General features: G+C 31.8%; 21 protein-coding genes across 29 annotated transcripts; 9 read left to right on the top strand and 12 right to left on the bottom strand.

Moving 5' to 3' along the window:
* The first annotated feature begins 5,732 nt into the window (after nucleotides 1-5,732).
* LOC105781723 (uncharacterized) lies at nucleotides 5,733-6,065 on the top strand. The gene has a single exon (XM_012606234.1). It carries the CDS (start codon nucleotides 5,733-5,735, stop codon nucleotides 6,063-6,065), a length of 333 nt encoding a protein of 110 aa, XP_012461688.1.
* A 1,409-nt stretch (nucleotides 6,066-7,474) lies between these two features.
* Nucleotides 7,475-7,813, bottom strand: LOC105781913 (probable E3 ubiquitin-protein ligase RHA1A). The gene has a single exon (XM_012606436.2). The coding sequence runs from the start codon at nucleotides 7,811-7,813 to the stop codon at nucleotides 7,475-7,477; it is 339 nt and encodes a 112-aa protein (XP_012461890.1).
* Nucleotides 7,814-15,511: 7,698 nt separating this feature from the next.
* Nucleotides 15,512-18,830, top strand: LOC105782329 (2-oxoglutarate-Fe(II) type oxidoreductase hxnY). 3 transcript variants are annotated; one of them, XM_052626737.1, is made up of 11 exons: nucleotides 15,512-15,821; nucleotides 16,044-16,188; nucleotides 16,627-16,728; nucleotides 16,831-16,882; nucleotides 16,992-17,113; nucleotides 17,208-17,308; nucleotides 17,398-17,456; nucleotides 17,541-17,597; nucleotides 17,770-17,815; nucleotides 18,258-18,337; nucleotides 18,556-18,830. In XM_052626737.1, the coding sequence occupies exons 1-11, from the start codon at nucleotides 15,711-15,713 to the stop codon at nucleotides 18,644-18,646; spliced, it is 966 nt and encodes a 321-aa protein (XP_052482697.1). In that variant the 5' UTR covers nucleotides 15,512-15,710; the 3' UTR covers nucleotides 18,647-18,830. The 3 variants fall into 3 exon arrangements, with proteins under 3 accessions (XP_052482697.1, XP_012462462.1, XP_012462461.1); XM_012607008.2 differs by having other exon boundaries at nucleotides 15,514-15,821; nucleotides 15,993-16,188; nucleotides 16,630-16,728; XM_012607007.2 differs by having other exon boundaries at nucleotides 15,514-15,821; nucleotides 15,993-16,188.
* On the bottom strand, nucleotides 18,196-24,973 carry LOC105782328 (cell division cycle protein 27 homolog B). 5 transcript variants are annotated; one of them, XM_052626732.1, is made up of 17 exons: nucleotides 24,810-24,973; nucleotides 24,273-24,345; nucleotides 24,073-24,182; nucleotides 23,920-23,966; nucleotides 23,448-23,545; nucleotides 22,877-23,184; nucleotides 22,538-22,693; nucleotides 21,899-22,109; nucleotides 21,377-21,552; nucleotides 21,224-21,289; nucleotides 20,816-20,935; nucleotides 20,528-20,604; nucleotides 20,169-20,288; nucleotides 19,847-20,066; nucleotides 19,477-19,758; nucleotides 19,189-19,341; nucleotides 18,196-18,583 (listed from the first exon to the last, which is right to left on the bottom strand). In XM_052626732.1, the coding sequence occupies exons 1-16, from the start codon at nucleotides 24,912-24,914 to the stop codon at nucleotides 19,297-19,299; spliced, it is 2,214 nt and encodes a 737-aa protein (XP_052482692.1). In that variant the 5' UTR covers nucleotides 24,915-24,973; the 3' UTR covers nucleotides 18,196-18,583; nucleotides 19,189-19,296. The 5 variants fall into 5 exon arrangements, with proteins under 5 accessions (XP_052482692.1, XP_052482693.1, XP_052482695.1 ...); XM_052626733.1 differs by having other exon boundaries at nucleotides 24,073-24,132; nucleotides 24,810-24,876; XM_052626735.1 differs by lacking the exon at nucleotides 23,448-23,545 and having other exon boundaries at nucleotides 24,073-24,132; nucleotides 24,810-24,876.
* Nucleotides 24,974-27,438: 2,465 nt separating this feature from the next.
* On the top strand, nucleotides 27,439-30,438 carry LOC105782330 (protein phosphatase 1 regulatory inhibitor subunit PPP1R7 homolog). The gene is made up of 7 exons (XM_012607010.2): nucleotides 27,439-27,859; nucleotides 28,407-28,637; nucleotides 28,838-28,984; nucleotides 29,076-29,218; nucleotides 29,290-29,404; nucleotides 29,949-30,068; nucleotides 30,163-30,438. The coding sequence occupies exons 1-6, from the start codon at nucleotides 27,560-27,562 to the stop codon at nucleotides 30,027-30,029; spliced, it is 1,017 nt and encodes a 338-aa protein (XP_012462464.1). The 5' UTR covers nucleotides 27,439-27,559; the 3' UTR covers nucleotides 30,030-30,068; nucleotides 30,163-30,438.
* Nucleotides 30,439-33,422: 2,984 nt separating this feature from the next.
* LOC105782327 (dolichyl-diphosphooligosaccharide--protein glycosyltransferase subunit STT3A) lies at nucleotides 33,423-40,799 on the top strand. The gene is made up of 23 exons (XM_012607002.2): nucleotides 33,423-33,636; nucleotides 33,949-34,011; nucleotides 34,119-34,174; nucleotides 34,289-34,360; nucleotides 34,493-34,598; nucleotides 34,690-34,740; nucleotides 35,004-35,099; nucleotides 35,295-35,354; nucleotides 35,438-35,551; nucleotides 35,961-36,047; nucleotides 36,461-36,564; nucleotides 36,771-36,866; nucleotides 37,263-37,383; nucleotides 37,479-37,559; nucleotides 37,660-37,791; nucleotides 37,888-38,139; nucleotides 38,725-38,868; nucleotides 39,212-39,398; nucleotides 39,475-39,572; nucleotides 39,710-39,789; nucleotides 39,892-39,979; nucleotides 40,248-40,337; nucleotides 40,473-40,799. The coding sequence occupies exons 1-23, from the start codon at nucleotides 33,496-33,498 to the stop codon at nucleotides 40,533-40,535; spliced, it is 2,382 nt and encodes a 793-aa protein (XP_012462456.1). The 5' UTR covers nucleotides 33,423-33,495; the 3' UTR covers nucleotides 40,536-40,799.
* A 1,053-nt stretch (nucleotides 40,800-41,852) lies between these two features.
* LOC105784362 (mitogen-activated protein kinase kinase 6) lies at nucleotides 41,853-45,275 on the bottom strand. Its single transcript, XM_012610217.2, has 8 exons — nucleotides 45,110-45,275; nucleotides 44,810-44,894; nucleotides 44,294-44,428; nucleotides 43,528-43,752; nucleotides 43,239-43,421; nucleotides 42,871-43,094; nucleotides 42,409-42,454; nucleotides 41,853-42,118 (listed from the first exon to the last, which is right to left on the bottom strand). Exons 1-8 carry the CDS (start codon nucleotides 45,181-45,183, stop codon nucleotides 42,026-42,028), a joined length of 1,065 nt encoding a protein of 354 aa, XP_012465671.1. The 5' UTR covers nucleotides 45,184-45,275; the 3' UTR covers nucleotides 41,853-42,025.
* A 1,009-nt stretch (nucleotides 45,276-46,284) lies between these two features.
* LOC105783798 (profilin-1) lies at nucleotides 46,285-47,854 on the bottom strand. The gene is made up of 3 exons (XM_012609447.2): nucleotides 47,606-47,854; nucleotides 47,091-47,228; nucleotides 46,285-46,655 (listed from the first exon to the last, which is right to left on the bottom strand). The coding sequence occupies exons 1-3, from the start codon at nucleotides 47,726-47,728 to the stop codon at nucleotides 46,521-46,523; spliced, it is 396 nt and encodes a 131-aa protein (XP_012464901.1). The 5' UTR covers nucleotides 47,729-47,854; the 3' UTR covers nucleotides 46,285-46,520.
* An 11,207-nt stretch (nucleotides 47,855-59,061) lies between these two features.
* On the top strand, nucleotides 59,062-61,073 carry LOC105782860 (leucine-rich repeat extensin-like protein 4). Its single transcript, XM_012607910.2, has one exon. It carries the CDS (start codon nucleotides 59,475-59,477, stop codon nucleotides 60,732-60,734), a length of 1,260 nt encoding a protein of 419 aa, XP_012463364.1. The 5' UTR covers nucleotides 59,062-59,474; the 3' UTR covers nucleotides 60,735-61,073.
* A 306-nt stretch (nucleotides 61,074-61,379) lies between these two features.
* LOC105782859 (mitochondrial-processing peptidase subunit alpha) lies at nucleotides 61,380-65,736 on the bottom strand. Its single transcript, XM_012607909.2, has 13 exons — nucleotides 65,548-65,736; nucleotides 64,964-65,206; nucleotides 64,549-64,845; nucleotides 64,281-64,448; nucleotides 63,930-64,097; nucleotides 63,766-63,849; nucleotides 63,508-63,574; nucleotides 63,210-63,307; nucleotides 62,620-62,692; nucleotides 62,456-62,526; nucleotides 62,287-62,336; nucleotides 61,918-62,030; nucleotides 61,380-61,817 (listed from the first exon to the last, which is right to left on the bottom strand). The coding sequence occupies exons 1-13, from the start codon at nucleotides 65,584-65,586 to the stop codon at nucleotides 61,771-61,773; spliced, it is 1,518 nt and encodes a 505-aa protein (XP_012463363.1). The 5' UTR covers nucleotides 65,587-65,736; the 3' UTR covers nucleotides 61,380-61,770.
* A 2,444-nt stretch (nucleotides 65,737-68,180) lies between these two features.
* LOC105783109 (ATP-dependent 6-phosphofructokinase 3) lies at nucleotides 68,181-78,212 on the top strand. The gene is made up of 14 exons (XM_012608324.2): nucleotides 68,181-68,323; nucleotides 68,515-68,561; nucleotides 68,657-68,696; nucleotides 68,802-68,864; nucleotides 70,137-70,274; nucleotides 71,011-71,169; nucleotides 71,619-71,672; nucleotides 71,931-71,999; nucleotides 72,533-72,662; nucleotides 73,939-74,198; nucleotides 74,336-74,381; nucleotides 74,776-74,930; nucleotides 75,997-76,143; nucleotides 78,162-78,212. The coding sequence occupies exons 1-14, from the start codon at nucleotides 68,213-68,215 to the stop codon at nucleotides 78,210-78,212; spliced, it is 1,470 nt and encodes a 489-aa protein (XP_012463778.2). The 5' UTR covers nucleotides 68,181-68,212.
* Nucleotides 78,213-78,656: 444 nt separating this feature from the next.
* LOC105783108 (AP-4 complex subunit sigma) lies at nucleotides 78,657-80,407 on the top strand. The gene is made up of 4 exons (XM_012608321.2): nucleotides 78,657-78,898; nucleotides 79,108-79,194; nucleotides 79,864-79,932; nucleotides 80,049-80,407. The coding sequence occupies exons 1-4, from the start codon at nucleotides 78,758-78,760 to the stop codon at nucleotides 80,181-80,183; spliced, it is 432 nt and encodes a 143-aa protein (XP_012463775.1). The 5' UTR covers nucleotides 78,657-78,757; the 3' UTR covers nucleotides 80,184-80,407.
* Nucleotides 80,408-87,461: 7,054 nt separating this feature from the next.
* LOC105783107 (zinc finger CCCH domain-containing protein 20) lies at nucleotides 87,462-88,941 on the top strand. Its single transcript, XM_012608320.2, has one exon. The coding sequence runs from the start codon at nucleotides 87,575-87,577 to the stop codon at nucleotides 88,571-88,573; it is 999 nt and encodes a 332-aa protein (XP_012463774.1). The 5' UTR covers nucleotides 87,462-87,574; the 3' UTR covers nucleotides 88,574-88,941.
* Nucleotides 88,942-101,677: 12,736 nt separating this feature from the next.
* On the bottom strand, nucleotides 101,678-105,047 carry LOC105783918 (vacuolar protein sorting-associated protein 32 homolog 2). Of its 2 annotated transcripts, XM_012609632.2 has the most exons (8): nucleotides 104,882-105,047; nucleotides 104,634-104,738; nucleotides 103,638-103,737; nucleotides 102,911-102,996; nucleotides 102,684-102,775; nucleotides 102,436-102,550; nucleotides 102,115-102,307; nucleotides 101,678-101,943 (listed from the first exon to the last, which is right to left on the bottom strand). In XM_012609632.2, exons 2-7 carry the CDS (start codon nucleotides 104,703-104,705, stop codon nucleotides 102,116-102,118), a joined length of 657 nt encoding a protein of 218 aa, XP_012465086.1. In that variant the 5' UTR covers nucleotides 104,706-104,738; nucleotides 104,882-105,047; the 3' UTR covers nucleotides 101,678-101,943; nucleotide 102,115. The 2 variants fall into 2 exon arrangements, with proteins under 2 accessions (XP_012465086.1, XP_052481872.1); XM_052625912.1 differs by having other exon boundaries at nucleotides 101,678-102,307.
* A 1,618-nt stretch (nucleotides 105,048-106,665) lies between these two features.
* LOC105784168 (40S ribosomal protein S30) lies at nucleotides 106,666-107,872 on the bottom strand. The gene is made up of 3 exons (XM_012609965.2): nucleotides 107,709-107,872; nucleotides 107,459-107,596; nucleotides 106,666-106,902 (listed from the first exon to the last, which is right to left on the bottom strand). Exons 1-3 carry the CDS (start codon nucleotides 107,710-107,712, stop codon nucleotides 106,856-106,858), a joined length of 189 nt encoding a protein of 62 aa, XP_012465419.1. The 5' UTR covers nucleotides 107,713-107,872; the 3' UTR covers nucleotides 106,666-106,855.
* A 1,061-nt stretch (nucleotides 107,873-108,933) lies between these two features.
* Nucleotides 108,934-110,159, bottom strand: LOC105783942 (60S ribosomal protein L31). The gene is made up of 2 exons (XM_012609656.2): nucleotides 109,983-110,159; nucleotides 108,934-109,401 (listed from the first exon to the last, which is right to left on the bottom strand). The coding sequence occupies exons 1-2, from the start codon at nucleotides 110,063-110,065 to the stop codon at nucleotides 109,119-109,121; spliced, it is 366 nt and encodes a 121-aa protein (XP_012465110.1). The 5' UTR covers nucleotides 110,066-110,159; the 3' UTR covers nucleotides 108,934-109,118.
* A 1,681-nt stretch (nucleotides 110,160-111,840) lies between these two features.
* Nucleotides 111,841-112,937, bottom strand: LOC105781935 (probable phospholipase A2 homolog 1). Its single transcript, XM_012606455.2, has 4 exons — nucleotides 112,638-112,937; nucleotides 112,451-112,487; nucleotides 112,242-112,361; nucleotides 111,841-112,153 (listed from the first exon to the last, which is right to left on the bottom strand). Exons 1-4 carry the CDS (start codon nucleotides 112,728-112,730, stop codon nucleotides 111,972-111,974), a joined length of 432 nt encoding a protein of 143 aa, XP_012461909.1. The 5' UTR covers nucleotides 112,731-112,937; the 3' UTR covers nucleotides 111,841-111,971.
* A 1,335-nt stretch (nucleotides 112,938-114,272) lies between these two features.
* On the top strand, nucleotides 114,273-116,816 carry LOC105782235 (mitochondrial carrier protein CoAc2). The gene is made up of 7 exons (XM_012606836.2): nucleotides 114,273-114,827; nucleotides 115,080-115,165; nucleotides 115,249-115,456; nucleotides 115,562-115,688; nucleotides 115,769-115,953; nucleotides 116,043-116,165; nucleotides 116,380-116,816. Exons 1-7 carry the CDS (start codon nucleotides 114,669-114,671, stop codon nucleotides 116,515-116,517), a joined length of 1,026 nt encoding a protein of 341 aa, XP_012462290.1. The 5' UTR covers nucleotides 114,273-114,668; the 3' UTR covers nucleotides 116,518-116,816.
* A 554-nt stretch (nucleotides 116,817-117,370) lies between these two features.
* On the bottom strand, nucleotides 117,371-119,135 carry LOC105782234 (pentatricopeptide repeat-containing protein At2g15690, mitochondrial). Its single transcript, XM_012606835.2, has one exon. The coding sequence runs from the start codon at nucleotides 118,962-118,964 to the stop codon at nucleotides 117,501-117,503; it is 1,464 nt and encodes a 487-aa protein (XP_012462289.1). The 5' UTR covers nucleotides 118,965-119,135; the 3' UTR covers nucleotides 117,371-117,500.
* A 453-nt stretch (nucleotides 119,136-119,588) lies between these two features.
* Nucleotides 119,589-125,895, bottom strand: LOC105782236 (serine acetyltransferase 5). 2 transcript variants are annotated; one of them, XM_052626795.1, is made up of 3 exons: nucleotides 125,383-125,895; nucleotides 124,613-125,085; nucleotides 119,589-119,819 (listed from the first exon to the last, which is right to left on the bottom strand). In XM_052626795.1, the coding sequence occupies exons 1-3, from the start codon at nucleotides 125,785-125,787 to the stop codon at nucleotides 119,759-119,761; spliced, it is 939 nt and encodes a 312-aa protein (XP_052482755.1). In that variant the 5' UTR covers nucleotides 125,788-125,895; the 3' UTR covers nucleotides 119,589-119,758. The 2 variants fall into 2 exon arrangements, with proteins under 2 accessions (XP_052482755.1, XP_012462294.1); XM_012606840.2 differs by lacking the exon at nucleotides 119,589-119,819 and having other exon boundaries at nucleotides 124,376-125,085; nucleotides 125,383-125,894.
* Nucleotides 125,896-129,007: 3,112 nt separating this feature from the next.
* On the bottom strand, nucleotides 129,008-136,547 carry LOC105782233 (K(+) efflux antiporter 4). The gene is made up of 20 exons (XM_012606834.2): nucleotides 136,112-136,547; nucleotides 135,693-135,736; nucleotides 135,164-135,222; nucleotides 134,946-135,024; nucleotides 134,731-134,792; nucleotides 134,559-134,634; nucleotides 134,307-134,381; nucleotides 133,730-133,801; nucleotides 133,568-133,651; nucleotides 132,813-132,881; nucleotides 132,524-132,601; nucleotides 132,333-132,421; nucleotides 132,131-132,227; nucleotides 132,013-132,066; nucleotides 131,735-131,830; nucleotides 130,478-130,666; nucleotides 130,322-130,399; nucleotides 130,107-130,151; nucleotides 129,661-129,750; nucleotides 129,008-129,579 (listed from the first exon to the last, which is right to left on the bottom strand). The coding sequence occupies exons 1-20, from the start codon at nucleotides 136,326-136,328 to the stop codon at nucleotides 129,433-129,435; spliced, it is 1,800 nt and encodes a 599-aa protein (XP_012462288.1). The 5' UTR covers nucleotides 136,329-136,547; the 3' UTR covers nucleotides 129,008-129,432.
* Between the last annotated feature and the right edge of the window lie 2,337 nt (nucleotides 136,548-138,884).

Below are 138,884 nucleotides of genomic sequence, written 5' to 3'. Positions count from 1 at the left end.
ATATTTAAAATTTAGTCCTTACGTTTTTGTTTTTAGAAATTTAACTTTTTACTTTTTAGATTTTAAAATTAAGGTGAGATGGCAAGGATCTCTCCTACCTTATTCAGTGGTTGAGGATTCGATTCCCATCCTGAGTATAGAGCAGCTTTAAAACTCGTGGCCATCATCTACCGCTTAATGGGCCTATAGAATGCGAATGATTAATTACTGGATTCGTTCTAGTAGATATCTTAAGAAACAAAAAAATTATTTTCCTAAATTTAGGTTTATTGCAATGTTTTTTTTTTAGTTACATTATTCCCAAATGAGTATTTTTTTTTATTTCAAAATGTCACGATAGCCAATTTAACAAAAAAAAATAACAGTGCTTGCGATTGGACTTGAATTTTAAAATTGAAAAAAACTAAATTCCTAAAAATAAAATACATGAACCTATTGCATATCTTAATCGTTAAAAGAACAGTGAAATTTGTTGCCACAATTTGGAAGTTGTGAGTTACGTGCTTAATTACTTAATATCTTTGGGTAAAATGATGAAAAATCTCGATTTAACTTTTATATTAAAAGTAATATCATTTTTTTTAACAATTTCATTATAGTTTCTGATCATATCTGCTTTTTTTTTTACACAATGCCTAGAACTATTCATAGTCTCTCCCCAACTCATAAAGAGGAGGATAATGCGCTTCAACGCACTTGAACCCACGTTCTCCTGCATTGACAACGAGGCCTATATCAATCGAGCTAATACTCAATCCACAAAATAATGTCATTAAATCCATTTGACTTTTGGTTTTTTATATAAAACAAATCAAGGCTAATAATAATAAACATAAAATATTATTTTTTTAAATATAAAAATATTCATTCTTTGTCTTTTTGTTTTGTTCGTATTGTATGCTTACGTAGGTTCCGAAGTGTTTGCTTTTTGTTTTTGTTGGTTGGTGATTGGGCAAAATCTTAATTCGATTTGGTTAATGATGAGACCTAATCCCATTTTAATGTTTTGATAATCAAACTATCTTCATTTATTAGTTGTAATACACTTGTTATTAATTTATTAATACCATTTTTATTTTTTTTCCTGAATTTTTTTCACGACAAATAATTAATATTGGGGACAGATAAAATGATTAAAAAATTTATGTTCAAAATCTTAACTGAGATCAAACTCGCATGGTGACTCTTATTTTTAGTCAAAATTTACATATAATTTCGGCCATTTGTGTCGGTGCTGCTGGTCTATGGTAGCTCATCAACTTCTCACCATCACTTTTCGCTTAATTTTTTTCTTTTACTTTCCTTCATCCTTCACCACCATGATCGCTTCTCCTCCGTTGGTCGGCCCCATTTTCCAACACGAGAGGGCCATGGTTGCTAGAACAATAAATTTAGTTTGGGGTTTTATCCCTTGCTGCCACATTTGAGGGAGGATTATTTAAGTTGACGAGGAAACCTGTTTCTCGAATCATTTATGACTGGATTTTTTTAAGTTCAAATCAACTCGTTTTATCCACATATGATCTAGAGAATTTAACATAATACGATGTTTTACAGGCTTTCAGAAAGGAGTAGATTGTCGGTGTTGGATCCAATACACCAATTTATATGATCCTTTCTAATGGTTGAGCACCCAATGATGTGGCTTTGTATCTCTGATGTCCGCATTCTTTTTAGTGTTATTTCCTAAGCTCAGAAGCTTTTATTTGATATGAATCAACTTTTAGTTAAGCGTTTTTTATTATTTTCTTTTGATATTGTGTTTAGACTTTATTTTCAATATAATAAAATCACTTTAAATAGAAAAATTATATTTATTCATACAATAATAGATTCAATTTGCTCTATTTAAAATTACGACATGATTTTTTTCCTCGTTTAGACGTTATTATTTCAATCTTATACTACCTCTTCTTTTCTTCTTTTATTCTTATACTAGTGTTTTTTTTGTAAATGTTCATGTCGGTTTAAGATTTATGTCTGGATTCGTAATTATCCTCTCTCAATAATATTGTCTCTAAAATTGAATAATGTATTTTATTATTGTACCCAATATTATTATACTATTTTTTTATGTTGCATGTCTTGCACGTAATTTTACATGTTTATTTTTTAATTTATTAATTTCATGTAAAGTGCAGAGAGGTAACAAAATATATATTTTCACAATTGAAGTATCAAATAAAAGATTTGATAAAATACAAAACTCAAATATTGCATTATCCCAATGGTTTTTTACCTAAATATTACAAAATAAAAAAAAAACCAAAATATGGTTGATGGAGGGTATGCAAAAGGCGGCACCAAAGGTGCCTTTCTCATAGGCGGCACAGGACTGAAATGTAATGATCTAAAGTTTCAAGGACCTGATATGCAAATGTACCATTTTTAATTTTGAAAGTGAATTGGTGCCGCCTGTGGGTGTGGCGGCATTAAAGTTGAAACGTTACTAATTGTCTTCTCGGCCCTTCTTATTTATTATTTTCTTTTTATTCCCCTTCAACTCACTTTTTTATTTAATAAACAAACTCTCAACCTATTTTTGTTGTTAAATAAGCTCTTAATCTATGATTTTTACTCATAAAAGCCCTTTATTTTATTATTAAAGTAAATATATTTTACCTAAAGTAAAGCTATTTAAAAAGTATAAACTAATTCGCATTTTATGTTTATGTGAATTTGATGAGAATAGTTTATTAAATAAAAAAAACTATGTTTATCAAAGGCTTATAGCTATAATAGTCCCTTAAGAAAAAACCAAAAAAAATTACTAAGCCCCTTGACTTAATTTGAACCCAGTTGAGCCCTAATCATTAACCTGAAAAATTAATTAAGCCCTTATATTAATAATTTTCACATTTCGTTACATTAACCATTAAAATCAATTAACGGACCAATTAGATGACGAAATATGACAGGCTATGATTTAATCTTTCATATCTCCGATAAAAATCATAAAAATATCTATCTATAATATATATAAAAGCAGAGTCTTGAAAAACTTTTGAACTCACAAAAATATCCTTTATTGTTAATTATATTACTAAACTACATTAGAATAATAATTTATTAATATTATTATATAATAATAAAAGTAATATTAATTAAAATAATAATATATTAATGTGAAATTAATTAATTTGGTCATATATTATAAAGGCTCTACTTAAAAAAACATAATATATTATTAATTAATAAAACTATAAATCTATAAAATTATTGAATATAATTGGATGAATTTAAAATAATAAGAATTCAAGTTTTTAATTAAATAAAATATTTTTATATAAATACTCTTTATAAATTTAAAAATAATTATAATTTAATAGAAATTGTGAGAATTATATATTTCAAAATAATTATAATTTACACTGCAATTATTATTAAAAATATTGTGCTAATTTTAAAATAGAATTGTTATTTAAATAGAACTCTAAGCATAAAATATAGGAAAAAGACAAAAAATTGTGATAATTATAATTATAATTTATTCTTATTAGTTAAAAATTTGACGATGCTACTTTTATTAAAGTAAAGTAGAGTTATTACTTAATTAGAATTCTAAGTATCTTAATTATCACTTAACTAAAATTATATTTAATTAAAAAATTAATAGAAATATCAAGCATGCTTTATTGAAAACCAAAAGTAATAATAAAACTGATCACCCATAAATGTAACCCAAATAGAAAAATAAATTATAATTATAAACTATTCTCATCAAATTTAGTAATTTTTTATATAATAAATTATTCTCATCAAATTCACATAAACATAAAATGCAAATTAGTTTATACTTTTTAAATAGCTTTACTTTAGGTAAAATACATTTACTTTAATAATAAAATAAAGGGCTTTTATGAGTAAAAATCATAAATTAAGAGCTTATTTAACTATAAAAATAGGTTGAGGGCTTGTTTATTAAATAAAAAAGTGAGTTGAAGGGGAATAAAAAGAAAATAATAAATAAGGAGGGCTTAGATGACAATTAGCCACGTTCCAACTTTAGTGCCGCCACACCCACAGGCGGCACCAATTCACTTTCAAAATTCAAAATGATACATTTGCATATTAGGTCCTTAAAACTTTATATCATTACATTTTAGCCCTGTGCTGCCTATGGGAAAGGCACCTTTGGTGCCGCCTTTTGCATACCCTCCATTAGCCATCTTTTTTCTTCTTTTTTTTTGTATTATTTTAGTAAATAAAAAAAATTATAATATTTTGGTATTTTTTTATTTTTTATTTTGTAATATTTTGGTAAAAAACCCTTGTCCCAAATACAAATATATTCTGTTTATTATAAAATTCTAATGGGCTGTTTTGAACCCATATCTATGCTAGAAATGTTTAGCCTTGGGCCAAACTTCAATCACCAAAAAAACTCACTTAGGCCACAAAGGCCTAAACCAGATCTCAAACTCTAATATTTTATCTAGGCGTGGCTTATCCTTTAAAATGTTACTGTATATTTCTTGGCCTTCTGCCCATGTGATCACATGCACAAACTTATCATGTGTTAGTCTTCTACACATGTCATGCACAAATTTATCTCGTATAATAATGTTGTTAAAGTAATCGATTGATTTGAAAAAAAAAAATTAAAGTATGGTCCGTTGGACAGTCAAGTCAACGATTTCTAACAATCGAAGGTATTGTTCTTCAGTAAGGATTTTGTCTTTTATATTCTATCGAGAATCAGTGTGCTGTGAGTGATTGCCCGAAGAGCTTCAGTCCACCAACTTGAGGCTTATTGAGGCCTTATAAGCCTCGAGTTGATGATTCAAGGCCCACCTAACTTAGGTAGCTCCATAATTATTCACGTGCCCTACACTGACACCAGAGGCGAAACTAGGGGGAGTTAGTAGGAGCCCCCGGACCCCCTAAAATGGAAAACTTTCCATTTAGGCCCTTTAAAATTTTTAAGATTTTAAATTAGTAAAAGTAAAATTACATTTTGGCCCCCCCTAAAAATATAAAAATTTGATTTAATCCTTTAAAAATTATAAAAATATAAGTTATTAAAATGGTGAAATTATATTTTTGCTATCGTAAAAATTACAATTTAATTTCGACCCCCTAAAAAATTTTCTAGTTTCACCCTTACCTAAAACTTTTATCGAGTATTGTAGGTAACACTAATTGGGATGCTCGTGGCTCCATGAACCAAGCCCCCCGAGCACATGTTTATAGTACGCTAGCTCTCGGCATATCATGGGAAACAAAACCCCGCTTGGGAACAATATATTCAGTTGTTAGGAACTGACCGACTATCTAATGAATGACACTTCGAAGACTTTTCCCAAATGAATCGATCCCTCAACACACACGTAATTTTGTTAAATTAATGTTTTAAATTTTTTATTAAATTCAAATCATTTCACTTAAAATTTTATATTACATAAAAATCATAATAACATAAAAGGTTTATTCTTTAGTTTGCAAATTGGACTAAAAAAAAAAGACTAAACCTAAACATATCCGAACAGAAATATCGTAGAAGTTGACGTTAAAAATATACAAATGAGAAGTCAAAAAGCGTCGAACCATTTACAGATGGTCAAATTTCGCCCACTCAAACGCAACCCTTTTATATATTAACTGCAAACCACACGATGCTTATGCTACAAACCATTTTCTTCATTCCTTTTACTTGTCTTAATATTTATCTCAAAACCAAATCCTCGAACAATAATCTCTGTTCTTTTTTTTTTGTTTGTTTGTTCATTTCCATGGACGGCGGATCAGCAAAGTACAACGTTGTCGTTTCAGGCAATAACGATATTGCTGTTCCTTTCGATCATCAATTCAACCTCGACGACGCTATGACAATGCCGGAAAACCTTCTGTCCAGGCATCAAGCGGTGGTCCGTTTGGTCTCCGATATGCCGGCGGTTAATCATGCGACCGGAAGTTGCTCGATCTGCATGGAGAGTTTGTCGGAATCCGAGGGAGGTGGTTCGAGGCAAGTATCGTGTGGCCATGTCTATCACCATGATTGTATTACCGATTGGCTTTTGAATGGCAATTCTTGCCCCCTTTGCCGTCATGAAATCTCTGGTTAATGATACCGTCATACATTTGAAGCATGTCCACTCAAGATTTTTTTAATTTTTTTATATTTATGTAATTGGTTAAGAGATTAATGCAAAATATATTTTCCGCTTATTCATTTGGTTTAATATAAATTATTGTGGACCAAGGAGGCTATAGATGATCTACATACACCTATTGGGACACCTCCAACATACCATTCAGAGTTACATATCAGAGGAACCCCTCAAGTCAATAGTTGAGAGGTCCTACTTCTTATTCATTATATCAGCCTCTGGGTGAGTTTGGGTGGGCGGTGCGTTTACCTGCGGTTAGTGTAAAAATAGCGGTGGCGGTGAGATTAGATACTGTAACGATACTGTAACGTGAGATAAAAAGTAAACTAAACACACCGCACCGCACCGCACCCAATCACCCATCCAAACCCACCCTCTATTTGTCATATCTTATATACGAGGTGACTGAAATTTTGAAACCACATCAATACCATCCTACCTAAATCTATATTAGCGGTAAAGTCTTGACATGTGACACTTCAAAATTGAGGCTAAGAGAATATAAAGCTCAAGAAAATATATAAGTCTCAACCTCTTAGTCACTTTCGACCTTACTTGGCAACTCTTCATCTTGTAATCTCAACCAAGTAATCTATAAACTATACAAGGACTTACATGAAAAGTTAATTTTTTTTTTTACTAATAAAATGATGGTTAAATTTCAACTATAATTCCTTTATTTTTATATTATATAATAATAGTTAAATTTTAGTTTTGGTCATTATATTACTTACATGATATGCATCTAGGTTAACTTTTATGATAATATAATAATGGTCAATTTTAATTTTGGATCTTATACTATGCTCAAATTTGAGATTTAATCTCCATACTTTAAATTTTGACATAATTTGGCAACTTAACTTTTACAATACCATTAGTTAGTCTAGATATTGTATTATAATTAAAATGTTGATGTGAATTTTAAGAATTGTTAAAGTTATTAAATTTTTTTGTTAAATTTAATTATTTAGATCCATTACAACTTCGCTTTTTATCACATGACTACCAACTAAGTATATATGTTTTTAATTTCAAAATGACACATCAGGTTACCAACGAATTTAATAGGAAAATCTCAACAATATAAACAGAAAAACATGAATTTCTAAATTCGAAAAATAAAATAAAAAACTAAATTATGGGGAAAATACATTCTTCACTTAAAATCACATGGTTTTACATTAAAAACAAAACCTTAGTTAGACCGACATGTTTTATGAGATATGCTATAATTTATATTAAATGGAAACGTACAAGTCTGAACAAGTATTTTGCATTAATCTCAAACAAGTATATATAATTATAATAAAAAATAATAAAAAATCTTGAGCGAACATGCTTCAAACGTATGATGGGTATCATTAGCCGCAGATTTCATGTCGGCAAATTGGGCAAGAATTGCTGTTGCCGTTCAAAAGCCAATCAGTAATACAATCATGGTGATACACATGGCCGCACAACACTCGCCTCGAACCATCTCCCTCGAATTCCGACAAACTCTCCATGCAAATCGAGCAACTTCCGGTCGCTTGTTTAACCGTCGGCATGTCGGAGACCAAACGGACGACCGTTTGATGCCTGGTCAGAAGGTTTTCCGGCATTGTCATAGCGTCGTCGAGGTCGAAATGGTGATCGAAAGGAACAGAAATATCGTTATTACCTGAAACGACAACGTTGCATTTAGCTGATCCGCCGTCCATGGAAATGACAAAAAAAGAAGAAGAAGAAGACAGAGATTACTGTTAGAAGATTGGTTTTAGAGATGAGATTAAGACAAGTAAAGCAATGAAGAAAATGCTTTGGAGTATATATAGGCATTGTGAATTGCAGTTAATGTTATAAGGTTGTGTTTAAGCGGGCGGAATTTGACTCTCTGTAAAAAGGTTCGATATTTTTTGACTCCTTTTTTTTTAATATATTAATTTCAACTTCCACGCGATTTCTGATTACTAAGTTTTTGTACTTTTCCAATTAATTTAAGTTATTTTTGTTTAATGGTGGATAAAAACAACATTCTGTCTTTAATATTTGGGTAAACTGCTAGAATAGTCATTTTTGTCTCTCTCAGGTTACATTTTAGTCATTTCTATTTGAAATATTACGTTTTAGTCACTTACGTAATTAACATGTTGTAACATTTTAGTCACTGAACCGTTAATTTTCGTTAACGGTGTAATAGTAAGCTGATGTGACATTTTCAATCATTATTTCAAACGAAAATTTTAGGTTAAATTATACAATTAGTCTCCATATTTTTTCGTTTTGAGCAAATTTTTTTTTATGTTTTTTAACTTTTTTTCCATTCTCTTTTGTTTATCCTTCTATTTTCCTCTATTCTCCATCTCTTTTAACATAAAAGAAAAAAATTAAATTACCTAAAAAATATACAAAGAGGGATCGTATTTTTAAATTCTCTTCAAATTTTCGATTTTCGACATCAAAACATTAAGTAACCAACTAGGTATCAATTTTGGGTGTTATGAGGGTGTTAATCCTTCCTCATATGTAATCGACTCTCGAACCCATATTCTTGAATTTTGTAGGCTAAAAATTATCGTTTTAGTAAAATCTAATCTTTTATTAAGATGATTAAATTTTGAGATGACCCGATTACACCTAATAAAAAGAATCGGTGGCTATTCCATTTTTATTTTTTTAAATAAAAAGCCGATTTTCAAAAAAGGATTTCGATAAATAACAATACTCATGACAATCGAGTTAAACTTAATTAACAACACAATAATTATTATATTTATGAAAACATTATGTAAGAATTAAAAGTGATTTAGGGTGGGTTTGGATGGGAGGTGCGTTTACCTGCGGTTAGTGTAAAAATAGCAATGAGATTAGATACTGTAGCGATACTGTAGCGTGAGACAAAAAGTAAGCTAAACGCACCGCACCGCACCCAACCGCCCATCCAGACCCAACCTTAACCTAAATTAAAGGAAAGCCGCCAACGCAATAATTAATTATAGTAGAATAGCCAGTCAACGAAACTATAGTCAATGGTCTTCTTTTTTTATTATTATTACGTGGAAATTAGACATTTATGGTTAACACAAGTATTCTCCACCTCCTCCACAAAATAAAATAACGTGGTTGACTGGAATTTGCAATGCGTTTCAGGAGCCGTTGAATTTTGAGTCTTTGGTCAACCATTTGGGAGTTTATCCGAATTCTTGTTGAGCTGAAAAAAGAGGATCCCGAAACGCCGCCGTTTGATTTCTAAAATACCTTTCGATATTTGGTTATTAATAATCAGTTTTATATTCTTATAGGAGGCGTATCTAGTACATTCGCATTGTATTTTTTTATTCCATAATTAGTTTTAAAAATTGAATATTTTATAGGACATTTGTCAACTTTTTAATAGTGGTGGAGCTAAAAAAAAAATTGGGGGAGGGACCGGAATTAAATTGTAAATTTTTATGAATGTAAAAATGTAATTTTACTATTTTAATAGTCTATATTTTTATACTTTTTAAAGAATTAAATCAAATTTTTATTATTTTTTGGGCGATCAAAGTACAATTTGACCATTATTAATTTAAAATTTTATAAATTATAAAGAGCCGAAAAATTTTTCATTTTAAGGGGTCGATCCCCTGCTAGCCCCCCTTAGCTCCGCCATTGCCTCTTAATCATGTTTATGGGATTTAAAAACTTTACTACCGGTATATCAAATAATTCTCATATATATATATTTGAATAATCTCATTATAGATTTTGATCATATCTACTCTCTTTTTTATACGATACCTAAAACTACCCATAACCCTTCCCCTACTAATAAATAGAAAGATAATACGCTTCAACGCATTTGAACCCACGTCCTCCTGCATTTACAACAATACTCATGCCAATCGAGATAAGACACATTCAACCCATTTTATATCATATTTAATGTTTAATATGTGTACTTGAAAAAGTTTAACTGTATTATTAACCTTGTTAATATTTCTAAATGTCAATTTAACAAATTTTAATAGAAAATTAGTAACGAATATAAAGATTGACAGCGTAAGTTAAATCTAATTATATAATAATAGATGAAGGGGAACCTTGAATATCTGTGGACCAGAATAAAAAAATGCGAAAATATTGGAATTTATATAATATAATTTATTAAAATATAAAAAATATAAATGTAATATATTTAAAAATAATAATATTGAAAAATATGTGAATTCCTTTTTGAGCCTACCTGTCCCATCATCTAATTCCATTTAATTGTTTTCATCCATAGTGGTCCCCTTTTTTTTATTGCCAAGTGGAAAAGATTGAAGTTTCCTATCCAAAAGAAAATTCCCACAGCTTAGGGTGGATTTGGATGGGCGATTGGGTGCGGTGCGATGCGATGCGATGCGTTTAACTTACTTTTTGTCTCACGCTACAGTATCTAATCTCACCGCCACCGCTATTTTTACATTAACCGCAGGTAAACGCACCGCCCATCCAAACTCACCCTTAATATTCAAAAGAATCGGTACTATTATGAATGAACTAAGTTATCATTAATCGAAGTTTTAAAATATTTAATCATAATTAATTAAAAGAATAATTAACTGGAATTTCATGTGATGGCACGATGATTAATCTAAGTTCGAATTGCACTAATTATATTTATTGTTCGAGTTTTATCCCGACATTATAATTTTAAAATAAAATAATTGAATCAAATTAATTTTGATTAATTTAAGGGTTTTTGAATTAATGGAAATTTTAAAGTATTTGAGCTAATTCCATTTAATTGTTTTCATCCGTAATGGTCTTTTTTTTTGTTGTTGCCAAGTATATTAGTTGAGTTGACAAGATTGAAGTTCTCAAGTCTTTATTCTAAGGACAAAGTTAATTTTTTAAGGGATCGAAATTAAATTGTAATTTTTACGATAGTAAAAATATAATTTTACTATTTTAATAGCCTATATCTTTATGATTTTTAAATGATTAAATAAAAAAATTATCATTTCAGAAGGCCAAAGTGTAATTTTACCTCCACTAATTTAAAATTTTAAAAAGCCTAATTTTTTGGGACCGGAACCCTTGACAAGCCCTCTAACTACGCCCCTGCTCTATCCAAAAGAAAATTCCCACAGCCTAGATATGAATATTCAAAATAGTCCATTGATGAATTAAGTTATCATTAATCGAATTAAATAAAAAAATAATTAATTGGATTGAATTAATTTAAGCGGTTTTTGAATTAATGGAAATTTCTAAATTTTTTGAGTTGTGAATTTTGTTTTGGGTATATCTTAATTTTTAAATTTCTAAATGTTTTAGCCCACATAACATTATCATATGACATATTACCATTAGATCTGTTCATGAGCCAGGTTGGATCGAAGGCCTATCCGAAAAGTGGGAAGGTTTGGGTAAAAGTATAGGTCTGAAAAATGGGATTGGACAAAAAATAAAGTCCATTTAGAAAACGAGCTAGGCCATAGCTCGGGCCCAGCCTGGCCCGAATATGCAACAACAAAAAAACTGTAATTTTTGTTGTTGCTTTTTACTGTTTTCTTTTGCTATTTTGTTGTTGTTGTTGTTTTTTTCACTATTTTGCTACAATTTCACTATTTTGTTGTTATTGTATAACTCTTGTTTTATTGTTAATTTTGTTACTATTTTAGAAGCATTTGCTTGTTAAGTTGCATCTATCTTAGTGTTATTTAAGTATACATATATATTTTTTAAAAAAGTTATTTTCAAATTGTTGAAAAATATTTATTTTAATGTTTTTAGTATTTTTTATGTATTGCATATTTTTTAAAATTTATATAAAATAATACAAAAAGATTAATACGGGCCGGGCCAAGTCCGAGTTTTAACATTTTTATTTGGGCCGAGCTTAGACAAAATTTTATGCCCATTTTTGGGCCAGGCCCGGGGCTAGCAAACAAGCCTAAAATTTTGTTTGGGCCCGACCTGAACCCAACTCGGCTCATGAGCATCTCTAATTACCATCTGTTTGTTGGGTCTATTTTATTGATATTAAAAACAAAATTACATGCCATATGTATGAAAATCATAAATTTAAAACACAAAAACATTAAATAATGAAATTTATGGTTTGAAACTATATACAATCGATAGAGGTAATAAAGTGTGCATAACAAAATTAAAATGTATAAAATTATGAAATCCCACCATATGCATGTTTTTATCATTTTTTTAAGTGAAAAAACTAAAATACTCTCGAATAATATTACTTATTTTAATTACAAAAACTCATTCATGTAATTTCTTAATCAAATCGACGCTCTGTTGATTAGTGATATCAAATCAATCAGAAAATTAACTATTAGTATGTATACAGTATAATATTTTTAACTTGATTGAACCTCATATGTTGGCCTGATGGCCAATGTGTTCATCGTTTCAAGTGTGGCCTAAGTTAGAGTCGTGTTAATCGCATTGCTGTTAAAACTTTACCTATATCTTGTAATTCATATATTATTAATTTTGATTAACTCAGTTAATTTTTATTAGAATCAAATTACTTAAATTATTATATTATTTATAAAAATATTTTAATAAGTTATAAACTATTAGAAATATTTTATTTTTGGGTAAACTCCAAAAATAGTCACTTTTGTTTACCTCAGATTACATTGTAGTCACTTATGTTTGAAATGTTACATTTTAGTCACTTATGTTATCGTTTTGTTACGAAGCGGTCACACTACCGTTAAAATCCGTTACCTCCCTAACGGAAGTCCTACGTGGCAATCCAAATGGGTTTTAAACGCCAACTTGGATGTCTAGATGTTGGGATGAACATAGGTTTTTAATTAAATAAAATTCAATTTGGACTGTCACGTAAGACATTCAAGTTGACAATTAAAATCCATTTGGACTGTCACGTAGGATTGCCTTTAGGGAAGTAACGGAGCTTAACGATAGAGTGATCACTTCATAACAAAACGAAAACGTAAGTGATTAAAACATAACATTTCAAACATAAGTGAATAAAATATAATTTGAGACAAACAAAAGTGACTATTTTTATAGTTTACCCTTTATTTTTTAAAATAACAAGTTCAATTCAATTTATTTAAGGAAAGAATAATATTTCTTTTTGAGGAAGGAAAGAACTTTAATAAGAATTAAATTAACAAATAATGGGCCATTAAAGATGGAATATCGCTTTTTCTCTCCCTTTTCCATTGAAAGCGGTCCACCGAACAGATAAATTGTCTTTTTCTTTTTTCTTTCTTTTCGGCCACGATGAAGCACAACTTCAGGATGGAATGGTAAAATTGCTGTAAGGTCCTTTAAAAGATTCTAAAATTTTAAATTAATATAATAATAAATTTCATTTTAATCCTCTCATAGTCAATTTTGATTCTAAAAATATTCTGCCTTAGCCTCTGCCTTTTGTTTAAATATTCGTATACTTGAGTTATTGTATACATTAATAAATTATATAATGCGGTTTTATTAAAAATTGTAAAAGGAAATATAAATGTATTATTATTTGTGTATTTTTTATTTTTATTTTTAAATTTACGAGCTATTGATCTGGTTACAGGTTAAAAGGAGACAGAAGTTTTCATTAATTTGGACAGACCTAAATTCATATTTAATAATATTTTTACTTTTAATTTTAAATATTAATATTATTTTAAATAATGAAACTAGAGTTGTTCATGGCCGGACCGGATGCTAACAAAATTTTAGGTCTGATTGCTAGGCCCGGACTTGACTCGGCCCAAACATGAGCCTCAATTTATGTCCAAGTCCGACCCGGATAAAATGTTATAACTCGGGTCCAGTCCGTATTAATTTTATCTTTTATATAAGAAAAATTAAAAATATAACACACCAAATACACTAAAAATATTAAAATAAATGTTTCTCAACAAATTGAAAATAAATTAAAAAAGTCTCTTTATACTTAAATAATGCTAAGATAAGTGCAACTTAACAATCAAATGTTTCTAAAATAGTAGCAAAATTAACAATAAAACAAGTGTTATACAATATCCAAACATTAACAAAAAATAATAGCAACGTAATAATAAAATGGTAGCAAAACAGGTGGAAAAACAGCAGCAAAAAACAACAGAATTTTTTTTATTGAAAATTTAAACCGGGTTAAAAACCTTACTTAAGGCCAAGCCTGTTTTCCAAAACGGGCCTTGGTTTTTTGCTCAAGTCCACTTTTCGGACGGATCTTTAGATCGAACCTAGCCATAAATATATTATTAAATCTGTTTTTACTACTTAAATAAATACATTAATTTTAAATGAATAATAATTAAAAATATTCTTTCAGGTCTAAAATAAGAGTAGAAAAGTACTAATTTAATCACGCAAATAACCAAGCATGCATCTTTTAGCATCTTATAAAAGTTGTTCTTTTTCTTGGGTCAACATAGCATCTTAAAAAGTTAACTGGAAAAGAGAAAACTTTTTAGCTAGCGATCATATATATAAAAGGTTATTATTTTTAAAATCTCTTTTATTTGTATAAAATTTTAATATATTAATAATTTTTATATAAAATTTAAAATATCTATATTTGATCCACATATATTCATTTAGTATTATAATATAATTTAAATACAATTTAAATTATTTATATTTATATAACTTTTAAATATTTACTAAAAGTTGGTTAGAATAATGATTAAAATTCCTCTTTGAATGATACAGTCATTTTCTTCTCTCTCAATATTATAAAGATAGCATGTTGTATTATATACGGGGTGAAATAATAAATTTTATTGGGGTGGAATTAAATTATATATAATTTTAATGTGTTATATTTTTATAATTTTAGATGATTAAATTAAATTGTATTATTTTGAGGGGTCAAAGTACAATTTTATCATTATTAATTTAAAATTTTATAAATTATAAAAGATTTAAATAAAAAATTTTCATTTTAGGAGGGTCGGAGCCCTGCTAGCCCCTCTTAGATCTGCCCTGATTTTATATTTTAATTATTTTTTGACAATTCACATATGTCAATGTAGATGAAAATATTTATGTAACAATTTTATATAAAAAAGTTGATATGAAAACATTCGAGTCTCATAATTTTCTCTTTGTGTATCTATTTTTCTATATCTATCAATTCAAATAGTTCAGAACCGTTTTATAATTTTTTAAAATTAAGGGACCAAAACATAAAATTGTTAAAATTTAGTGACCTCGGATGTATTTTGCACTAATAAGTATAAATAGGTATATAATAACCCATTTATGAATTATAATTTTTATTTATAACTAAAAATAATGAAAAAGAAAAAGAAAAGAAAGGTTCAGCCTTTTTTTTCTCTTCATGTGCAGTAATCATGTTCTATGAGTCTTTTTTTTGTTCCTTTATTTTCGTATTGTGTGTTCGGCATTTTCGGGACCCATATAAACTAAAAAACCTTTTTTTGTTTCGTGTCATGTTGTAGCTGCTGTAGCATTGTCGTGTTAGGGAAACGACACACCCAGAAAATTGTCTTTGGTCTTTCTGGATTCATCCCCTATAAATTAAATTAAATTCTCCTCTCGAATTTAGGAACTTGAGGCCTTTAACAATCGAAACAGCAAATTAAAGCTACGCCAAGCAAAAAATAAAAAGAAAAAGAAAAAAAAATGGAGAATCAGTGCCAGAATGGAACTGAAACTCTTCTCAAAGTGTCAACTCTCAATTGCATCGATCTTTCTAATCCTGATATTCATCAATCTGTCTCTTTACTAAAGCAGGTTTTTGTTTCCCTCTCAATATTTTTTTTCTGTTTTTATTGAATTTTTCATTGGGATTTAATTTTTTTTTTTGGTTATGGTTTTGAAGTTGGTTATATATATATATATATATATATATATATTGAAGATAAACCCAGAATTAATGTGTTGGAAATTTGGTGAATTTTTTAGGCTTGTTTAGATTGTGGGTTTTTTTACTTGATAAACCATGGGATAAGCCAGGAATTCATGGATGAAGTATTTGGTCAAAGCAAGAGCTTTTTTGAATTGCCATTAAATGAGAAAATGAAAGTTTTGAGGAATGAAAAACACAGAGGATACACCCCAGTGCTTGATGAGCTTCTTGACCCTGATAATCAAGTTCATGGTTAGCAATTCTTTCTTCTTACTGATTATATGCTATTTGAGAATCAAGTTGGTTCCTTTCGGAGAAGTTTTTGCGAATCCGTTGTACCCTTCAACGTGTCAATATTGTCCTTAAGTTCAGATGGAGTTTTGTCCCTTTATTCTGTCAAGAACTCGAGCCAGAGGCGGGTTTATAGAGTGAGAGCGCCTAGTTAGATCAGGCTGTACATGATGCACAGCAATCCATTTGCTATTGGTAGGGTTTGAACCCAAGCCTTGAATGGCATCAACGGGAATAAGTACCATCACTTGATCAACTCCGCCTCGCTTTCGACAGAGTCAAGGGACAAAGTTCCCCTTTACAGGACTATTTATATATATATTTGGTTTTCCTTTCATATTGATCATTAATGAAATAGTTCAACTAAAGTATTGAGCTTTTTTTTCGCTTGTGAGGTAGTAGGAGACTACAAAGAGGGGTATTACATAGGTGTGGAAGTACCCGAAGATGATCCTGAAGCGGAGAAGCCGTTTTACGGACCAAATGTTTGGCCTGAAGATGGTAACCATATTGGATTTTTGTTGATTGGTGTGTCTTGCAAGACGTGGTTTAAAGAAAAAATTTTCCTGATATTCTTGGGATATTTTTTTGGTTTTTGATTAGGTCTTTTGCCTGGATGGAGGCAAACTATGGAAAAATTCCATCACCAGGCATTGTAAGTTTATAAGCTAGTATGTTATTTAAGTAGCTATGTGTGATTTCGTGGTAACATGCGAGAAAATAAGCTAATAAGATTTTGTTTTTGTTTATAATGTGTAAACCAGGGAGGTGGCAAAAGCAGTTGCAAGAATCATAGCGCTTGCACTTGGCCTAGAGGTTGATTTTTTTGATAAGCCTGAGATGCTCGGGAAGCCTATTGCCACCTTGCGGTTACTACACTATGGAGGTGGTGGAAAGATCATGGGACTGCTCTTATTTTCATCTTGATGTATTTGCACGGTTGATTTTAACTCATTATATGAATTTCATATGCTTCTCAGGTCAAGTTTCTGATCCATCAAAAGGATTATATGGAGCTGGAGCACATTCTGATTACGGATTGATTACGCTTTTGGCAACAGATGATGTGATGGGTCTGCAAGTATGAACATTTTCCTTAACATGCGATTATATTACCTTTATTCTTCACATTTGACTAGTTAACAAAAAGTTTATTACGGTTTTTGGCAGATATGCAAAGATAAAGATGCAAAACCTCAGATATGGGAGTATGTAGCACCGGTAAAAGGGTTAGTTGCTAATGGCCTGCTGAGATTCAAGCTTTTTGGGTTACTTTGCTGATGACATGCTTAAAACTTTTCTTTTTTTTACAGAGCTTTTATAGTCAATCTTGGGGACATGCTCGAACGGTGGAGCAACTGTATATTCAAGTAAGCCACTTTCTGTGGTAAACTATATTATGATATATGACTCACATTATCGTCATGATAAGTGTAAATCCGTTATCCAAGGCCGCATCTCCATTGATCTAGAGCATATGCTGCTGTATTTTTCTTGGTTTCTTACTTTGTGACTAAATACTTGGTGTTCAAATGTACCCAGGTCCACTTTGCACCGAGTTTTGGGGAATGGTCAGGAGAGATATTCTGTAAGGCTCCTTACCTTCATTAACCCGATTTTTGTCATTCATGTTTTAAGAGCCATTGCTGCCTTTCCATGATTCATTATTGTCATGTCATTATATCAGGTTGCTTCAATATATATTCATCCGATCATAACTGCTATTTACGTATCAAGTCTGACTTTTGCGCTTGTTATATATCTATTTTTGATGTACTTATTTGTATTCAATCTGATGCTTTTCGATCTGATGTATGTCTTATATCGCTAGGTTCTTTATTCTTCTTGAAATACCCACATACGATGTATGTTGTATTAGAACATTGGTGTAGAGTTATAACCTCCAAATTCATATCTTTGTTGAGCACATGTATTTGACACTCGTATCGAAATCCGAGAAACATAGCGTATATCAACAGCATATGACATAACATATAACTATGGTTTATGTCTGTTGTTTCTGATTACAGATTGCATACTTTGTTGAGCCGAGTCATGACTGTCTTGTCGAATGTTTACCCACTTGCAAGTCCGAAAACAATCCTCCCAAGTAAGTGTTATTGTCAAAAGTGTTCTAATTATAGATAATATGGATTGAAGTCCATCTCAAAACTCTTGACTTTTCATTTTTCTTTACGTGCTTTCTTTAAGTACCCTTATCCGATGCCCTGTTCGAGAACAACCCCAGTCAAAGCAACATACCTTTAGATAATCTTGTATGGTCTGAATACCAACTCTAATCGAGCTGCTGCATGTATTCCTAACCAGGTTTCCACCGATCTATTGTGCAACGTACCTGAGCCAACGATACAAGGACACTCATGCTGAGTTAAGCGTATACGAGAAACATCAAACTTGAAGTCCTCCTGGATTATGTCTAGGTATAAGGTTACCTTATAATTTTCGTATCATAGGCTCATTATCAATTTCAAAATCTATTTTACCTAATATCAAACGTTAGAAAAATCTATTTTACTCAAAATGTATATGTATTACAATAACGGGTTATCATTCCTAATAAAAAGTTATTCACAGTTTTTCCATTTTTACTTGTTTTCGCTGCAAGTATCCATATCCGATATCTATATGCAACAAACATTCAAATTCTCAAGTTTAGGAATCAGAACCGGAGCTTGGTGTGGTTAAAATGCTGAATGAATGTACGTGATGAACTAGAATGACAATGGTGTTATGAGCCAACACTGATTTTCATATTGCCTCAAATGTTATGAAACAAATAAAGACTATAAAACAAGTAAAAATTGATGGTTACAAAAGCCCAAGAAAATTACAATTATTGTGGGATACATGTATACTTTCTGTAATTTTGTTAAACTAGTCCTGTTTCAGATTGTGAATCAGACCTAACTGCACAAATAAATGGGCTTTCGAGATTGTTACCGTTTTATTCAAGCACGACCTGAAAGCACAAGCGGGCCACTCTTTCTGGACAAGCATGTTTTTGAGCCCTTCCTCTTTGCTTCTTGAAAACTCAGTTCGATTTACAGGTTAATTTTCTAATTCGTCCGGTACATGTAACTTCTCGATGGCAGCCTGGTTAAAGAAAAAATATTGAAACACATCCTAGGTTTAAAGAGCAAAGGTTCATTTCTTTTTAGGGAGAAGCAATACTGAAAAGAAAGGAAAAACAAGATAAGAATAAAAGAAAGATCAAGTATAAGTAGATACCTTAATCGTAGCAACATCGGTTGCAGATGGCTTTAAATCCAAAGCAATACCGAAATGAAGCATGGCTTTTTCGTGCATGTTTTGTCGCTTATAGATTTTACCCATCAAAGCATATACACTGCTTTCACGAGGGGCATACTCTTTAAGTTCCTGTAGAACTTCAAGAGCTTCATCAAATTTCTCCAGACTCATCAGTATGTTAGCCTTTTGATACATCGGAAGCGGGTTTTTTCTGTCTGAAAAAATCGCGCAGTCCATTATCTTGATGGCATCTTCACTTCTCTGTAGAATGATTGATAGAAAAATTCAAAGAATTCCCAAGACAATACCATTCAAGTCAAGATATAAACAGTATGTAAAGTAGCTTGACCTTTAAGGCATGGAGAGCGGTTCCAAGATAAGACATTATAACAGAAGAACGTGGATTTATGTGGAAAGCAGTTCTAAAGTGATGCTCGGAAAACTCAAACTTCTCTTGGCGAAGAAAGATCATTCCTAGACCATACCAGGCATTGTAATGCCTTGAATCGATCTGAAGGGCATCCTGGTAGCTCTTGGTTCCATTCTCAAAATCCTCTAAAGCAACATACCTGCAGATGAAAATGTTCTGGGGGAACTTTTAATGAACAAATAAAGGATGAAGTGCGAATTAACAAGTTTAAAGTTAAAGGAAATTATCCATGTAAACATACTCATGACCACAAAGGGTGTGGGCATATGCAAATCTTGTATTCAGTTGCACAGATCGTTGGAAATTTTTCAGAGCTGTTTCGTGGTCTTTCTGCAAGCTGTTACAGTTTCCCATGGCACACCTGCAAGTTAATTCGAATATAAAAAACCGAACAAAAATATAGGTGATTATATTAACTCTCAAAGCTGCTCTCTAAACCCTCAAAGCAGCTACTAAACAAGGCAGATGGATAGAAATTAGTCTCAGGAAATAACAGCTTTTAGAAACTTGGGATAGTGAAATTGGTAATATTTACGAATTATTCAAGAAAGAGAATGCTAATGCCATTGCACTACTCAACGAAAAGTTAGATAAATCTACCATGATTGAGGAGCTAAGCGGTCAGTTGATATCAGTTCCCGCGCTAGGTAACTCAACTTCATATCTTCCTTTAAATGCTGCAAGAAGATAAAGACAGCTCTCAACAAAGAAATTTAGCCATAAAATTAGAGGGAAAATCAGTCAAAGTTTGAAAGAGACCACTTCCTATAAGACTTTCGCAAGCAGAAACCAGATAGAGTTCATCCTGATGAGTATAAATTAGTAAAGCAACAACATTTCAAGAAATGTAACATGTTACATAACTTTTCAAGGATCAAGGAAACTCACGTATAGAACAGTGGAGTAAATATCCATTCCTTCTAAACTGTAAGGAGACACTCGAAGGGAAAGACTAAATACCCGATCAGCTTCTAAGTAATCAACCAATTCGAAATGTGCTTTCCCAACCTGCGTCAGAAATTTTTGAAATATACTTCATAGTAACGAATTGTCAAAACATATGTAGGAGACTTGTGAAAACACCCAAGTCCTTCAGTTAACCAACAAAATTAAGTAAAAACTTTACTAAATTAGCCTACAACAAGTCTAAGTGGAAAGCATAAAATACGGAAAGCATGTCTCTCTCTGTGAAAGATTATTTAAAATCACAAGTCAAGACTGATTGATCAACCTGGTATGAGACAATCTAACATCAAGAGAGGAAGAAAACGGAGAATGTTGCACCAGAAGTGTTACCTGGGACAGCACCCAGCTTGTATTATAATGCCTAAGTGGAAGTGTTAGAAAGGTATTCAGTGCATCCTGTAGACCGAAGAATTATCAAAAGCATTGAGCATTGCCCCAGAGATCTGAAATATTACTGTTTCTTCAAGCTAAATGCATAGTTACCTGACACCTATACAGGCAAGAAAGCCTATAGCCTTCCCCAAGGGTTTTTATAAGGCCTAAAACTTCAGAAACGCCGCTGCTAACTTTTGATCTGCTAATAGCAACCCCACCAACTGGAACAGTAGGTCCATCTTGGTCAAGGGATCTAACATCACCAGGAGATGAACTTGAATTTGCTGATGCCAAATTTGCACAAATATCATCAAATATTTCAGCGCTTATCCCTAAACAATATCAGAATCAAAGTTTCTAGGCAGCAGAGCAGGTAAAAAAGGTAGCTAATGGGAAGAGGGATTTGTGTTTCCATTCATCAGAAGAAGAATAGCATTTTGGCTCGGTTCAATCAAATAACTATCACAATTAGGTTCCCAAAATGAACACATGAAAGAAATTAGCTTTCTTTCGTCATGCCCACGAATCATAAATCAACTAACAATCTCAATTTGGAACTTATTAGAGAATTTATAAAAAACTGAAGTAGCAGAATTCAGAGAACTACTGATGAATAAGAAGTTTTATAACCTTCTTCAATATTATCGTTCGCCAAATATTGAGAATTACGAACTGTCACAGTACGAAAAGCGACAGAACTCAACTTAGCTCCAAGGTATTTAGAAGAGCTAGTCCCATTTCCATCTACTCCTGTGGTATTTGCATTTGTGTCGACCCCAGCATCTCCAGCAAGTCTTGTACTTCGACGGGGACCAGATTCGGAGAATAGCCTCCCAGAAATCTAACAAAAAAGGATTAACAAACTACTTCAGTTATAGTACAAGGAAGTTTCATATTGTATAACATGTAAGCACAGGTATAATACCGAAGCACTGATTCCACTAACTGGACATGGACGTGCCAAACTATCAAAGTAATTAAAGATAACTGACACCTGTTCGAATAATTCCATGTATCAAAATTTTACTAAAAATTTATTTCATCCTACCCCAAAAGTTCTATAAAGAAAACCATGTTACACCACCAATGAGCATGATTCTGTTGATTACATAAATGATGGACAACATAGCTATATCCATACATTACTTATTCTTCGGTTTCTGATGGTCAAGAACCATGAAACCAATGGCATGCAAAATAACGGTTTCAACAAAGCTCTAAACGCCAAGAAGGATTAAAAAGAAATACTGCATTTATGAACACTTTTACCTTTCGTAATTTTCCTTCATCAACAAACTTTCTTCGAGGGGCTTGAACAAGAGAGTTCACCACTGACTTTGGAGAACCATCAGCATTAACTGTGTTGAGATTGGAACCATTTGGCTGTGCATTTCTACACAAAGGTGGTGGAACAACTCCTGACAACTACAACATACATAGAAATTCATGTTGGTTGCCCCTAATCAGACCCATACAACCCCACCCCCCAAAAAAAAAAAAAACCTAGCTAAGTAACCTCAAAGCATCTACCCTAAATTAACTAACCAATCAAAACATAGAACTCTACATAAAACATGATTCAGTATTTTGAATTTCACGCCACCTTACCTGTGAAGCCAATGGTGAAGGAGTATTATAAAGTGATATATTTGAAGGACCACCACCATTATGGGGCTGTGAAGCAGATATTGCTGCTCCATGATGATTACTGGGGATGTCTCTAAAGCTATTCACTTGTGTGTTTTTCAGTTGCCTAGGACTGACATCTTCTGAACTAAAGTTCAGGGAAGAAACCAGATTACAACCCTCACTCGCCACATGCAAATTTGGGGAGGCTAACCCAAGATAGAAGTGCTGCTTTTCAATGCAAAGAGCAGCTGCTTCCCCAAAAACCACAGTTGCTTCTTCAGCAGCACCTGATATAATCATATAAATAGATAAGAGAAATACAGGGTGAATATAAGATCAAGCCAATTGATAGCAATTTGCAGAGCCATTTTAGTGACTTATTATTTATAAGTCCAATGGCAATAGCAGACGGAAATTGAACTGAACCTATGACGTATAGCAGTTCAAAGACATTAACTAAAAGATATGTGAGATTGAGGATCTGATCAACCTAGCGTAATAGCATAGCACTAGAAAGAATATAGAATCTTGAGAACAATTTTTGACAGACCTAATATACACAACTCCTCATATGCAGACCAAAGTAAAGGATCTATAGACAAAGCCAGCCTAAAATGATGAATAGCACTTCTCTTTCTATCTGTGTACCTGAAAAAGAGACATTACTCAATTATGAAACGTGAAGATCAAAACTATTTGAAAATTGAAATATAGTCCGACAATCCAAGTGGTTAAACAAAGGAAAAGTCAAAGTATAGAGGATTTAATTCCTTCATTGTAGGGGATCCCATTAAGATTTTCTGCCTCTGTCTAGCCAGTAATGAGACTAAGTAACATTATATAAAAGCAAGAAAGAAGGTGGACTTCAACACAAACAATAACCATCCCCTGCATTTATCAAGCCATCTTTGGAGAATAAGTTTTAGACAATATCAATGCAAATTTCAGAAAACAACAGTACATTGTCTCTCCCTAAATTTCTAAAATATCTCCTAGATTAAGAAGAAATAACTCAGATCAACCTGTAAATAAGGCCAAGAAGATAATGACCAGATGCACCATTTGGAATCTGCAAAAGGAAAAACGAAAAAGAAAATGGACTATCAAGATATTACCATTACAGATCATGTGAAAGTCACAGGCAACTAACTTGTCTAAGAAAACATCATCAATACCTCTCCACCAGGCTCATTACTAGGACATAAAGCCGTTTCAGCTTCATTAAGTAGATCCATCTGAAAGCATGATATCGCAAACAAATAACGGGATTGACTTGTTTGCATTCCTTCATATGAAGAAAAACTTTTTATCACAGGGGCTATGATTTAATATACTAAAACAACTTCAAACAATTAAAACAAGGCAAGACGCATACCCTTTAGAATATAATACGCTGAGTAAGCTTGATTGTTCTGCAAGTAGCTAGCAGCTAACAACTGCAAATTCATCTACATTTAAACCAAAAAATCATATTTCATTTCGCAATTCAAAGTAAAGAACCCACTACAAAATAACAAGAAAATTGAATTTAGAACCTTAATGTTACTAATTTATCAAGTTCCACAACCAAAATCTATATTCTCCGCGAAACTTAAGGAACATTGAACACTAATTGAACAATACGAATTGAAATTTGAAAAATCTAATGCCATGTATTAAACACGAAAAAAAAAAGAATTCCGGGAAAGAAAATTAAGAAACCGATTAATCATTAACAAATGATTGAAGCAATGCCAACAGTGGATCTTGAAAATACAACGAACAGTTGTTCCCCTTTCACTCGTAAACGATTGAAGAATCAAAAGGTTCTTTCTAAAAAGACCAGAAAAGATTTTCATTTTACCAACCGAAAAGAACAAATTTGAAAAAAGAAAAAGTTCAAATTTTTCTTTTTTTGGAATGAGCGAGTTACCTCGGAAGGGAACTCAGCACAAAGACGGTCGCAAAGGAAGATGGCGTTTTTGAACATGAAATGGCGGAGACTGTTTTGAACACAGTCTGTGAGTATAGCTTCCATGGCGCCTTTTCTTTTTTCTTTTTCTTGCTTTCTTTCCTTCTTTCTTATTGGTTCGAAGAAAAGATGAAGTTTTTTCTGGGTTGGTTTTATTTTAGGTTTCAAAATAAGAATGTCACGTGCTTCTACGCTTTCAAATTTTTCAAATTCAGCAATTCGCACGTGACATTGTTTTGGATAAACTACTACTCGAATTTAAATCATTTACTTTTATTTTTAAGAATTTATTTTTTATTTTTTAATTTTTAAAATTCATGTTTAACTGTTAATGTTATTAAAATTATTTGATTAAAAATATATTTCTTACAATATCATTTTTAATTATATTCCGATTAAATGATTATTTTTATTTTAAAATATCATGCTAATCAATTTAGCAACAAAAATATAATAGTATTAACAATTGCAGTTAAATTTTAAATTTTAAAAAATTTGAAAATAAAATAAGAAATAAATTTCAAATCTGTAAAAGTATAGAAACTATGTCACATAATATTTGATGTGTGTCATTTATTGATATTAATAACAAAATAACTTAGTTAATATAGTCTCGATAATTTGAGATGTAATTATAATATGTTCAAATTTGAAGACTAATTTAAAATGAGCGACAAAATTTAGGAATGCTTCGTGCAATTACTTAATATATTTTTATAAATCAATTAGCTCGATTTTAATATACTTTAATAGTAAAATTAAATAAGTAAAGATGAGCCGAGTAAAATTTAATCGATTGAATTCAAATTTGATTAATTGGATTATGAAATTAAATTTATGTTACAATGTATAAGTTAAATTATATTTTACTTCCTAAAATGATAAAATTTTAATTTAATCATTTAAAATTATAAAAGTATAAGCTAATGCAATGATAATAACTATAAGAAAATACATAACTTAATTCCGAGCCCTCAAAATAATTTATGGCTTTGCCCTATTTATTGATGTATGTTAATTTAAGTGATAAAAACTTTGGTGTTACGTAAGTAAAGTTTGGGTTGGGGTTTTGTGTTAAGAGAACTTTGAATTTGTTTAAGAATTTGATTCAGTTTTACTTCATTTTTTATTTTTTAAATAAAATTTAGTTAAAATTCAAATTCACTTTCGAATATAAAAAGCAATATATTTACAATTTTAAATTTATCGTATATTATATTTAAAGTATAAAGATTAATATAATTGTAAATGATATATCTCTAATAATCTAAAATTATAATAAAATAAATACAAAACAACAACAAATCAAATATTGAAATATATCTATCTAGCAACATAAATATATTCAGATGGGGCTAATATATGGTGAAACTTAAGCATAGAATAAACCGAAGAGAATCGATATATAACATTCACGCATGATAAGTCTCGAACATTAAAATAACTCAAGGTATTTGTCAACACCGTAAAGACTTCATTGACGTATCATTTTTTAGAGTTTACAAATACAAATATATATATATATATATATATATATATATATATATATATATATATCAAAGTTACTATAAAATAAAATCAAATATGATAATTGTCTAAGGCGTGGTCTTTTAAACAAGACCAATAAGTTTTATCAACAAAATTTCAACTACCTCCAATATCATTAAATTCATATTAAATTTATATTTTGGTCATTTAACTTTAAAAGTTATAAAATAGTTGTTAAATTATTTGATAGTTTTCATTCAAGTTACTGAAATATTCGAAAGTTTTTATTTAAGTCACTGAGTTGTTAATGTTTTTTTTTTAAGTTAGGCTAGCGAGCTTCAAACGACAATTTGACAATCGGTACGATAGATCGATACTCACTGGTGAGTAAAAAAACATATTTTAGATAGTAAAGATGGTGATCAATGTAAAAAATCAGAGAAAAAAATTGTTCGGATTTTACTTTACTGATTAGTGATATTTAAAATTGTTTTATGAAAAAAATCGAACTATAAAATAGTAGAAGAATAAAAGCTCTAGTTTGGTACAAACAAAAAAGACCATACAACAAATTTTTAAATGAAAACTTTTAAACTTATCAAATTTTTATATAACGGGCTAGGTCCAATTCCAAATTGCTTGCACTTAGAGGCGTCCATGGGCCAGGCCGGGCTGGGCCCAAAAAGATTTCGGCCAGCATCCTAGGCCCGGGCCTAGCCCGACCTGAAATATGGCCCGAAATTTTGTCCAGGCCTGGCCCGGGAAAAATTCCTAAGCCCGAGCCCGGCCCGACCCATTTTTTAATAAACACCAAAATTTATTTTAAAATAAAAAATAAATATTTATTTATTATTCGGGCCGGGTCGGGCCAAAAAAGTTGTACCCGAGGCCCGGCCCGTTTTCTAAAACAGGCCTCATTTTTTGCCCTAACCCATATTTCGGGCCTATATTTTTACCAAAACCCTCCCATATTTTGGACGGGCCTTCGGGTGGGCCGGGCCGCCCGGCCCATGGACACCTCTACTTGCACTTTGCTAACCGCACCGTTTCGACGGGAACAAAATTAATAAACAACGTGTAGCTTCTCTAGCAAAATAGATATTCCCTTTAAAGCCATCAGGGCGGAGTATAAATAACAAAGAACAACAAAACTGCCGCATCGACGGTAGACGGAAGCTACTCCCATCTACGATCACCGCCACCTTCCAAACTCCACCACCAAAATGCAAAATCAAACCGAACCACCGCCGGAAACTAACTCGGACAAAGACGATCAAGCGATTGAGTTTGATTTATCATCCACCACCGCTCTCGATCTCACCAGCTTCCAGCTCCACGATCTCGACTCGGTGGAATTGCCGTCAAGCCTTACCGAGTTGGACCTTACTGCGAATCGCTTGTCGAAATTGGACCCTCGGATTGCGAATCTCATTAACCTCAGAAAGCTCTCTTTTCAGCAGAACCTCATCGACGATGCTGCTATCGAGTCGATCTCTAGCTGGGACTCATTATCTGGTCTTGAGGTAACCCTTTTCATTTCCTTGACGCCGTCAAAGCTTCGGCTTTTTTTGGGTGTATCGCTCCTTTAATTTTTCACTGTTGTCGAAACTTTTTTCTATTTGGGTACAAATTGTTAAGAGATATTAAATTTATGTACTTAGGATCATTGCTTACTAGTCTCTCTAAACTAAATGGAATAAAAGAAGAAGCAGGTATTAAGAATTTTTTGGATAATTGAATATTAGGATTTTTTTTAATTATAAGGTAAACAATTTAATTTTAACGCTTGTACGATGCTAGATTGTTTGGAATATTTTAACTATTTATGTATTCTTTAATCACATATTTGCAATTATTTCTTATTATTTGGTTTAGATTTTTAGCTTTCCTTGAGAAATTAATTAGTACATAAAAGAATGCAACAATTTGCAATCAGTGAGAGTCTTATGATGTTATCAAATTGGTAAAAAAATGTTTTTTTTTTTTCACTTTCTTTCTGTATTATCCATTGTTGATTATTTGTAGAACAATGAAGAAGCTTGGGGTTATCTGTTTGTTTGTTCTGTACAGGAGTTAGTACTCAGGGATAACAAATTGATGAAAGTACCAGATGTCAGCTTATTCAAGAAGCTCTTGGTTTTTGATGTTTCTTTCAACGAAATCACTTCTCTTCATGGAATGTCGAAGGTCTCCAGCACACTGAAGGAACTCTATGTATCCAAAAATGAAGTTACTAAGATGGAGGAGATTGACCACTTGCATGAGTTGCAAATTCTTGAACTTGGTTCGAACAGATTACGGGTTAGTTTATAAACTGCTTGAATAATCTTTATTGCATAAGCAAGTACCAGGTATTCATGGTATGTAATAGTTTGACATAAGTTTTTTGTCATTTACTTTCAGTGTTGAAGTAGTATACACCTTTGATTGAAGTATAAGATCAGTGAGCTGTCTTATTAGTGTTTTCAAGCATGATCTAAGCTGTGAAGTGCTTTCCTTAGGTAATGGAAAATTTGCAAAATTTCACAAAATTAGAAGAGCTGTGGCTGGGAAGGAATCGAATTAAAGCTATAAACCTTTGTGGGCTCAAATACATCAAGAAGATTAGCTTGCAAAGTAATCGTTTAACTTCTATGATAGGATTGGAGGTATTGCACTTTAAAAAATGCCGTTCTAAGAAAATCTTTTATATTCCATGACATTTTGATGATGTTTTACTTTGGATTTTTTGTTTTCAAGGAATGTGTTGCTCTAGAAGAGTTATATTTGAGCCACAATGGCATTTCAAAAATGGAAGGTCTATCAACATTGGTTAACCTCCGAGTATTAGATGTTTCATCAAATAAGCTAACATCAGTAAATGACGTACAAAACTTGACAAGGTATTTAAATTTCCCTTTCTGTCTTTAGGGATATTATCCTATCTTTGGTCGTTGACTAAATTTACCTGCAGGTTGGAGGACTTATGGCTCAATGACAACCAAATAGAATCACTTGAAAGCGTAGCTGAGGCGGTTTCTGGTTCAAGAGAAAAGCTCACCACTGTCTATCTTGAAAACAATCCATGTGTATGTCTGCAGCTCGAGGACTTCAAATCTCTAGAACTTTTGTTTTTCAACTTTTTCTTATTCATTTTTGTGATCCCAAATTCCTTGCTATGGCTAATGAGTAAAGCATCTTTATTTCTCTATCTGGTTCTATGTCATACTTGGACCATAATTCTTTTTTAATCTTGTTTGCTATGGAGTTCCTTTCTTTTGATCACTTTTTCCTGACTTTGTATATGTTATCTTCACTATTATTTTCCTTGAATTAGTATTAGTACTGTATTTTGATTCACACACACACACACTATTTTCTCGCATAAACTAAATTCGTTGTCTACCTTACCAGACTGAGTTCAGTGAAACCTTTTGTCTATATCATCCTTCGCTTGACATATTGCATTTGATTTAGCTATAGCATATTAGTATTTATCTTTTTAATGCCTTTAACTTTTGAAAATTCATGATTAATGCTCCACATTTCCTAATCTCAACTCTGTTAGCTTAATGTTCATTCTTTTCTCTCTTAACCTATCCTTATATGATCAAACTTATCGTTTTGTCGCAGGCAAAATCTCCAAACTACCAAGCTACCCTGAGACAAATTTTCCCCAATATCGAGCAAATTGATTCAAGCATATTTGCCTAGAAGTTTTTACAGTTCTGACTGGAATGTTGTTGCTTAAAGGTCAGTATTTTGCAATCATGTGGGGAATATATTCATGTAAAATATCTACCGTCTTTTATTTGTTGCAGTTTACTGAGTTGCATTTTTGTTACAGGAAAATGGGGTTCCGGAAGCCTGCCCCAAATCTGGAATGGTTATGGAGGGATGTTGATTAAAATGTAATATTAATCATCTTTTGGGCATTCTTTATACCAACTGTTTTTTGTTTTAGATTATATTTCAAGCTATCTATCTTGCGAATAACGATATTAGACTTTCTGGGTTGTCATTCAGTTCCGAAACTCTTGAATGATGCATATATGCTTGAAGCATTATCTTGAGGTACATATTAGCCTCGTATTAGTGAGTATATCATTTTTGTTCTGGTATATATGTGATGGTACGTATGGACATACCATTTTTGGTCTGATATTGGTCATGTTGATACTGATTGTTTCGATATTATAGGTATTATCTTGTATTTTCTATGCCTTGGATCATAGGTTACCTTACCCACCTTTTCAAGCACCAGTAATAGCCTTAAGAAGAGTCGGTTTTTTCACCAATATCTCTATCACTATATCTTGCAACCTTACTCTGCTCTACCGATGACAGCTTCTGTCACCGACCGACCTTCTTTTCCTCCCGAGTTTTGTTGCACTGCAACAGACCCTCATTGTTCTTTGATTTGTTTGGTGTATTTAGCTCAGTCCGATTATATTATAACAGCGGCTGAAGTTGACACAGCCTGAGTTCTCTTAGAGTGAGAGCTCAAACAACTAAAGGCCGCAATTCCGCTCCTTAACCACCACCATCATCATAACCTCTTTCTGCACCTTAACATCTCACGGCCTCCACTTTTCCGTAGCCTTCTTCTCTTCAACATGCAAAGCTTCTATTATTGTCTATCCTTCACCGTCCCCGATGCTGGGGGAAAATGCACTGTTGGCACCAGTCGGTACTCTGGAGGCTGAAACTTTTTGAATCCTCTTAAGCAAAAATCGGTGGAGGCTTTCAAGAGAATCAACAGACGCCTCTCCTATTTCTAATTATACTCTCTTTAGTACCTGAATGGCGGATTAGGGCACTAGGCTTTGGTACTAAGAACAACGAAACTATTATTTTCGTTCTATTTTACAAAAAATATATATATTTACCTTCAATAAGAATAGCCATTTGTCATACTGTCATCCCAATTTTTTTTTTAAGTAAAATGAGATAAAAACAATAGTTGGCGTATTAAAATGGAATAATAAAATGGATAAACTGTTTTTAAGTGCAAAATGAAAAAAACTGTTACAGTTCAATGGCCTATTGAATTCATTGTTTAATATCATTTTTTTGTCCTTTTATATTTTATTTAAAATTTTAAAATTAACATAATGAAATTTAAACTTGAAATAATGTTTAATTATAATATTTTAATTTTATAATTTCAATAGTTTGTTTGTTACATTAATTTAGTATAGATGGAGTGGATTTAGAAATTTAAGAAAGTTAAAATATTCAATCGGTCGCTATTCCTGACTGCCTAGCAGAATGTATGCCATGATATTGGACAACGCCTAAAACCTTTTTGAGAGTCCAAGATTGGGCTACATTGGTCCACCTTTATTACCTAATAATAATAATAATAATAATAATAATAATAATAATAATAATAATAATAATAATAATTTTTGGATAATCAAGTGATAAATAATAGATTCTTACTGTTTAAAGTAAGTTAATGTAAATATTTGTAAAAGTTACTAATAACTACTATCTACATCAAGAGGATTTATTATTAACAGGCTCTACAATAAGATTGTAATTTTCTTTTTCTTTTCCTTTAATCTAGAAGATTTTATCATCAAACCAATTAAAAATAATGAATACCTAATAAATCTATATTTAAGGTAAAACCAATGATATTTGAATTAAACAGTATCAATTGGTTGGAGTGAAAATCAATCGAGTATCGAGTTCAAAAATAGTATTGAATCGTTTAGATTTGGAACTAGTATAAATCGGTGCTTGAACCAGAATTTTTTAATCTTTTATGATTTTTAATTGGACTAATAGAATCAATAAAACTAACAAATCAATGATCGATCAATTCAACCACTCTTACAACCTTAAATAGATATTAACAGTTTAGTCCATTTAAATATTTAATATCAACTAATAAAATATCAACATCCATAATGTAAATTCTCACTCTCAGCTTACGCTTGCATGAGTATTTCTGATAAGATATATTTGAATTCTTTTAAATTTTATTTTTTATTAAATGTAAAAAAAGCGTTGATAAAAATAAATAATTCAGTATCGTACCAATATACATATAGCTTATGTTCAAGTACGAAGGCAAAAAATCTATATTTTGTAAAAAAAGTATGAATTATTTTAACTTCCATTTGATTAGTGTAATGGTAAAGCACATTATATATTTTCTGGGAGACATATGTTCAAACATTGAAGTGAACCATGAATATGAACTATTAAATGATATGAAGAATAAAAAAATAGATAATGTAAAATAGTAAAATTCTAGGGTGATAATTTTTATATATTAAGTGAGTTATCATATATATTTAAAATAATTAAGATATAATATTTTAAATTAATACAGTAATAAAATATATTTTATTATAATATTTAATATAAGTATAACATTAATCAAATTTAAAAATAATCTAAAATACTTTTTAATAGAAATAAAATAATATGTAGTAATAAAAAATTGAAATTAATGGATTCAAATAATGAGATAAGATTTAAGGTTATTTAACAAAATGGAATACAAAGTTTTAAGATCCAATGGAAGAGTTTCATAAACTTTTATATCAATATATTTCGATTAATGTTAAAGAAAATAAACTTATTAAAAATAAAATTTATAATAAACATAATTTAATAAAATAGTATGCAATCTTTCAATCAATTAACCAAAAAAACATTGAATAAATTAAAATAATACAATTGATAATGTATTAAATAATTTTACATCAATAAAAGTATCATGAAAATTTATATATTGAAAATTAAACTATATTTTATTTACTCTATTAAAAAATAAATTAATTTTTATATTATCTTAAATAATAAATTAATTATTTTTATTAAAATTAATCTATTTATATAATTAAAATTGACAGACAAAATAAACAAAAATGTCATATGTTTAGCATCCTTACATATATATATTATAAACCATTTCATACGGTAACCTAGTTACCAAAAATGATTTTACATTCCGCCATCTGGAAATATAAGGTTAATATCGTCATTCTAATACCTCGAATAAACCCAAAAGAAAAGTCATTTCATAGGGTAAGGGTAGTTTCGTAATTCATCATTTCTCTCATTCCCTACTACAAAGTCATACCATCTGCAACGGCCAAACCCACCCCCCTCCCTACACACTCTCTCTGTCCCTTCGCATTGGACTGTTAATTGGCCGTCAATGGCGGCTCCAGAGACCTCAACCGCCGCCGTCCCGACTCTATACACCAATAACACCTTGCGAAATGCTTTCGGCGGTGTTCTCTCTTTCTTCATCCTCCTCCTTATCGGAGTTCTCGCTTTCTCGATCCGTCTTTTCTCTGTAAGATCTTTTATTCCTCGTCCTTTTGTTATTCTTCTGGATCGATCTGTAATATTATTTTCTAGAATTCAATTTTCGCCCCTTTTCCGCGAAGGAATGGTTAAAAACGAAACGAAGTTAAATTGAGCTGAATATTGACTCGCATATTTGAAAATTTTGTCCATTTTCTATTTAATGTTTGTTCAATTTGAATCTTCTTCAATTTGGATGATAAGACAGAGGAATGTGAAGGAAAATTTATCATTTGATTCTATTTATTGCGTATGAGTTGCTTAGTAATTTGGAATTCTTCTGTCCTTTTTACGTTTTCAGGTTATAAAATACGAGAGTGTTATTCATGAGTTCGATCCTTACTTTAATTACAGAGTCACTCAGGTCAGTTGATTCAATTTATTGCTATCTTTAGTCCCTTATGTCATTTTTGTCAAGTTTTGGATCTTAAGTTACTTATCAAGATGATTTGGTTATCTTGTTGGTTTCAGTTTCTTACAAAGAAGGGAATTTATGAATTTTGGAATTGGTTTGACGATCGAACTTGGTAATTGCAAATTAGTAGTTAATTTATGTTGTTTATGGTTTTAGACTTTTAGGTTTTTAATATGTTATTGTTCAGCATTTCTGAACAAGCGTGCTTGTTTTTGGTATAATCAAGGTACCCTCTTGGGCGCGTGATTGGCGGAACTGTTTACCCTGGGTTGACCTTGACAGCTGGCACCATTTGGTGGTATGTTTCCTGAAAGTTAATAGGCGAAAAGAAAAACTATTTCTATTAAATTTTGCTATATAAATATATATTTTTTGTATAAAATTTCCATTTTTTTGCGTTTGACTTGTTTTTCTTTCCTTGTTGCATCAGGTTGTTAAATTCTTTAAATATTCCACTGTCTGTGGAAACTGTTTGTGTTTTTACTGCACCTATATTCTCTGCTTTTGCTTCATGGGCGACATACCTCTTGACTAAGGTCTTTATTATGCCTAAATTTACATGTGTAGTGAATTGTTATATGGTTATTAGCCTTAAATATTTTTGATATTCTATTGCCTTTTCTATAGGAAGTTAAGGGTGCTGGTGCTGGACTGACAGCTGCTGTTCTTTTAGCCATGGTAAATCAAGGAAGAGATATATGTGGCATTATCAGAGTTCATTAATTTATTATAACTATTTAAAACTTCAATTTTGAACAACAGTGGTTGAACATCGTTTCATCCTGCACATTAATGAGTAAATCTTACCATTGCTTTTATTGGTCTGTATCCATGTCTCTGTTGGCAATATTTGGCAATGTCATGTTTCTATGTCAACTTATGGTGTAAATGTGTCTTATGAATGACATCTTATTTCAATTCATTTACGTTCTTCTTTGCAGGTTCCATCATATATCTCCCGGTCTGTTGCTGGTAGCTATGACAATGAAGCTGTAGCAATATTTGCTTTGATCTTCACTTTCTATCTTTATTTAAAGGTTAGACTTTGATTGATGTAAGTTCATTTTATTTATCTATAATTTTGAGTTCTAATGCTTGAGGTATAGTCTGGTTAATTTACTGGTGAATGGTATCTCACCTTTGACAATAATCTGCTATTTATTTTCACTTGAGTTTCCTTCCATTAACTATTTTCAAGTCTGACTATTCTCTTCATTATTGGTTATCCGCAGACCCTAAATACTGGATCCCTGTTTTATGCCACCTTAAATTCACTTGCATACTTTTATATGGTAGGCTTCTTGTGCTAACTTTTATCTGTGTTCTTGTTTTCACTCATTATTTATGTTTCTCAGTTAATTATTTTGTTTTCTAGGTCTGCTCTTGGGGAGGATACACATTCATTATTAACCTCATTCCAATGCATGTGCTTCTATGCATTGTAACTGGTCGTTATTCTTCTCGATTGTACATCGCTTATGCTCCTCTCGTAAGTATCTGAATTACTAAGGAAGCTGGAATACTAGTCAATAGCAACAGGAATAGGCTTTCAGTAAGCCATTGAAAACATTTCTTGTAGGGATCAGGTTGATTGGCTATGGGCTAAAATTATAATATTTCATCAAACTCCTAATGTTTGAAATTATTTATCCATTATATAGATACTTTAACTTGTTAGATGTGCATTTATGTATTACATTTAATTTTAACCCTGAGTTTGTCTTTGTGGATGGAAAACTCATTGTACAAATAAAGGTGTTATAGTCTTCTTTCTCAGTTAATGATGGTGGCATTTTTAAAGAATGTATCTTTTCCCACCCTTGAATAGAGGACAAAAATCTTTATGCAGATCTCTACTTGGACTTGATTTTAAGTCTAATTGTAACTGTTTGCTGCAGGTTGTTTTGGGAACATTGCTAGCGGCTTTGGTGCCAGTAGTGGGGTTTAATGCTGTGATGACATCAGAACATTTTGCATCATTTTTGGTAAGCTTTTTCCTTTATCTTTTCCCTGATTTGTTGGCTGCTTTTGTTATTATCTTGTTTTTCTTGTTGCAATTCATTTGTCTTGCAATCTCAGGTTGCTATAGCCGTGCCGTTTTTAGGTATAGGTAACTATCAAGAGTCAATCATTCTTGCTAGCATTTCATGTTATTAACTGTTCCACTTGAGGAGCTGTTGCTGTATGACCAACTATTTTGTGTAAAATGCGCAATGACATTACGATTCACGGATGTGCTTTTAGGCTCTAGAACAAGAGACAAATAGAAGTGTTCGAAATCTTGTTAGCATAAGCACTATTCCGATTTCCGAAATAACTCACATCCTCATTTTCTATTTCTTGGTTCATGTGATGCTATTCCTTGCTCCTTGCTCTGATTTTGTTTTCCCCTCTGCAGGTTTTCATTATTATCCATGTAGTGGCTTTTGTGTACTATATCAAGGGGATTCTTTCCCCCAAAATGTTTAAAGTTGCTGTGACACTTGTTGTGACTGTTGGCCTGTAAGCTTTCCTTCTCTTCTGTTTCCATAACTTTTTCAGGGAAACATGATTTGATATACCAATGGCATGAGTATTTTGTGATTTAAACTTTCTTATTAATCAGTTCAGCATACAGTGAACAATAAACCATATAACTTGTAGATTTGATTGATAAGCATATGAACAAGATGCAGGATTAATTGACCTTACATGATTTCTGTTCTCAGGGCAGTGTGTTGTGCTGTGATAGCTGTACTTATAGCATTAGTAGCTTCCAGCCCAACAAAGGGATGGAGTGGACGAAGCTTAAGTCTGCTTGACCCGTAAGTACCTAATTCATTTCAGTATATTACATGTGACTGTTTCTGCATGAAACTATAAATGAAGCCAAGTAGAAGGAATTGTGGTCAATGATAGTGCAGTTTTATGCACCTTGCAGCTCAAATTATCTTGACATCTTAGTTTGGCATGGATCTAGTTTTGAGGGGCTTTTTGTGCTGTGCAATTCTTAAAACCTAAGACATAAACGAGGTGCCAGAAAACTATTTGATTGGTTTAGTAATAAGTGTGTTGCCACTTGCCATGCAAACAGTATTTTCTGTTTTTATACCTTGTATGATTTGTTTAGAGTTTTTCTTTTCTTTTTTGGGTACAAGTTTGGAGTTTGTTGAAAGGTTAGCTGTTTAAGTTCTTTCCATTTTCTTAATGCATTTTGACAGAACTTATGCAAGCAAATATATACCAATCATTGCTAGTGTTAGTGAACATCAACCACCTACTTGGCCATCTTATTTCATGGACATTAATGTTTTGGCCTTCTTGGTTCCAGCTGGTATCATTGTAAGTCTCTACCTTTCACAACTATTGTAGCTTTTTGCTTCTAATTTAGAAATTCATCTACTATAACCAATAATTTTTATTTTCCTTGTTGGAAGGCCTGCTTTTTGCCTTTATCGGATGCAAGCTCATTCATTGTCCTCTATATTGCAACCTCTGTGTATTTCTCTGGAGTAATGGTAAGAGGAAAATGGACACAGTCAATTTCATGCCATTACTCTGCTAGCTTTTGTTCCTTTGTTCGAATAATGTAGAACCTCTCGTGATCTAATCATACAGGTCCGCTTAATGCTTGTGCTTGCTCCAGCTGCATGCATCACATCTGGAATTGCCCTTTCCGAAGCTTTTGATGTTTTAACCGGATCAATAAAGTTTCAGCTACCTGGAGTAACAAGCAATGCTGAAGTTGATGTAAGCAGGTTCTATTTATCCATACTAGGTCAACCGTTTGATGAAGTCATTTAGCTACAGGACTAAATATCTTTTCTGCTGCCTCTGATCTTTAAGGCAGGGGAAACTAGTTCTGATACTAGTGAAGCACAGACTGATGAAGTAAAGGCAGAGAAACCTGATGACACATCAAAGAATCGACCCTCAAAGAAAAGCAAGAAGAAGGAAAGGGAGCTTGCGGAAAATCCTCCTGCCAAAGCCACAGCCAAAGCCAAAGCCAAAGCTGAGAAGAAGAGGCTTCTTGCTTTACCTTTGGAGGCATCTGTGATTTCACTTCTCTTACTGGTTGTGCTGGGCGCCTTCTATGTGGTACTCTGATTTGCCCTCTTATATCCTCTAATTGCTTGTGCTTGCCAGTGCTTTTGTTATAGAAGTTTGTGCATCACTAAATAGACTGTTATGGCAATGAGATGATGTTGATCTTAACTGTTGAGTGATAGTTCTGGTTGTAGAGAAGGATTTATTTAGTTAACTTTGGTCTTAAATTCTGTGTGGATATATGTTCCTATGAGCTGGTTGTAGAGCTCATGTTGGAAGGAAGGGATAAGTTTTGCAACTAATAAAAAGACAGTTTCTGCTTTTCGATGATCTCAAAAAGTTTTAAATTCTCTTCCATTCTTTGAGTCCGGATTTAGCAGTGGCATTAATAGGTTGCCAAATGCCAATGAAAGAGTTGTAAGAAATAATAATCTACTAATTGATAAAGCAAAACTGAAAAGTTGCTCTGTTTGAAAGATATAAATATATTATTTATATATCTAAATGGGAATTAAAACTTTGTTATTAATTATTTCTATTTTAGTTTTGCATGAAATTTCCTTACATGTTCATTTCTTGGTCACTTCTTGTTTTTATCGTAAAAAGCCTTACATACTGTTCCACTTTTCTTTGCAGGTTCATTCTGTTTGGGCTGCAGCAGAAGCTTATTCAGCTCCTTCAATAGTTTTAACCACTCGTTCACATGATGGTCTACATGTTTTTGATGATTTTAGAGAGGCTTATGCATGGTTGAGCCATAATACAGATGTCAATGATAAAGTAAGTTCTCCCCATATTAGCTTCTCTGGATTTTGAACATTTTTTTAACCAGTCTGTTGTGCAGGAAGTTTTAGGGTTACATTTTTGTGGAATAAATACTAATTAATCAAAAAATAATATTTCAAGCTGTGTGGTCAATGTTGATATTTTGAGCATGTAATGGGTGGGCTCTGATTCCTCATTGGTGATAATTTTGCCGATTTAGGTGTTTTCCTCTTAAAATTTCTTGGCTGAGCTCGTTTTGCATGTAGCATTGTACTTCACTGTTGAATATAACATATTATAACCTTTTAAGTTGGCAAAAAAGGGTCCAGTTTGACAGTGTAAGTGAATTTCATGGCAGGTTGCATCATGGTGGGACTATGGTTACCAAACCACTGCCATGGCTAATCGCACTGTTATTGTCGACAATAATACCTGGAACAATACTCATATCGCAACTGTCGGTACTGCCATGTCTTCTCCTGAAAGGGCAGCTTGGGAAATTTTCCACTCCTTGGATGTCAAATATGTTCTTGTAGTCTTTGGAGGTATGGTTTCTTTTTTGTTCACATGAAATACAGTGTCTTAATATATTAATTTTCTGACAATTTACTTCCTTGTCAGGTCTCATTGGTTACCCCAGTGATGATATTAATAAGTTCCTGTGGATGGTTCGAATCGGAGGTGGTGTCTTTCCTCATATCAAGGAACCAGATTATCTTGTAAGTTCTCTGTGCTGGCATTGCTTAAAAGATGCACCCTTGTTGAAAGTTAAACAACAAAGAAACTTCTTTTTTTGCGAGAAAAATTCCTACTTAAGCTTCCTTCCTGACTTGGTTATTTTACTTATTGTCTACAGAGAGACGGACAATATCGAATTGACTCCCAGGCCACTCCAACCATGCTAAATTGTCTAATGTATAAACTCTCATATTACAGGTCCGTAGTTGTTAACTTTTGACTTTCGAGTATATATATGTGGTTTTTTATCACTATCGTTATGGCAGCTAAACTTAATCTCTCAATTTACACATTGTACAGGTTTGTTGAAACCGATGGGAAAGCCTACGATAGAGTTAGGCGCACAGAGATCGGAAAGAAATATTTTAAACTCACTCATTTTGAGGAGGTTAGATGATCCTGATTTCTTCCCTTGATTTAAATAACAACTGCAGAACATGAAATATTCCCAATACTATTCTTTTAAAAATAATTTCAACACGATTAATGTGATTTTTCGACCTAAATTGAGCATATTTGTGTTGAATGCATACTATATCCGACACTCACCATGTTCAAATAACATAGCATGATGGATGAGAATGAATAAAATTTCTCTTTTCAAGTATTTTCCCGATAAGATGCCTTTTTTTATTCATCTATTTTGTTGAATTTAGGTATTCACAACGCATCATTGGATGGTTCGGATATATAAATTGAAGCCTCTTAAGAACAGGATTCGGGGAAAGGCAAAAAAATCAAAATCGGTACGTATAATCGACTCAATGATCCTCATACACGAAAACACACACACACACACGCATAGTAGATTCTTTTCTCCTGTGCCGAAAGATCCCATTCGATGTTAACTTATACCTTATTTTTTATATTATGCTTTGCAGAAAACTAGTTCAACAAGCAGTTCTAAAAGAAGTGGAACCAAAAAGAAGAATCCATGGCTGTAGGAAACAGAATATTTATACCAATGGTAAAATATTCTCTGTAACTCGAATACAATCGTTTGTTTGCTGAAAGAGCCTTTTAGGCTTTGCTCGGTAGCGAGAATGAAAGGAGACGGGAAGTTTGTTATTCCAATGATTGTTCTAACTCTTTTTCATCTTTCCTATCGAGCAAACCCGAGATAGAGTTTGATTATGCCGGCAATGTTAGGTGTTTTTCTTTGAGAAATACAATATATAAATCAAAACGATTTTGCAGGTTTCGCTTGATCTTTGTAATCTGTAACGCATCTGGTTTAGGGTTAAAATCGGATTTAGGTCAAGCTCAGATATAATGCGCATATCATATTTATGTGTTAACTCTGGCTTAAAGCAGAGATTTTTAAGGAAAATTATTTCGTGCATTGCAGGTAGCGTTAAAAACTTTGCTTAAAAATTCCATAAGCATAAATGAGATATTACCATGTTTTTTAGAAAATATTTAAAATTTAAAGTAAATCTTGTTTGTGAAGTTAAAAATTTACAGTAGACTTTTTTAATCACTTCTATAAAATGATTTGAAAAAGATGTCATTCTTGAAAAAAATTAATTCCAAAATATGATACAATCGAAATCACATGTAATATTATTATTTAAGTTTTTGGTTGGTACAATATTATTTGGGTCACTAACTCAATTAAGAAGTTATGGAAATGTTCTTTCGTAATTAAAATAAGTAATATTATTATGTGTCTTTAGAGAATATTTAAAAATTAAATTTAATATTGTTTGTGGAATTAAAAGATTCAACTACCATTTACATAATAATAACTTTTTAATCACTTCTATAAAAGGATTGAATCTTTTTTTTTAGATGTCATTCTTAAAAAATCAATTTCAAAATATGATGCAATTGAACCACATAATATTGAATATAATTTGAGTTCATATCATTTGCATTAATAAAATCTTTAATTTAAAATTAAATTAAATTTTTTAATACATTTTAGTTTTATTATGCACATTTTATTACCTTATATTTAATTAAGTTAATATCACAAATTAACTCGACATCGACTTAAAATTAATAACAACAACATGATAAACAATTTAATCTAATCTTTTCATTTATGCTTTGAATTTGTGATTTCCACATATATACCCATGTGATAAAATATCTAATAGTAATTTAAATTGTAACTAGCCTTTGTGCGAAACCTTGATAATATAAGAGCGTAAAATGGTAACTCTATTACATTGACTTTTCATTTTGTTTTAATTATTTGTATCTGATATATTTGGACATATCCATGTATGCTATAATAAAATTCTTAGAATACATGATAAATTGAAGAAAAATTGTTATATTTGTATGGATACATATTTATATCCGACACTCACATTTGAATTCAAGTAACATAACTACTACAAAGTGAGAGTTTAAACAAGATAAAAAGGAAAAAGTAATAGGTGAGAAACAAATTTTACATTCCAAAAGCATATTATAACAAAGCAAATTATCTTGGGTAATTCACAGGAGGTTCCAAGCTACCTACCAAAATCCCAAGGTCTATGTCTTTGTCTTCGAACTTTCTGATGAAAGGGTGACTCTGCATTAACAAAAAAAGTTGTAGCAAATCAAATTTTTGTGTCCCAACTGTGTTTTAGTTATTTTATAATTATATAAGCTTTGACAAATTAATAATGCATTTTTATTTTCGGGATTTGCCATATTCATATCTTGTTTTTAGCTTCTTCTTTTTCGTGTTGTGTAATTAAGTCACAAAAAAAAACTAAAAAATTTGATATAAATACACGAATCTTTCAAAATCTATATAATAAGAGTTACTAATGTATTGAAATTTGAATACACGAATGGGCTTAAGTCTATGAAACTTACCAAGAGGTCCAAAGATGATGCTCTTTCTTTAGGGTTCTTCTTTATGCTAAAAAATGGGAAGGAAACAAGCAAAATTAGAAAATTGATTATATCTATCACAACAAAAGCAAATGGAAAATGGCAATGATAAAAGAGGGAAACCAGTATCTAAATGTATCAAGGAAAAGATTGTAGTATATTACAATATCCACCACTTTTAGACAACATAATATGTCCCTCCGAGGATAAAATATTGGATTCTAGTGATGTTAGTATATTAAAATATTGGATTCAATGAACTTGAACACCAATTCTATTGCTACGTGCATCAAATGTGGATAGCATATTCAAGAGGGCTGCTAGCTTACACTAGAAGCGTGGACTATAGCAAAAGACTTCTGGGAAACAAGCATTTTACAGACCAAGTTTGGCAGATAAGTACATGATATGATAAAAATGCAAACTAAACATGCAAGTGTTTACCAGGCTGATACAAATGAACAGAACTCTGGAGAGAATTGATCTGATGGAGCAGTTGGTGGAGGCTTTTCCACTATTGCCTCCAAAAGCTCATAAAAGCTAGGCCAGCTTTGTTGATCTTCAGATTGCATATATGGGAAACGTCCAATAGCACATTCAAGCACTACCATTCCCAAACTCCAAATATCACTGCTATAGTCATAAGTGCTCCCACTAATCCTCTCCGGCTACAATCATAAACAAGATGGTTGAGATTAAGATTTTACATCAACTCTTAGTGAAAAATAGACACATCGAACACGATAATTACAACCAGCAGAACAAAATGCCATGATGAATGACAATTTCAACAGTGTGGAAGCTCCACATACCGACATGTAGTTGTAAGTCCCAACAAATGTATCTCTCTGGCCCATAGAGCTAGCTAGCATTGCACTGACACCAAAATCAGTGATCTTCACTTCCCCTTTATGGTTTACCAGTAGATTGGATGGTTTTATGTCCCTATGTATTACGTGCCTTTCATGGTGCAAATACACAAGTCCCTGTAGAACCTGAAACATAAAGAGATATGAGTAGAAAGAAGAACTCACTTGTTTAGCTTTTGAAATGACTTTGTTTAGGTCATTCATAAAATTTCAAGTCAAAAAGGAAGAATACCTGCTTACACACAACTGCAAGATATGGTTCAAGAATTGTGTTAACTTGTCTGATCACATCAGCCAGAGATCCACGGTCCATGTATTCTAGCACCAGAGATATGGCCCCATTGTGATAGAAAGAATGGTAGCAAACTACAACATGCGAACATTGTGATGCTTGGTTTATTTTTAGCTCCTGCACAATTTGCTTGCGAATTTCTTCTTGTATGTTCATTTGGATGACCTGCAATTAATAGCCCAAAAGTTTCTCTGAATCAGTTTTTCTTCATTTATAACCACCATGTTCAAATCATTTCAACATTTTTTACTACCACGTTATATTTAAGACAATATTCAAGCAGATATAGCTGCAAAAAAAGAGTGAAGATGTTAGTATTTAGCAAAAAACAGGAAAAAAAAAAGGTGAACCCTGTGCACAAGGATTGTGTGCTGCAGTGCTAGAAATCAAACAATTATGAAGCGGTCGAACCAAATATCATACAAGAAAAGAGAAGCAAAAATATGAAAAGTATTAGCATGCCTTCTTTGGTCACCATCCTCTCACCCCAAATAATCTTAATCCCCAATATTATATTTATCAATAAATTCTCACATCCTACATTAATTCAAAGGAGGAATCCGAGGATAATACTAAGGTAGTAACCTTAACATGTTAATAAGAAATAAAAGTTAAAGGCAAATAAGAAAATAAGCAGAGTCTGTTCATAGCAAGTTCAAAAACTAACAAGTAATTGAACAAGGTTTGACAGTCTTGAACAATTTACCTTCAAGGCAAACAATCTTCCAACCCATTTGTGGCGAACAAGTTGTACTACACCACCACTGCCCTTCCCAATAACTTTGATTGTCTCTAGGTCTTCCAATGAGAATTCAAAATCAAGCTCCTTGGCGTCAGAAGGCTGCTCAAAGTAACCCAAAAATAAAAAGAGAAAAGAATATCTTGAATCCCAAGAAAATTGATACCAAAAAGTAAAAGGATAAAGAACTCTATGGGAACTTGAACAAGCATTGCTGCAGAATAACTAGCTACCCAATGAACTTCACAATAAATTCAACTTAATTCCAATATTTTAGCATCAATATTGTCCTTAATTTTCAAGCGAAACGCAAAAAAAGATGAAATAATAAACTATAGAAATGATAAACAAAGGTGCACTTACTACACAGTACTAATACAATAAACAGGAATCAAATTCCAGTTCTCTATATGGGTATATCAGAAGTGACCTCCAAAACACAAAGTACTTAAAAATCCCCTTAGATTAGTCACAAAAACTTACTCGAGATTCCTTTTCCTCGGAAATAAGACGCAATCCTTTCTGATTTAGAAGCAAATCGCCATCATGAAATGTCCCACTCGCCGTCCTGTAAGACATTACAGTATAAAAAAAAAATTCAATATTCAAAATATTTTCACGGCAGCGAAACAAAAGAAAACGTAACGGAAACCATGAAACTAATCAAGCCATAGACTTCGAATTTCAAGAAGCGATTTCAAGTAAACTAAAAAAGCGAAAGTATTGATCCAAAATCGAAGCCATCAAGAAACATGTTTTAAGAAAAAAGAAAAAGAAACTTACAAGAAAGAAGAGATAGGGGTTTCTTGAGCTGGAACAGCGAGCTTCAGTTGCTTCAATGGCTTCTTGCTCTTCATTTTTTTTTTTTTTTGTGAAAGATTTTTATAACTGTTCCGTTAGGGTTCTTATAGAAAGATAAAAATAAAGTGTTTTTGTTTTTAAAATGTTTATTGAGAAAGTGAAGATGATGGATTCGTTATAAATTCAAACGGGAAAGACCGCGTAAAACTAATTCAACTTGTTTAGGGTAAATAAGTATTTAGTCCTTGTACTTTATCATTTCTATCGAATCAATCCTTAGACAATAAAATTTGAAATTAAAGCTTACATTCCGTCAATATAGTTTAAAAGACATGTTTTTTCCATTCCGATCAGTTTAGCCTTGCTTCAATTAATATTCACTAAAAAGTACTTATTTAAAAAATTAAATTTAATTATTCCCATCGTTAATATTTTACCGCGCTCCACTCTAAAAATTATTATTTTATTTTATTCTTGTATAAATATAATTATTAAAAGCGAAATTATCATTTTATTTTTGTATAAATATAATTATTAAAAGGGTAAGTACATAAAAACACTCAGTATGCTTCCTATTTAAATATTTTAAAAAATTATATTTAAATATTTATTTGCCATTAAAAAATTAAAAATATTATAAAAAAAAACTAACAAAAGCGATCTAAGTGAAGTGGAGATGAATGCATCCATGATAGTGGTAGTGATTTTTAATATTACACCGCCATGATAGAGCGAAACAAGTAGTAGAGAGATCAAGCCAGTTGTAGAACGATGGTGGATTTGACGACATCCGTCACCGCTCCCCTAGATGACCATCCCTATTCCAAATTGAATTTGCATAACGACCTAGACTACATAATCTAGCCATGTCTTGAGCAAGATAATCTAGTTTCTCATGCATCTTCAGCATTCAATAGTTGCTGTATTGCCACCAAAAAGAAGAGAGAAAAAAAAATCAAACTCGACAAAGATCCTAGTAACTCCATTTCTTTACGCAGAAGCTAACTATAATCAATTCCGATTACGCGAACTGAGCGGCAAAGAGGTGTTGACTTTCAAAACCCTAAACATAAAACCACCAAGAACACTTCACTTAACCACCCAAATCAAAGACCAACATAAGTAGAAAAATCCAAAATTGTAAATGTAGGCAAATGTACCTAAACAATCTTCATGATACCATACATCAAACAAAGCACAAATACAAACTAAGAGATCAATAACATCGCCATTACAAACACTGAGCTTTTCGTTGAGTTCCCTATGAGTTTCACACTAGTAACTGGTAATACTATTATTCAACTGCACCCAACCATCAATACGAGAGTTGGTGGATACAAGTTTTGTATAGAAATAGAGAAGAATTGAAACAAATAAGGCCACAACAGCAAGATCAAAAACCCTGATCAATGAGATAATCACCAAGCCTTTCCACAACCATGTTGCATTGGCTGGGAGCCATTGGCTCATCGTAGATTCCGATGAGCAAAGCCATATTGGTCTTTTTAATAGTAATACCTCCAGATCCCTGAAATTAAAATGAAAAAAATAAAGTTCAGAATACAACCATGACACTAAAATTAAATCAATGAGAAAGTGACTGCAAAGTCGTGCGGTAATGGCCTCCTTTCTTTCATCGCGGTGTCTCCGTCCAGAGAAATACACTCCCTACAGATATTGGTGAATGGAGGCAAAAGGTAACAGCTGCATGGAGGGAAGAAAAGGCAAGTGCATACAAAAAGCAACAATAGCAGAGCATCGATGTACAAATTTTGAGTCGTAATAAAACGGATTTGTCTTTATTTTTATTGTATCAAAAGGTTGTATTCGAAATTGCAGTTGGAGCAAAATTCTGGAATGACAAGCCTATTCCCAGTCAAATAATGTAAGAGAATGCATGTGCAGATGAGATTTTTCAGTGTTATAAAACAAATTGAAACTAAGAACGGATGAAGAACATTACCTTTTTCCCTCGAATAACATATCCGGGTTCGCCTTGGATCACCATATATTTTGTGCCACCAAGGTACAATCCAGTTGGAGCAAGTGACCCAGGTTCAGCAAAGTCATTCATGATGGCATTAATCTCTTCTTGTTTGAACTGAAAAATTAACATAAAAACTAGAAGCAATAAGCACAGATTGATTATTCTCATAACATTTATCACCATTGCTAAAAGTAAGGTCATTTGCAGAGATCATTTAGCATCTAAAACTAAGAAAAAATAAACAAACCCCAGAAATCAATACAGATACTCAACCGACATGCAATATGAACTAACAAATCACAGCAAAAAGATCCCTACTTAGCATACCAAATCCATTAGGGTCAATGCTTTTCGGAGAAAATAAGATCAGCGAACGAATAATGAGCAGTGAATTCAATTTATAGCAAACAGATCACCTCATTCAAAGCATCAACTAAAACCCAAAATGGGAAAAGGGATTAATGAAAAACCCAAAGGGTAATGAAGAAAACCTGAGGGAAATTGGAGCTCTGGGCCCAAATGCTGCCATCGTGGCCGACGATGGCGGCGGAGGAGAGATGGTTGCCATCGATTTCGCACATCAAGTGCTCATCTACATATGTTTGCCACGACATCTTCTTCTTCTTCTTGGTGAAATTCTATGGATTCGTTGAGAACTGGAGAGTTAAAAAAGAAACGCTCGAGAAAGGTATTTGGCTGTAAAGGGGCGAAGCTGAGCTGAGTGACAGACACGGAGATATAGGCATATAGCGCTAAAATAATGAGATCTGTCGGCCTTTTTTTTCCCTTTTTTTTTCCTTTTTTATTATTTAATTTTCAAATATTTAACTCAAAAACTCATCGAACTTTTTATTTTTATTTTTATTTTTATTTATAAATCGATTATTGAATTAATTTCAGGTGTCATTCCAATACCAAGTCAGTTATAGAATATTAAAAATTATTTTAAAAATAAATTACATTATTATAAAAATATTTTTATCTAGGTAAAGTGGTTATCTGTGGTTATTTTTATTTAAATAATTTTACAGATTTTATATAAAAATAAAAATATTTTATAATAATATATATCACCTTTTTAAAAGAATAGAGTTTTAATATTTTTTAATTGAATTAATATTCAATTAAATTGTATTTAATCGAATAATTAAATATTGTACAAATAAATAGTATTTCGAAACAAAATCACAGTTAGACCTATTCATGGGTTAGGTTATCCATTCATGTCTGAAAGTCTGTCCGAAATTTAGAAAGGTTTAGAGAAAAATATTATGCCCAAATAATGGGCTTAGAAAAAAAATTAGACCTGTTTAAAATATGGGTCAGGCTAAGGCCTTAAATTCAAGTCCGAGTCTGACCCGTGTTAAGTTTATGATACTTTATATTATGTTATATTTATATATTATGTAACTTAAAACACATTAACTTATACTAAATATATAATATTACTCTAATGTAAACATTAAAATAATGTTAAGACGACTATGTAAAAAAAATTAATAAATAAAAATGTTTAAAATTATTAAATATTAAAATAATATAATATAAATATTTTATAAAAAATTAAAAACAATATGGACAGACCTAAAATGGGATTGAATTAATCATCTGTAAATATGAGCAGATTTGGACAAAGTATTAAACCCAGATTTGAAATCGGGATGAGCTTAAACTAACATATAGTATGTTAATATCATACTTAGTCCAACTAGACCCGACCCATAAGCACCCTAATCACAATATTATAATGGATTAAACCAAACAATATCAAAGATAATAGAAAAAGAAAAAAAAAATTATTCATGCCTTCACTTTCATTAGGCCCCCATTCCCCCATTTCATGTGGACAGCTAGGAGTTGGACTTTCATATGTACTAATTTATTCGGGCTATGTTATAAAATAAATAAATAAATAAATTTGATTCAATCATTTAATTTGAATAAAAATATAAGTTGAATATGAATATTTTAATTGTGTAATTAATTTTTTTTTAAAATTAGTATAGTACAAATTTATTTTATGGTTTATATTCAAGTTTGTGGTTATTCCTTTCAACAATATTATTTCAAATATTTAAATTCACGACTCTTTTAGGAATGCAATGTTCATTATCATCGTACCCAATACGTGTTAGTTTCTTTTATTTTTAAATTATAACAATAAACTAAGTCCTTAATGTTTACATATTTTTAAATTTGGCCCTTATTATTTTTTAAGCTAAATTTGACCCCAATCTTTAAAAAAATTTGAATTTGAAAATTAACGTTTCAAAAAGAAACGGGTTGTAATTTTAAACATGGCAACCCACATAACAATCTACATGTACTTCATGCTAATTTTTGAATTTTTATAAGTTTTTTTGTTTTGTTTTTAAATATTTTTAAATATTTTAAAATTGTTTCTTGATATAGCATGTCAACATAGAATGCCATACAGGTTATCATACCAATTTCATTGAAAATCAATGTTCTAATCAACATTTCTGTTAAAAAGAAACAATTTAACTATTTTTCAAAGGTTAATATAACTAAATTTAATTAAAAATAAAAATCCAATTGACAAAACATATAAATGTTAAAAGCTGATTTTAGCATTATTTAACACTTACTTTGTATCAAACAAAAAAAAAACCTTAAACAGTGAAAAAAAACTTAAATAACTCAATTTTATCTAAAATCAAACTCTAGATAAGCTAGGCATCTCATATTTAATGGGTATGAGGAGCGGCCCGTTTCACTCCTAGTTTGGGCTTCTTTCCAATCATGGCCCAAAACTATATTGGGCTATTGATTGATGCCAGTCTTTTTTTCCCTGTTTAGAGCATGTTCAATCAATCTATCGGGTTGATAATAGAGGTGATCATGGGCCGGGTCAGGCCCAAATAAAATTTTAGGCTCGTTTTATAGGCCCGAGCCCAATTCAAAATATGAGCCTAAAAATTTGTCCAAGCCCGGTTTGAAAGAAAATTGCTAAGTCCAAGCCCGGCCCGGCCCATTTTTAATATATATAATATATATTTGATTAAAAATAAAAAATATACATCTAATATATAATTCAGGCCGAGTCAGGCCAGGTCTGGCCCAAAAAAGTTTTACCCGAGGCCCGACCCATTTTCTAAATGGGCCTTATTTTTTTGCCCAAACCCATATTTCGGGCCTACATTTTTACCCGAACCCTCCCATTTTTGGACGGGCCGTCGGGCCGGGTCGGGTAGCCCAACCCATGATCACCTCTAGTTGATAACCAAATCAGATTTTTATTAATTGAATTTGTCAAAATTAATAAAAAATTTAATTATTAATGGAATTGAATTTGTGAAGAATGATTTAATCATAAAAAAAAATTCAAGTTAATTTGGTTGGTTTTTGTTTAATTGAATAGAATTTAACATTTCAAATATATTTATGTGTGAATTGAGTCTTAGCTTGACATTATTACCAGTGCAGGAGGACGTGGGTTCGAGTGCACTGGAGCAACATTATCCTCCTATTTCAAGGTTGGGGAGGGCTATGGGGAGGACACTAACCGTCATATCTACTTAGACCTAAGGTATGTTATTCTACTTATTGATGGATATCGATCCACAATATCAATCATCAAATCACTACTTAGAGCTAGCTATATAAATATAAATCTACTAACCAAAATGCATATTTAAAGCATAAATCTACTAATAATTTGAACACCTTATTAAATATACTTTATCTATTAAATTTCAATAAATCGATACGATTAAAACCAAATAATCAACAATAAATTTTTTTGACATAATGTCTAGAACTACTCATCCATAAATAAGAGAATAATGCGCTTCAGCATACTCAAACCTATGTCCTCCTATATTAATAACAATACACATGCCAATTGAGTTAAGACTCAATCGAACCAACAACCATTCTAAAATCAGTAACGTATAATTTGGTTGGATATTAATTTTGTTGCTACCAATCCAACAATTACCCTACACTATCTTAACCAACCAAACCAAAGAGCAGCCATTACAATAGTTCCATCATATTATAATATATATATATATGTATATAACATTTACATCATGAGATTATAAAAATCAATGCGCAGCCATTACAATAATTCCATCATATAATATATAATATTTGTCACCATGAGATTATAATGGATTAAATGGCACAATTTTCAAGTTGGTGTAGATACTATTATTACAATGATTTGCAATCCACTATGTGGTTAAATTCTACATTATAAAGATGACCCAACAGGCCATCTCCATTTTTATACATCATGCAAACAGTAAACATCTCTTTTTGGAGTGCCCAATATTAAAAATTGCATGACAGATGAGAGAGCAATAAAGGTTTTTTCAGGCATACCAAAAGTCAATGTGGAGGAAGATGTGGTGGAGGTTGAAGACAGTTGATTCTGTTTAGGCCAAGAGTCGTATCGTTTAAGTGGTAGAAGGAGGTGAAGAAAGAAGTGGAATTCAAGGAAGAAGATACGTATGGATAAAGTTTGGGATAGAGTGTTGTTGAACATGTCCAATTTTCGAGGTTTAGAGAGGTACTTATATGGGCTTGATCCCTTTTGCCACGTGTAGTCTCTTAATAGGTTTGTTGGCCATTTTCATAATCCATTGTTAGGTGAATAACCTGATATTATCTTGATTGCAAAATATGTGTGTGATAAGTGATGACTATTTTATTAGAGTGGCCTTAATGTCAAGGTGATTGGCTTGCACGTTCTTTAGATTCTCGAAGAATAATCCTCATGGTGGAAGAAGTAAGGTTGGTGGAACCAAATGGGCGAAGCTATTTGATCATGGTACTTTGGCCGGAGTTGTCAAGGGTGGAGTTCACATACATATAATAATCACATTTTTCTATAATAGCACCAGTTGTCTGTAAATGATAATTGTTATATACTTACAACAACATTTAAAAAATTAAAAAAAGGAAAATATTTGGTACTATGTCAGTAACGTTTTTAGACTCCACAAGCAGGGTCAGATGGTTGACAAGTGTCCTATACGGCATAGTAAAATATAAAAAAATAGATATGTGACAATTTTTTAAGACTGCTTATAAAATAAAAAAAGTACATTGTTTATGTATCAAATATTAACACTTAAAAAATATAATATATTAATATTAGTATTAATTAGTGAGATCTAACTATTGTATCTTTACATGACAGAGTCAGTTGCTATTGGCATTGTTGTTAGTGTAGTAGGATGTGGGTTCAAACGTATTGAAGCACATTTATTCTCTTATTTAAAAGTTAGGAAAGGGTTATGAGTAGTTATATACGCTTTGTATCAAAAAAACCTGTCACAGACCAACAGATGATAAGGAGTATATAATGAATATTAAAGAGGGAATAACCCAACAAAATATGCACTAAAGCAATTAGATAAAATTGTACATGATATTTATTTTTCCTGCTATTTTTATTAGTAATCGTATTACCAACTACTTTTTAGACTAACATAATACATATGATGATTTGATTTTAATTTTTGTTATTTAGAAATTATTTTTATCATACTAATATTTTTAAAAATATAAATTATATAACTGTATAATTACAATTTGTACTTCCAAACATGACATAGGGAATTACAATGTAATTGTACTATGTCAACGAAATGTATCTAAAAATTACAATTCTTTACAATTATAAAAAAATAATTACACTTTCATTTAGGGGTGAAGCTGAATAATTTTTAGGGGCGAATGAAATTTTAATTTTTATAGTCTATATCTTTATAATTTTTAAAGTATTAAATTGAATTTTTATAATTTTAGAGGGCAAAGTGTAATTTTACCTTTACTAATTTAATTTTTTTTAAAATATTATAAAACTTAAATGGTAATTTTTCATTTTAGGAGGCCGGGAATCCATCCCCCTAAGTAGAGGTGCTCATGGGCCGGGCACATAAAATTTTTTGGCCCGGCCCGAAATACAGGCCTGAAATTTTGCCCGGGCCCGGCCCAAGAACAAAATCATAAGCCCGGGCCCGGCCCAGCTCATTTTTTAATAAATACCAAAAATTTATTTTAAAAATTAAAAAAAGTATTTTAAAAATATTTTAAAATTAAAAAAATTTAAAAATATTTTAAAAATATTTTAAAATTAAAAATAATAAAAAAAATAATTTAAAATTAAAAAATAAATATATTTATTACATCGGGCCGGGCCGAGCTGGGCCCAGGCCAAAAAAGTGGTGCCCGAGGCCCGGCCCGTTTTCTAAACGAGCCTTGTTTTTTTGTCCAAGCCCATATTTCGGGCCTATATTTTTACCCAAACCCTCCCATATTTCGGGCGGGTTGTCGGGCCGGGCCGCCCGGCCCATGAGCACCTCTACCCCTAAGAATCCCCTCTGCTTTCATTCAATTATTGTGCTATCCTTCCACATATACTAAATAATATCTTAACAAAAGTTTATTGTAAACAAACCAATAAATGTTGTTAAGAAAGAAAAAAACAAAGTGGAGGCAGATTCTTGGACATACAGTAAAAAACAAAGTTGTTGATGGTCGCAAATGAAATCTGGTTTTAATTTTTAAACAAGGTGTTGTTGAATTTACTTCACACGGGCTTTATTTCAAACAGGTTGAGTGCAATGAGACAAGGGAAACCTTTCGACGTGTAGTTGTCACGGGTTTGATAATGATGAAATGAACAACCCCAAGGAGACAAATCCAATGTTTATTGATTAAAATTACCCTCATCAATTCCAGAAAATAAGGGAAAGGGGGAAAAGTACTATTTTTTTTATTTCAATTTGGTACTTAAATTTAGTTTTAATATTCTATTTGATACTTCAGATCAAATCGTGTCATGTGGCCAAATGAATGTTTAATACGTGATCTAGAAAAACAAACATAGGTATTTAATGAGGCAAAAAAAAAAGGTTCAAATGTCAAGAAATTAAACGTTGAAAGTCAAATTCAAGTACTAAATCGAAACAAAAAAAACCTCAAATATCAAATTAAACATTAAAATTAAATTTAAATATCAAATAGTATATTAACCCTAAAATATTCTATACGAATCAATTAACCTAAGTCCACAAAGAAAAGGGCATGGAAGCTAGCAGAGAGGCCAGGGGGCTTACCCAAAAAAATTTCTTTTTAGACCCTTAAATTAAAAAAAATATTTAAACCCTCAAAAATTTGGAATTTCTCATTAAACCTTTCAAAAATTTTAATCAAATCCCTTTAATTTTTTTTTTCAATTCTCATTAAGCCTTTAAAATTTTTGAAAATCTTAATTAGACCCCCAAATCTTAACGCCAAAATCTGTTGCTAGAAGCTAATAGATGCCCCCTCCCCAAATTTTTGAAAATTCCTTTTAGACACTTAAAAATTTTCATAAATATTAATTAGGCCTCCCATAAAATTTAGAATTTCTCATTAAACCTTTAAAAAATTTTAATTAGATCCCTTCAAATTTTATGTAAATTATCATTAACTTTTAAAATTTTTTAAAGTTTTAATTAGAATTACCAAAATTTTTAAACAATCCTCATTAAATCCTTCACTAAAAACCCAATAGGGAAATGAAAGTTTGCATTTGCATTATTGCTTTATTCATTGATTCACATGAAATTCTCCATTTTTGTTTTTCTTTTTAATGATTATTGGAACAAACAACAATCAATCCCACGCCCACCAGACAGAGGAAAGAAACATTGCACGTTTTTAACCCACCAACATATGAATGGTGTGTGTGCTGTTTTGTAGTGGCTGAAACCTAATGAACAGATGGTTGTGAACTGATCTATGGTGGTCGAGGACAATAGAAAGTGAAAAAGAAAAGGAGGCCCCATTTCCAGTCCACCTGTCGGGTGTACCCATCATTAAAATAATGACCAGAAATTGGTAGGTTTTACCTATTCAATTGCCATCAAGATTGGTTGAAAATGTAATGAAAAACACACACATGATTTACTACTTAAAAGTGGTAAAGTAATGTAAAAATATCAGAAATTAGAATTGTCCTATCAAAAGCTATCTTTACTATGCAATCAGCCACTATTCCTCTCCCTTGGAACGTATTTGATGCTCCATTGATTCATAGTTTTTAATATCTGATTAATTTTTCTCATCAAGACTGAAGATGAATCCGTCAATTGTCTATCCCTGACAAGCATTAATTACTGTCAATATGAATCAAGACCTTATTAAACTCTCGTTTTTTTAAGAAGAATCAGATTATCCATATCACCCCAAAGTTCAGCCTCAAAAACCGAACAGTAGCGAAAGCATTCATTATTTATCATCACATTTGAATCTTAAAAAATACCTCACAAAGGATGTGTAGCGACCCTGATTTTTTACGTTTTCCTAATGTTTTTTTTATGCCTAAAACATGGTTCATTATTTCGTTAGGTCTATAAAAGGCATCATCAATTTCATAATGGCTTGGCTTTGAATTTGGCAGGCGTCATTTAATTTATTTATCTAATCTAAAAGAAATTTATATTTATAACACATCATTTAAAAAATAAATAAAGTTAGATGAATTTAAGTTTTGATTTCGTTCGTAATTAATTAAAATCAATGTAGTGCAATGGAAAACATATCATTTGCATTTGTTGCTACCTAATAATGTTCCATTCGGGTAATTCTTTTGCAGAGACGAGTGTGTGATAAAGTGTTAATCCAAATAGTCTAAGGGTGATTAAAGCAATTTAAGAAGGGGTTTCAACTGTTTCGAATTTCACTTTTATTAGGAGGATCATTCAGGTGTTACAACATATAAAACGGTGGCATATAAGACATATCCCGAGAGAGAGAGAAATTTAACTGTAAACTGTTTAGCTAAGATGGTATTTGACAAGGAGGTCGATGTGCGAGTATTTGCTGAAACTCCTACGAAACTTTTAACAGTTTTACAATATGATAGAGCTAGCGTCTTTTGTGATCTTAGTAAATTGAATTAGTTTTTCTTTGTTTTTATCACCAAAAAAAAAAAAAACAATGCTCCATTCTAATATATAATGACCCTTTATTTAGCCTCTATTATCATTTATTTACATGTTCAATTTAGAAGTTAGATTACCCAAACCGGTTGAATCTTAACTTGATATATTTTTGTCAGTGCAGAAGGATGTGGATTCGAGCGCGTTGAAGCACATTATCCTCCTATTTTAGGGTTGGGGAGGGGCTATGGGTAGTTCTAGGCTTTTTATCAAAAAGAGCAGATATGATAAGAACTTATAATGAGATTAATGTTTAAAAAAAATAGATTACCAGATATATATGAGGTAACTTTTAAGGGAACAAAGATAAATTTTATTATTGTTTTAGAATTTTTACACTGATTAAAATAAAATTTTATTAATTTTTATTATTATTAACTTATAATTTAAAAATTTTTAAACATGTTAAATTGAAATTTTAGAATTTTGAGGGTCAAGCCCCTACCAACGGTTGTTTGCCCTCGTTGGTGCCATTCTTAATAGCCATGCTCAAGGGCGAAGCCAAAAAGGCAAAGAGAGACAGTCAGTGGTTTTAATCCCGGAAATTTTTAATTTTAGCTCCTTCAAAGTTAACAAAATTTTAAATAAAGGCATGATAAAATTATAATTTAACCCTAAAAATAATAAACTTTTGATTTAATACTAAAAAATATAAAGATATATGTCAATACAATGGCAAAATTACATTTTAACTCTTACAAAAATATATAATTTAATCTCGCCCCTCAAAATTTTTTTTGCTAACTTCGTCCTTAACCATGCTAGTAAGCTATCAAGCGATTTATTCAAGAATCGAATTATATATTCAATAGATTATTTTTCCTAATAAATTCAATACGTTGAAAGTCACATTTTAAATAAAGAAATTTGAAGTTCAAGTTGAGTATAATTGTTTTATTTAAAAATAAAATATATGTTTAAATTTATATGAAAATGTAAAATGTTAATATAAAAATATTTTTAATATTTTATTTATTTATATTATAAGAAGGTCTCGATTAAGTTGATGTCACGAGTTAATTAAGCATCAACCTAATTGAAAAATGATCAAAACATCATTTTTAAATCAGATAATTATATCTTTTAATATAGTTCATGTTAATTATAGGTTTGAACTTAAAACCTTAATATGTTAATAAAAAAAGTTTCAACTAATACTCCGAGTAGAGGTGTTTACGGATTGAGTAGGTTGCACGATCTTTTTTAAGTTAGACTTGAATTTGTATTTTCAACCTCAGATCAGCCCAAATTGACACGTATTATTGTTTATAATAAACTGGATTCAATCCATAAACGCCTCTAACTTTGAGGGTGTTATGTATTCGTATATAGGGATAATATAATTTTTTGTCTTTGAAATTGACAACTAGGTCCACTTTGGTACATTTATTTTCTTTTGGTCCGCTTGAGTCTTTAGACTTGGCAACTAGATCTATTTCGGTCTCTAAATTTAGATTCTATCAAGATTTAATGATGTGACCTGTATTGCTAGAACATAATTTGATCAGACAAATTGAGAATTGATTGATATAACAACCCGAACAAAATGGTTGAACCGATAGACTTGAAAATTACTTGCAATTAGTAAAAATCGAAAATAAGAAAAAAGGCGATAGTTGAACAAGTTGAATCAACTTATTAAATTTTTTTAAACTTTATGAATTTATAATTAATTATTTTATTGTTGTTGATCCGATATCGAATCAATCAAACTGGTTGAATCGGGAACTAATGGCCTACTTGTTCAATCACCTATCTGATTATTAAAACATTGAATATGACACTTTTAAATTGCACCACACTTTAATTTTCAAGTGATGATTTGACATATCTTCAAAGTGTCACATTATCACACTTTTATATTTTTTAAATTCATAGATTAAAACAGGTTTAATTATTAAATTTAAATATAAAATAAATAAAAAAATATAGATACGGGCAAAATACCAAAAAAGCCCTATTTTTTTAAAATTTTACCGAAATGGGCCCGGTATTTTATTATTTACCGGAATGGGCCATTTTTCCCAAAATCGCGTCCACGTCAGCGCGGTGTCAGGGGACGTGTCAGAACATCGTGTCCACGTAAGCGCGCTTTGCTTACGTGGACACAAATTGCGCCTACGAGGACGCGATTTGCTGACGTGGATGAACAGTTTATATTTTTTAGCTTGGAAAACTTTGAAAGGCCATAACTTTTCGCTCGGTTGTCCGATTGAGATTTTTTTTTATTTCGAATAACTTTTCGAGATCTACGCACTGAAAAAGATCTTTTTTGCCCCTAAATTTCGATTTTTTCAGTTTAAAATTGAATTTTGAAACATTCAAATCATTATTTTCCTTATTTATTTGAATTAAACACTGGATTTTTTTACAGAATTGTTGTATTATTTTTTCTTATTTGACACGTGTATGGAATAGGTCCGATAAATCGTTAGAACGTAAGTAATATAATTAAGATAATAATAGTATTTTTATAATATGTCAATTAATTAGTTTAGCTTAGTTGGTTAAGATATTTGCTTTTTTCCCTTAGTACCTTGGTTCAAATCTTGTTGGTAACAATTTTGAATCTTTTTTGTACTTGTTGCTATTGATGTAATATTGAAGAGTTAATTGATTAAAAAAATAAATACAAGTTCAAAAAGATTCAAAATTTATTTTTTCAAAATACCAAAAAAGCCCTATATTTAAAATTTGTCGAAATGGGCCCTGTATTTTATTTTTTTGACTGTTGGGTACTGTTCACGTGCGGGTCGAAATCGCGTCCACGTCAGCATCTCGCTCTAACGTAGACGTGATTTCCCGGAAAAATGGCCATTCCGGTAAATAATTAAAAAATGGGCCCATTTCGATAATTTAAAAAAAAAGTTTTTATTGGTAAATTGCCCATATATAGATACTACCAAATTCAAGGGGAAATTTTATATTATCCTTAGTTTTTATAATATATTTTCTTTTGCCCAAAAAACCCGGGTCATCGACCATCAAGCGCTTTTGAGGGTTTGATTATTTCTTTATAAAATATAATGTAGTTCATGGAGGGACCAAGCTTCATAGTAGTATTTTCCTGTTTAAGAACAAGGGCATTTAGAATTAGTCTTGCTTGCGCAATACAATTATCACAAACTTCAATAAAATCCCAAGCCTTTACTGACCAAATTCATCAAAAGAATAGAAAAAGAAAAAGCTCAGTTCTCAAGTCTACATTTTCACACCCAAGAGTGTTACTCGTACAAAAGGCTTAAAAGCTTTAAAAGAAGAACTCAAATCATTCAACCCCCCATTCTGTCCTTTCATCAATGCCAGCGGCAGCAGCAACAGCAGCCTAATTTTGTACAACCTTACAAGCAAACTAACCCATCACTTCAACCATTCTTGGTGTCTTCAAACAAAGCAAATGGGGCTCTGTTTTTGGTTCTTCCTGGTTTTTATACTTTGGCAAATGATGAATGTTCCAACACAAGCAGCCATTACTGTTGGTGGTGGTGGTGGCATCAATATTGGCAATGGTGGCGGCGGTGATGGTGGTGGTGTTTGGTTTGGTGGAGGAATCAACATCAACAACAACCCAACACCATCTGGTCCTTCAGTGTCAAAGCTCAACAATGCTTACACTGCTCTTCAAGCATGGAAATCAGCCATCACTGATGACCCTTTAGGGGTTTTAAAGACTTGGAATGGCTCAGATGTGTGCTCTTACAAAGGGGTCTTTTGTTCAGTAGATTCATCAAATGAACCATTTGTGGTAGCCATAGATCTCAACCATGGTAACCTTCAAGGTACTTTAGTAAAAGAACTCTCTTTTCTTACAGATATCACAATCTTTCACCTTAACAGCAACCGGTTTTCAGGGACAGTCCCTGATACTTTCAATGACCTTTCTTCACTTCAAGAGTTGGATCTTAGTGGCAATTATTTCTCTGGTTCTTTTCCTATGGTTACTTTATACATACCAAATCTTGTTTATTTGGACCTTAGGTTCAATAATTTCTCGGGTACCATCCCTGAAGATTTATTCTACAAAAGACTTGATGCTATCTTCCTCAATAACAATCAATTTGAAGGTGAACTCCCTTCAAACATTGGGAATTCACCAGCTTCTGTTATAAACTTAGCTAACAACAAATTCATTGGGAACATACCAGCTAGTTTTGGTTTCATGCGTTCTAAATTGAAAGAGGTTTTATTTTTGAACAACCAATTAACAGGTTGTATCCCACAAAGTGTTGGGTTGTTTTCAGAGATGCAAGTCTTTGATGTGAGCCATAATTCATTGATGGGTCATTTGCCTGATACTATGTCTTGTATGAGTGATATTGAGGTCCTTAATTTAGCACACAATGAGTTATCTGGTGTGTTGCCTGACATTGTTTGTTCATTAAGGAGCCTTATGAACTTGACTGTTGCATATAATTTCTTCTCTGGGTTTGGCCAAGAATGTTCCAAGTCTTTTTATAGGGATGTGGGGTTTGATTTCTCATTGAATTGTTTACCCGGGAGAGATATGCAGAGACCCCAACCTCAGTGCAATGTTATCCCTGGAAGTGGGCTGAGTTGCTTGAGAATCCCTTCTCCTCAGCCTCTAGTTTGTGGAGCATTGTTTGAGAACTTGAACCCTAATGTAACCCCATCATCATCATCATCACCATCTCCATGATCTCATCATACATGAATTAACTGGTATTGGTGCCTGTCATTCATTAATAGCTCATGTCCAGGGTTCAAATGCACTTGCTTAATGGGCCAATAATCTGGTTTAGTAACGTAAGGGCTAACCAGATAGTGGATGCCTTGACCTTCTGAGGAAGTCCATGTTATTTAAACTTTGAAATGAATCGATGCTGAAAGCTAGCTAGCTTTTGAACTATGTTATGTTTGCTCAATTCATCTGGTTTTTTAAGTTTGAGCAAGATCTGATAAAGATCATCTTATGAAATGTAAGATTTGTCTACCCAGTTCTATGAAAGAAATTTGGTGTGTAAGTCTTTTTGATAAACCATCTATGCTTGTTCTTTTTACTATAAGTTTTCACTGTATCAAAACATTCCTTTGCTGTCATTGCTTTGTTTGAGTGGAGGACTATTTTTCATTTATTTAAAAAATTCTCCGAAAATGAAAAAAAACCAAAACATCACACACGAATACTTAAAAAAAATTAAAATATATATATTGGAACCTTGTGGTATCAAAATTGCACTCCTAAAGAGGAAGGTTTCCAAAAGAACAGCTATAACCCCCCTTGAGGGCACAAAAATCATCTTTGGCATGTCAATGCAGTGGCTAAATCTAATTCCAAAATAAATTGTGCAAAATAAAACCTGAAAATTGTGCCATAAAGGGCAATGTTCTTAACATATACACCAAAAAATTTCAAGTCGAAATGTATGCTCGGAGTAAAAAAATAATTCTTGAATTTGCTTTGGGTAATTTTTAAAACAGACGTGAAAAAAATAAAAAGTTTGGAGACACTTTTCCCCAACCATGACCAAAATCATGGAATTCAGCAGAAAACATACAAGTATCCCATTGTCTGCAGAAGCTATTTCACTAATCGATTGTTTGCTGAGGAACAATTTTATTGTTAAAAATGGGTGCACCTTGTTGCAAAAGAAGTCGAAGGTATTCGGATGCATAACACTGTAAAACAAGGTCGGATACATGTCAAGTTTGACACAGGAAAGCAATTTCATTTTTCACTTGAATTTGCGGCTAACTGAATCGTAGCTTGGGACATTAATAACTGCAAAATATGACGGAAAAAACAAGTTAATATTATCTAAAATGCATTGCAATAAAACAACAAATTCAGTGGTTTAAGTTTCGAGTAAACTGTAAACTACCATTTCCATATGATGCCATTGTGAGAGGAGACGATAGAAGCTTTTGAGCTATCGAAGAAATATCCTTCAGTGTAATCTCATCAACAACCTTCAAGAAATACTCCACAGGTTTCCTAATAGGTTCAAAACAGTTTGGTTACAGAGAAGAAAATTATCATAGTTTTCTCATTATACATAGGACATATAAAAGGTATATAATCTGACAAGGATATATATTCATTTCTAAGTTCTTTCTTTATTTTAAGAGCCTTTGCACCCATATATTTATATACTCAACACGGGATCAGACACAGATACCTAAATAAAAGTTGGAGCAACATTGGTCCATCAGAGCAAAGGACAACAGCAAAGAAGTTAGAGAAGTCATACCTCTCACCATATGTCAAGACTTGTTTCCCAATATCTTCTGAAGCAACCATCTGCAGAAATCGGCTCATAAGAACACTAAACAGCAGTGCTAGGCATGCAAATATGAATCCTTGACCAAAATCATTAATATCATCTACAATCAAGAATTTAAAGAGAACAGTTTACGTACTCTAGATTCCAAATTCATCAAAATTGCAGACTTGGTTGACTGTTTAGCACGGTCTAGTTGTATTTGGTCAACTGCAAAAAACACCATCAAAAGCATTTCAGAAACAATCCATTGAATGACCATTGCAGGAAAGATCATAGTTGCTGAAATAAAGAGCAGCCAACCTTGTCCAGGTGTTGCAACAGCAATAAGCTCCTTGACAGCTACATCAATGGCAGTTGGTGCAAAATCAGAACCCTGAATTAAGAAACATGAGTATCATCAAGAGTGTTACTACGATGGAGATGTTATCAGCACAAAGTGTCCAAAATTGGAAATTTGGAATAAATTCAGTGGAAGGCCAAGACGATAAAAAAAAAGTCAGGACCTGTAGGTAACAAATATTTTTTTTTAAAAAAGAGTTACACTAAGAAAACTTTCAAATGCCAATTACTAGCATTGACAAATAGATGTATGGCCTGAAAAACAGTGAGAAAACATTTGGTTGTGAGATTACTTAAAACACAAGCTCGTAAATTAATTAAATTTGGGCATACAGAGAAGAAAGCTCTTAGATGGCATAATTCAGAAGAATCATGACTAAATTGTAAATAGACTAGCACTTGAAAACCAAGGACACAGGGAAAGATGTATGGCATGGTCAAAAGAATCAACTAGAGATTTGCTGCATGAAACCATAATAGGGCAGGGAAAGATGGAGATCGGAATGGAACGGTACTAAAATTAGTAAAGGAAGGTTTAAGAGCAGACTTACAGTGGTAGCTTGTATTCCAAATATGCCAGTATGATTGTAAATGCTGTTGAATGCTGAAAATGAATAAACTTGTGGATACTCATTCAACACACGGACATCTGCTCATAACATAATCATCACTTTCATGTAGACTTAAACAAATTGACTAGAAAAATTTAAAAGAAATTGAGTGTCTAGTAGCAGCAGAATTTTGTAAATAAAGAAATTCACAAAAACAAACAAAACTTCATCCACCTTGCTCTATTACAACATGTCATATACTGAAAGATAATAGTGTGCAGCATGAAAGATCACTTACATAGTCTTGAATACATTCCTTTCCCAGGGCCACCAGCTGAAAATGATCCACCCCCTCCCATTAAAATCTATAGAATAATTACATTTATCAATTTTCCTATCTTGTGATCATGGTAACAAGTAGGAAAAACCAAAAATACACAATGAAAATTAATTGGGCAAGATAGGTTACTCCTAGGAAGAATTCTATGACCTATATTAAAATAGAGCACGGTGGAATAAGAAAATTGAGCAGACAGAGTAACCCAAAGTTAAAAACCTGAAGAACAGTCAAAATTATAGCTTCCTTCTCCTTGTGCCAACCACCAGGAAGTTCAAATGCAAGAGCAAAATGTGTTTGATCCTGCAGTTGAAACTAATTAACAACTCAAACTATGGAGAAATATGAAAGAAAAGATCATTTCAAGTATTTATAATACATACCCCTAAATCAGCCTGACAGCGATAATCACCGCCGGTGTACACAGATTTTGGCTCCTGAGGACGAGGAACATTGGAAAGATCTGATAAAAGTGGCTCGGCAACAGATAACAGTTCCTCGTTTTCAACACCAGATGCTGCAAGTACCATCCGAGAAGCGGTAAAGTTTTCCTAATATTTTCATAGGAAACCAAGCTTATTAGTGAGAATGATAGACAAAGATCAGCAACAATCTCAACAATAATGAAACAATTAACACTGAAAGGTTAAAGCATACTAATAAAAGTTTTCTTCAAAACTACAATGATGCGGTTTGCACTGAAAACATACTAAATAAAGTTCTCTTAGACTTACCAGGATAAAATCCTCCAAAACTGTACCATTCAATGTATTTACAGCAGACTCAGGGGCTAAAAGAGAATTCGCCAATGCACCAGAATAACCAGCTGAGTGAATGGCCTCTAAGAGCAAGCCCTGAGGATTCTTTGCAGCTTCAGCAATTTCCTCTTTCATTTTTTGAAGCTGTAGAAGGTGAAGTAATGAATTATCATCTCACAAGGCATTAATTCTAAATATGCTCAAAACTATTTAGCCTAAAAACGACAAGCTCAAGACAATTTACCTGTTCATTCACCTCCCAATCCAAGAAAGCTGGGTTTCTCACACAGTCAATAAGCAGCTCTACCATTTCAGGAACATAAGTCTTCAAAGCATCAAAGGTATATCCAATCTGCTCCCGAGAAACTGCAGCTTGTACATTGCCACCAATTGCCTCTACTTCCCGAACAATCCGCAAATGGCTGCGGTTTGTTGTGCTCTTGAAGGCCATACGCTCAAGCAGGTGTGAGACCCCAAATGAGGCAGGTGACTCATAGATTGAACCACAGTCAACATATAATCCTATTGATGCTGCAGGATTCTGCTTGGCAACAAAATCAAATAGCAAATTCAACAATGAGTTACAAAATTAATTTTCTTCTAAAATAAGAGACCTTATGTAAGAAAATATTCTTCACAAGAAGCAAATTCGTACATACCGCTGAGGTTTCTGAAGCAACTTTCAGGCCATTTGGAAGAGTTGTAATCTTAGTTTTACCAGGTTCAACATAGTCAGGCAATGAAGATGGTAGAGCTACACCTGGTAGAGGAAAATCTAGTGATGGTATGGAGTTGGACTGACCCCCAGTGAACCAACCAAGGAGGCCACCTGAAGAGGATGATGTTGTAGCAGCAGCAACAGAAGTTGAAAACCTTGCAGGTACTCTATGGCATGTCAAACCCTATATTCGCATTTTCATTCAAAGCATATCACTTCTCCAAGCATTGAGACTAACAATATTTGAAAATTTTACCGGATACATGAAACAGCTTAACATCAATACCCAGTTACAGCAATGACTACCCGAGATAAATACATTTAATTAAGAAATAAAAGTAACAAGCTAAGCATCAATAATGGATTAAAAGAACAGATCTATTGTCTATAAACAAAAGCAATCTCAGAAAGCAAATATCGAAATCGAGTTATCTCTGTTACAGTCGAGATTGAAAATTGATTGTTATAGTGAGATCGAATCATCAGCGATCATAAGTTAGGGTTTGGGGGGAATTAGGGACTGACCTTGAGAGCCCGGAGGCGAGAAGCCGCTGCACGGTACATCTTGAATCGGCGATCTCTAAGAAACCCTAGAAATTATAGTGTACGGACCCTGTGAAGGTCTGTAGTCTGTTTGGTTTTGGGTGCCACTGCCGCAGGGTTTTGTTGGAAATGGGAGGCGACTCGTTTTGAGCCGTTGATGTTTTTGTTTGCTCTGCTTCAGTGATGTGGGAAGAATTGGCCGATGAGGATATCCACACGTGAGCGAATAGATGAGTTGCTATCTGAACCGTCTGTTATGGTATGCTAGCTGATGATCAACTCGATAGTCGTCCGATCGGCGTACTACTTTGTACTTACCAAGGTAAAAGTTTATTAGTCTTTGGTTAAACTATGTCATAATTCCCTGTACTTTAGAAAATTTAAAATTTAGTCTCTCTACTTTTCAGATTTTAAAATTCAGGTCCAATTGTTAATAATTTTTTTGTTAAATTTGTTGGTGTGACATTTTGAAATAAAAAAAAATACTCACTTAATAACCATGTAATTAAAAAAATGGCATTGTAATTAACTTAGATCAAACAAAAAAATGACATTATTAACCATTCGATTTAAATTTTGAAATCTGGAAAGTAGAATGACTAAAATCTTGGAAATAAAGCACAATGACTAAATTTCAAGTTTTAGAAGAGTATAGGGACTTATGGCACATTTTTACTTTTTAATGACTTTGATTCTTATATTTTAGGGTAAACCATACCCAATGTCACTAAACTATTAGTAAGTTTACATTTTAGTCGTTGAACTTCAACAAGTTATAAAATGGTCACTGAACTATCCAAAAGTTTTCCTTTAAGTCGCTTAGCTATAAAATCATTGTTGTATAGTATTATTTGTTCACACCACTTATACCAATAAAGCTCTCTTTATAGTTCAATTTGTTTTCAAGAACTATCTTTGAACGTTAAGAATTTGCTATCTAAAATTTAAAAAGCTTTCTTCTTTGATTTATGAAACTGATCGTCAAATCAAATTAAAGTTTCAAGTATAGATTTGAACCACGATCAAAGTTACTTATATATAATTGTACAAAATCAATATTCATATATCAAATTATACATTAAAATAAAATTTATGTATAATTTTGAAACTCGCAATCCATTAGTAACTAAGCATCAAGATGAAAATAATACATGTGATGAATGGAAATAATACCGAATCAAAACAGGGGGGAACGATCCATATATGTGATACAATTACAACTATTCATCCTCCTTGATGGTTTCATTATTCTATCATTGATAGTTGTAAACGAATAGGCACCTCTTTAATATTATAGTTTGTAGTAGGTTGGAATCATAGCAAATTGGCTCCCATACGTTAGATGAAAGAGTAAATTGGTTCATCTATTAAAAAACTCATCTATTTTTATTATTAAAAACTGCTCTTTGTACATCGCCATGAGGTACATGTGGCACGCCACCTATCACTACTATCTGATTATTTCACCAGCCATGCCAGTTTTTAATAGTATAAATAGATGAAAATTTTAACAGAAATAACTAATTTGCGCTTTGTTTTAACATACAATGATTAATTTCTCCATTCTTTGAGTAGATGGGGAAATATGCAATCTGACTTTTAGTACGGGCGCCTCTATAATACTTTTACCCCAATGTGTAGTTGACCCCTATTCATTCTTTTAAAGGGTTTTGCGTATATAAACATTAACATTATACATAGTTGTTAAAATTTGATTAGACTTAAAATGAGACCTAAAAGTTTGTCCACACTCATTCATATTTATAAATTGTTAATCCAAACCCGTTTAAAATAGTTGTTTTTTTAAATATAATATTTTTATTTAATATTTAATATTTAATATTTAGTAAAATTGTGTTATTTTATTTTATTAAATTATAACATAAACTACTTGCCATGCTTTTTAACATTTACTTATAGTATTCTATATTTTATTTTATATGCCAAATCTAAATAACATATAAGAATAAAAGATATAATTCAACCTTAAATATTGAATTTCAAATTCAAATTCAATCCACATTTTAAATAGGTCTAAAATTTCGTTTAAATCTAATTTTATCATCATATTTTGTCAAAAATAGAGATGACATAAATTTTTGCACGACCCGTCCCACTATAACTTTTATTTATATATAGTTAAACTTGTCCCGCCTTAAACTTTACATAATACTTTCGTCTTCGACTCCAATCCGATTCAAAAAATAGCTTACCTAATATGTTTCGTCTTGTCTCGAAATTTTAAATAATATTTTATAATATATTGATTTTTTAAATTTAACTCAAATATATTATCAAATCTTATAAAAAGTAACCAATTATAATGAAATATATAATACATATTTATAAAATTAAAATATATGTCATAAATAATTATAAAATTAATATAAGAATATTTTAGTAAATATGCTCTGGGATTTCTTTACCATTCCTAGCTAAACTAATAAAAAACTCTCCAAATATGGAATGGAGCTTTGGGCTCGTGCAGATAATTATATTCCATATTTGTGAGAATAAATCGCCGCTTTTCAGTGCCTTTGATTTGTATTTTGGATCTTTAATTTGAGAAAGAAAAAGTTGATCAGTACATTTCTTTTTGGTTTAAGGTTACGGTTGTCGTTCGAGGAGTTCCCGCTAGTGCTACACGATGGCTTCCCCTGCTTTGCCTGAGATTTCAAAGCCTAAGATCGTCGACGGTCCCGGCGGTTATGTACTTGAAGATGTTCCTCACTTAACTGATTATATTCCTGATCTTCCTGTAAGGCATTTCTACGTATAATTTGCAGGCATTCATAGTTTCTCTTGATTCGAAAGCCTCGTTTTCCATTTCTCTCGAATTCAAGATCGTTTTTCTTTTTTCTTTTTTTTTTCAATTGATTGATCGAAAATGAGTGAATTAGTTTCAATTTTTAAAAATCTGATTTGATTTTTGACTTTTTTTAATGACAGACTTATCCTAATCTGTTGCAAGACAATCCGGCATACTCTGTTGTTAAGTAAGCTTCAACTTTAGAGCTATTTTTTTTACATCGATTGTTGAAATGTTTGCTAAATTAGTATTAATTTGATCGAATTTTTTAAATTTCACTAGGCAATATTTTGTTCACGTTGATGATAGCGTCCCTCAAAAGGTTAGCCGTCCTTCCTTTATAGTTTATGTACATCTTTTCAAAATTTTGCTAAGCATTTGTTTCTTCTCAGTTTAATATAATCAATGCTTATTTTCATCTTTATAGGTTGTAGTTCACAAGGATGATCCAAAAGGAATTCATTTCCGACGAGCTGGAGCACGTCAAAAGGTGTGTGTTTAAACCTTTTTTTTGTTGGACGAAAGCGTGTGTTTAAACTTACCATAAGCCTTTTCTTAAAGATTAATTGGATGTAGAAATCGGAAAGATCTAATTTGAATATAAAATCATACGAACTTTAACAGAAAAGAATCAAATAGTGTTATGGGGAAGGGATATGAGTTTGACGTTAAATTGAACTCATTTGTGACGATGTGGGGAATGGCCAGCCACCAAGGAATCGGCGGAGACAAAACATGTTCCCGCCAGGTGCACCAAGATTCTATGCATCTTGGGCAGCCCAAATCACCACCAATAGTTGGTGACGAGGACTTGAGGTAGAGAATCTTTGCTTCTCTTATCGACTACCATGTCCAAATTCGAAAGTTTGCTTAAAAAATTGAAGGGTTTGAGAAAAAATATAGATTTGAAAAATAAATTTGGATAAAAAATAAGATCTATTTTTTAAATGAGCTAAACCTTGGGTAAGTTCTTTTGCCCGGCCCGAATGTGCCTAAAATTTTTTCTCATATATTGTTTTGTTGTCATTTTTTTTATTGTTTTACTGTCGTTTTGCTATCATTTTATTATTATATTGCTATTGTTTTATTGTTATTGGTTAGATATTATATTACTCTTATTTTATTATTAATTTTACTACTATTTTGGAGGTTGCTTGCTAAGTTGCAAGTATTTTAGTATTATTTAAGTATAAAGATTTTTTAATGTATTTTTAATGTGTTGAAAAATATTTATTTTAATATTTTAATGTGTTTGATGTATTATGTTTTTAAATTTATTTTTATATGAAAATTTTAATACGAATGAACCGTATTAAGTTTGAATTTAACACTTTTTATCTAGTCAAAATTAGACAAAATTTTAAACTGATTATTAAAATCGATCCAAGCCTAGAAAAGACCTAAAATTTGACTTTCACCTGACCCAATTTTATCCATAACCAGGCCTAATCTCATTACATGCTCTATTACCCAAATCAACATTCTTGGTGGAGAACATATTTTTGTGTCATCCCAAATTGCCACCAATAGTGTTGATTTGGCGTTAAATCCCTATTCATAACACTATTCAATCCATTCTATTTTGATAAATGATATTGGGTATATATTATTTAAGTTATAAATTGTTTATTTTATATTATTTAAGTAAAAAACCGCTTATTTTAATATTTACGTAATGATTGAATTAGATATGGATTAATGAAACTCTGAAGTTTGATGTGTGTTTTTATTATAACGTGGTGGATATTTAATGGTTATGTAGGTATATTTTCATTCTGATGACGTTCATGCATGTATTGTAACGTGTGGCGGTCTTTGCCCTGGACTCAACACTGTGGTTAGAGAGATTGTATGTGGCTTGCACCACATGTACGGTGTAAAGAAAGTATTGGGGATCGATGTAAGCAATCATTTAGTATCGAATAAATTCGTTAATGAATTTTTAAAAATTTATTTACAAAATTATTTTAAAATTTATTTTTTGTTCTATTATAATATAAATAGTAATATTATTTTTATTATTTGTGCTTTATTTTATTTATAACATAGCTGTTAAAACTTATTATATTTAAATCAGTTTAGATTTAAACATATTTATTTGTTTGTTAGTTTAAATCAATTTAGGTTTGTTTGTTGTTTACATTGTTTTTCATTTTCGAGGGCATGTTAGATTTTATGTTTATGAATACTTTCGTTTAATCATTAAAATTTTAGTTAATTTAATTTAAATAAATAGACATAAATAAATAATTTTAATGAAACGAGATTAAACACAAATTACTTTTAAAAAGTTAAACACAAATTTAAAATTTTTAACAAATATGAGCCTCATAAATAATCTTTTCAAAATAGTATAAAGTGGTGTATTAATAATTAACGAGTTTAATGCATTTGCAGGAGGATACAAGGGATTTTATGCTAAAAATACAGAGTTAGACCTCGAGGTTATTCATATTTATAAACAAGTTTATTTAATTTAATTAAACATAAATATATATAATTTTAAATATACTAAGTTTAAAAAATTAAAATTCTTAATAAACAAAATCAAATACAAATTTTAAAATAAGTATTAGACAAATAAAAATTTATTCATTCAAACTCAGATGCAATTAACGAGTTTAATGCATTTGCAGGGAGGATACAAGGGGTTTTATGCAAAAAATACAGTGTATTTAAATCCCAAGGTTGTTAATGATATACATAAACGTGGTGGAACTATCCTTGGGACATCACGAGGTGGACATGATACCTCAAAAATTGTTGATAGTATTCAGGATCGTGGGATTAATCAGGTTTGTGTAAAAGTAAAAAAAAAAAAAATTAGTCCCATACTTTTATATGATTATGGGATGGTTAAAATATGTCACAAGCCAATATACTCTTTTTAAATTTGAAATGTAGTCTTTATATTTTTATTTTCAGAATTCAATCCCTTTACTTTTCAATTTTTAAAATTTAAGTTCCACTGTTAACATTGTTAAATTTAGATTCATTACAACGTTAATTTTTGGTTACATGGTTTATGAGTGAGTTTCTTATTTTAATTTCAAAATGTCACATCAATAAATTTAATGAAAAATTTTAATTGTATTAACAATTGAAAATAAAATTTGAAATCTTAAAAATAAAAGAGTTAAATTTTGAAAATAAAAATAGATTAAATTCTAAATTTAGGAAGAGTACAAGAATTATATGATCAACATATCAAGAGGTCTAACCTTGATACATTTGATATTTTCAGGTTTACATTATCGGAGGAGATGGAACTCAAAGAGGTGCAGCTCTTATATTCGAGGTCAAATTTTATTATTATTATTATCTTTGATTAATTGTCAATATGGACGTGTTAAAAAATTTTCAAAGTTTTTTTTAATGTGTTTTGAAGAGTTTTGAAATCACATCACTAGAATATGCATTTGAGACATGAGTTGAATGCAATATCTCAAAAAATAAAATAAATAAAGCTATATAAAATATCTTTAATAGGAAATAGAATATTGATTTGCAATGCGAGTTTGTGCTTATTAAAAAAAATTTGTTCCAAACTCTACAGGAAATTAGAAGGCGTGGTCTCAAAGTTTCAGTTGCCGGTATCCCTAAAACTATTGACAATGACATTCCGGTAAATCCAATTGAGTTGATTAATTTTTTTTGGTAAATTCACTATTAGTAATTAAATTATTGGTGAGTTTTCGTTTTGGTCATTTAACTAAAAGAATTACAATTTGATCATTAAATTATTCAAAAGTTTTCATTTAAGTCACTAAACTATTCAAAAGTTATCATTTAAGTCACTGGTTTATTAAGTTTTTTTTTTTTAAAGTCTCGCCAACAAACTCCAAATGATGATTCGGTAATTGCTACATTAGATGAGTAGAAGAACATACCTTATATTCAAGTCGATCTAACGATCAGTGTCGAAGATCGGAGAAAAAAACTGTTTTAACCATATAGCATTGATTTTAATAGTCCAATTACTTAAATGAGAACTTTTGAATAGTTCAGTGATCAAAACAAAACTCGCCCATAATTTAATGTCTAATGACGTAGTTTACCCGGATAGTTTTAACCACAAGCCTGTTTCGAATTACAACCTTGGTTCTTTTGGTTATTACACAATCTTGAAACTTTGTTTCATTTTGTCGCACGAGACAGGTTATCGACAAGTCGTTTGGCTTCGACACTGCAGTTGAGGAGGCTCAACGTGCCATTAACGCAGCTCATGTTGAATCTGAAAGTTTCGAGAATTGTATTGGGCTTGTGAAGCTAATGGGCCGCTACAGTGGTAAGTTTCTCTTTCTGTCTCGCTTTTGAAGTGTTAAATCGTGCATTGCAACAAACGAGTGAGAGAGTTACAACCATGGTTTTTGGAGCTTGAATCGATTTTCAGTTTAATCATTGATTTAGATTAATTTCAGCTATTAATAGTTTGCAATGTTAAAATTTCAAGTTACTAACAATTATAAAATATATAAAAATTTAAATAAATAATTTTTTATAATTTGGGTAATTGAATTGGGTGTCTAACCTTTACTTATTACGCTTTATGCGTAGATATTTATGATAAAAATTGGCACTTGAGCATAAATAATAATCATTTTATTTACATCCGAACTAATTTATTCAAATAACATAACATTTTCAGAAAAGTTTCAAAATGAAGAAACAATTTTTTAGGAAATTGTTATATTATGAAAAAACATAACTTGTGTCATAAGTTATGTACTAAGTGACACTTTCTTTTATGTTTTTTTTCGTTGTTATTACTTGTTGCATCCTAGAAGCAAACTTAAAAACCCCTAAAAGGAAAGTGTTTCATACCTCGAGTATTTATCTAAATATTTTTATTTTATTTTATTACTTGCAACACAAGTTTTTCTAACACCAATGACCATGGTTATAACTTTATTATGGCATTTGTTGTCTTGAAAACTATGTTACTTGGATTTAAGTGTGAGACTTGAATATAAAGCATTTGTATGATATAAGTATGTTGAAATTATTAGGTAAAAAGATCTCTCCAACCCCAAAAAATTTAAAGCAATTTGATCGCGGTCAAATTCTTAAAGACAATTAATTATGGCGTTAATGTGTTCCGTCAATTGTATATAATTTTAATTGATATAATAAAAATTTTAGCCTTCGATGTTTACATATTTTGTCATTTTGGCCTTAATTGTAAAAGGTTCAACAAATTCAACCTACACATTTACACAAATGTTGCGGGGATAAATTTGTTAAATTAGGATCAAATTGACAGAACATTTAAATTTTGAGGGCTAAATTTGTTATTATACCAATCAAAATAATGTACAATAGATGGAAAACATTAACGCCGTGATTAATTATCCGTAGCTGCTAACTTTCAAAATTGTTAATGATTAAATTACTCTGATTTTTTTGGAAAGGGACCAATTTACTCAATTAAAAAATTGAAAGAAACTAGAAGGATTTTTTATCAAATTATTGTTATTCTATATTTCTTGAAATATTATATCTTCAGACTCATGTCTTAATTCGTGACGGAGTAACCTAATGTCTAAACCAACTAATATGGGCAGGTTTTATTGCAATGTATGCGACATTAGCAAGCCGAGATGTGGATTGTTGCTTGATCCCAGAGTCACCTTTTTATCTTGAAGGACCTGGAGGGCTTTTTGAATACATTGAGAAACGACTTAAAGAAGATGAGCATATGGTCATTGTGATTGCAGAAGGTGCAGGCCAGGAACTACTTTCCCAAAGCATTCAATCCACGACAGATGCTTCAGGAAACAAGCTTCTCCAGGATGTTGGGCTATGGATATCACAAAGTATCAAGGTATTACTATATGCTACCAACTCGATTATCAATTATCCAAATCTTTTGAGATTGCAATACGTTGAAATGTTAATCCATGTCTAATACTCGTGATATATGAAACTTCACTCATTGGCTTGGGACCGTCATTTTTTCAGGATCACTTTTCAAAACAAAAGATGCCCATAAACCTCAAATATATAGGTCAGTAGAGTAGGATTCGTTTTGGTAAAAGTAATTGTATTAATAATCGGATTTTTTTTTTCTACTAAAAAATGATAAATTAGACCGTAGATTAAAAAGTAAATTAGATTTTTTGGTTAAAAACTTCATTCATTTTTACTGTTAAAAATTTGCTCATGTATGTTGGCATGAGGTATATTGTCTAGTTATTTCGTTAATCACGTCAGTTTTTAACAGTAAAAATAGATGAAATTTTTAACAAAAATGATCAATTTATTTTTGATCTGATGTATAAAACTAATTTTTATTATTATTTGAATGACAAATATAAAATATAATTACCAATAAAATGTAAGTGTTGTTGGAAGAAGTTATTAAAGTTTTTTTTTTTTTTTAATAATTTGTATTCGGGCAGATCCTACTTATATGATTCGTGCTGTTCCAAGCAATGCATCGGATAATGTTTACTGTACACTTCTGGCTCAAAGTGCTGTCCATGGAGCGATGGCGGGATACACTGGCTTTACAAGCGGACTTGTCAATGGCAGGCACACTTACATACCTTTCAACGTGAGTTAATTCCAACTTTGCTGCTCTGACTCTTAATTTTTTTTTTCTCAATATTGGTATTCGATGCAAATACATGGCATGTTCAAACATGCTATACATATTAATATACGATACTGGTATCAAATTTTGAGTAATTTGAAATGAGTTAAAATCAAGTAAAAGTGTTATGAAATTTTTTATTAGGAGTTTATTAAAAATGCAAATTAGTATATTTATATTAAATTAAAGAGCAAAATAATTTTCCTGTTAAAAATTTCATCAATTTTAATGTTAAAACTAGTCTCTATATGTTAAAATAAGGTACACATGATATGTCATGTGTAACTCATATGCTTTTAACCGTAGAAATAGATGAAATTTTAATAGAAACAGCTAGTTTACTCTTTAATCTAATCTATATAGGCTAATTTACTCACTTTTTAGTAAATGGATAAATTACAATCGACTTCTAATATAAAGGCTTTTGTGGTATTTTTATCGAGTTTTAATCCAGATTTTCATTTAGAAATCTATCAGTTATTTTGGTTCTTTGCATACCCTTAAAAATTTAGAAAACTATTATTAAGCCCTTAAAACTTTTGAAAATTTTATTTAAGTCCCTCATTTTTTAAAAATTCTAATTAAATTACAAAAGTTTTAAAAATTTCAAATATCATCATTGATTTTATAAAATTAAAAAGAATAAATCCTCTAAATTTTTGAAAATTCACATTAAACCCCAAAATGTTTGAATTTTTTAATTAAAATCCATCAAAACTTAATATCACTTTCGGTCCTTGTGTTCACGAGGCTTCTTAAGCTTTTCTATTGTTCCTTTGAAAACACTTACGTCCATGTTTCAGGGACGAAGACAAAATTAAGACTTGGCTCTCAAGAATAATAGATTTATCATTCAATCCTTTAAATTTTCATGAAATTATGTATTAGTATAATGGTAAAATTATATTTTACTCCAATAATTTATATTTCGTCTTTGGCTCTTAAAACAATTTCATAGCGTCATCAATGTTTATGGAGGCAACCACTGAACACTGTCATTAATATGCTTTGATGATTTTATGGGCAGCGAATTATCGAGAAACAAAACAAGGTTGTGATTACAGATAGGATGTGGGCAAGGCTTCTTTCTTCAACAAATCAACCCAGCTTTTTGAGACCATCAACCAACTTGTTGAGTAACGGAAACGGTAGCCAAAAGAGTTTGGACAAAAAGGTAACTCACTAACACTCGGAATTCGAGTTGAGTGTTGGATATAGATATATGTTTACTACAGATATATCTATTTTTAAAATATTCTTTTGTATTGAATGACCTGATGGTTAAGAATGTTCACCGCCCCAGGTGTGGTCTAGATTCGAGTCGCGTTAGTCAGTTGGTTGTTCGAGCTTTACCTTGTTACTGTAATTCACCAAAAAAAACATATTCCTTTGTATTCATATATATATATATATACTCATCATGTCTTCTGGATATGTATATAACTACATTAAAAGAAAATGAAAACTTCGAACAGTAATGGTTAGCCCACAGTTATATAATAGTCTGCTACTCAGTGTTCTTCTTCCATAAACCTTGAATGGTTTATTTTGTGTAAGATCCTGGCAGTTTATTATTATGAAATAGATTGTACATTTTTTTTCTACTTATTTATTAATGATTGTTATTATTTATTTTGAATTGAAATTTTTACTTTTTAGAATTATCATACCGTTGTTTGGTGTTATGCATCGACTCGAATCAATAACGAAAGAGAAAAATAGAGAAGATCAAGAACATAAATTTACGTGGAAAACCCTCAGTTAAGAGGATAAAAAATCATGGGTAAAAGAAATTTTAGTTTTTCATTAGATGAGTAAACAAATGAGAGTACAATACGGAAAAAATAAACCTAAATGTACAAAATTCTCTCAATAACTACCACGAAAACTCTTACTAAAACTCATCTGCAACTACATCTTATCGCCCTTAAAGAAAAGACCTATACTACTACATCTTTAATTGTCTAAATTGAAACAAATATGTACGACCCATTTAAATAGACTAAGTTTAAAGGGCTAAAACGACTAAAATATCCTGAGTGGATCAAAGTTTGACTAAGAGAAATAGTCCTGCTTGACTGTCAAAACGCGGTTGCATAAGTTGGGAAAACATTGTAATGTCCATGCTCTCCTCGTCACGACATCGATGCCACATTAATCTTGGGGTTTCATTGTGTCGTCATGACGCCAAGTCTGTTTTGACCATTCTTCGGTTGCTCATCAATCATCTCTCTAAGTGCTCGGAAAGAGTTCGATAAATGCAAGGCATACCTCGCATTTGGAATAGATTTCAAAACTACATATGAACTTTGGTTTAATGTATAATTTTATACAATAATTTTGATTTTGTGTAATTTTATACAATAAATTTGAACTTCGGAATAATTTTGATTTGAATCTCATATACTTATCCTCTTATATTGTTCTTGTATAGTTATAGTCATTTTGGTTGTTCGGCTTTGTCCTGTTATTGCAATTCACCAATTTTTTTTTGATAAATTAACAATTTACATTATATTAAGTTTCAATCACTTATATTTTTATATCATATTTTCTAAAATTAATACAATAATAATTATAATTACAAATAATATTTTTTAATAATTATAATTATATTCAACCATTATAAAGTACAATAATAATAGAGTCTAAACATAAATTAAATTAAAATTTGAATTGAAAATTCATACACGATTTAGATAAATTAGACCTCAACCTTATAGTAAAGCAAAATCTCATTGTATTTTATGTTTACGGATTTACTGGTAGAAATATTCATGGGTCGGATTGAATTTAGTTTGAGTTAGGTCTATACGTGGTACCGATAATATTTATAATTGCCTGAGCTTGGTGCGATCTAGAACATGAGACTCAAATTTTGGTCAAACTTGTCTGTATTTATAAATGATTAATCGAAGCTGGTTCAAACACGCGCATAATTTTTTTATTTTTAAATATAATTTTTAGATTTAATATCTAGTAATATATATTTACCATTATTATATACATTTATTAGATTTCTAAGTAAAAATAATTTAACATATTTTTTAAAATATTTATTTTACAGCATAGTATATTTAATATGATATAAATTAAATAATATATATCATATTATAACCTTAAAAGGAGTTAGCCCAAACGAAGCTCGAGTTATGAATATTGGAGTCTAAGGTTTGTTCATATTTTAAACAGGTCAAAGACTTAAAAATTTTGCCAGATGAGATTTTGGACTTGAATGAATAGTTTGATTCTTGAACATCTCTACAGTAGACCTGTCCATGGGCCGGGCGGCTCGGCCCGGCCCGGCCCGACGGCCTGCTCGAAATATGGGAGGGTTCGGGTAAAAATATAGGCCCGAAATATGGGTTTGGGAAAAAAATGAGGCCCGTTTAAAAAACAAGCCGGGCCTCGGGCACCACTTTTTTGGCTCAGGCCTGGCCCGGCCCGAATATAATAAATATATATTTTTATTTTTATTTTTTAATTTTAAAATACTTTTAAAATATTTTTTTTTATTTTTTTATTTTTATTTTAAAAATAATTTTTTAATGTTTATTTTAAAAATAGGCAGACCGGCCCGGGCTCGGGCTTATGATATTTTTCCTGGGGCGGAGGCCCATAAAAAGTTGAAATTATTAGCGCATGAAAACGTGAAAAGTATTTGGTCCTAATCTGCAATTTTCCATTAAGCACAACAACTGCAACAAAAATACGTGGTCAATTTGGCTTTGAGAAAATAGAGATTCAGATCCAGGAAGAGAAACAAGGAAAGAAAAAAAACGAAACAGATGGGAATCAGATTCATATTAATGGTGAACAAGCAAGGGCAGACTCGTCTTGCCCAATACTATGAATGGCTCACCCTCGAAGAACGACGTGCCCTCGAAGGCGAGATCGTCCGCAAGTGCTTAGCCCGCAACGAGCAACAGGTTCTTAATATTTACTTTCTATGTTTTTCCTTTTTTTTACTCCGTGTTTCATATTTTTCTAATTGGAATTTTGTCTGTTCGCGATTTGTTAGGGATTTGGAATATTCAAATTTTAATTCCATAGAATTTAAGTGTAGGATTTTAGTTACTTCAGAATTTATGCTCTATTTATTAATTTCCAGTTATTAATTTGCTTAAATTCGTGACAGTGTTCATTTGTTGAGCATCGGAATTACAAAATTGTATACAGGCGTTACGCTTCGCTGTTTTTCTTAGTTGGAGTTGACAATGATGAAGTAAGTTCCGTTTCTTTTATTTTGTTTTTACCCTGAGATCATGTTGGTAATTGTTTGATGTCCTTTGATAGAGGTGGATGCCTTAATGGTTGAAATCTTGTGGAGGAGGGAAAGGGTAAGAGGGCATCGGAGGTTGGTCTCTGGGTCTCGATCTAAAGCATAATTTGGTGTCTGAAACTGAGCGTATGATGAGCAAAGAGTGTTTAGGGTGCTATCCTTCCTTAGCTTTGGAGGAAGCTGTTAATGCTATCGGGCAACCTACTGCTTGCTATGAGTTGCCTTTTTGTTGGTGGTGGGAGTTTTGAGTGGCCTCATAATAGAATTTGGGTCCTGTGTGGTCTTTGAGGTGTCAGACAGTGTAACCTCTGGAGATCCGAGGACACCCTCAAGTACTTCTTGGTCCTAGACAGAGCTGTTGAGCTTGATGGATTTGGGTCAAAGTCCAGGTTGTGTGCTTGCTGGCCTGTTGGACTTAATTGTAATAAAGACGTAATTAAGCATCTAGCTTATATGTTCTTGATTTTGGGGGGAACATGGAAGAGAAAATGTATTAGAAGTTGGTATTTTAATATGAACAAGACCTGATTCATGCTTATATATTTTCCAGTTTGCTTATTGCTTGCCAACTTATATTCATTTTTATCCTCCTTTTATTCTTCAATGTGGCAGAATGAGCTTGCAATATTGGAATTTATACATCTCTTGGTTGAAACCATGGACCGCCATTTTGGCAATGTGGTAAGTTCTTCCCCAAGAAGATGTGTATTAGTCTCAAACCCCTTTAAAGTGACTGGATTTGTATATTCGTGTCTTTTACTCATCAATAGCTCTTTGTTTATCAAATTTGATTGCAGTGTGAGCTAGATATCATGTTCCACTTAGAGAAGGCTCATTTCATGCTGGAGGAAATGGTTATGAACGGTTCTATTGTTGAGACAAGCAAGGCTAATATTCTAAGTCCGATTCAGCTGATGGACAAAGCATCATGAGGGTGTAAAAGGGTTAGTTAATTTTCTAGATTGAATATTGTGATTTTCTTTGTGAGCCCTGGCAAATTGTTTGTTATTTTCTCCCTGTTTGTTTACTGTTTTTGTTCTCCCTTTCCTATATAAATTTCAATTTTCAAAGTTTAGCAAGTTGTACAATAAGTTAAGTAGAATACAAACTGTTGAGAGTTTTCTCCTTACTGAATCATATGCAGTGTTTGCTTGTATCATAGTATCATGGTAGAGGTGGCTTAGCGGCATTTGAATTATACTCCGTTGAAATTGGTGGAAAATATCAATTTACACCCTCTTATACTTGCTCATGTTTATACCAACTAACCATAGCTTAACTACATTCACTGTGTCTTTGGTCTCACGGTATAACATTTGCTTCAGTTTTATTACTTTACCCTCTGGCCTATTAGTTCAAATCAGGGGCCTTATGAGTCTTCTGTTCCTAGAAGGTTAAGACATAAAAATGGCGCATTGCTTTGAAAATTTTATACGTAGCAAGTTATTCAAACGTCCTATCAAACATCCTATGACCCTTGTGCACTTTTGGGAAGCTTGCATCTTGACGGGAAATTCAATATAAATTTAGCTACCCTTTTTATTGTTCCTTCTTGGCGACACCCCTCTCCTGGCTGTCTGAGGGGGCACCCCTCTCTCCTAGCTGTCCAAGCCCTCCTTGGGAGCCTTAACCGTTAGGCTTCTACCTCAGTTCCCCTTTTGCACTCAGTTGTGCCCGTCCTTCCACAGAAAATAACAGTTATTTAACTTTTTTATGGAATTTTTCTTCGGGAAAAGTCTTCTTTCTAGTGGTGAATCATCTGCATGTATGCAGAGTTAGATTTATTAACCACAAGCATCATTTGATTCATGGCATAAGTAGGGTAGGGGTGATCATTGTTCATATTTTTGCCTCTTCAGAAGAGAGGATCAACATTGAGGAAGTGAAGCCATACTATATCACCCTCATCCAAAAGGTGTATATATATACATATATATTTTCATATGTATGTACAAGTTCAAAAGCATATATATGTAATACAGGATATACTTTAGCCTTTAGGCCACTTTTTCTTTTCCCTTTTGGGTTAGAGATGAGCCCTGGTTATCAGGAAAGATAAGTTAGTTCCTAAGGGTAGGAATATCATAGGGATGCAACGGCTTGGGATCTAAAACCACCCCAACTTGGCCTCAAAAATTTCAATAGAAACCTGCCTGCCTCTCTCGAACTCGTTTTTTTTTTTTTTAAAGTCTTATAAAATCAAATCAAAACTCGACTGACCAAAAAGAAAAAAAGATTCCCCATCCTAATATGCATGTACTAAGAAACCTTGGACCCTTGCAATTGGAATTGTCCAACCTAATAGCTTTAGACCGAATCAATACTCTACTTAACATTATCAAAAGCAAAAATAAATTATAATTGATCTTTAGACAATTGGTTCAACAAAGGGCAGTCATTGTCTTCAACTTTAAATAAAGAGAGCTTACAGCCCACTTTGTTGGCTCAATCTTTAGAACTAAGGCAAAACTTTAGAGGTTCAGACACTGCAAGAATTTAGGCATTACAGCTCACATGCATTTGTTTAGTACTCAAGTAAAATATGGAGCCACCCGCTATATTTGCATGCACTTAGATATATTATAGTTCTTATGAAAGCTACCCAGCCATCTCTGTTATATCTTTCTGATTGCTTTTTACAACTTGTGGATTACATATGGCCCCAGTTTGCATTATTTGGTGGAAACAATCATTTGATCACTGTTTAAATGGGTAGCTTTTTGTTAAATTGGTATTATTAAAATTTAGATTTTCTTTTTGTGTTGTTGTATTTACGTCGGGTCTCCTTGTTTATTGTTATATTTCACAATTGAATCGGGATCCAGTTGATAGGAGACAGTACTTTCGTCTACTGTCAAATAATAGCATAGATAACTTAAAACACAAATTCATGAATTCATATAACATATATGTATTCTTTTTGATGTTATAATTATATTTTAGATATTTTATATTTATGTAACCTTTGATAAGTTAACAATTAGTATTGTATAGATTTGACTTTAATTTTTAAATCAAACTCAAATAGCTTATTTGCACAGCTAATCCTATTAACACAAGACAAGGTGATGCCATGTAATTAACTTATTATAGTAAACTAATAGCTTATCTTATTTAACTTCTCATTTTTAAAACAATAATCTTATGTACATACTTGAATTATATAAACAGTAGAATGTGATAAAATACTAAGGAAAAACACCTTAAAAAGCTTTATGGAATATACGTTCATTGGAAACATATTGGTCAAATTATGCTATTAGACCTTGTACTTTGTGTAAATTGTGGATTTAATACTTGTACTTTAATTTGATCAATTTTAGTCTTTATATTTTTCAATTTTAAAATTTTAGTCCTGGTCCAATGGTAACAATGGTAATGGTTAAATCTGTTTGGTTAAATTATATCATTAGTCCTATATTATGTGTAAAGTTGTAGATTCGGTTAACTTTCGCCAATTGGTTCATTCTTAGAAGTTATATTTTTAAAATTCAAAATTTAGTCTTAATGCAAATGATAGCCGTTAAATCATTTATTGAGTTTTTGAGTAATATGTGAAAGTAATAAATGATAAACCATTACATATGTGATAATAATATGTTTGACATATTAAAATTTTAAAATAACAGAATTTAACTTAATGAATTTAATAATTATCATTTAGTTAAAATTAAAACTTTCAATTTCTACAAGTAAATACTAAAAGATGACCAAATTAATTAGGTATTGTATTCATAATTTACACAAAATACAAAGTCTAAAACAGAATTTGACCAAACATATTGACTTCCATGGCTTTATCCTTTTTGGATTTGGATACCATTAAAATTGAATTGATCATATGGAAACCTCAAAGTCCTCTAATTTGGGGAAAAAGAAAAGAAAAGAAATCAAACCTCGGACGGTTCCAAATAATATTGGTAACTGTTGGACAATGACATCCAACGAAGATGGGTTCATTGGCCATCAAAATCAATCACCATGCTTTTGTCAATTTATAACACTTCCTTTATTATTCCTTTCTTTGGAACCTCCACCACATACATATTTACTCGCTAAATATTAGTTTAGGGTGTTTTTTAATATCATAAAATATTTGTAAAAATGTAACTACATTGCATTGTAATTAATGGAAATGTAATTTTAATGAAAATACTTTTTTTTAATAAAAGGGTGTCTCAAAATTATACATGAATTTTAATTGAATTTACTTTAATTTGGTGTAGTTATACACGTCAAACTCGATTGTGATTTAAATATATATTTAAAACTTTAATTTTGATTTAATTGTGCACATTTAAAGAAATAAATACCTCAATATATTTGTATGTTGGATAAATATAATTATTTATATATGCAACATGTAAACATAAAATGATGTTATATCAATAATTGTGTTAATAATTTACGAGAATTGAATCAAATTAAAATTTTATGTATAAAATTACACATTAAATTAAAGTTCATGATAGTTTTGAAATTTATCTAAAAAAGAACATATAAAATTTTAGAAATTATTATGATTAGTTTTAATTTTCTATAAGAAAAATAAATATAAACGAAGTATTTTAATTACAGTTAATTTAATAAAACTCGTCAATCATAATAATGATTTAAATCTGTCACATGAAACTACGAGTAATGACACAGGTGTAAAACGAAGTTAATTTTATAATATTATAATATGTTAAGAGTCGAAGTATTTAAATTGTTAGTGCATATCTTGATTTATATAGGGTAAGTACTTAAAATTATTATCATACACTAATTTAATACGAATTAAAATCATATTGCCCACTCTTACCTTAAATGTCATATAAAAATAAATGTTAATAATTTTTATTTTATAAAATAAAAACAATTATATTAAATATAAAAATAAATGATGATAATAATTAATACTGAGCAGATAAAAACAAAGACACGTTGTCCGTACAAATAAAAAGTCGACACGAAGTGGGGGCAAGGGATTTGTCTCGTACAGCGAGCTTCAAGTCGGGTTTTGTCGGCAAGCGACAGAGGATTTCCTTACAGCAATGACATGCCACGTGTAAGTTCACTTTTCCTTCTTTCTTCTCTTTTTGTTTGTTCTGCTTCTCTGCAAATTCTCTCTCTCTCTCTCTCAATATGGTTCTATTTTATCCTCGACTTTCACGTGACTGTCATTCACCCCATTAGTTGCCTATTTACCATATTACCTCCCCCAATCGGTAAAAGTCGTGGAAGATTCTGGTTTAAGAACTAGATTTTTATATATTAAATTAAAGAGTAAATTATTTATTTTGTTAAAAATTTTATTTATTTTAACTATTAAAAATTGATCTTTGTACTTTAACATAACGTACATCTAGCACACCACCAGGTTCGTTCTCAACTTTTTCTCAACTTTTTGAAGCCGCTCTAAAAGATGAAGCATTTATGATGAAACATTAATAACTCTAAGTATTTAATTTATTTATTTTAGTTTGAATTTTTTTTCCCACATAAAAGTTGAAAAAAAAGTTGTGGGCCCTTTTTAGCTCAGGGCTGTAGACTACTACACTCTTAAACAACCCTTAAGGTTGGGCCTGCACACCACTTGTCTTTGTACTAATTTGCTCTTTGATTTAATATAAAATAACTTTTTGTCTATTTTTTAGTAGAGAGTGCAAAATACTAGTTGACTTCTAACACAGAAACCTCTATGGTGATTTTACGTCCCAATATTACATTTACATATACTAAAATGTTTTAAAAAGAAAACTTCTCCACTTCCTTTAAAATTTTTGATGTTAAACAAATTAATTTATATTAAAAATTAAAAAATTAATTATTTTAATTTAAAAACAAATAACGAAGTACAATTAACATTTTAATCAATTTTACATAATTTAACCGTCATACTAATATTTTATATAAAGGAGAAAATAATATGATAATAATCACAATACTGAAAGATTTACCAAATTAACTAGAAATGCTTCACCGTGATAAACAAATAAATATATTATTTAAAATTTATTACTTTAAATTTAAAAGTTTTAATTTGACTTTAAATTGATATTAAATTGCTAAAACTTAATTTTATTTATAATACTTAAATTAGTCATAATTCTCTCAATCTTTAAAGTGGTAGAGATTATGTGTTTAAACAGGTTTGTATATATCCTCAAAATTACTAAAATAAATATATTTTATTTTATTAAAAATTGATTGTTATATGAAAATATAAATTATATTATATATTTTAAAATTAACTAACGCTGCTGTATAAAGGGCAGAAATGTAAACTAAAAAGTCTAACAAACGTTATCGTTATATTGGCACCGACTGATCACGTTAGCGGTGGGAAATGAAGTTGTTCTAGAATGCGCTAGAAACAGTTCACTGAAAAGGGAAAAGCACTCACATTTACCGGCATTTGCAAAATTCTAAGGTCAAATAAAAGTTCAAATCTAAAAAATAAAAAATATATTGTATATAATTTTAATTAACACTCAAAATTAAAATTTCACAGAATTATTAAAATATAAAAAAATATTAATATATGGTAAAATTTTAAAAAATATAAATAAAAATTTACATTTTTTTTGGTCGAAACAGGATGGTTACCGCGCAATAGCAATGATGACTAATTCTTTCGTCGTAGGTGCTCTCCAAATAGATAAACGGTTGGTTGCTATCAATAAAAAGTCGGTAGAATTTTTTATTATTCATTTGTAGATGAATCTTAATTTATATTATATAAATTTAAGATATTAAAAATGCATATGTTTGTATTGCTTTTAAATTATTTTAGATTTTAGTTTATTATTCATATATCATGACTTGTTGATTTTGTAATAATATAAACAAAGGCAAAGCTAATGTTTTTTTAAGGAGATTAGAATAAATTTATAAATTTTGAGAGGTAAATGTGTAATTTTATTGTTTTGAAAGGGATTAATATTGAAAATTCACTTTTTGGAATATATCGATTGCAATTTTTAAGGGTAAATTAACTTTTAGTCATTAAGTTTGTTAACTTTTTCAATTTGGTTTCTAGCCTTTTTGGTCCACATTAATCTTTAAACTCGTCAAAACTTCTTAATTCTAGTCCCTATGATGATATGGCACTTTATGATAGTGCCAGTTTTTAAGGAAAAATTTATATATTTATGTGATGGTGTGGCATAATATTAGAAATTGAAAAAATTATCACCATATTAATGTGGACCAAAAAATATTTAGGGACTAAATTAAAAAAATATCAAATTTAAAGACTAAATTTTAGTTTATTTCAATTTTTAACTCTAAAAGTAACTAAAAGAACACCCCTTGTCATATTTTATATTCCTTTTTGGGGGGTCCTCCCTATTAGACCTATCCATGGGCCAGGCCCGGGAAAAAATTTTTAGCCCGCCTCTTAGGCCCTGGCCCGGCCCGGGCCGAAATATCGGCCTAAAATTTTGCCCAGGCCCAGTCCGGGAAAAAATAATAAGCTCGAGCCCGGCCCGGTCCGGCTCGATTTTTAATAAACACAAAAAAATATTTTAAAAATAAAAAATAAAAATATTTTTAAAGTATTTTAAAATTAATAAATAAAAATAAAAATATATATTTATTATATTCGTGCCAGGCTGAGCCGGGCTCGGGCCAAAAAAGTTGAGCCCGAGCTCGGTCCATTTTTTAAACAGGCCTCGTTTTTTTACCCAAGCCCATATTTCGGGCCTATATTTTTATCCGAACCCTCTCATATTTCGAGCGGGCCGTCGGGCCAGGCCGGGCCACCCGGCCCATGGACAGGTCTACTCCCTATTACCAAAATTACTTTATTTTTTTGCCAATTTTTTTTCTTTATTTGATAAAATAGTTTTATTTTCCTTCTTCAAGGAAAAAACAGAAGAAAAAAAAAAACAGAATTTCCCAAATTTATCCAGCGGATCTGAAGCTCCAGCGCTTTTGGAACGCTAGGGACCTAGCTGAATTAATTATTCGAAAGCGTCGCTTACCCCCCAGCTCTGTCACGAAACGATTTCGAATCTTCCTCACCATTAAGCCACGTAGCAATGACTATTCATTTTCTCCAGTAAAATTCAACTTCTGACAGCACGTGGCGATCAAACAAGAACTTTCACCTCTACTTAAATAAAAAGCCCGTAACACCAACACTTCCCCTCCACCTATATAGTTCTACTGCAGTTGAAAGGGGAAACACAAAATTATACCTCCTTGATTATTTAACTAACTGTGGTTAATTTAACTTAACCATCGTTAAATTCCCCCCCTTACTTTTCACTGCTAGCTTCTGCTTATAAAGCTAGCTAAACCTTGCCGGAGTTTTTTCATACAATATCTAATAAATATGGTTGGAGAAACTGGTCAACTCAATCCGACGGTCCACGTTCCGCCTTGGCCTTATGTAAGCGATGATCTAACGGCGGAGGACAACTTCAGTGATAACGGCAACCCCTTTTACCTCCAGGAAGCGTTAGCAGCGCTGCAATGTTTCTTGCCGTCCGACGAACTGGGTTTCGAGTCGGATTCCGAGATTTTGAGCCTTTACAATCCGGATTCTCCCGTCGATGCTTACTCGTGCGATCATTTCCGGATGTTCGAGTTTAAAGTCCGGCGGTGCGGGCGTGGCCGGTCGCATGACTGGACCGAGTGTCCATACGCTCATCCCGGCGAGAAAGCTCGACGGAGGGACCCGAGGAAGTTTCATTATTCCGGTACGGCTTGCTCCGATTTCAGGAAAGGGAACTGTCGGAAAGGAGACTCTTGCGAGTTCGCTCATGGGGTTTTCGAGTGCTGGCTACACCCTGCTCGTTACCGAACCCTGCCGTGTAAAGACGGGTCGGGTTGTCGGCGTCGGGTCTGTTTCTTCGCTCATACTCCGGACCAGCTTAGGGTTGTCAACTTTGCTGATTCTTACGATAGTTCACCGCCTTGTACGAAAGCAATGCCGTTTTCCGGTTCTCCACGGGCCGAGTCTTCGCCGCCGGTTTCACCTATGTCTCAGTCGCCTACTATGAACACTATGGTGGCTTCTTTGAGGAACTTGCAGCTCGGTAAAGTCAAGTCTTTGCCTTCTTCTGGTTGCGGGTCTCCAAGAGGGTCAATGATCCGACCCATTTTATCTAGCCTACCTAGTACTCCGACCCGAAACCTGACCCGTCCTGGGATTGGGTACTTGGATTTCGGGTGCGGAGAAGAGCCTGTGATGGAAAGAGTGGAGTCGGGAAAGCACTTGCGTTCAAAAATGTTTGAGAAACTGAGCCAAGAGAATTCTTTGGAAAGGGTTTACTTGGGTCGGGTTTCCGGAGGTCCGGATGTGGATTGGGTTTCGGACCTGGTGAACTGACCCAACTCGCTTCCATCATTTATTTTTCTTCTCTGTAAATAGTTTCCGAAGGGTAAGAGAAGAAAATATGAGCCATATATATTCGGTCGAATCAGTGTAAAATATGAAATATTATTTCTTACAAAATATTATTTTAAAGGTTGAACTTATGCTTACAATTATTAATTATTATTAAAAACTATAGTCAAAGTTTAAATTTCGTATTTGAGTTTATGTTGGGTTAAGATGGATAATGCTTTTATCTTTTATTAGTGTAAAAATAGTGATTGTGGTTAGATTAAGTATTTTAATAATACTTAAGTAAGTTAAATGTACTGTACGTATTTATATTTTATTTAAATTTATAAATATTTTAAAATTTATGTCTATTTCAATTGTTTTAATAAAATATAAATATATTATCTGGAACATAATATGCTAATGGGTACTACTTCAGTATGAAAGAGACGTCTTTGGAAAGATTAAGCAGACATAGAAGGTGTGAATTAAGTTTTTTATTTTAATTTGATATTTTCAGTTTTATATTTTTAGAATTTTAAAATTGTAGGCGTTACTAAATGTTAGCTATCAAATTTATTAAATTAGGTTATGTTATTTTAAAGTTTTGATGCGATAAATATATTATCGTATATATAATGACATGTCAACTTATTGTTTTATATATTTTGCACAAAAAATTTAATTGTAGATTTAACTACTACTATTTGCATTAATATTGAAATTTTGAAATTTGAAAAATATAGTGACTAAGAATGAGTTTGGATGGGTGGTGCGTTTACCTGCGGTTAGTGTAAAAACAGCGGTGGCAGTGAGATTAGATACTGTAGCGATATTGTAGCATGAGACAAAAAGTAAGCTAAACGCACCGCACCCATCGCCCATCCAAACCCACCCTAAAAGAGCTCCTTTGGATGAACGTGCGTTTACCTACGGTTAGTATTAAAACAGTTATGGGGATGAGATTATATATTGTAGCAATACGGTAGCGTAAAATAAAAAGAAAGCTAAACGCACTGTATTAGAGGCAAATGTCCATCCAAAGAAGTCTTAAGGCTTTGTTTGGTAAGGTGGAAAAAAAAAATTGGAAAGAAGAAAAATTGAAGGGGTAGAAAACTAAAATGATGAAAAACATATATATATATTTTTCCTTAGGCGTGCTTGATAGGGAGGATGAAAAAATGAAAAGAAAAAAATAATTTTCTTTCCGTCTATTATTTGGTAGAGTTGAAAAATGAAAGGAAATAAAATAAAATATTTAAAAACGCATAATTTCGAACTAACATACACTTATCTCTCATTTTCTCTCCTCCCATTATTCCAATTAGGATGTATTGATTTCTATGTATTAGGATGAAAAATGATCATCCCTCTTATTTTATTTCCTCTCACTTTTCTCTCTAATCAAGCAAACTCCAATTTTTTTCCCACATTTCTACTGCCTCTTCCCATTCATCTATCTTTCGATCCAACCAAGACACCTTAAGTCTATAAGTTTACACATAATATAAGATTAATAGTAGAATTTAATCAAACTGATTTAATGTTATGGTTTGATTAGGACTAAAATTTTAAAATTTAAAAAGTATAAGGACTAAAACTAAATAATTCAGAAACAACATAAACTAAAGTTTATTAAATTAAAATATTATTATTAAATTTATAACGTATACATAGTAAAAGATCTAATATTAAAAATTTATTGTAAGATCATTAGCTCTTTGTAGAGATGATGGTGACGATGATATGATTGACGTACTCTCATGGGTTCTTTTAAACCGTCGGGTCGTTTGTCAAATAATTCCTTCAATTTTAAAACATTATTAGGTTGAATTATATTGATGGGCAGAGTCAGAAAATTTTGTGGAATGATTGGAATTAAATTAAATATATTTATGAGATTAAAAATGTAATTTCATTATTTTAATAATTTATATCTTTATAATTTTAAAGAGTTAAATTAAATTTTTATCATTTTTGAGGGGGTTAAAATGTAATTTTACTATTATTAATTTAAAATTTTTTAAATTATAAAAAACTTAAATTGAAAAATTATCATTTTAGAGGGGTCATGACCCCCTCGGTCTCTTAGTGGTTCCACCATTGATTACACTCTTTTTTTGGGGTTAAAATGTAAGGTTTTGATATTTGTTCGATGAAATTTAAGATTATTTAACATCAAATTTTATTAAATTATTTTAAAGTATAATAACTTATTTAACCTTCTAACTTTACAACAAACAGTCATTTTCGTTTTCCATTTAAATTTTCATTCTTTTTAACTTTTAAACTTGTATTGTTTGTCAAATCATCCCCAAAATAGATAGAAAATTTAATGTTTGTTAACTTTTCTAACATGACGTGTATGTCACATTAGCAATTAATTAATTTTAAAATTAAAATTTAAAAATAAGTAGAATTGTTAAAAAGTAAATATATATATATATTTAATTAAATAAAATTAATTACTAATGTGACATGCACATGGACTTCATGAGAATTCCATGTCAATAAAGTTAACAAACGTTAACTTTTTCATTCAAGTACTAAAATAGGCGAAAAATTAAATGGAGAGCTAAATGATTTTTTTTTTTTGTAAAGTAAGAGGGCCAAATAAGTCATAATGACATATTTTAATTACACCAATAGATATAAAATATATATATGTAAAGTAAGGGGGTAAAGGTTACATGATTTGAACCCGTGTCAAATGGGTGTATGACAAGAATTTTAACTGTAACACCCCCAACCCATATTCGTTGGAACCGGGTTACGAAGCTTTACCGAAGTTTACAAATCAAACAGACGGAAATTTCAAACATTTCATATCATCAAAACAAGTTATCAAAGCATCATTTTAATCTAAATTATAAACATATCAAATCCAAACCAATTTTGCCTAGTTCATGAGCACTTAAACATAGAATTAAATTCACATGTACCTATCTAGATTTAGTGTAATTTACCATGGCATAATATAGCTTCAAAAACAAACACATATTTATATGTATAAAACCAACCAAAATTAAACTTATAACCTCATTTACAATCAAACCACAAAATAATTATTATTTAGACACCCTAGGTACATGCCGACACAAAGGACAAACATCACCACATTTGAGTTCGGGATCATTGTTGGATGCTGAATCGACGATCAAAAGTTAAGTACCTAACCTGCGCACGGGAAACAAAACCGTACACTGAGTAAAACTCAGTGGTATTTCTATAATCTGAATATTTAAAGACAAAATAACATAATAGGCACAATTAAATATTAAGCACAATTGAATATTTAAAATTCATATTTATTTATAAATAGCATCAACCATTCAATACTCAAATCATATATACATCAATTTATACCATACTCAATTCTCATTATTTGCCATAAAATAGTTTCTCACAATATAATTCACGTTTCACTTAAACAACAATAATGTTCATTCCGTGTCCAATTCATGTGTCTCAATCCATATTTCAATTCACAGTCTCATTTTCATTTCACATATAATATCATCCAACATCGATCATAGTGTCATTTCATTTAATTACCCCTATTAACATGACTCAGACTCGGACGGATACACGAATCCAATCAAAACACACCAGTTTTGCACCCAGTGCTTCATTGGATAATTCGAAGTAATAATTTGACATCCAGTGTCTCATCGGCTAAACCGAAGTAAATTGGCACCCAGTGCCTCACCGAATTAATCCGAAGTAATAATTTGACACCCAGTGTCTCATCGACTCGAAGTCGAAAAAATCTCTGAACTTTTCCAATCCTACGGCATACCATCTATATCCGACTCAGCTCGATACAGTTAATAGGGTTTCTATTCACTTTTCAAATACAACCAATATTCATTTCAATTCAAATAATCAATATATTCAATATATATATACCAATTCAATCAATATAAATTCAATAAATTCATCACATACTAAATCAATCCATTTCAATTGCAAAACACAATAATTCTCACCTTAACACTTACCATATACATTAAATTGAATTATAACAATTAACAACTAAATTCGGATTATAGAAATACAAACCAGAAATTCCGAGCTATTCCTCGTCGATTTTATCTTTCCCCTTTTTAGTCGAGGATTCCGGTACGAAGTTAGCTACGAAATTAAACAATTAAAATTCATCAATACAATACAATTCAATTCCATATTGCATATTTCAAATTTTACTCAAAATTTGTCTAAATTCCAATTTAGTCCCTAAACCGAGACTAATTTTATTTCTTCACAATCAATTCTATATTTTCATTCAATTTCCACTTTAAACTAGATTTAACTCTCTAATTTCACTTAAATCCCTAAATTTTGAATTTTTCACAATTTAGTCCCTATTACTCAAAATTTACAATTTATTATACAAATAAATCCTTTTTCACTTCTAACTTAAAAATCTATCAATTTAATCCCTAATACTAAAATTATTCAACATTAAAACATTTAAAAACTCAATAATTTCTAAAATTTTGACATGGGTCTGGTAATATTTAATACCAGGATTCTAAAAACATAAAAATTAAAAGAAAAAGGGACTAAATGGACTAACCAATTGAACTTGAAACTTTAAAACCCTAGTTTTCTCCTTCCTTTCCTTTTCTCGTGCTTCGTTTTTGCTTCTCTGTTTATTTCTCTATTTCTTTTCCTTTTATTTTGTTTTATTATATAATATAATAATATATATATAAACATTAATATATAATTTTATAATTTTATAATTTATATAACTTTAAATTTTATAAATATCTTCATCTTATGCTGCCTCATTTAATGTCAATGGCATAATTGCTTATTTAGTTCCTTAAAATTTTCTTTAATCTATAATTTAACTTTCACCCTATATGCAATTTAGTTCTTATACCTAATTACTTTTAATTCAAGCAAATTCACTTAATCGAAGCCTAATTAACTACACAACCTAATTAACGTAAAAATATTTACGAGTCTGATTTACGGGAACGGGGTCTCGGGAATACATTTTTTTTAATTTGATCCTTTTCAATTAATTAACCATCGAAACGTTGAAATTTCTTAACGAAACTTTAATAACACCTTAATGACACTCCGTAAATATTTATAAAAATATTTACGGCTCAGTTTATAAAAACAAGGTTCCGATACCTTATTTTCTAAAACCACTTGAACTTAATAAATCACTTATATAAAATAAATTATCAAATCAAAAACATTTTTTAAAAAAAAATCACATTTGATTCGTAAATATTGTTTAATATTTACGAACTTACTTGTAGAATTTGGTGGCCTCGAAATTACCATTTCCGACACCATTGAAAAACGGGCTGTTACATTAGTTACCATTTCATACAAGCCAAGACAAATATAAAATAATATTAAACCCTAAAAGTTAATTATGAACATATTGAAAAAAAAGACTTATATGTCGAAACGCCCTTAAGAAAATATGAAAAAAAATCAATTAAGCCTTGAGATTAAATTCACACCAATTAAGCCCAGACGATAACTAAAATAATCAATTAAGCCCCTTCCGTTAATGGTTTTTGTCATTGACCACAATCTATTTGATGGTAACACATGACAACTTCTAGTTTAATATAATATTTTCTCATATAAAATTATTAAAAAATCATTGTAAAAATATTTCAGAATATTAAAATTGATATAAACGGTTAAAAATTATAAAAATAATTAGAACTTGTAAATATTATAATAAACTTCATAAATTTAATAAATTATAAAAATTCATAAAATTAATAAAACATGTTTAAAATATTTAAAATTTTATAAAATATATTAAAATTCTAAAAATGATAAAAATTAATAAAATATTATAATTTATATGAACTTATTAAAAAAATTATAAAAACTTAAACTTGATCAAATCAATCGGTCGGACCGGTTAAAGTAAAATCAACAAAGGTACTTATATGGAGAAAGTCATCGAACTTTTTAACTTGAGAACCAGGCAGTTGAACTGATTTTTTTAATTTTTAATATTTTAATATTACAATAAAATAAAATTTATCAACACAATTAACTTAAAATTTGTTCATTCGATTCGGTTGAACTCTCACAATCTGTAATGCCCCTATAATAACTAATACAACCTCAAAAATAAATCGGGGTAATGGTGTCCCTTCAACCGACCACCTACTGCTATTAACATAAAAGAGAACACACATGGTTTGTCTATCTAATATTATAAATCTAGTCCCTACCTACAATCTAACAACAATGTTTCAACGACTTCGTCCCCAACTAAACCAACTATTTATTTATTTGCCTGCCTCCTTTTCCCCTATTTTTCAACATAATAATGCAAGTATTATGTTGTCGGTTTCATTTTTGTATAAGTCGTATCGCTCCATTGTTTAAACCAAATTTTAAAGAGGGTAAATTGCTTCGTAAACCCTCTTTGTTTATTATTTTCTTTTATTTCCCATCAACACAAAAAATAGAGAGGCCTTTTACCAATTAGTTCAAAAAAACTTTTCTACCAAAAAATATTTCTGTAAAAAAGCCGATTCCAACTGGAAACAAATTTTATTTATTTTTGAAAAATAATTTTTTGTTCAAATTATATTTGACATAACAGTTAAACGATATTGATAGTAGTATCCTTTTGCTCACATTGTATCTGAAACTATAAATTTAACTAATAATTATAATTTATACATAATAAGATTTTTCTAAAGCTTTTATATTTATAATTTTATACCGTGTTCGTAAATCAAATTGATAATAAGGATAATTATAATTATAATTTATACAAAGCAAAAATATTGCCAACCACACCCTTAAAGCTTTTATTCAGTAGTTAGTCAAAATGAGAAATTTAAATATAAAGTCCCGGATATTTTAGGTCATCGATTTCAATCTAGTCTTTGTCAAGATATTTATACTTATTAAACTTTTCGTGACTTGATAATTTTATATTAAAATTTATTTCGCATGCATAGTTTTGTTAGAATAATTTAATATTTTATTTCTAAATATATTTATTTAATAATTGTATCATAGATATCATTATTAAAAATTTAACCCAATTTTTTATGAAGTGCAGCATGCATATTCTAAACTCAAGCAATTGGTCGAAAGGGAGTTTACCATGATCATCATTTAAATGTGTAGGGTTCATTTATTCCATGTAAATGGTGATTAAGTATGCATTAAATATTAATGAATGAAAAATTAATCATGTGGAACCAAATCCGTATAGATGTATTTGAGTTTGAGATTGTATTGTAAAAAAAAAAAAAACTGGTATGTTCTAGAAATAATTGAACAAGTGTTTGATGTTGGGCATGGACTGGATGGGCAGCCCAATTAATGTACATAAAATGGGTTGGTACAAAATATTTCTTTCGTTTGTTGGCAAGAGGCTGATGATATTAAATTTTACTGCAGTTGACCACTTGGGAATTTGATGTTCCAGTGGACCGATTTTGGTACTATGATTTGCGTGGTCCAAATTTTTTACTCTACAAGCTCACCGACACTTAGATTTGTAATAATGAATTATTTGAAGTTTGAATTTGGTATTTGTTTTCGTATTGAAGTCTGAATTATTGTTTGTCAAAATTAATCACCGAATTAAGTGCTAAAGATTCATTGGAAGTACGAAAAAGTTAACATTGTTAGTCCCAGATATCATTTGTGTAACTTAGGTATCGATTTGAACAAAAAAAAAATATATAAGTACCAAAAAGTATATTTAACTATTTTCAGTTGCCTATGAGGTTATGCATTCATTGAGAAGTAGGAAAAGGAGTTGGAAAGCGTACGATAGATTTAAGTAGAGGGTTTTCTAAGAGGTATGATGTTCAAGTAGGGTTTTAGTGCACGCTGGGTGAATTTGATCGTGTCTCGTTTGACTATTGTCACCTATTTAGTCTTGCTAAATGGTCATTCTATTGCCCCTATTAGTTCCAATAAGAGGGGTTAAGGCTAGGTTAACTTGCAGGGGTAAAGTTTAGTAGAAATGTGTTAATGATTTGCCAGTGAGCAGAGCAACCCATGGCGCGAAGCAGACCACCCAAATACAGTTAGAGATCATTAACACTATATTTAGTTCACATGAATGGCATAGCTATTCCGACCTTATTCAACACAACAAAGCCATTCAATTGTTTGGTTGGCTGAAAAGTCAATTCCATTACAGGCTGATTCCTCAAAATCACTAAATAGTAATTCAATGTCACCTCTAACGAAATTTCTCTGTGTTCCTATTTGAACTCCTTAAAGTTTCAATTTTACCCTCACCGGTCTTTGTGAAAGGAAGCAACCAAGTGTGCAAATGGCGGTCACTAAAGGCCCAAGGAGGCCCTTTTAGGTGTAACACCCAATCCATATCCATCGCTGAATTAGAGTTACAAGGTATTACTGGACATAGTACAGGTCAAAACATGTATTTTTTTTTTTCGTAATCAATCTTATCAAAACACATACAATTTAAATTTGCAACAATATAACGCAATTTATAAATCATAACACAGGCAAATAATTGTAATACACATAATTCATTTAATCAACTAAAACTCAATTAGGCTTCACAATATTGGCATTAGCTTCTTAAATACTGTTCAAACATTTATCCTTATTTGTCATACATCGAGTAAATATCAATGCAATTAACTTATGGACAATCTATAAGTCATATCATTTTTATAAATTGACGAGCATGCACATATTAAAAGAAACATAACAACCATGTTACACGACCTAATTATTATTTTGTTCTAATACATATATACTAAGACCAAACAACTTAACATATTATATACCATTATTCATATCACTGAATAATACACTATTTCATACCACAATTGATAGTTCAATAATACACATGTTCTTCTAAGTTATTCAAATAATAAATATAATTACTATGCACACTTTATGCTTAATAATATATCTACTTTTGGTGTATTTAATGAAACCTAATATAAGGTTTATTAATCAACATCAAAAGAAACATTACACAATTTACTTTAAAACTTTCAAGAATTAAAATATACATATTTTCCTTTATAACTTAGCATATATGATCTCAAATATACCATTTTCAAAGTCCATATTTCATTCTTGTACTAAGTGGACATTACATATTCGAGTTTTATATATGTATCAACCAATCCATATTATATTTGTATTATGCTATAAAACACATATCTTACTCATTATTATAAGCCATCCCATTAACCTACCATACATATACACTTGAATCATTATTTTATACCAACCTATACAATTGAAACATGCCATTTTCCAATTTCATATCCAAGCCATAAGTCTTAATCCAAATACACTAGAACTTATAAACATTCATTTACTCTATTAATAGGCCGAAAGTAAGTAGTCGCCAATATTTACAACCATACTTTAAATTATAATTCTTGACCTATACTTACTCAATTATTAAATTCAAACATAATGTACCTATCATTTACATATCAAATACATAACCTAAACATTATTTTAACATTACTTATCTAAAGAAATATAGCAAACCTACTTACCTCAACAACTTAATTACCGAAACACATTAATGAAATATCACCATATAAATATCATCCACATAAAATTTAAACCATGATCAAAGTAAGCTTAAGTCTTAATTCAACCAAAACCAAGCACAAACAAGAAAATTAAGCCATTTTCGGATGGCTTTAATACATACATTTTCGAATTAAGCAAACCCCAAAGCTAGTCTATACATGCCATAGTTTCAAAAGAAATTTCAGCTTATAATATACTGTAGTTAGTCGATAGTGTGATAGGCTTTACTGACGATCCTCGAGCTTGTAACGACTTCAAAATCTATGAAACAAAGGTAAACAAATACAAACACACACAGTAAGCTATTTAAAGCTTAGTAAGTCATAAGCATAAACAATATTTAACTAGTAAAGATTAAAGGCACATAATTTACTATATAAAGAGTTCATACATTACATAGTCATACTTTGATCACATATACAATTATAATACCGAATATATCCATGTATAAATGCATATAAATTTTTCACCTTTGACAACATAGTTATCAACTAAAAACCGAATTACACATATATGTACAAACATGATCATTCAAAATTTATATTCACATACTATATATAATTCTAAATAAATAACTTACCTTATTTCCATATATTCATTTAACTAATACATACCTGCACATATAATTCAATTACATATTCGTCTTCGTTTAACATTACCCGTTGAACCGTTCGGAATTTAAAAGGATACGCGAATAGTCGTAAGGCTCGTACAATGCCAACGTCCCAGACGTGGTCTTACATGTAATCACAGATCGATGCCACTATCCCAGACAGGGTCTTATACGAAAACACAAGTCGATGCCAACGTCCTAAACGTGGTCTTACACGAAAACACAAGTCGATGCCAACGTCCCAAACGTGGTCTCACACGAAAACACTTATAGGAAATCTTATGTCATGACATAAGTATCCCATCTATTCCAAGGGTTCGTATGGGCTTCAAACATTGATTTTCGATTGAATCGAACTCGAAATAAAATCTCTATCCTAGCATACAAATTCGGCCAAGACAATTAACCAATTCAATAATTCAATAATTCAATTTACTACATATCTATTATATATATTCATGAATTTTAACAAATTTAAATGCTTATCGACTTAACTCAGATTTCGACGGGCGAAATTGACTAATCGACTACTTTCGACTTCCCTCGATCTAATTCTGTTTTCTTCGATTCTCGATCTAAACATATTCAAATTTAACCCTTTTATTTACCAAATCATTCAATTTGATCCAAAAACACATAAATGAGAAAATTACCATTCCCCCTAATATTTTACACTTTTTGCAATTTAGTCCCTATTGCATAAAACACAAAATACACAAAATCTCACAACAACATAGTTAGTCCGAATCTTCCTTGTATTCATACAAGTCCATGCATTTCATTTATTTTTCATTTTAATCCCTCAAAAATTTATTTTCACAATTTAACCCTAATTACTCAAATTCACCAAAAATTCAAAAAACAAAACATGTTAATCTAACACATATATTTCATATTTCACCTACTAACATCATAAAAATCAAACATTCATCAATGGCACATTTCAAAATCATCAACAATTCACAAAATTAAGACATGGGTTTTGAAGTATTCAAAACAACGATCTCAAAAACGTAAAAATTATCAAAAACCGAACAAAATTCATACCTTAATCAAGCTTGTAAGTGCCGAAAATGTTAAAGCTTTTAAACATTCTTCTTTCTTCTTAGTTTCGGCCAAAAGATGGAGAAATAATGCTTTAATTTTGATATATTAAATATATATTAACATTAATAATTAGTTTACTTTATTAACATTTATATAAATATATATACATATATATATAAGGCTATACTTGTACTTTGCCACCACTAACTACATTTTGGCCTTTTTACATAATAAATCCTCCATTTTATAAAGACAACAACAATTTGATACTTTTAGATTTAACCCCTAAATTTTTATTTTACGTGATTAAGCCATTTTCTTTAATTGGTCACTCAAACGATAAAATTAAAACACGAAAATTTCACACAATTAAATTCACACATTATATACACAAAATAATATTAAAATATTTTTCAAACTCGAATTTATAGTCCCAAAATTACTATTCCGATTAGGGTTAAAATCGGGCTGTTACATTAGGCACAAGAGGACTATAATGATTCTCAACCAAAAATAAGCCCAAAGGCTCTAGAATGTGCCAAATGGTCTTAGGACATGGGAGAAGACCTAAAATCCTTGGAAGAGTCTAGAAGGTCATGGATGACACCAGAACCTTGTGGAGTTCAATAGAATCTTCCGAAAATTCTATAATAATGTAGTATTGCATATATTAATCTAGGATAGTGTAGGATATTCTAGAGACTTGGTATCAAACGTTAGTTTTCAATCAATTTTAGTTGTATAATTAAAGGGGCTTGGCCTATATAAAGGAGGCAACCCACCTTCATTTGTAATTAACTTCTTTTAGGATTCTCCCAAACTTCTTAGTGTTTAATGTGCTAGTTTAGGTCCAGAGGTTCACTAGTTCTCTCCAAATTAGATCAAGGCTAACTTAGAATACGTTGATGCAAGACACAAGACTGAAGTCACACGTTGATGGAACTAAAGTCTCAACTTGTAATAAATGGGTTTCTTATACTCCGCTCTTATTCATAATGATTTTTGACTATAATCTTTTAAACTAAATACCCATCAAAATAAATTGCTAAGTAAATATTATTGCTTATCTTTGAATTGTTTTTCTTTGAATTGGAGTGAAAATAGGTGAAGTCAACAAGCGTATCTGACTTTATCGATAAAAATGACATAATATCAAAATGATTCCATATTTTATCAAATTTTATGATAAAATTTTATTTTATTTTTTCAATTTATATTATAGGTTTTAAGTGAAAAAATTAGTGGAAACTACAAGTAAATATGCACATGTTAGTGAATTTTCTTTACATATTTCACTTTTGAGATTTTAAAATTGTTTATAAATTTAGTTACGAATATGTCAACTAAATTTTTACTAATATTATAATATTTTTAATAAGGTAATATTTTGTGCAACTTAAATAAAATATTAGAAAAATTGTAATAATTTTTAATTAGATAATATTTTGTGTTATTATGTAATTATTCAAAACATTACAGAATTTGTAATATTTTGTATTGATTGAGTAAAGTTTTGTATTAATTAATATTGCATAAAACATTATAAGATTTATAACATTAACATTGTAATAATTTGTGATTAAAAATGTTTGTGTAATCACACAAAAACATTATAAAATTTAATAATTTAGGATGGGTAAACAATACAAAAAAATTCATATAATTAAATAATACTTTTCAAATATGTAGTACAGTTTAATTGGTTGGTTCAGCAGGCTCTTCCACTATTTAAAAATAGTAAAATTCTTTAAAAAAGAAATTTACAATAACATTTTTATAATTTTATTATCAATTAGTAGTAACTCGAGCCTCTCACTCTGGCCAAGATCACTTTGCAACATCGCGAGTGATTCCAAGCTTCCAACCAGGATAAAACACATTCATTGAGACTAAAAAACATCAAATGTTCTTATTGACATATACTTTGATATCACTAAGTAGTTTGACATTACACAGGAAGTCAAGATAGCTACAAGGATTCGTGTAATATAACAAGTGTTCATCGAAAGAACACGAAAAAAAAAGAGAGGGTTTTGTTCGGTTCACGCGATCTCCATGTACAGTGTACGTAAAAGATTAGATGCGCACAAATTAAAGGGGCAGATTCAATAATACAGTGTGGTATCTCTTTCATTCTATGCAACATGAACTGCAGACAGCAACAAAAACAGTACAGAAAGAAAGAAAAACGATTAGCATTGAAAGGATCAGTCCAGTACCGCTATAATTGGTGACTTAGCTATCTAGATCAACATCGACTAGCAATGCTTTGTGCACCATCTGTGATTCTCCCGAAACAAACTGGACTAGAATGGATTACCTTAAAGTGCCATCTCAGCCTGCAATGCAGCAAGTTCATCTTCCTCAGCAGTATGCTTCTGAGGAACAGGACGAGCTGGTTGTCTGCCAGCAGGCACCTGGACTGGAGCTGCTGGAGCAGTTGTTGCTGGCTGGAGAAGCTGTTCTTCCAACTCAGCACCTTCAAGTTCTTCGAGTTCTGCTTCCAATTCATCCTGCAGCATTGAAAGTTTCAGACTCATTTTTCGATGCGAACAAATGCTAGCCATGATAAGTGTAAACATAGATAATAATAGAAGGTAAGAGAATAAGAAGAGAGCGTGCATAAAAGAAAAGTACTGACCTCATCAAAATCAGCTGCAGCTCCAATAGGAGTTGAAAGTGCATCCTGAATCTGTTTCATGTTCTCGGTTTGTTCATTGATCTCATCCATTGTTTTGTCAACATCATCTATATTACTGTAGAGAAGCCATTTGAATAAAACAAGGAAAATTAGGCACTGCCTGTCTGTGCCTCATGAAGGACAACTATAATAAAGAAAAATCTTAAAAGCAAATTTCTAGCTAACAAAGAACAATATTGATCACATACGTTGCTTTCTGCATTGCCTTCATTGCAGATGCTCCAGTTCTCAAAGCATCTACAGTCTCGGTTGTGGCTTTGGCTCCTTCTAACATTATCATCTGTGGAACAGTAGACGTTGATATATACCAATAAGTATAGCATCATAAGAAATGTTAAAAAATTCAAGAAAAGCTTTTGGAGCACAATTAAAACGCTAAACAGGAAAAACAAAACAAAACAAAATCCAAGCTCACTTGATCATGAATACGAAGCTGGAAGTTTCCAAGCTGTTCTATTTGCTGTTCATATAGTCTCTTCCTCTTCAAGCACTGTACAGCCGCTGCTTGATAGTAGTAACGATGAGTGCTAAGAGTTAACTAAGTAAAGTTGGCAATTAATGTATTCAACAGGGTTCTAAATTGGCATAAGTCAGATGATAAACAAATACTAAACCATATCATTTATTTTCCTACACAATGAAAATAACTTCAAAAGTCAGAAGTACATAGACATGAGCACATCACAGATAAGAAATTCAGAGTCATATGATATGATAAAGCTCAAGGATGTACAGTTATTGAGGTATCAAAGGACCCCAAAGGATAAAGCTTGCAACGCTGTAAAACATTTGAGTTCTTTTTCATTTTTTCCTTCAGGGGCAATTAAAAAATTCTTTCCTTCCTTTTGGGGGACATAAGCGGGACGGCTGAGGATTATTATGGGAAAACATCAACAAAAGTTTCTAATATAAATACTAAAAGAATATCAATAATTTATCATGATAATTCTATTATACAGAATTTCATATCCATTTCCACATATTTATACTGAATCATCAAGAAACCAAATGTGGGAATTAATGTAATTTACAAGGTCAAAAGTCAGCCAGTTCCATTGATCATTGATATGCTTTTGCAACAGAGAAAATCAATGAAAACTAGGAAAACAATAACTATATTTGCATATACATTGCAACCATACCTCTCTTGTTTCTTGCTTTCGCAAGTTCCTTCGCCTTTTCAACCTCTGCAGCTGCTTTTTTCGCAAGTACTTTTTCTTTTTTCTCTAACATTTCAAGGGTCTAGATGATAGAGATCAATATAGGATCCCATTACGCAAAACGTAGAAAAGAAGCAATGTAAGTCATTCAGTGGAAACGAATACAGACTGCATTTTGCATTTTGCATTTTGCAGCACCAGACGAAATAAAAATCACTAAAATTAAGATTCTTAAAATTTTGCAATTATCCCTAACACACAACCAGTATAACCAAACTTCTAAATACAGAAAAGATCACAGTCCATCATAGCATCAACTTTTAGCGAGATCAGCAAGGAATATGTATACACAATAAAAGAGATATTCATTCCTTTTAGCTTTGAAACCCTTCTCTTCAACTAAATAACAATACTAGATAAGTTGTTCTTTAAGTATAACAAATGAATTCCATATATATTAACCAGTTTTGGGTCAGAAAACTACTACATTTATTGCAATAATTTCACGTCCAAGTTGTCAACCAAAGTAAACAACTACCCCATCTCCACCAAGTGTCTGATTTTCTGAAGGACTGATCTACTAGGCGGATAAATTTCTCTTCGTGCATCTGAGCCAAGTAATTTAATTATCTTTCTTTCTTTCTGTGTATGAAATTTTTATTCAACTTCAATGTTATTAATCATTAGCGACTGACAACAAATCAACAACACTTCCGAAATGTAATCAAACAATATAAGAATTCAAAACAAGGAGTTATCATAAAATTCCATAAAACCGTCAGCCATCAACTCAATTCCTTCAAGCAAATTCCTAAAACAATAACCAGTCGTCAATTAACGAGTCATGACTACAGAATTCAACACACCGAAATCACCAATTTTCAAATTTTTGAACTCGAACAAAGCAAGAGAAATACAAAAATAAATAACTGGTTTCCCAATTAAAGTGAAAAAACAAAAGAAAGTCAAATACTACACCTCGTTTAATTTATCTAACGTGGTTAGAGCATTTGTTTCCTGCTTAGGTTTCCTGAACAGTCGATTAAACATGATGAACTCTTTGAGATCAAAATCCCCGATCGCCTGTTCAACAACAATCACCAAAGCGATAAGATCAGATCAAAACAAACATAATAAAACAATCAATAAATCACTCATAAGAGGAAAAGAAACAAAAGAGCCAATAAAAAGTAAAGAATATTACAAAAAGGGGGAAATGTTCTAACCTGTAAAACTTGAGATTTTAGAGATTTGAGGGATTTGAGGACTTTGATTTTGATTTTCCCTTTTTTTATTTTGCTTCAGCGTGTTGTTTTACGAGGGAAAGAAACTGTATTAGCTTTGCCTCGTCTTCACGACGGTTTAAGTTGTCGGCTTTCCACGCGGCAGTCACTAGGTCGGTTTAATGGAATAGATTGGGCCCCGTCTGCTCCATACATATTATACGCCGTCGTTTCAGTGCTGCAAAATTAAAATATGGTATTTAAGCTTTAGTTTTTTAATATGTAATAGCATTGACTTCTTTATTCTTTTATGGACTTTTTAAAATTTTCTAAACGAGTTTAAAATGGGTTTTTAATGAATTTTTTAATTTATTGAAGATTGAAGTGTTATTTGATAAATTAAAAATTTATGTATTATTTTATGAATAAAATATTTTATATCGTTTTAAATATTTCTAGATTAAAGGTTAAATATTGCAAATGGGATCAACATGAACTTAATATTAAGCACGTTTTTAAAAATCAATAATTATTAATCACATTAATATATTTTTAATTGAATTTATCAAACTAATAAATCAATAAATCATAACCTAACTCATTCAACAACCAGTTCAATATAAAATAGACTGAAAAATTTAAAACCTTTGATTCACAGTTCGAGATTTAATCGATGTTATTTTTATCTCTTTTCCCAAATCGTAATTTTAAAAAAATTAAAAAGGAACAGTCAATTGTTGATGCAATTATTTTTACGGCCATGAAATTCCTCGCAGGGTTACTTGTTTCAATCCTAATATTTTTCATTTATTCGATGTTTTTAAAATCGGATTAAAGGATGAAACTAATCAAATTTCCAATTTTGATTTGATTAGAACAAAATAAATAAATTATTAAAATTTAAAATACATAACTAGTTAAACCAAAATATATTAATTTGCGAATCAACTAATTAATTAAAATAAAATTTTAAAAACATAAAACCCCTAAATTATAATCCTCAAATTATAATCTTCATTTTAAATTAACCCTCAAACTCTAAACACAACATCAAAATCAAACTATCAATGTTATAACTGAAACATCGAATCTTATGACCATTAAAATAAAAATTTTAACACAATATCAATATTGTAAAAATAATTATAAAAATCTTGATTTTAAAATTTTTAATTTTAGTTATAAAAGTCATCCGATGTTTTAATTTTTAAAATTTAAATAACATGACAATAAATTTTCCACATCATTTAATGGCTTCAATAATGGAAGGTTCAAAGACCTGAATGACATATCATCAGTAATTTGAGAATATGTCGTTCAGAAGCTCATGGGGATGTTTGATAAACAATTAGCTCCTATTATCCTTTACACTATTAAAATATTTGAATATCAATCCCATCGATATCATACCAAATCCCATCAACTGAATCATATTTCAAGAAATACATGACATCTAAGTCATAATATAAGTAAAGAGATAAATTCATTGATAAGAACAAGAAAAAAGGTGAGCAGTGATTGGATTATAAAGAAAGACTCGCACAATTCCAATCAAAATCAATCATAATAAAACTCATAAGATCACATAAGATGGAACATGAACCAAAATACTCGAGGCCTTTGCCGAGCAAACAAAGGCTCAAAATTTTCAAGGATATGAATCCAGACACAATTATATCAATATGGATAAAGCAATGAATAATCAGATAAATACAGTTATTTCAAACCTCACAAATAGATAGATAAAAACTTATTCGGCAGCGATGAAGCAGAAAAGAAATACGTAATGAACCAAGAATTAAGCTTAACTAATATCAAAATCACATAATATTTAGCTAACAAAACTTCAAGTTCAACTTGAACCTTAATACCAGTGGATAAAAATAAGTATCATAAAACATTACAAAAAAAAGGGGGGAAAACACAGACTAAACCCATAAAAGCTTCAAACAAGACCTTTTTTCAATTGCATAGCTCTTACTTCTCGGATGAGTTAGGTCCCCTCTTTTTTCCGAATCCAACCACTGCAAAAACCAGAGATTTAACATAGATCACTCATCGGTCGGGAAATCAACCTGCTCATTACTTGACTAGTTTTGCTACTATCGGGGTTGGAAATATAGGTACTTGGTCAATGAATGGCAAAAAAATGCATCATTTTCCACTCTTCGCTCAAAAGTAATGAATCGGGAAAGGTAGGTCAGATTTTTGCTCACCCCCAACCCGATGATAGAGCATTGGCTCCCACCCCGCCCCAAATCCCATTTCAAAAAGAAAAAAGAAAAACCAATCCTATCAGGTCAAAACCCGTCGGTTTAGGGTTTTTGCCATCTCTATTCAGACGTAAATTACTAATCAAAATCAATGAACATACATACACATAGAACAATTCCATTAGTTTTCAGTGAAAATCCCAACAATAATTAACTATAAACAAACACATAAACATGGTTTCTTGTTAGCCATGGAAAAAAAACCATCAATAAGATAATATTCGTATCATTTTATCCACATTGAAGACGGAAACCACAACAACAAAAATTCAAAGGAAATGACAAGAGGGAGAGAAACAATAATCACCTGCAGTGACGAAACGACGGTTGTATTGCATCCTCTTGTAAGCGCGGCCACGGGGCTTCTTCTTCTTGTCTTGCTTAGCCACTTTAGGTGTTTGGCCTCTCACCTTACCGGCCCGAGCTAAAGATCCATGAACCTTACCTGAAATAAATCAACGCGATTCAAAATAATCAGTGTCACAACACACAGTAAAAAGAAAAAACCCTAAATAATAACAAAGAGAAAGCTAAGTGAGAAAGCTTTTGAGATTTACCCATGGCGGACTTGTCGAATGAGTGCTCCTTGGTTGCTGAACTGCGGATTTTTTAGCTCTTTGGTTCGCCTCTCGCGGTGAGCAGGTATAATAAAGCTTAGGGTTAGGGTTTTGGTAAGTTTGTATAGCGTTGATTATTTTGGGCCGGGTTAAGACCCGATAAGGTGAAAGCCTTTATTTCATAGGTTAAAATATGCTTTAAGTCCCAGGACTCTTTACACATTTGAAATTTAATCCCTTATTTTTATTTCTTATGATCTGTGATGATTTGAAATAGAAAAATAATTGGTAACAATGTAAGCAATTAAAGCGTTTTAATAAACATGAATTCATCAAAAGAATTTTAACAATGTTAAAATATTTAGTATTTTCGTATATTTTAGGTATTTCACTTTTTTGGTCGTATAAGTAGAAATTTGTTAATTTGTAGCATATCTTTCGACCAAAAAAAAAAATAGAAGAGATGTAACAATTTTTCTGAATTTTATTGCGACCTTATTATAAAAATTCATCTAATTTTGTTGCTTTGCAATTTTCGAGATATTCCTGAAAATAAATTTAATGAGATGAAAATTTGAAAAATCATTACTCATAATATCTCCTTCAATAGCAGAACAAATACATTTCGACGTGCTTCAACCCATTTTCTTCTACATAAACAACAATATTAATACCAATTAAGCTAAAACAGTTGATCAATTCAATATATTTAATTTACTGCCATAGGCAACAATTCTTTTTTATTTTCCAATAATATGAAGTTATAATCTTACAAGAATCCTCTAAATATATTTTTTTAAATAATATGAAGCTATAATCTTACGAAATTGCAATGGACTTGCAAATAGCTTTCAAAACACTAGATTGTGTCTATCAGGATTAAGAATTTGATGTAGTTTTTGTCATTATTTTGATGACCCTTGATGTTAACGGCTACACTTTCATCATTGAAGGCCTTAGACCCAGCTTAGGGTTCTATTTCGACAACAAGAACCTCCTACAATTAAACAGAATGACAGCCATCGAACAACCGAGAGCAATTCCGATCCGTTATTAATCATGTCTGAGCCATTAACATAACTACGGGTTGTTCGCACATAACCAGGTAGTCTCAACAGCTAATCATGTCCAAGTCATTGATAAAACTACAGCAGTTCGTGCATAATCGGCTTATTCATGACATGAATATAATAAAGTAATGCTTCATAATGTATGGGAAACTCAATTGCAAAAAGAACCTGATTCCGCCATTGAAACATAAATTGCACCGAGCTTAAAAGTCTAAACAACGATAAACCGAATACCAAAGGAAAAACAGTTGATGAACAAAATCGTAAAACTAGCCAAAACCTGGATTTAAACTTTTCAGTAAAGAAAATGCAATGCTTTTCTTAAACTAGAGATCGGAGATTACTCATCATCGTCATCGATGACCTTAGTGCCCAAACCTTTGAGTCCTTCGGCTGGAATTTCGGCAACCGTTACCAGAGAGTAAAGCTCCTCCTTTGCATCTTCATCATCATTTCTCTTCCGAGCAATGCGAACCCTTATCCGTCTGGGGACACTTCGAATCCCTCGGCTCCATATATGCTTGTTCAGTTTAACATCAACTCTCACATCCTTGGTTCCCATGGCTTTTTCTGCAAATCTCCTGATCTCTTTTATTGCCTTGGGAGCTTTCTTCTTGAATGTGCTGTATACAAAGATTACCAAGGACTTCATTAAAAAACAAATCACTCAAACTATACTTGCAACCTGCTGGGATTTGATTCGAAAAAGATCCAGTCTTACACAATCATTTTCTACTCGAGATAAAACTAGGGCGGAAAATAATTGAGTTCGAAGTCGAGCACAAGAATTATCCAATCTAAGCAACCTTTAAGCAATTCGATTTTTGTCTCGAATTAAGCTCAAACTTTAAAAGGAAACTCGATCAAGTTCGAATCAAGTATTGAGCTCGACTCGTTACAATGAACATCATCAATTTCAATATAATTAGTTTAAGATTAAATCACGAATCTATTGCCGGTAACGGATAAAAATCATGAATCTAACCCTAAATTCCACCATTTCTTATCCACATGAAAGGCCAATACTTATGCGAACAAAGTTTATGATTATAAACAAGATGAATACAAAAGAAATGAAAACAAATAATCGAAATATTGAAAAAAAATACAGAAAAAAAAAATCTAATTTAGAACCGAAACAACAGAGATCCACAAAGCAAGTAATGAAAAATTGTGTAAAAAGAAGTGGAAAAAATCAAATTACCAGCCATGGAGACGCTTGTGAAGGTTGATGGTGTATTCTCTGGAAACAACCTCTTCCTTTCTTCCCCTTGCTTTCTCAACCATTTTCGAAACCCCCCAAAAAAGAGCAAAGCAGAAAGCTACAACACCAAAGAGAGGCAACAAAAGGAAGACGGAAGCTTGGCCAAAATATATTGATTCCTGAATCTAGGGTTTTCAAAGTTTTCCCTGTTGGGTTTTGGGTTTAAAAATCTAGCTCAAAACCATCACTTCAGGCCCAATTACTTTTATTGCTCCCATGCCACCCACTTCTTTACTTTAATATTGTAAAAAAAAAGGCTAAAATTTGTTCCAAGTCCCCTTACTCTTCGCTCTTTTGAAATTTAGCCCTTACTTTTATTTCAAGGAATTTAGTTCATTTATATTTTTGTTTTAAAAATGCAAATCCGGTTGTTAGCATCATTAAATGTTTTCTATTAAATTTAAGTTTATCGCAAGATATTCTTGTTAAATGACTAATAATTGATTTTTTTTCAAAATGTTGTGCCAAATAATTTAACAGAGAATTTTAATAATGTTAACAATTAGACTTGAATTGTAAAATTTAAAATTAAATTAACTAAATTCCTAGAAATAAAAGTATAAAGATTAAATATAAATGTAAAACAAGTACAAGGATTTGAAGCATATTTTAATCTCTAAAAATTAATTTGCAAAATATTTTTTATGTATGTATAGGATAATTATTTGATATATATTCCACAATAAAAGGGTAAAAGATGGCATCCTTTATATTGTCAAAAAATAAAAATAATAAAATTATAGGATACGTGATCGTATTTGAATCTTGTTTGTGAAATTAAAACTTTCTTTATTTATTTGGTTTGATTAATAAAAGCACTTGAAATTGTGAATCGGGACTTGTAGTACTGATAAATATTAAGGGTTTAGAACTTTAATATCTTAAGATTCGATTTTTATCTCGTATAAATCACGAGTGAGTTGATTAGAGATTTATTATAAATTAAGGGTCATTCTTTATTGATTTTGAAAAGTGTTTTGAGAAGTGTTTTGAAAAGTTTGGTTTAAAATTTGAGTGTTTAGCATTCTTGTCAAAAAGTACTTTTAAAAATAAAATGTCCATTTTAGACATATTATTATCAAGTAACAAATATGCATTTAAATAATATTTAAATTAGTTAATATTATTATATTTTAGTAAGAATATAAAAAATTATTATAACTTATTGTTAATATTTTAATATATGAAATATAAATTTTAAATATTTTAAGCAATAAATATTAATTATTTATAAAATTTAATTAGAATATATAAACTATATTTTAAATATTTAAATATAATCATTAAATATTTGTAATTAGTATTTTAAAAATATTTTTTATTTTAAATTAATGATTTTAACACATTTGTAATTAAGCACCGAGAAAAAAAAAGTACTATGTTATTGGAGAGGTGAAAAAGTAATTAAGCACCAAAAGTACTATTGAGAGAGGAAAAGCTCAAAATTTCAGCCAAAAGCAGCTTGTTCTGCACAGCTTTTATTCCAAAAGTGCTTTTGGAGTCAGAAGTGTTTCTTTTAAATAATGAAGAACTGGCCCTAAATCTCACATCTTTCAAGAACTGTACTAATTTAGCTCTAGATATATTCTGAGTGTTAGTCTAAAAGTGCTTTGTAATGCTTGGTTCAAATTTCAATTGTTTTGGATGTGTGTTGTTTATATAGTAAATCTTGAAAAAATAAATAGTCGATTGAGTCTTAACTCAATTGGTATGGGCATTATTATCAATGCAAGAGGACGTGAGTTCGAGTGCACTGAAGCATATTATATTTCTATTTATGAGTTGGAGTGGAACTATGTCTAATTTTAAATATTGTATAAAAAAATAAATATGGTCAGATGAAAATAACAAAATTATTCATCAAATGTAATAAATCCACACATAAATGGAAAGCCCCAATTCAAATGAATTTTTTAATTTGGGAAAAAATCAGAGTTCATCATATTTAGTACCGCCTAATTGGCTCAGTAAAATAGCCATATCTATACCTTTAATCATCGCAGGCACCACCGTATTAATTGGACATTTCCGAGAAAACCCAACTTTCCCGGATTCTTGTACTTTCGTTATGCAAACCTTAAAATCTTCATGACATTCTACGTCAACCAAACCTGTATAATAATAAAACAAATAAATTCATCATAATTTCAAATTTCAAGCGAATCGATGAATATATCAAATGTAAAAAATGCTTTCCACCTTTATTCCCGACGCATTCGTCGTGGATCTTGCAACAAGCGTCCAGATCGTCGCACGGTTTTTCTCCGGGACAGCCGGACCACCCTACGCCGCAATACTTTCCGTATCGGATCGCAACCGCTACATTCCAGATTTTTAAAAATTAATTGATTATCACGTAAATTTAACGATTAAAGTCTTTTGGAGAGGTAAAAGAAAGTGGAGCTTACTATAACAGTTTTCAGCTACGCAGGTTCTGCTACATACCTGTGTAAATTTAAAAAGAAAATGTTAGAACTATTAATTTTTTTTAAGGGAGATAAATTATAAAAGTTAAAAAAAAAAATGGAGATCGTACTTAATCGGAAATTTTATAAAGAGGTAGGGCTTTGGGATTATTATTGTTGTTGTTATTACCTGAGAATCATTGATGGCGGAGACGGCGGAGACAGTGAGGAAGACGAAGATAAAGGTAAATTTCGTTACCAAACGCACAGCATTGGGCTGCATTCTATCGCCGATTCGTCGTTATACGATCTATAAACCTTTGCTTTTTAGCAGGATTTCAATTTTTTTTTTTTAAATAAAGAATTCAATTTTGGTCTTTCTTTGTTTGAAAAAAACAGTAATGTTATTTTCTAGTGAGCGCGCTGAACCCGCGGGAGGAATTAATAAAATTACTTCAATACCCTTCCTAAGAAACTGCGAGCGAAGTTTTAGAGACCGATAGTTCCCCGTACAATATGTATCCATCTCAATTTTTTTGTAATAATTCTCTTATGGTTATTGATCGAATCTCATAGATGCAAGATATTTTTCATAGTAAGTAATATAAAATTAAAACTATTAAATAAATGAGCATAATAATTTATTTGCCCTCAAATTTAAAAAAAAATATTTTAATTATTCATTTAATTATTCATCTTTTTTAGCCTTTGAATTTGAATTATTTATCAAATCATTCCAAAATAAAATGTAAAAGTTAACGTTACTGATGTGACATCCACGTGGCAATCCACATATTTTCATGTTAGCAATTAATTAATTTTTTTTAAAAAATATTTTTTATATTTTTATACGTTTTAAATAATTTTTATTTTTATTAAAAAAATAATTAATTGTTGTTGTGGTATCTACGTGACAATCTACATGTATATCATGTTAATAAAGTTAACAAATGCTAAGTTTTCCCGGTGATTTGTAAAGTTGGAAGGCCAACTAAATCATGATGCTTAAATAAAATTGACAAAACAAATTAGCTACTTGCTCTATCTCCACCTAATTTATCCTAATAAAGTTTATTATTAATTCAAATATTAAATTCCATTAATTCTCATCCGAACAATTGAGAACCAATTTAGTCTAATTATTGAGTTATATTCTTATGTCAATAATTTAAATTGAACTGATTAATAACAAACTTCAAATTTGACTGCCTAACTGGTCACATATATTTATATTTTAATTAATTCGATCAATTTAATTTAAACTAAAAGCTATTCGTTCTAAACCTAAAACCGAAAAAATTATTTTTCTAATTTCTTTAGGTTTTGTTATATTAATAATTGATAACACTATTATCGATAAATAAAATTAACAATAAAATATCAATTAAGAATAATAAGAAATGAACATATAAAATTTCAATTAACTGGAATTCAGGTAACCCTAAAAAAATCATGGAAAAAGAAATCTGTATAGGGACTAAAATTGAATAAATTAAAAATGCAGAGATTAAAATTGATCAAATTAAAATATAGAGATTAAATTCATAACTTTCACGAAGTATAGGGACTAATAGCAGAATTCAACCATCGTACTATCCATCCAAATAGACTCATAGGTACGTTGCTTTCACCTCCTTTGACTTTCAGCAGTATATAAAATTATAAATAATATATTCCGTTGAGAAAAAAATACAAAATAATATTCGAAAAATAGATGCGGCGTGCTGCAGGAGCCAACTTTGAATGGTTATGGTTTTCGTTTGAGTAATGAATTTTCTCACTAATTTTTGTTTGGATCCCCAGAATTTAATTGATATCTAAGAAATACAAGAAAAAAAAAAAAAACACTTTCAGCTAGAAAAAGTTAGATGCAGTAATTGAACGGCTAAGGTTACGAGATTCTTTGATCAAACAAACGGGTATAAAAAAGAAACTGAGATTAGGCCCACCAAATTCGGGTTTTAGCCAATTAAATCTTCTTTCCTTTTTCTCTCCTCTTTAGGAATCTATCGTGGAAGCAACGCGTGTACTTCTCAGGCTCGTTAGTTGCCCATAACATATAAAGACTCTTTAATTTTCCTACTCAATCTGACCCAACGGACAGAAACTTTTCTGTTTCTGTTATTTTCTTGGCCTTTCTTGCTTCTTTTACTGTTCTTTATAGGAGAAATCTGTTTTCTTTTTTCTCTATATTTTCTGTGTCTTGAAGGTGTTTGTTGAAATGGGTAAGAAAGGTGAAGAAAGAGGGATGGGGATGTTCTTTGATGGGATTATAGAATCCATGCCTTTGTTTGTAAAGGAATTGATTGCTGGTGGTGTTGCTGGTGGGCTTGCAAAGACCGCCGTTGCTCCGCTTGAGCGTGTCAAGATTTTGTTTCAGGTGAGGTTTGGGGGACTTCTTTTGCTTTTTTTATTCTTTTTTCACTAATGGGTTTGCATCCATAGTTGTTTTTTTCAAGCTTAAACTAAAAGGTGAAAGATCATATTGTTTTGAGGTTGCTTATGATTTAAGCAAAAATGGGTTTATTTCTGATAATCTTGAACATCAATTAGCTGATGGTATATTGATCTTGTACAGTATTTGGAATGGCTTAGCAAAAGAAACTGATTCAGCAATCTTTTTCTTTTTCAGACAAGAAGAGCGGAATTTCACAGCGTAGGCCTTTTTGGATCATTCAAAAAGATTGCAAAAACCGAAGGAGTAATGGGTTTTTACAGGTGAATCAATAACCAATTCATTTAACATGAAAGGTTGTTACTTATCTTCAATTTGTTTACTTAGTTTTTGGGATGTCTTGTAGAGGGAATGGTGCTAGTGTTGCTCGAATAGTTCCCTATGCCGCACTTCATTACATGACTTACGAACAGTACCGAAGATGGATCATCGACAGTTTTCCCGGCATTGGAAGAGGCCCTGTGCTTGATCTTGTGGCTGGATCATTTGCTGGTGGAACTGCTGTGCTTTTTACATATCCTCTTGATTTGGTTCGGACTAAGTTAGCTTATCAGGTTAGTAGTTGAATATAAACCCAGAGTCACTCCAAGGAGTACCCGGGAAATTTCGAATCTGGCTCCTTCCCTGTGAGTTATAACACGTAAGATTGGCTAATGCAGGTTGTTGGTCCACCAAAGATTAATGTGAAAGGTCTAGTTAATACAGAACAAGTTTATAATGGCATTCTTGATTGTTTTTCAAAAACTTACAGAGGGTCAGGCCTCAGGGGTCTCTACCGTGGTGTCGGTATGCATTTCAACACTAGTGCTATCGAATCTTTTAACTTGTGTTTCGGTGGACTCATTCTTGTGGGGTTCGATTTGCAGCTCCATCGCTTTATGGAATCTTCCCATATGCGGGTTTGAAGTTTTACTTCTACGAGGAGATGAAACGCCATGTCCCGGATGATCAGAAGAAAAATATAATGGTCAATCTGGTGTGTGGATCAGTAGCTGGTTTATTGGGACAAACTTTCACATATCCTCTTGATGTTGTGAGGAGGCAAATGCAGGTATTTCAAACTCATTTCAATCCAAATTCATGGTTGAAAAGTGATCAAACCTGGAATTTTTATGTAATAATGAGAATTCTTGTGGTTAGGTCCAAAGGCTCTTGGCATCCAATAGTCCTGAGTTGAAAGGAACAATGGAAACACTCGTTATGATAGCTAAAAATCAAGGCTGGAAGCAATTATTTTCAGGGCTGAGTATCAACTACCTTAAGGTAAGAAAACTCCCCTTCTCATCTATATTCTCGGACTTGTGTGTGTTGGATACGGGTATGTATCCAGCATGGATATGTTCATTTTTCACATACTCATGTCCTAAAATATGTCGGACACGGGTGTTGGCTACAAGTACTTCAAGAAAAATGAAGAGTTAGAACAACATAACTTTCCATTAGGAGCATTTTATTGATAATTTTGTGTCTACTACAGGTTGTACCATCTGTGGCAATTGGTTTTACAGTTTATGACATGATGAAATCGTACCTGAGAGTTCCATCCCATGATGAAGCTGTGATAGAAGTGGTAACAAATAAAGGAAATACCCAAACATCATCTCTCCACACTTAGGGAAAAAAAAGTAATATTCATCACATTTATTCTTTATATTAGCTAGCAATGAGCTTGGCTTCAACTTTAAAATTCTTCATGTTACAAGTGATCAAATCAGGCCATCTAACCTGTACATTCCATTGTTTTAAGCTCCGAAAATAGGACATGCATAGGTTCAATTCCCCACCTAATAAATTTGTAAGAGGTGGAGCTAGCATATTCTTGGAGCAGTTTCTCCATAGAAAAATTAGATTCATAAACAATGTACATAATTTTGGGGTGTAAATCCAATAAAGAATTTTGACTGCTGCTCTCTATCAACTTTTCAGAAATCGATATCAGTGCTGTGTTCATTTCTCAGTTTTCTGAAGCAAACATTATGTATAATATACAGTCACTTTGGATTCAACATGTGTTCATGATTCATTTATGGCTACCTAAAATCGTTCTGAGGACCTAGATTTTGATGGATTGAGAAATTAATATGAGTGACCTTTTCTGGTCTCAGTTTACTGAAGTAAATGCCATGTATGATGTATGTATATATGTATGTATGCATATTTGTATGCTAGCCAATCTAGGTTCAACATGCATTGATGATTCATATATGGCTACCTATAATAGTACTGAGGACCTAGGTTTTGATGGATTGAGAAATATATATCAGAGCCCTGTTCATGTCTCAGTTTACTAAAGCAAACGCCATGTATGTATATATGTATGCATGCATGCATGCATGCATGTGCGTGTATAATACTGAGGACCTAAGTTCTTAATGATATATTTGCAAAAGAAACAAATGCTCTTTTTCATCATTGCGACCTTGAATGTTCAGAAGCAAAAACTTGTTTGACGTGAACAAACATTTCAATGACTCAAAGGTTGCTATTGGATTTAAATTTCATTGAATGGATGTTTAGATTTCAATACAAGCATTCCACAATGTCTTGATGCAAGCGATTAACAATAAGTACAAAATCAAGGCCAGGTTTTCTACAGCTTTACCAGTAATCTCCACAAGAGCATTTGCCATCCTTGAAATGATGAAACCTTTTGTTGTCCCTTACAATCAACTCTCTTCCAACAATCTTGGACATGATTTTGATCGCATTGTGGCAATCTCCGCAAATTCTCAAGTTCTTAATGATCCTAAGAGGTGTCCTTGCTGGAGTACTAATAAGACCATAAGCGATCGCCAATCGCTCGCTATGGTATTGCAGGGCTTGCTCTTTTGCCTCTTGATCAATGTCATGAAGCACATACCTTGTATCCGGCACGTATCCGGCTTCCCTCATTTGCCCATTCAAGCCTTTAAACTTCTCATTTCCTTCTCCCTTGAAAGGGTTTATACACTTATAATCACTCACTCTGTTCTTCTCCTCAATCATGTTAATTGTAGAATGTTTCTTCTTCGTAGGAACTCGGAGTTTGTTCTCACTGCTTATCGACGGATCAAATTCAAGCAACAACTCATCGACATGATCTTCAAGGTCTATATCTCCATGAATTCGTGCAAAGCCCCGAATTGCCTGCCAAATCTCGATTGTCGGCTCAATCGGCATATTCTCAATAAACTCCACAGCCTCATTCAAATGACCAGCTTCCCCGAAAACACTAATAACCCCTATATAATGTTCAATCCCCAGAGCAATACTATATTCATTTTTCATCAATTCAAAGTACTTTACTCCCTCCTCAACATCGCCTGCACTTGCACAAGCCGATAAAACAGCCAGAAAAGTCTCGTTATCCGGCTGAAATCCACCGTTTCTCATTTCTTCAAACAACAACAACCCATCAGCTCCATTCCCATTCACCGCGTAGCCATTAATCATCAACTTCCAAGAGGCCAAATTCCGTTCACGCATTTTATCAAACACCCTACGAGCATCTCTCATACTAGCGCATTTCCCATAAACACCTATCAATTTATTGTTCAAATCGATATCACCCGCGAACTTCGACCTTCTCAACAAATCATTAACTCTTTTGGACAATTCAAGCGAATTCGTGTCCGCACAAGCATCCAATAACGCCCCGAAATCATTATAATCCGCTGAAACGCCTTGACCCATACAATCTAAAGCTTCTTTCACCTTACCTTCTCGGCATAGCTTGATCAAATCCACATCAACGCTTTGGAATGTTGGGTTTTCAGGAGATTGGTGGTTTTCGTTTCGATTTTCAGTGTTGAGCTTCCGGGGGTTAGGCCGGTTTTTTGTGGCCAGGCGGTGGTGAGTGTTGGAACCATGGCGGCGGTACACCCTGGTGGAGTTGTTCGTTTTGGTATTATCGGAGGCGGCGTAGGTGCATAGAGAGCTAAGCTTGTTTGGGTCTTGAGAGAAACTGAGCTTTAGTTTATTGTTGTTGAGAGGGAAAGAGTGGTTGGTAGTGATTGAAGACTTCAAGTGGGAAGAGAAGCTTATGGAATTTCCACTGTTTTGAAGCGATACCAATGACGCCATTATTGATTTGCTTGCAGGGCCTTGTGTGTTTACGAGTTTTTGATGTTTATGATATTTATCAAACGGTATACCACCAAAACGACAGCGTCTCCCTCAAGTTTGCGGTTTAGATCTTCTTTTGCAGGTAAATTTCATTTCAACATTTTTTAACTTCTTAAAAAAATAGAATTATAAATTTTTTTACTAAAACATTAAAACATGTTTATTTTTTAAATATTTTATAATTTTAAATTATTTATACAAAACAAATGATGTCATGTTAGCTAAAATATACAACGCAGTTACTATACCTATTCTGTTAAGGATTTCAATTTGTTTGAAAGATTAAATTGATAAAATATATATATAAATATTAAAAATTAAATTTAACATTATAATTTTTTTACGCATTTTAGTGCTTTATAAAAACTGAATAATTAATTTTTTTGTTAATTTTCATATCTATAATTTAACAGCAAAATTTAATAATATTATTTTTGATATTTTAACAAAATTAAAAATTAAATAAATTTCTAGACTAAATTTTACTAAAGCGTTGTGAAACATTGTAGAGTGACATTTGGTTATAACAGTTGAACGTTTAACGTGAATTAGATAAAAGCCTACAAAAATTCTTGTAAAAAATAAATTAAAATTGGTGTCTAAATCTATAAAATTATAAGATTTAAAGATAGTTTTTTCTTAAAAAAAACAAAAAATAGATCCAAAACCTCAAAGAACAGATAAAATATCTGAAAGAAAATGGGAAGCTGCCACCACCACAACCAGCCATAAACAGAATTGAGCTTTTCCCCTCAGTCAGACAGACAGAAGGTCCTCGACACCTTGGTACTCAACCACCTATCTTTCCCCCTCCTGAGCCAAAGAAAAAGGCTACAATTAGTGAATTATTGCAGCAGATCAAAGCTCAGAAAGCAAAAGAAAAGAAAGAAGCTGAAGAAGAAAAAAGAAAGAAAGAAAAGGCTCGAGGCAAGAGACCAGTAGAAAAGCCAGATGATGATGAAGAAAGCCAATTCTCTTCACCACCAACATCTCCGCCACCAAAACAGATATCTAAGTCTTTAATGATGCAAAATAACACATGTCCTACTAATCCTTTATCAAAAATTTTAAGGGATTATAGTCATGATATTTTGCCAAAGATATCTGTTGCTAAAAAAGAATCAGAAATGACCCCAGTTCCAGATTTTAATCCTGTCCCAAATGAAGAAGATTTAGTATCTTTTTCAGGAACTGATGAATCAGAATCTATTGAGACACAATCCAATCCTTTTTCACAAGAGGAAATCGATGATAATCAATCAGATCTGCCAGAAGTAATGGCCACTCCAGGAGTAAAAGTGGAAGAACCATCAGATGAAGACATGACTGAAGCAGAGCCATCAAATGTCAGGACAACTCCACATGTCTCTACAACAAAAATGGTTTTCACTCTAGATGATATTCCAATTTCAAAATGGCCAGCAAGATTACAAGAATTCCATTCATGGCTTGATACCAGAAGGCTTACAGAAGAAAGTCATTACAACATCATGTCTGAATTTATTTCAAGATTCACAGGAATGTTAAAAGATTGGTGGAATTCAGTTACTCAAGCAGATCAATTACAGTTTCTGGTATTAACAGACTTTTCACAGAACATAAGGATTATCCATAGCTACTTTATAGGTAATCCTGAAGATCTGTTAACTTTGAAGAGAAGGAAGTTTTTCAAAAGAAAATGCTGCTCTTATCAGAAGAAAGATTTATCAAAACATTTTTATGTTATGATGAAGCTTTTTTATGCTCTCGGATCAGAACCAAGCCTGAAGCAAGCAGTTGTTGCATCCCTTCCAGATCCTATTCAAGTCGCGATTAATCAGAATCTCTATAGGCAAAACAAAAATATTCTCAATCTAACTATGGGAGAAATTCAGCAAGAGACTTTTATTGCTCTTGAAGATATCTGCAACTAGACCTGTCCATGGGCCCGGCGGATTACTTCTTAAACCTTTAGGACTTCATCCTGATTACCCATTTATAAATCCAATCAAGTTCCAATTTGGTGAGTTTCCTGAAGAACTGAAAATGGATATTTTGGTATTTAACTCATCTCTTTCACATAGGGATAGAGTTCTTTATGCCTGACCTCCAACATTTCTTAACCATGGCAGTCCGCAATGAAGAAACTCCTGAGATGAAAAACCTAGCCACATTTTTAAAATGGTTATATCCTTTAGAATATTGGGTAGATATGCTCATGTTTGAATTCTACAAAAATACCCGTGTCCAATGGATAGTAATCATCTTCTATAAACCTCAATACTTCATGCAAAATGGATCAGCAACACAGTTAGCCTCTCTTCCTAGTTCTTGGATCCATAATACATATTTTGAAGAGGTTTATGAGAATCCTTTTGATCTCAAGAAAATTCAGAAATATTTGTGTCAGATTAATAAGATAATTCCCTCAAAAATATGGCCTTCAGGAGAAGCACCATGGGATGTTCAAAGGAATCCACCGACATCCTATCAAAACCAGTTGAAAGAAGCCCTGAATGAGTATTGGTCCAACATACCAGATCCAAAAGAATGGTCTCAAGATTATCCCATGCATTGCAGCCAGATAATTCAAGACACACATGTCTGGAAGGATATACATGAAGAAGGACCAAGTGTCTCAAAAGATCCACTTCCCAGAAGCAATAATGATGATGTGATACCACCAGATGATCTAGAAAGAAGGATTGAAAAGCTGGAGCTTAGGTGTTACAGAGCCCGTGAAAAAAAAAGACAGAAAGTGGAAGAGCTCAACATCACCTCTGATATTGATACAGACTATGATACGAATACAGATGCATCAATAATAGATAGGTTAATGTAAAAGCAGATTCCTCCTTATCTGCTTATGTCCTTTATGTATGAGTCATGTCCTTTGTGTCTGTAAAAGCAGATTCCTCCTTATCTGCTTATGTCCTTTATGTATGAGTCATGTCCTTTATGTTTGTAAAAGCAGATTCCTCCTTATCTGCTTATCTTAATCCTCCTCTATATAAGAATAGAGAAGAGTCAGTTGTAAGATAAGAACTACCTTTGAAATAAAACCCAGACGAGTTTTAAAAATCTATGGCTTTCTAAACCCCTCTCATCTCTTCTTACTTGAAAATAGGATTTCTATGAAAGAAAATCTCTCATAAGGTTAAGAGTATGCTCTGTGCTTGCCATACTTATGGATCCTGCACATCAGAAATTAAACCTGATAAAAGATACTATTAGGTTCAGATGAGTTTGAAGAAGGAGTTCAGTGATTAAAGAGTTTTAACAGCTAAAAGGCAGTGCCTTGTTGATGGCCAGAAGGAGATGAAAGGCCTGTGTTTTGGCATAGCATACCTGCTGTTAAGAATCGTTAATTACTGATCTCTTGCTTCTTACTCACCTGCCCGATTTTGGTATCAGAGCCAAGTAAATCTCAGATTTTCTTTCATCAGAAAGACTACGATCAAGTAAGATGAGAGCTTAGAATCATGGAATCTCCTAGATTATCTACTACAAAAGCCCAACTTTCATTACTAGAGTCCCCTTTCCGTTCTCATTCTGCTAGAAAAATCTCCTCCCTCTATGAAGTTGAATATTTCACAGAGGAAGAAAAAATCCAGGCTACTAATCTTCCTTTAGTAAATCCATACTCCGCTTACCAAAAACCTTCTTTTTCTCCTGTAAAAAGTATAAAGTCCCTTATAACTACCAGAAGAAGAAATGTTAAAGAATATGTCCAGTCCTCTAAATTTCCACCGCTTCAGCTGGGTTGTTTTAATGCAAAATATCTACCTTCAGTGCACCATTGTTCGAGACACAGAATAGACAGAAAGAAATGGTTGTCAACTCCAAAAGGATAATTCCGCCAATGTTTCTCTAATGTCACTCTTAACTAATCAGGACCAGTTCTTCATTGCTTTTGAATTTCATTGTTTTTTGAAAAGTGCTTAAGAAAAATACTTTTAAGAAGTACTTTTAAAAAGTTTAGTTTAAAATTTGAATGTTTAGTATTGCTGTCAAAAAGTACTTTTGAGAAATAAAAAGTCCATTTTAGACATATTATTATCAAGTAATAAATATGCATTTAAATAATATTTAAATTAGTTAATATTATTATATTTTAGTAAGAATATAAAAAATTATTATAACTTGTTAATATTTTAATATATGAAATATAAATTCTAAATATTTTAAGCAATAAATATTAATTATTTATAAAATTTAATTAGAATATATAAACTCTATTTTAAATATTTAAATATAACCATTAAATATTTGTGATTAGTATTTTAAAAAATATTTTTTATTTTTAATTAATGATTTTAATACAATTGTAATTAAGCACCAAGAAAAAAAGAAAAATACTATGTTATTAGAGGGGTGAAAAAGTAATTAAACACCAAAAGTACTTTTGGGAGAGGAAAAACTAAAATTTTTAACTTGCTCCTTTTCAGATGACAAACTAAAAATTTCAGATAAAAACAGCTTGTTTTTCACAATTTTTTTTTCAAAAGTGCTTTTGGAATCAGAAGTATTTTTTTTAAGAAATGAAGAACTGACACTTAGTTAATTAGAGGGTTGACATGACCTCAACCCCTTAAAATAATTTCATTTTTCCTTTAAATCTTTTAAAATTTAAAGATAAAATTACATTTTCACTTTCGCTAAAAATATAACTTTTTTTCATGAACAAAATTTTAAACTACTAAATGGAAAAATCATCCGATTCAAACCAGTGACCTAAGGATTATAAAAATAAAAATATATAAAAATTTGATTTAATCCTTTAAAATTATAAAAATACAAGCTATTGAACTGGTAAAATTCAATTTTATTATTGTAAAAATCATAATTTAATTTTGGCCCCTTAAAAAAAAAATTCTGGTTTCGCCCCTGGTGACTGACAAAATAACTAGATAAATACATGTTGTGTGCCACATATACCTTATTCTGACTTACATGGACTAATTTTTAACAGTAAAAATATATGAAACCTCTATCAAAAAGACTTGTTTGCTCTTTGATCTAATGTATAGGGACTGATTTGCCCATTTTTGGAGTAAAAAAGACAATACAATCTGACCCTTAGTACAAGGACCATCATAGTACTTTTACCCATAGTTTAACTTGAATCTCATGCCTCTCCATACAATAGGTATACACTTGTTTACAGTTTGATTAATGTGTTTTTAATACACTTTAAATCACATTTAAGGCCTAAGCTAAACCGATGGACGAACTTGATTAAAAAAATACTAATATTTTGAGCACTCAATTAGAATAAAAACCCACTTGAAAAACTATAAATATGAGGGTACTAAGTTAATAAACAAGTAGGAAAAAGATATTGCAACCAGCATCTAGTTCAGTTAATAAACAACAAAAAGATATAGATATCAGCATCCAGGCAACAGCAATCACCTATGTCTAACACCTTTATTCGATATAATTTTCGAGCACGAGTATAGAGATACGAGAAAAACAGTTGAATATACGCATAGGGCTAAGTAAAAGATAGAAAGAGACTACAATTTTTAACAGGCTTCAACACCATATAGCATGCAAAAACAGAACAGGTTTAGACTATAGAATTCTAATAGCAAAGAAAACTGAATCAAATGATATAATCTGACCATTCAGAGATGAATGAAGTGTGATCCATGGACTCTCCGGGGCATTCCTCATGCCTTGACGGTTTCTCCTTCCCTCCGACAAGCCTTGCAGGGTTGCCTACAGCCGTGGTCCGAGGTGGCACATCGATCAGCACTACTGACCCTGCCCCGATCTTTGCTCCTTCCCCAATCTTCACATTCCCTAATATGGTTGCACCGGCTCCGATTAAAACTCCATCACCAATCTTCGGATGCCGATCTCCACATGCCTTCCCAGTCCCACCGAGGGTAACGTGATGCAAAATTGACACGTTGTTGCCAACAACCGCGGTTTCTCCGATCACCACACCGGTGGCATGATCTAACAAGATCCCTTTCCCGATCTTTGCTGCCGGATGTATATCAACGGCGAAAACATCGGAGATTCGAGAATGTAATGCCAATGCTAGCGGCCTACGTGACTGAGTCCACAACTTGTGTGCAACTCGATGAGCCTATAATAACATAAAATTTCTAGATATTATTAGAAGGAAAATCCAATGATCATCAATTTTTTACTCTTATGAACAACAAACAATGCTTTACACAAATTCCATTTACAACATTCAATTAGCAACAAGAAAATCAGTTTTCCTGTTCATTAATCTAAAATTAAACGTGTAAAAGAATTTTAATTAATGGCGTACAAAACTTAAAAATGAGAACAGATAAATAACTAAATAAAGCTTAAAATTCCTTTCGCGAAATTTAAATTAATAAGAGGAAATTCAAAATTGAGAAAAATTATTTACCTGGCATGCCAAGAATCCTTTATAATTAAGTAGGCAATGAGAGAAGGAAACGCAAGCGGGATCCCTAACGCGAGCCGCACGGAGATCGGCGACGGCGGCGGCTCGAAGCGAAGGATCGGAAGAGAAAGTGTTGAGGAAAAGGTCGTAGAGAAGCGTAGAGAGGAGCGTGGAGGAGCAGAGCTTGTTGCCGAGGTGGAAGGCGAGGGAGCGCTCGAGAGAGGAGTGAGATAGGATCGTGGAGTAGAGGTAGCTAGCTAGAGCCGGCTCCAACTCGGCGTCGCGGCGTGCCTCGGCTTTAATCTGCGCCCACACCCACGCCTCGTCTTCCTCCATGGGGGTTTCAGTTGCTTGAGAAATCTGTGGACAAGAGATCGAAGAAGGATACCGGAGTTCTCCGGCCGGCATCTTTTAGCTGTGAAGACTTGAAGGGCGGAGATTTCACCGTGACGATACACGATATTATAAAAGCCCGAAGCAATTGGAAGTCGCTCGCTTAATGTAGTGCAAATAGCATCATTTTACGTTTTCATAGGGTCATGGGAGTTCCTGGAGTTGACACGTGGAAGATTCGCTTCAAACAGTGTTTGGATATTATTGGTTTTAAAGAAGAAAAAAAGGGACTTTGGTAAACATGATTATCATATATTAGTTTTTGTGGGTAAAAAAAATATTTACAAAAATTTTATTCAAAAATTGAATTTTGAGGGATGTAATAAAAGATTTATGATTGGAAAATTGAATCGGAGTGATGGATTATACGGTATAAAGATTAAGGTCTCTTTTAGTTGGGCCAAACAGTTTATGATAATTGTCAGAGGCCCATCGTGATCATTTCAAGATTCAACTTTGTTTTCTAATTTAAATGAAAATTGGGTTTGTTTGAATACCGATGGTTTTGTAAGACTTGAGGATGATTTTGCTTCTGTAGGAGGAATTGTGTGAGATCATGTTGAGAATTAGATTTGTAGCTTTAGTAGATTCTTGGGGAGTTATTATGTGTTCGACGTTGAATTGTGTGACATCTTAAATGACTTAGATATCTTCATTGACCGACTCCATAATAATGTGCTGATTCGGACAGATAGTCAAAGTGGTTAATGCCAGAAATGAGAGGCTCACAGGAGGATCTAACTCTGCTCTGATGAGGAGAATTCTTCAGCGGTTTTCTCGGTTTCAACAGTGGAATATCTATCATATCTCTAGAGAAGAGAATCGAGAAACTGATAGACTGGTCAAATTGGTTCATTTAGATAGTGAATGACTATAGATTTTTTAAATATCCCTATTTGGGGAAATGGATTATTTGATGTAATTTATCTTTAGTTTTTTTTTATCAAAAAAAAGTATAAAGATTAAAGTAATAAAAAGATAATACAAGTACAAAAGTTAAAAGAAATATTTAGCTAAGATAAAAACACTTTCATATTACTATTCCTTACTTTAAAAAATATTTTTAATTAAATAGATGTAAAATTGACTTTAAAAATCTAATTGATGTCTTTTAACATTTTTTTTTACCGAAGGACCTAATTATTATTTTTAAAATACAGAAACTTTTGTCGCCTTTTGTTATTTTTTTAATTATTTGCATAGCTTTTTTTATGCGTTAAGTATGGTATGTAGGTGTAAAATTTAGTGAATTCTTTGTAAATTACGTCATTTTTCTCCTTTCTACCCGATTTTCATTTTATACAAAAGTCAAAGTACGAGATAACTGCTGCCAACTCAGCTAGTAGCTGGAATTGGAGGAGATTTTTGTGGCTGAAGGATGTTGTTGTTAGTTCTTCGAGAACCTTTCCGATTGGGACAATTGTGTGACTCATAAACTTCGGAAAGTCCTTAAAGCTGTTAAGGTCTCTTGACATAAGTTCCTTCGGTTCCCTCTCTATGTGCCTAAACCCTCAACAATTGCTTGGTTGGCTATCTTAAACAGACTTCCCACACACCACAAATTGCTTAATTATGGTATGGTTTTTTTTGTTGTTGTTGTCTGTTATGTTTTGATGTTACGGAATCTCGAAATCTTTTTTTTTTTGTGTGTGCTTACTCACAAGGTTTGTGGCAACTTGTTCTGGTTTTTATGGTATCAGGAGGTCTGTTGGTATGTGACTTAAAGAATTTAACTGGATAATTCCTTGTTTGAACGCTCAAGCTTGGATAGAATACAATTGTGTTCTGAAAAAAGTTAAAGATGTTGTGCGTCTTCGTCTTAGTGGTAAATGTCCCACTGATTCAGATTGGTTTTTCCCAAAAAGAGAAATGCACTGTTTTATTTGACCCATGGGTCCAACAAAACCAAACCATTACACAATTAACAATTCTAATTAAATTAATATTTTTTACTATTTAAATATTTAAATTGACTAGAAAATCAAATTTAATAATTTAAATGGTACCGTAATTTATTTAATTAAATTAAATATTAAATTAATGGATTTAATAAAAATTAAATAGAATAAGAATAGAATTTAATAGAATTCTCTAATTTCTATTTCAAATTTCGAATCCTAAAACTAAAATAATAATAAATAAACAGAGAGCTCTTGTTCTTATTCGAAACGCCGCGTGATCTTTAACCAATTCTGCGCTTCAATATAATTACCAGGAGTAACCGTTATAGCCTGTTTCCAATACTCAGCGGCTTGCTCGAACCAAGCCTCCACTATTTCAAAATCCCCCTATCGAATGGCCTGTTCTCCCCGGTTGAAATAGGCGGTTCAATTCCTTCCCTTAGAACCGTACTTGAGAGTTTCCTATCTCATACGGGTCAGCAGTCAATTCTTTTGGTATCCCATTTTTTTACCCTACCATATATCCAATTGAATGAATTTTCTCATAGATCTATCGATTTGTCTCGGGTTAACCAAAAGGGGTTAATTACATGAGTTTCAAACTCTAATTTGGATTAAATTAATAATAAGTTTTATCTTTTCTCCCACATTCAGAAAAATAAAGCATAGACATTTCGAGGCTGTCGTCCGTTAGATTTTTCCGAAAGGTAACTATCTCGGTTTCATATCATATAGAAATTTATATAGAATCCTTGAAAAAAACTTCTTCCTCGTAAAAAAGACTTACTGCCTTTGGGATATGATGCTACACCGCTGCTCAATAACTTAGGGGATTAACTGTATTACATAAGTCGATTCCTAATTTTCATCTCATATCATGACATAAATAAGCAGTTCTTATTTATTGCATTGGCCCAAAACCTCGTTTTTTGGACGACAATAACCGATTATGTTTGCAATAGAGTTTGAGAAATGTATAGGTTAGGTTTCTGGTTTTGGTTGCAGTAATCTATTGTGTTTCTTGGCTTTGTATAGGTTCTTAGTGTACAGTTTATTGTGAATTGTTGGATGTAGCTGTAATCTTCTCATTAGATAATACAACTTACTTATCCAAAAAAAAGAAAAAAACACAAAGATAAAACATTTTCATAATTCAATAAAAGAAAAGAAAGAATCACGTTTTGTTAAAATTTCACAATTCTTTATTATCTAACATTGGGCCTCCTTTCTGTCAACACTGTTACAAACCTCGTCAAAGAACTCAACATACCAAACAAAATTTTATTTCACAACATAAAATTTTCAAAATAATAATAATTAAGAAAAACCAAAGATGAGATAAAAACAAATAAATCAATCAATGAAAGGTGGGAGCGGGGGACATGAAAAAGATTGAAATGAATTACATCACAAAATGGAAGCTATTTTACAAAAGGTCATCTGTCAAAGTTTTTAGTGTGATGACCCTGAAACCGATATTTATAATGTGTAGGCTGAGGGGGACATCATATATATTGCTGTTCATATGTCGGGGCTGACAATCTTTTTTGAACAGGCTTTGACTTGTCAGAAATTGTCATTGTAAATGGGCAAAAAAACATATGAAGAGCTTTGCAATAGAAAGAAGTAAAGAACCTGTTTTTGTTCACTTCTTTGTGCACATTTTATGCATGTCCTCCACAGTATAAGAACCCCATCATGTGAATGCTGAATCTTTGCATTTGCTTTGCTTTCTGATTCGGTTTTTTATATATTAATATCATGAATCATGAGAGCCTTGGACCAGCAATGTGATACGTTTCGCACTGTCTGAGCGGAGACTATTACTTTGCTTACCGCTGTCTGAGCGGAGACTATTACTTTGCTTACCACTGTCTGAGCGGAGACTATCTCCTTTAAAACCCATCTGAGAGGAGAAATCACGTAAACCTCAAAATACATGTTCCAGCAAGAATTCGGATAAAAGTTTAAAGAATTGCAAGATTACCTCGCTCTGACTATCAGGGGGGAACCATCGCAAGAGCACGCCAAGATGAACAACAGCTGGGATGAGCTTGAAAAGCAACGGTGTAGTCACCTGCACGTTTATATTATGAGAACATTTTGAAATCTCAAGAGAAAAACCAGTTCAGTGCCATTTTAACATCGAAAGAACTTTGTGAAAACGTGCAGTAGCAGCTAAATCAGGTACTTAGAAGTGAAGGTTTCCAAAATGACATGAAAATGATTTAATGATTGAATTGTTTCTGATAGTCATAGAACATTGTTCTTGAAAAAGCAGGAAGAAGCAACAGTAGACACGTATTGCAACAAGTGCGTTCTAACTACCCTCCAGTTGCATGGTTGGTACTCACAGTCATAATAGAAGGAACCATTCTTCTTTACGATAATATAATGACAAATGTGAAAGCAAGGCAGTAATAGTTGACGTACCAAACTGAGAGCCGTTGTGCCCAGAAGCAGCAGGTAAAGTTTACCCTGAAGTAATGACAAAAAAAATCAGCAACATTGTCAAGGTAGGAAGCCACGGAATAAGAAAAATAAAATAAATGAACTAAACTGAACTACATGTTTTGAGAAAAATTGTGTGGTCTACTTAACAACACATAACATTGACTAAATGAAGATTACAGTAATGATGTGTGGACCTCAACTAGGTGAAGATTAGAAGCTCGGCTGAGAAGAACAAAAGCAAATTCCCCAATTTGGGCCAAAGACATTCCAACCTACACATTAAGGTGAAAAGAACTTAGAAACCTTTACAAAATGAATACAAATACGTAAATAGTAGGTTCAGCTCATACAAGAAGTGAAGTTTTGTTGCTGTATCTAAATCCTTTGACAACTGCAGCAACTACCATTGTTTTAATAACAATCACCAATATTACAGCTGCTAGCAATATGTCAACATGATTCCAAAGGAAATGTACATGAATCAACATCCCAATACTGGCGAGGAAAAGAGCAGCAAAGAAATTGCGAATGGGCTCCACCTGTATACAAAAGAGAGACTCGAGCGGTCAGTAAGTATTGACAAGGCAACAACATTCTAGTGACACACTTTCTTAGTTCAGAGTACTATCAACAAAACTGAATAACAACAGAGATTCGTAATTTGGTAGTCATATTCACAATAATACTCTCGAAGTCAAACAAGCATCATAAACCAAATTAGAGAAAGGGGGCGTAAGTTCCAGTAAGCAGAAAATATCAACTAAATAACTAGACAAGATGAATAGAATAGTGCTTGAGCCCTGATGGACAGGAGTTTGCTAACTGCAGTCAGTTTAGGCAGGACCTTGAATTACCTTTCTACACACCATAAGTAATTGGATTTAGTTGATCCAATAACATTAAGACTGACAACTCGTTCTTTAAAGGGATTGCAAAATTAACCGTGTAGAGAGATGGTCAATGAGCTAGCATAGAAGTGGCTAAATGCTCATTTTGGGCCTCTAACCCTTGGAGGGTTTGCTTACATAAGGACCAGACTTTTTTGGACCTGCTCAAACAAGGACAAAGGTAAACCATTCTACATATAATGGCAAATAAAATATATATCACAATACTATTATGTCCAATAATCATGAAGCTAAGGTAAAGCATACATGAGCGATTTTTTCACACCATTATAACTAAAGGAATGCAACATAATTACAATAAATCTTAGTCCTTATTTGGGCAGGGCTCAAAAGTTTTAGCTCTTATTTGAGCAGGTACAAAACAAAAAGGTTGGTCCTTATTTGACTACTTTGAAAGGTTTGATCCTAATGTGAGCAGATCGGTCCAGGTTTGGTCGTTCTTTGACCACTTTGAAAGGTTTGATCCTCATGTAAGGGGTGAGTCTCCAAAGTTTAGGCCCAAATTGAGCATTTAGCCCATAACAGTTAACTCTAAGTAGGAAGTTAACATATTTTTAAATCACAAACAAATTTACATCACAAGTTAACATATTTTTAGATCACAAACAAATTTACATCACAAGTTAACATACTTTTAGATCACAAACAAGTTTACATCAAACTAGGCATTGAAAGTTCTAAAAAGGGTAGAAGTCTTACTTGTTCAAGTGTATGCTGGCCCAGATCAGTGGTTGATATCATCACCCCCGCAGCAAATGAGCCCAGCTCAAGGCTTAGACCCAGCTTATCACTACACTGGAGTGTAACAACAAGTTATGTTATGCATATACAAACATACATATGTCACTAAGTGAATGAAAAGACACATGGATCTTGATGGATGGGGAAAAAAGTTGCAAGAATGAGCAAACTACAAAAAGATAACTATAATGCACAAGTTAATTATAATGCAAGAAGTGAGGAGGAAATGAGCGAACCCAAGCAACAAGCAAGCAAAACGCCACAGATGCCAACTGATAGAGCTCATTAGTCTGCACAAACAAATGTGTCAGTAAATGTCTACATACGTTAAAAATTGAACTAAATAGTACACACCTGTGATGATAAGCTTATCATGAGCCTAAGAAACCACGGCACACAAGTCCGGGATAATATTGTCAAAATGGCCAGAAATGTAATCAAAGTCACCAACCTGAAATTTGAAAGAGAAAATTTATCATTAGGAAACTACAAACACAGAATGATCTTTGCAACAAATACATCAAAGACAGCTGATCCTAGAGAAATTTTCATTTACGATTTAGTCATGGATAATACTCCTTGAAGAATGCCAGAACTGCCACCTAGAACTGGAAGTAATGCAAACAGCAAGCCCACAGCACAATCCTGCCAAACAACGATAGTTCAAAACTTCATGCTTGCTAAGCATCTATGCGCAAATCAAGTAAATATTCTTTTAACTGATGTAGTGACCATGAAAATAAATACCTGTAGGATAAGAATTCCAACTGTCACCTGACCATGAAGGGCACTTAAACTATTCCTTTCCATTAAAAATTTCAATACCTGGAATCATAAAAGGCATACCAGTCATTTGAGCAAAACTACTTGCCTATGGAGCTCATATTTCCAGAAGTAATTCCTTGAACGAGCATTTTAGTCTATCAAAGTTGAGAGATATGCTATCCTACTAGCTTAGGATATATGTCAACAAAGAAACACTGCAAAATTTCAACAAACCAAAATCAGAGTCAATATGCAGTTCAGAGAGGTTTACCACTGCTGTAGAAGACATAGACAAGAATGCACCAACAAAAACCCCTTCAGAAGGTTTACCCCCACATAACTGCAAAAAGCATGTAGCTGCATCCATCAAAAACTCATAGCTATAGTAATCTGAGTAGAGGGGAAGGAAAACACCATAACACTAGTTTAAGAAGGAAAAAGCAAGAGAACTGCATATCTTCTCCAGTAAAAAAGCAGCACTTCAGTCCACATGCCTAATTGAACAAACAAATGAATGGGTCCTGGCCCAACCGATGAAAAAGTGTAGAATTCATGTTGTAGCCCCTAACAATCATTGGGTGATGCTCACTTATGCCACAGATGTTTTAGAAGGACAGTACATGAATGATGAATCACAATATAAGAAATATATCAAAGCTTCTAAGTTAAATGTTGTTGGAATGATCGACACCTCCATTTTTGTGCACATATGAGGGCAGGACAACCATTAAGACAGAAAGCAGAGAGAACCATTATTCAAGCCAAAGACAAAGCCAACTTGACAGTGTATGCACTTATCTTTTAGCATATGGGGCCATGAGAATACCAAACCTGTAGTATCGTTAGCACCCACTAAAACAAATAACAGCATGCAGCTTATTCCAACAGGTATGAGGAACATTGGGAAGAAGTAAGTTTAGCCTTAAATATTGCAATTTAAAATGAGCTAGACTAAGAGAATACTATTATGCAGCAGGAAATAGTAGACACAAGCGCAAAAGTTCAAAGCAGAAGTGATAAACATACCGAGACTGTTATACCACATAAACACATGAATAGAAAAATTTGGAGAAGGCCTCCAAGGACAGCAACTGCTCGAACAACACGAAGCTGCAAGAATTGTTACCAAGGTTAATATTATTGAATATAAGAATGAACAAATATGGAAGTACAAGGCAATGAGCAAACCTTTGTTGTTGAAAACTCCAAGCCTAAAGCAAAAAGAAGGAAGATTACACCGAATTGAGCCACTGTTTCAACCTGAATCATGAGCAAATAAAAATATGGAAATAGTATGTGAAATTTATTAAAAATTGAAAAGGTACCATACAAATTTGTAAGCTTCTATCACTACCACAATTTCCTTAAAACAATTCATAAAGAAATAGTCAAACTGTTTTCTTTGCTACAGTGGCATAAGTAATAGAATGCACATTACAATTTTATACATATAAATGCATTATTTGGCCTGATTCTCTTTCTAGGAACTCATGCACGCCAGTAGAAATCCAACAATCAGAAACCAAGGAGAATTATATTTTAACCAAAGCTGAATTTTTTTTTAAATTACACATCAATTCAAAGCAAGGGTAATTGGGTGAAAGATTTCGGTTCTAGCATTAGCAAGGTAATATAGTAACCAACTTGAACCTCACTTATTTTTCTTGATATCTAGTCCTCCAATGAATATATCTAAAGAAACTAGAATAATGACTAGTAAATTTGAAGATAAACTGCCAAAAGCATTGAAGTAAAAGAAACATACTTGCACCATTTCACCGACGAAGCTAAAACCACCAGGCCCAATAATGGATCCTGCAAGTAGATACCCAGTAATAACCTGAAAATTCAGAATGCAAGGGTTAGACTTTCCTTTAGGGAAAACCTATCACTGTGAATCAAAAAACAAGTCTTACGAAGCTTTTAATTAGAGACTGAGAATGAATCTAACAAGCTGCACCACATTGCAAAGGGTAAAAACTTAAGAATAAAAATATATAAGGTACAGAAGCGATACCGGTTGTCCAGCACAAGCAAAAGCAATGCCACCACATGTTGCAGAGACAATGACAACTACCAGATCTGATATTAATCTGCACAAAGAATTTTTTGAACAATCAAAAACTTGCTTCCAAAACAATTGTAACAGCAGCAAAAGGATAAAAAATTATATAGATATAGAGTATAACCTTAAGTCTAATTGTAGAACAGGATACTTTGACTTTGGGTTGGATATTATAAAGACATTGTCCTGAGGAAAAAACCTCAACATGATCAATAAGTAATGTACTTCAAATATAACTACACAAAGTATAAGTGCTTGAAGCAGCGTCATCATAATTCATACAAACACCAAGGCAAATTATCAACTGATAGAAATTTCAGACACTTTTTCTGGACATACATTTTGATCTATCAATGTCGGTGCATCATCTGCTCGATTTTCATTATCCAAATAGAAAACATCATGGAGCTGAAATGACCTGACATAAGGCTCAAGAAAAAACGTAAGCTGTAAATTAATGAGGACTAGTGAAGTGGAATGCCAACAATTAGTCTATAAAAGATTAAACTACTTTTCTTATGATTTTTTTTTTTTGTCGAAGAAAATAAATAACTTACTTCTCTTCCTTGGTCTCATTTTTCTTGGACTTAACTCTGGCAACAGTCTCCAAGACGGCCTAACAAAAAACAAACCAATTATGCTACCACCAGCTGAGAGCAAAAGTGCTTCTTTGATACTCAAATGTCAAAGCCAGACCACTGTATATAGCTCACATTGATCAACAAAATATACTTCCCTTTGCCATCACCAAAAAACAAAACTCTCATCTTAATTGCAAGACTGGCATTGTTATGAATTCTTATCTTAAAGGTTTTTCTCGGTTGAAAGCTAGAACAAAGTTTTTCCTTTTTCAGGTTTAAGGTCCTCTTAACACTAAACTGAGATTGCAATTTAACATCAGCCAACTGCCTTAACGATTGCTTTCAATTCCAAATAAGAGTGCCTCATGCAATGCAAAAGAAAAAAAAAAGACTTCCTACGTCAGAATGCTTTAGACGAGCACATTATCACTTTGAAAATTATATGGCAATACGCTAACTGCAAATGAATAACACAAGTAAATAATGCTACGAGGCTACTACCAACCTGCTTCCCCGCAACGCTATTGTTGAAACTACCAGGATCAGTGGCTGTAAAAGAGAAACACTAGTCAGAATTCCAATAATATGGAACTAATGAAAATAGAGGAATTCAATGATGCTGCATGAGCTTTTTATCATATAACTTAAAACAAACAAAAAAATATCTTCTAACGGAAATGCTCGCTAAAATCTAAATAAAATACTACGAACTACGAAACCAATATATATATATATATACGATAATTGGAAAATAAAATAAATGTAAAAATTAAACAATGCACTTGAAAACACAAAATTAAGCCAAATTAAGGGAAATTAAAGCTGATCCACAGGCTTCAAAACCCTTGCTCAAGCACCATTGATATTAAAACAAATGCAGATCCGACACGATAAGGTGAGCGAGAGTTCAGATCTAGAACGTACCTTCATTTTGGTCGGTGTCATTAAATTCCTTCTCAAGAGCGCGATCGATCATGTCAGCGAAACTATCCTCTCTGGATCTCGGGTCTGACACATTGGTCAGGGCAGCGGTGGTATTGAACTCCGCAGCCGACAAGGTCTCGGCGTCGAAGGCGGCGGCGAAACCGAACAACACAAAGAGATCGCAAATGAAGAAGAGAGCCGCGAGTCTCCTCCTCATTGCGGAGGTCTTAGTGAGAGAACGACAAAAAAAATAAAGAAAAAAAATCCTAGAGAGAGAGAGAGAAAAAGAAGGGAAAAAAGTGAACAGAAAGGTGCGTAGAATAGCAGAAGCGTAAGTTAGCAAAGCAAAGAGTAAGGGTGTTGGATTTGCGCCTTTTTGCCTTTTTTCTCTTTCTCTTCTCTCTCTGGTTTTCAGAACGAGAGGGAAAAAATGGTTTTTAGTTAGCCAGAGAATGGAGGTTGAGTGAAAATTACGAAAAGGTCCTTTCAACTTGATGTATAGTACAACATAAATCCGGTGTTGATCTTGCTGATACGCGCTAAACGATGTCGCGTGTAAAGAACGCCATATTTTGAAGATTTGCCGTCAACAATGTCCATAAAATATGGAATCCCAGAAAGGTAATTTGAGCTATCAAAGTGGTTGGGCTGTGATTTCACGCTCCCCGAAGAAAAGCTGGTATTTATTGGGAACCAGGAAGTTTACTTTGTACGGGCCAGGGTTATGGTTAAGATAAGCCCAAAGGTCGGGCCGTTAACCCATGTCAATATCCGGTAAATTTCGGGTTTAGGCTTAGACACCGGTTTTTAAATCCTAATCTATTCAAATATTAATGTGATAAATCAATAGTTTTATTTAATTTAATCATTTAAAAGAATAAGGATCTATAGTTTTTTTTTTTTGATAATAATTCCTTTTAGTAATACAATATTAAAAAATACGGATATCAGCTGATTGAATATTAGTTCGATTGATATTAACATTATTATTAGTGCAGGAGGACGTGAGTTTGAGTGTGCTTGGTTGGGAAGGAACTACAGGTAGTTCTAGATATTGTATAAAAAAAGAAATGATAATAACTTATAATGAGATTAATGTTTAAAAAATATATACAAGTATGAGCAATTTTGAACTTATAATATTTTTTTTAAGATTAGTGCTCTTTTTTTTTTTTACTTGACAATTTGAGCCACTTTTGTATTTGTATTTTTTAAATTCAAGTATGCTATCAAGGTTATTTTAATCCTAAACTTGATAAGTTAGGTGATGATGTGGCATAATCTTGTTATGTCATCAAATTTTGACAAATCTAAATTTATTGGCCAAAATAAACTCTCTCTTTTTCCGAAGAAAATACTATCATTAATAGGAACTATAAACAAAAAAATTACAATGACATGGCATATAGTACAAATGACAAATAAACCACTACAAATTAATGCACAAATGTCATGTCTACAGAATCATATCAATAAATAGAAAGACAATTTGTCAGCAACTGCAACCCTAAAATAATTCAGAAACAAACCAAAGATGCATAAACTTAATAAAATCACTGAAATTTGCATATTAAACTGTCATCATCAAATCAACTTGACAATTCATATCGATCAATCAAGAGGCAACTGCCAGAAGCCCCAAGAAACCCACCGTATCAATGATACACAAAAGGTCAATTCTCGAATGATGTATCATCCTCGTCATCATATTGGATATATGACAATTACTACAATCTATTGTAGTAAGACCATTTGAGAATGGTTCCTAATAGTTATGGTAGCATCGTTACATTAATAAATCTCATATTTACGCTAAAAACATGACTAGAAACTAAAAATAAAACCACATATGTTATCAAAGAGATCATATTGGACAACACAAAATCATGAAAAATATGAAAAATATAAAATCATGAAATTATGGATAAAATCATAACAATGTAAATTAAAATTAAATATATTTTTAGGTGGTTATGTTATGTAAAATATTGAAAGATATTATCATAATAATTTTTAATTTAATATTTAAATTTTAATTAAAATGATATTAAATTAATTTGTTACACTAATTCAAAAATTTATACCTCTATAAATATGAATATAGATATATTATAGATAGATAATGCATGATTATTATAATTTTAAAATCAGCCGTAGATCCTTTAAAATCATGGTGTTTGGACCATGCTTCACCCCTAGATCCCCTGGATCGACAAATTCATGATAAAATTACTTAAGCAAACTAAAACATTAGCCTAATCTGACACAAGCATGTCCTAGACAACGCAGTGACTGGAAAAGAATTAGGACATAATAAATGATTGTTATGATGTTGGAGGTTATTTTATTTTATTATTTAAAATTGACTTAATATAATATTTGATATTTGAATTTAATTTTTTTTTCAATTTGATATTTTTTTTCTTAAATTAGTAATTAAATTTTTCGGGATCTAATTTGATACTTGAATTTGATTTTTTTCTTCCTAATTTGGTACTTGTCAAACGCTTTACAAATTACTCCAAATAATGTTGTTTTTTATGAAGTAGTAAAATAATTAATATATGACCGGTATATGACAAATGATATGATATTTTTTATATTTTATATGTTCAATTACTTTTAATTTTATTTATTTAATTGTTTATTTTATTAATAGAAAATAATGATTTTTTTAATTTGGGGTTTAAAATTTTTATTTAATATTAATTGGTTAAGCATAGTTCAATACCTATTTTTTAATATGAATTTCTTGACAATATTTTTGTAGCAT

The sequence above is a fragment of the Gossypium raimondii genome, chromosome 13, assembly GCF_025698545.1.
Source record: "Gossypium raimondii isolate GPD5lz chromosome 13, ASM2569854v1, whole genome shotgun sequence".
Classification (NCBI taxonomy): Eukaryota; Viridiplantae; Streptophyta; class Magnoliopsida; order Malvales; family Malvaceae; genus Gossypium; species Gossypium raimondii.
Note: the sequence above shows the minus strand (reverse complement) of the source record. Positions and strands in the feature narration are given on the sequence as shown.

Coding starts and splice junctions, on each gene's coding strand:
- LOC105782328 (XM_052626732.1), bottom strand. CDS start 24,914: ATGGAAGCTATACTCACAGACTGTGTTCAAAACAGTCTCCGCCATTTC. Junction 23,967..24,072: donor GTAATGAGCCTGGTGGAGAG/GTATTGATGATG, acceptor TTCCTTTTGCAG/ATTCCAAATGGTGCATCTGG. Junction 21,290..21,376: donor CTTGCCTGTATAGGTGTCAG/GTAACTATGCAT, acceptor TTCGGTCTACAG/GATGCACTGAATACCTTTCT.
- LOC105782859 (XM_012607909.2), bottom strand. CDS start 65,586: ATGTACCGTGCAGCGGCTTCTCGCCTCCGGGCTCTCAAG. Junction 64,098..64,280: donor TTTTGGAGGATTTTATCCTG/GTAAGTCTAAGA, acceptor TGAAAATATTAG/GAAAACTTTACCGCTTCTCG. Junction 62,527..62,619: donor TGTTGCAACACCTGGACAAG/GTTGGCTGCTCT, acceptor TGTTTTTTGCAG/TTGACCAAATACAACTAGAC.
- LOC105782236 (XM_052626795.1), bottom strand. CDS start 125,787: ATGCCGGCCGGAGAACTCCGGTATCCTTCTTCGATCTCTTGTCCACAG. Junction 125,086..125,382: donor AAGGATTCTTGGCATGCCAG/GTAAATAATTTT, acceptor ATGTTATTATAG/GCTCATCGAGTTGCACACAA. Junction 119,820..124,612: donor ACTTCATTCATCTCTGAATG/GTCAGATTATAT, acceptor TCTTTGGCTCAG/GAGGGGGAAAGATAGGTGGT.
- LOC105782327 (XM_012607002.2), top strand. CDS start 33,496: ATGGCGGCTCCAGAGACCTCAACCGCCGCCGTCCCGACTCTATACACC. Junction 36,867..37,262: donor AGCTTAAGTCTGCTTGACCC/GTAAGTACCTAA, acceptor GCATTTTGACAG/AACTTATGCAAGCAAATATA. Junction 40,338..40,472: donor AGGCAAAAAAATCAAAATCG/GTACGTATAATC, acceptor TATGCTTTGCAG/AAAACTAGTTCAACAAGCAG.
- LOC105783109 (XM_012608324.2), top strand. CDS start 68,213: ATGGCTTCCCCTGCTTTGCCTGAGATTTCAAAGCCTAAGATCGTCGAC. Junction 71,673..71,930: donor GTGCAGCTCTTATATTCGAG/GTCAAATTTTAT, acceptor CAAACTCTACAG/GAAATTAGAAGGCGTGGTCT. Junction 76,144..78,161: donor AAAAGAGTTTGGACAAAAAG/GTAACTCACTAA, acceptor TATTTTAAACAG/GTCAAAGACTTAAAAATTTT.
- LOC105781723 (XM_012606234.1), top strand. CDS start 5,733: ATGGACGGCGGATCAGCAAAGTACAACGTTGTCGTTTCAGGCAATAAC.
- LOC105783942 (XM_012609656.2), bottom strand. CDS start 110,065: ATGGTTGAGAAAGCAAGGGGAAGAAAGGAAGAGGTTGTTTCCAGAGAA. Junction 109,402..109,982: donor CACAAGCGTCTCCATGGCTG/GTAATTTGATTT, acceptor CTTTGTATACAG/CACATTCAAGAAGAAAGCTC.
- LOC105783107 (XM_012608320.2), top strand. CDS start 87,575: ATGGTTGGAGAAACTGGTCAACTCAATCCGACGGTCCACGTTCCGCCT.
- LOC105784168 (XM_012609965.2), bottom strand. Junction 106,903..107,458: donor CCGTCGTTTCGTCACTGCAG/GTGATTATTGTT, acceptor TGGTTTTTGCAG/TGGTTGGATTCGGAAAAAAG.
- LOC105784362 (XM_012610217.2), bottom strand. CDS start 45,183: ATGAAGAGCAAGAAGCCATTGAAGCAACTGAAGCTCGCTGTTCCAGCT. Junction 44,895..45,109: donor ACCCCTATCTCTTCTTTCTT/GTAAGTTTCTTT, acceptor AATGTCTTACAG/GACGGCGAGTGGGACATTTC. Junction 42,119..42,408: donor CATCATCTTTGGACCTCTTG/GTAAGTTTCATA, acceptor TTGTTAATGCAG/AGTCACCCTTTCATCAGAAA.
- LOC105782233 (XM_012606834.2), bottom strand. CDS start 136,328: ATGAGGAGGAGACTCGCGGCTCTCTTCTTCATTTGCGATCTCTTTGTG. Junction 135,223..135,692: donor ATAGCGTTGCGGGGAAGCAG/GTTGGTAGTAGC, acceptor GTTTTTTGTTAG/GCCGTCTTGGAGACTGTTGC. Junction 129,580..129,660: donor CCCCTGATAGTCAGAGCGAG/GTAATCTTGCAA, acceptor TTCTCCTCTCAG/ATGGGTTTTAAAGGAGATAG.
- LOC105782235 (XM_012606836.2), top strand. CDS start 114,669: ATGGGTAAGAAAGGTGAAGAAAGAGGGATGGGGATGTTCTTTGATGGG. Junction 114,828..115,079: donor GTGTCAAGATTTTGTTTCAG/GTGAGGTTTGGG, acceptor TTTCTTTTTCAG/ACAAGAAGAGCGGAATTTCA. Junction 115,954..116,042: donor TTGTGAGGAGGCAAATGCAG/GTATTTCAAACT, acceptor TCTTGTGGTTAG/GTCCAAAGGCTCTTGGCATC.
- LOC105783918 (XM_052625912.1), bottom strand. CDS start 104,705: ATGTTTAATCGACTGTTCAGGAAACCTAAGCAGGAAACAAATGCTCTA. Junction 102,997..103,637: donor GAAAGCAAGAAACAAGAGAG/GTATGGTTGCAA, acceptor ACTATCAAGCAG/CGGCTGTACAGTGCTTGAAG. Junction 102,776..102,910: donor AGCTTCGTATTCATGATCAA/GTGAGCTTGGAT, acceptor ACTGTTCCACAG/ATGATAATGTTAGAAGGAGC.
- LOC105782860 (XM_012607910.2), top strand. CDS start 59,475: ATGGGGCTCTGTTTTTGGTTCTTCCTGGTTTTTATACTTTGGCAAATG.
- LOC105782330 (XM_012607010.2), top strand. CDS start 27,560: ATGCAAAATCAAACCGAACCACCGCCGGAAACTAACTCGGACAAAGAC. Junction 28,985..29,075: donor CTTCTATGATAGGATTGGAG/GTATTGCACTTT, acceptor TTTGTTTTCAAG/GAATGTGTTGCTCTAGAAGA. Junction 29,219..29,289: donor GACGTACAAAACTTGACAAG/GTATTTAAATTT, acceptor ATTTACCTGCAG/GTTGGAGGACTTATGGCTCA.
- LOC105782329 (XM_012607007.2), top strand. CDS start 15,711: ATGGAGAATCAGTGCCAGAATGGAACTGAAACTCTTCTCAAAGTGTCA. Junction 17,598..17,769: donor TGGAGCAACTGTATATTCAA/GTAAGCCACTTT, acceptor AAATGTACCCAG/GTCCACTTTGCACCGAGTTT. Junction 17,816..18,257: donor ATGGTCAGGAGAGATATTCT/GTAAGGCTCCTT, acceptor TTCTGATTACAG/ATTGCATACTTTGTTGAGCC.
- LOC105783108 (XM_012608321.2), top strand. CDS start 78,758: ATGGGAATCAGATTCATATTAATGGTGAACAAGCAAGGGCAGACTCGT. Junction 79,195..79,863: donor TTGGAGTTGACAATGATGAA/GTAAGTTCCGTT, acceptor TCAATGTGGCAG/AATGAGCTTGCAATATTGGA. Junction 79,933..80,048: donor ACCGCCATTTTGGCAATGTG/GTAAGTTCTTCC, acceptor ATTTGATTGCAG/TGTGAGCTAGATATCATGTT.
- LOC105783798 (XM_012609447.2), bottom strand. CDS start 47,728: ATGTCGTGGCAAACATATGTAGATGAGCACTTGATGTGCGAAATCGAT. Junction 47,229..47,605: donor AGAGCTCCAATTTCCCTCAG/GTTTTCTTCATT, acceptor TTAATTTTTCAG/TTCAAACAAGAAGAGATTAA. Junction 46,656..47,090: donor ATGTTATTCGAGGGAAAAAG/GTAATGTTCTTC, acceptor TTTTAATTTCAG/GGATCTGGAGGTATTACTAT.
- LOC105781913 (XM_012606436.2), bottom strand. CDS start 7,813: ATGGACGGCGGATCAGCTAAATGCAACGTTGTCGTTTCAGGTAATAAC.
- LOC105782234 (XM_012606835.2), bottom strand. CDS start 118,964: ATGGCGTCATTGGTATCGCTTCAAAACAGTGGAAATTCCATAAGCTTC.
- LOC105781935 (XM_012606455.2), bottom strand. CDS start 112,730: ATGCAGCCCAATGCTGTGCGTTTGGTAACGAAATTTACCTTTATCTTC. Junction 112,362..112,450: donor CGTAGCTGAAAACTGTTATA/GTAAGCTCCACT, acceptor TCTGGAATGTAG/CGGTTGCGATCCGATACGGA. Junction 112,154..112,241: donor CGAATGCGTCGGGAATAAAG/GTGGAAAGCATT, acceptor ATTATTATACAG/GTTTGGTTGACGTAGAATGT.